Raw genomic sequence first — 144179 nt, 5'->3', positions numbered from 1 at the left:
ACTGGTTCCATTTTCTGTACAAGTCTCAGATAGAGAGAGTAGAAAGTGAATGATATCTGTCCCTATATCAAATATTTGTTGGCAGCAGTAGGATAGTTCTGCATTCAGCTTCAAATGTCAATTCTATTAACTGTCATATTCTTAAAAATGCATGTCTTGTTTCCTCCAGGGTTTCCCATTTGAGTTCCCAAAGCATCCCTGTAACACTTGTGTGCTGATGAAACCTGCTAGTAACAAATCTAGCACCCCGCCTCTGAATTTCTTTGATGTCTTACTTCAGTCGGACCTGGTGCAAACCCCATTCCCTAGAGCAGTACTAAAGTGTAGGTAACACTAGAGTGCTATATGCAGTCTTCTTTACAGATGAACCACACTTTCTTAATTGCTCCAAATAATCCAAAGCTGACCATTTGCCTCCCCTATTGCAATCTTCACAGGTACTGTGGGATGCTTTGACTTGCAAAGTCTGGTTCCATTTGACAAGAACAGTAAGTAACCTTTTCATAGTAATAGCATTCTCATTTTTCATGCTTTTTAGTTAAATATCTGACGTTACAAACCTCTGGAACATGAAACAATGAAAAATAAGATGTGGAAAAATTGTTACTATTAAAGTGCATTTATAAAAAAAAATTAAAAATAGCACAACATTATGCAATGTATTCTACAGGGCATTTATTATGGGTTGTCTGTATGTTAGGGTGCAACATACAACAGCTATGGTGACTGAGACCATATTGGATTTCAGTTACTTGTTTCAGATGGTGAGAGGATTATGTGTGACATCATTCTGAACTGTCTCTTTCTCAGAAATAAACATGTGAAATCCGTTTTAAGAAACCTTTATGCTTTCAAAAACCATTTGTAATGGATCAAATCAAACCTTTATTTGTGTAGGAGTTATGACCTGTTAAAATTTGGGACACTTGGCAAAGCCAGCATTGCAGCATATGCTCAATAAGACCTCCATTGTGCCAAACCATTCTTGCCAGTCATGCTGCACACATCATAGGATCTGTGGGTCCAGCTGTGAGACCAGGGCACCATGGTGGCCTTCTGATAAAATGCCTCCTATGTATCCTGTGACCTACAAACTCTTTTAGCCAAAAACAGTCTGACTTCAGTGGCGTATTGGGAAGGTGCCCAGTCTCATTGGAAGGTGGTTGGGGAATCACCCTCTGATTCATCAGTGTTGGAAGCACATAACCATGGAACATATTAAGATACCTTACCCCATTCAAGGCTCCACCAATAAACACCACACCCACGACTTTTGTGCCAAATCCCACATAAAATCATCAATTTTTCACCACCAGCACTTTTCAAGGGGTCCATGCACAAGGGTGTTTGCATCTGACAAGTAATAATAATTTTCTTCCCCTTGTAAATAAAACTTAACTTTGTCATGGAACAACACCTATCATATGAAGTGCAGATTCCTATTACACCGATCAAAAGCCCATTCTACAAATTGCACCTGCCAGTCAGGGTCACCCTCAGATCTGATGCTGAGACTGAAGCTTATCTGGTGTCAAAGTCTTAAGCTGCATCTATTGCAAACACACCATTGGCACCTGTATATTTCTGACAACCAGTTTGTGTCAAAATTTCTGTCACTGTCCCTTCATCAGTGGTTGTTCTTGGATTTCAATGCATGGCTTGTCAAGTAACTTGGACACTGTCCTGTGTGAAACACCATTTCTCTTAGGATGCTGGGCATTGAAGAAGTCACCAGCAATCATTCTGATAATTCATCCACCTCTCATTAACAGAATTTGATTGTGTCCCTACTGTGCGTCATTGTGAATCACCTGCAACAAAAAGTGGAATTGATCACCTCCTAGAAGTTTCAAACTTTAACAGGCAATAACTTCCAAACACAGAGACCGCTGAAGAGAGACTTCACATGTGTGTTCTTGATACAGAGGCATTTCAAAATGGTGTGCCACATGAATGAAACCCTCGATACCAGGTACCCACACACAACTCGGAAACCTGATACTGCATATTTCACTTTGACTATATGGCAGATAAAAAGGACACTCACAGTGGTTGACACCAACACACACTGAAACCATCAAATCTATGTTAGATAGGGTAAGTAAGTGTTTGCATAACGAAGTCCATCGTAAAGCAAATGAAAACTCTCCCATATAGTACAAAAGCCATGACCAACCAACAATGGTAAACCAATATATGTGACACCTACCAACCACTGTCTAACAGCTGCCAAATACTAACAAGAAACTATTTGTAATTAATGGAAAAAATCGTACACTATCAGTCAAAATATCTGTAGGTAGCTTATCGAACATGATTGCTTAGTTCAGTGCAACAAGCAATAACTTGCTCATAAATTCCTTTATCACAGACAATGAAATTGATATTCATCCCTTGTCCCGAAAATGTATTCTGCCACTTTTGGTCAGTTTCCATCTTTCCTTCTCACAGCGTTCACAACAGAGCTTTTTGAGTTGGGTGGATGAGAAATCTGAAGCCAAAAGATGGAAAGAAAACTTCTAAAGCCAAAATAAACAGTGCAGCCAGTGCTGTCTAAAACAAATAAATAAATAAATAAAGAAAAAAATCTAGAACCATCTATTACATTGAAACAGGCAAAGTAATAACATAAAATGTAGTTTGTTTTTTGTAGTTACTGTCAAAGAAAATAATCTGAAAGAGCACACTATTGTACAAGTTATTTCAGAGTTTTAATGAATTAACAGTATATACATATCATTCATTTTGATTTTGTATGCATCACATGTTAAAAAGGACATCAATTAAAATGTGAACACAATTTATTAAACCTTACAGCACTGAAAAATACAATTTACAATAAATATAAGAGAGTTCACATGCTACGGCTGTGAACTCTGCAAAGCAAGGATTTTGCAGGTGCCTGTATGACCTCAGTGCCCTGCCCTACTCCACTCTGCAGAGAAGAAGAAACACAAGTCCCAAGAGAAGGAGCCTCAGTGCCCCAGGAGGTGCCATCTCCCCCCTTGCAATCTGAGTCTGGCATCTTATTGATGTCACCCCATCCTTGTCAGTGATGACCACTGACCAAGTGACATGACGTCCTGTCAGCTTCTTTATATCGAACCTATAATATTGCCATACAATCGTCCAGTGGAATTGCAAACAGATACTATCGCCACCTACCGGAAATAGATTGCAGAATAGGAGGAGACAAGGCATTGTCTTGCTCCTCAAGAAATGTGCGTTTTTGATTACTACTATCCAGCATTTCATGGTTATCAGACATTCTGTCAGAACAGTGCCAGCCACCGTGTAGCATCTGGCGGGGCCTGCAATTTGGTTCACTCCAATGTCTTCAGTGATTGGATACCTCTATGTAGCAATCCCTCAATGTTGACCTCCATCCAGATAGGCACTTCCTTACATTGAACTGTCTGCCATAATACAGCAACTACTGTCTCTGTTTCTCCTCCTTTTGGACTTAAATGCAAACCACCTACTGTGGGGGAGTGTCACTTCAATGGGTAGGGCTCTCGTAATTGACCAACTTATTATGGACTTTGATTTGTCTACTCAGTGATGGTTCCCCTTCCCACTTGAGGGCTGCCCATGGCACCTTTGCTACTATCGATATCACAATCTCCTCCCCTGCTCTCGCGGCTTCCCTACATTGGTCATCCCATGAGCACCTTTGTTATAGTGACCACTTTCCAGTGATCCTATCGTTCTCTGGTGCTGCCAGGCAGACAGGCCCCCATGTTGAGCATTCTGCAAAGCCAATTGTTCTTTATATAAGTCGGTTGAGCACTTGGATGCTTCCTTCTCAAATGGCATTGATGCTGCCCTGCAAGGCATCTGTCACTATTCACTGCTGTGCCCCTATCCACAGGACCCTCTTGTCATCGACCAATGGACCAAACGCATACCAGTCACTGTCCAGGACTGCCGATGGGTTCTGCAGCAATTTACATGATACACTTCACAGACCAAGCTCCTTGCTTTTAAGTGTCTGCATGCTAAGGCTCATTACCTTATTAAGCAGAGTAAAAAGGAATACTAGGAGCACTTTGTTTCTTCCCATGGGTCATGCCTCTCTTTGTTGCAGGTTTTGTCCGTGCTCCGTAGCCTTCTGAGCCGCCAGTGTCAGTCAACTCTACAGGGTCTTAACCTTCAAGGTGCTCTGTGCAACAATTGATCGTCCTCGCAGAACACCTTGCAACACATTTCACGATGGCATCAGCTTCCTCTTCCTATCCTGCTACATTTCTCCAGCAGAAAATCCAAGTTTAGCAGACCCCCATTTGTTTCAACCCGCACCATGCTGAGCCCTATAGTGAACCCTCTATTGAATGAGAATTCTTGCAGGCTCTTATCTCTTAAAGAGACATGGCCCCAAGACTTGGATTCCGTTAGATGATCCAAGCCATGGTTGTTCCCCAGAGGCAACATCTCCTCAGGGTCTTCAACCACATTTGGCTCATGGGTGCTTTCCCATCATAATGGCCAGACGGTATAGTTATTCCTGTCCTTAATCTCGGGAAGAACTCAACTTCTCTAGACAGCTACCACCTGATTATCCTCCCTCCTTCTCTCCTCGTTTCTCCACTTTGGCATTTGGGAGGTCTCTCTTTTTCTTCATCCTACCCCCTGTGCGCTCCTGAAGGCTAGCCCCCACATGTGACACATAACAGGTGACTGGGTAATGCATAATTCCTAGTTCCAGGTCAACAAGTAGGGTTCTCACATACCACCGGGTACAGATCAGGCCCAGACAGGTGCGATTGCCTGAGCTGCTACCTTCCCAAATTGCCAATTGGTCCCTCTGTCAGGTATTTGGGAGGTGTGACCTGAGGACTGAACAAGCACCCTGGGGGGTGCACCCCCCTTGTGAAGTGGACCCTCAGTTGGGAGGATTGCACCAACGGAGATACTGGCAATCGTGGGGATTCACTGGCAATGAGCTAATCATCTTCAAAATCGACATCTAACAAACATAAACAGAATGAGACTAATGATTCACAGACCCTTACAGCTGCACCACGGTTTCGTTACAGTCACAGGTTCGAATCCTGCCTTGGGCATGGATGTGTGTGATGTTCTTAGGTTAGTTAGGTTTAAGTAGTTCTAAGTTCTAGAGGACTGGTGACCTAAGAAGTTAAGTCCCATAGTGCTCAGTGCCATTTGAACCATTTTTGCACCATGGTTCCTCGTGGTCTCATGTACTGAAGAGTGTCAGGCCTCTGCAATGGCAAATCCATTTATTATTCAGAAAGGTGTCAATGCCATTGCCGGCCCTGTAAAATCCTGCTTTCGTTTATGGAATGGCACTTTGCATTTGTAGACTACTTCTGTTTCTCAAGCACAACAACTGCTTACTGCCTCACTTCTCCGTAGCTATCCAGTTTCTGTCAAGGCCCACAGAACTCTGAATTCTTCCCATAGTGTTATTTATACTAGGCTGCTTGATGGACTGATCGAGGTCAAAATCCAGTTTTAGGGCCTACCTCTCTGATCAGGGTGTCATTCCTGTCCATCATATGAGGATAAAGGTAGATTCCTCCTTAGTGCCCTCAAGCACTATTATTCTCACCTTTGATATAGTGATGCTTCAGTCCAAGATCAGGGCAGGCTATGTATTTATTACACTCTGACTGTACATTCCAAACCTGATGCACTGATATCAGTGTCATCATTTCAACCATACTAGAACATCTTTCTGACACCCAACCAAATGGTAGGGATGAACACAAGGGTGATTGTCCGCCTCCTTCTCCCCTCTGTATCAAATGCAATGGCAGCTGTGCCACCTCCTCTCAGGACTGTCTCACATATCTTGATGTGTGGGCTGTCCAGGAGATCTGGGTAAAGAAAAAAGTGCATTGTCCAGTTGGGCTCAAGTTATCGGTCAGTGACCAACCCTGCATTCCCCCATCTGGCACTTTTAGTTCTGTTCTCGTTATCCCTCGCTCCACAAAGGACATGGCCATGTAGACGTGCAGCCTCAAATACAGTATGAGGTTGTGAAATCACCCAGTGTCAAGGTAACATCACCGTCACCCCATCCAGCTGTGCGACGAGCCATCAAATTCTCACCTCGAGAGGCGAGAGGCAAAGCCACCAGCTACACAACTGGCAGACCAGAAAGGACAGGAGGAGTACTCTTGTCAAAACTTCCTATGTCCCTCCAACCAAACACCACCTGAGTCTTCCTCTGCTAACTGGTGAGGCTCGAAGTAGTCCAACAGAGGCACGCGGTCTTCTCCTTTGCTGACTCGAAGCTCCTCTTCGACTGTGTTGCCATGTGATGCCTCAGCCCGGCTGGCCCCCATGTCGGTAGTATGCACCGCCGACCATTTCTCTGCATTGGACTTCACAGACTGACAGCACAAGCAAGCCGACGCTTTTGTGGACCTCATGACGACAGTCGACAGGGTCCGTAGTGCCACCTTGTGCTGTGGTGGGGATGAGGTGCCTGGGGCAGCCTTTGCTGTACTAGATGTGCAGGGGGGGATGTCACAACTCTCTGTCACTGAGCCGCCTCAGGTGCAACTGAGCCGGCTGGCCCACTCTCACTTCAGTGTGGGCGGTAGACTGTGTCGAGGTCTCTTGCCTTGAGGTGAAGGCTGCACGGGGGACGCAGGCTCGTGCCAAATCCCATGCGCTTTGCTAATAGTTTCTGTCTGCTATGCTATCTGATGCTTGGGGGGGGGGGGGGGGGGGGGAGGCTGAGCTGGATCAGAATGCATCTTATGCCAGGATAGTGGCCGCTCCTTCAGCAAGGTGCAGATGGGCATGTGGGGATAGGGGTTTGTTAGTTATTGGGAGCTCCAATATTAGGCGGGTCATGGAGCTCCTCAGGAACATAGCAGCTAGGTTGGGTAAGAAGTCCAAAATTCACTCAATGTGCTTGCTGGGGGGCCTTGACCAAAATGTGGAAGAGACTCTTCCACTGGCTATCGAGTGTGTGAGGTGCAGACAGCTGCAGATTGTTGCATATGTTGGCACCAACAATGCCAGTCTGTGATGAAAATGGTTGTAGATTCCTTGACCTATGCTATGAGGTGGAAGGTTGTAGGACTCCCCTTGATAGATAAGTGGTGCCCTCCACACAGGAAGCAGCTACATGGATAGCACAGTACTTGTGGCATGCACATGGGAGTTTTGGGAATTGGTTCCTTCCCATTGGAAATAAACCGTTGGCCTGAAAAGTTACCAGTTCATGACACTGGTATGGGTGTGCCAACTGTAAAAATTGTTAGTTGGCCTAAACAGGTCATTCCAAAAGATTTAAATTTGCTAAATCTCATGTTAGTAAATTGTTGAAGTGTCTGTAGCAAGATTCCGGAGTTACTCTCCGAAATAATCAGTAGTAAGGCGATTATTGTATTAGGTACCAAAAGCTGGTTGAATCCAGACATAAATGGCAGTGAAATTTTGAACTCTGATTGGACAATGTTTAGGAAGCATAGGACTGATGCTATGGGAGGTGGTGTGTTCATTGCAGCTGAAAGCTGTTTAAATGCAGTTGAGATCGATACTGGGTCAGACTCTGAAATAGTCTGGATCAAGCTGTCAATTAGACAAGGAGTAACCATTGTATTAGGATATTTTATATACCACCAGCATCCTCAACAAACATTGCAGAAAATTTCTGGGAAAATCTTGAGTACATAGGAAATAAATATCCAAATTATCCATTAGTTATAGGTGGATACTTTAATCTGGCGTCCATTGACCAGGAAAATTACACGTTTATCACAGGAAGCAGAAGCAAAGACTCATGTCAAGTTCTTCTAGGTTCCCTCTCAACATACAACCTTGAGCAGTTGGTTAGAAAACCAACTTGAGATGGGAACAATTAGATACCTTGGCAACAAAAAGAACTGATATTTTTGAGGAAGTTAATCTAGAAGAAGGTATTAGTGACCATAAATTCATTGTGGCTTTTATGTCAGGGGAAGTTGCAAAAAAAAACCCAAAGAAACAGCATAGAGTCTTTTTATTTGGGAAAGCCAATAAAAGTGTCATTAATGAATATCTTCATAGTCAGCTCCAAGTATTCACCACGGGACACAAAGATATTGACCATCTTTGGTAGGAATTTAAATGTATTGTCCACTATATGCTAGAGAAATATGTGCCTAGCAAAAATATAGGAGAGGGAAAGAAACCACCTTGGATCAACAAACATGTTAGGAAGTTGCTGGGAAAGCAGAGAATTTTGCAAAGTCATTTTAAACGTAGTCTCTGCCCTGTTGACAAACATAAATTATGTAAAATGAAAGCAGCTGTCAAAACGTCAATGAGAGATTGTTTAACGAATTTGAAAGCAATATTTAATCTGCAGATTCTATAAGTAACCCCAAAAAATTTTGATCATACATAAAATCTATGAACACCACAAATAATTCAATACTTTCTCTTGATGACAGTGTGGGTAATGTAATGGATGATGACAAACCAGAGGGCAAAATTCTAAACCTAGCTAGGCACGTAGGACATGTACATACCCCCTGGTAGTGGCCAGGCCCAGCAAAGGCTGCTTACCTGGTCTGGGACCTTCCAAATGTGCCAATTTGTCCCTCCATCCAGTTCTCAGTAGGTGTGACCTGAGGTGCGGACAGTCACCTAAGGCGGTATTGCCCTCAAAGAGGGCACCCATTAGGAAGGAGTGAAAGATCAGAGATGCCAGTAATCATGAGCGATACTTTTGTAGTTGTTTCTTCTACATCTACAACTTCTGTTCGCAAGAGAAAGATAGATGAATATCAGACACAGAAAATTCTTATATAAGTGCCAAATTTCCAAGTTGTTTCTTGGTCTGACAAAGGTCAAGATTTCTCAACAGTAAACAGTTTCATTATTCAGAAAGGTGTCGATGCAGTTGCAGGTCCTGCAAAGTCTTGTTCCCAGTTACGAAATGGCACCTTGTTGTTAGAAACAGACAGTGCCCTCCAGACACAAAAATTGCTTTGAACTACACTGCTACATACCTTCCAGGTGGAAGGGCACCATTTGTTAAACTCATCACACAGAGTGGTTTATACCTGATAACTCAATAGATTATGCAATTAAGGCATTCAAAATTACTTGTCTGATCAGGGAGTTGAACCATGAATTTCCTTTCAACCCTTTTCTTAAGAATTTACTTTACCTACTAGCAATTCATCAAGAACATTAACACATTTAATCACACAATGTGAACGTGGAACTAGTTGCCAGTGAGTAACTGATGAAAACAAATCAAATTTCTTTCAAAAAATGGAAATTTTATTCCTAAAAGCCTTTTTTTAGAAACAGATTTAAAATTATAATTATAAAGCATCCTCTAAATATCAAGTTACAATTTATTCAGCGCCAGAAAGAACAAATTTTTGACAGTATGAGCTTTAGGGCTGAGAACCTTGCCGCTCCCTTTTGACACGGCTGCAATCATGACCGCTCACAACAACGTCTGAAAGACTACACTGGTGCAAATCTGCAACACACCAGATTACTTTAAACTAAAAATTTTAACTCACACAAGCACATAAACTATGATGGGACGGTGGCAACTTTATATACAAAAATGACTATTTAAATAAAAACCCATGAAATGCAGTCTTACATAAAATATACAAGGTTAGCCAAACATGCTCTACTTTATACATATAACACCTATCAAGATGATAGGAAAGATAAAAACATATTTCAGGAATTCAGCCATTAGACTTCAAGCAATAAATTTGTTAACACTGAATCCGACAAACCTGACAGAGGCAGCTATTAACATACGGCAGACTGACAGACAGACACTAACTGCCTAACAAATGTGGACGAGAGACAGATGAGCAAGCTGGGGATGAGAGACTGACCAAGAAAACAAGTAGAATTTAACAAGTAAATGAAACAACATATCACGAATCACTAACTTGTAATAAACTGCGATGTCTGGCAAAGACCTGGCACAGCAACCCCAAAACACTCACCCAAACCATCCGCTGCCAGCCGCTTCAACGGATGCATGAAGGCATGCCAATCTCCTGTCTCACAGCGTCGCATATAGCACCGGCCAGACCATTGTCATGGGTAGACTCCTGTTGCTCTCATGCCGGCCGCAAAGCCACTATCCTTCGCTATATGGTGCAGCCCACTGGACTCACGTGGTGACCTCACATGCACTGATGCTCAAGGCGGGCAATTCATCTTGTGTCTCAGTGCACGACCGACCAACTGATCGGTACAACCGCCAATGACCGTTGCCTGAACAACTTGAGCAGACTAGTGCACAGACTCAGATGCAGGAACTCAGCCCCGACCAGGCGACCACTAGCTGAGTTCTGTTACTGGCAGAGTGGCAAGACTCTCATTTTGCTGGCTTTAAAGTTCAATCCAAATGACGGACATACTAGCACTCCAAACAACAGACAGACACTAACTGCCCCACACTGACCCAGCTGACCAACTGCTCCCAACTCGCCCCATAGTGAGCTCATAGAGCCCCTTAAATGCACATGAACAGGCTACCTTTCCCCTTTCCCACCAGAGGGGGAAACCAAAGCTGCGATTGCCACAGCGGTGCCACCGCCAGAAACAGAGGGCAACTGCTTCACACTATGCACTGCAGCACGCTCTTCAAAACAGCAATTTTTACCAAGGCTCCGGAGTAATTGCCTTACATCAAGTTCTGAAAAGTGCTGAAAAGGAATTGGTACTGACCTGCACTCTCTTCTTGACATTTTATGGAGTCCAACTTCCATCTAGTATCAAAGTGGGATATGAGATAATTTCAGTTTGCTCTTACATCCCCAGCTGGCCGCAGTGGCCAAGTGGTTCTAGGCGCTCCAATCCAGGACAAGCGACTGCTACTGTCGCAGTTCAAATCCTGCCTCGGGCATGGATGCATGTGATGTCCTTAGGTTAGTTAGGTTTAAGTTATTCTAAGTTCTAGGGGACCGATGACCTCAGATGTTAAGTCCCATAGTGCTCAGAGCCATCTTTTTTTCCCTTACATCCCTAACCATACACGTTGCTATCAGTGTCAGAGATTTAATCATACCAGCCAGTCACTTTCCAATATGGCCAAATGCGATACCTGTGGGAGGGATACCCATGAGTGTGATTATCCACCCCCATTCACTCGCAGCATCAACTGTATGGGTGACCACGGTGCTTCCTTTAGAATTAGCCCAATTTTTAAAGATGAACAAATTATTCGGGAAACCCAGTGAAGGAAAAGGTATCTACCTTTGCTGCTTGTTAAGTTATTCACCAGTAGAAAACCCATTGTATTGCCAGTAGGTAAATATATCACTGTCCTCTACCTACTAAAGTGGTAGCCATGCAGACTTATGATCTGACCTTTAATGCCACAGTCGTCCAATCAGCCAGCCCATAGATCCCCTGTTCAACCTCCCACTATTACCTGCTCACTCTAAGGCTCCAGTCCACAGCTCATTGTCTAGTGCCTTGCATTGCTACCTCTGTAACACTGATACCAGGGTTTGATTCCTGGCCATGTTGGGGATTTTCTCTGCCTGGGACTGGGTGTTTGTGTTTCTCTCATCATTCCATCATCATTCATGATAGTGGCTACACTGAACTGTGTACAGATTGGTAATATGTACATGTACTGATCACCATTTAGTTGAGTGCCCCAGAAACCAATCATCATCATCATCATCATCATCATCATCATCATTATCATCAAGGCTCCACATTCATTGGCTCCTGCTAAATCATCCAAAACTGGCTCCCGGTGTTCCAAAAAAGAGACTACTCATGAAGACTTTTTATGTACCCAGATGTCACAACCCTCAACTCCTCCTTCCTCTCAATGTCATGCTTCCAAGAAGGCTCATAAGAAACACAGTTCGTCTCCTTCTCTGTCATGGCATGTCTCACCCACAGTGCCACCCAGAGGTAGTTACCCTCAGCCTACTTGGTGGAATGAGGCGTGCCATTATACAGTACATGAATGGAGATGAACTCTTCATGTTTTCTGCCATCATCCTACATTGGCCAATTGTATCCACTATAAGCAGTTACGTGCGTGATGCTGTCGCATCATATGCAGTAGCGAGAAGGCAAGCTGGGACTTCTTTACCAGCTCCTTCAATACCTTCACTCTCTCATCAGTTGTTTGGAGTCGACTCTGACGGCTATCTGGAACATCTAGTTATTTCCGAATCTCTCAACTAACTGTTGTGTAGGATACCTTAGTGGATGCAGTCTTAATCTCTAAATCATTGTGTTGATACTTTGCTCATATTTCAAACTCCTCTAATTACCCAGCAGCCTTTCTCTCAAAGAAATTGGTAGCAGAAGAGTGACCTCTTACTTTTTTCTCTCAAAATCATGAAAGCTACAAAGCCATTATTTCTATACAGGAACTCATACACTTCACTCTCCTCCTCCCGCTGCTCTGTAACGAGATGGTATCCACATCCAAATGTTGCTGCACCTATCATACCCTAGTCTGTGCTACCTCCTTCACCTTTATAACAGACTATGGGCTGACAGTGCCTTTCCCAGAAGTTGGCTACCGTCATTCCTGTTCCAAAACCTGGAAAGGAAAGCATCTCCCCTCCAACTATCGCTCAATCTCTCTCACGAGTAGTGTATGTAAGATTTTGGAGCATATGGTAAATTGCCGTTTAGGCTGGTGGCTGGAGTCCCAAAACCTTTTAACACCTGCCCAATGCGATTTCTGAAAGCACTGTTCTGCAGTTGACCATCTTTTTGCTCTCGTCACTTATATCATGAACAAATTTCCCAGGAAACGCCAAACAGTAACAATATTTTTTGATCTGCAGAGGGTTTAAGATAGCTGTTCTAGAACAGGCATCCTCTGCACACTGTTCTCTTTGGGCTTTTGAGGTCGGCCACCTCTTTTTGTCCATGAATTTATGACAGAACGCACAATTAAGGTTCGGGTTAACACTACTCTACCCCACACTTTCTTCCAAGAAAACGGGGTGCCCCAAGGCTCTGTGCTAAGTGTTGTACTGTTTGCCAAAGGCATAAATCCAATTATGGATTATCTACTTCCTGATGTCTCAGGCTCCCTCTTTGTCGATGCTTTTGCGATTTACTACAGCTCTCAATGGATCAGCCTTCTTGAATGACACCTTCAAGGATGTCTCAATCACCTCCACTCATGAAGCATTGAAATCAACTTCTGATTTTCTCCCAGTAAGACTTTCTGTGTAAATTTTTGGCATCATACGGAGTACTATATGCCTTCCCTACATCTAGGCCCAGTTGACCTTCCATTAGTGGATATTTCCAAATTCTTGGGACTTAAGTTTGACAGAAAACTGACGTTTCATATCATTCAGTTCACTGTCTGCGATCCCTCACAACCTCTGTGTTCTGAGTGGTACCTCCTGGGGAATGGACCGAGTGGTCCTCCTTCGCCTCTATCATGCCTTAGTGCACTCGAAATTGGACTATGGAAGCATAGTTTACTCCTGTGCACAGCCATCTATTCTTTGGCATCTAGACTGTCCACCACCATGGATTGCATTTCGCATCTGGAGCATATTACACTAGCCCCATGGAGAGCCTTTACTCTGAGACTACTGAACATCTGCTGTCAACTCAGCGCACTGTCCTTCTGAGTCGTTACACTTGTCATTTGTCTTCCATACCTGCTTATCTGACCCATGCCATTTTCTCAATGTCTCCTTGGATTTAGGGTATGCAGGCAGCCCTTCCTCTTTACTACCACCACAGGGAGTCCACTTCTGTCAACTGCTACTTTAACTTTCCTTCCAATTTCCTAAAACTTTCTACAGAAATGGTGGTACGACACCACCTTGGCTTCACCCCTTGACCTGCCTTCTCCATGACCTTTTTCAGCATCCCAATGATAGTACCCCCCTACAGTTTATCATCGGGCATTTGCTGCTCTAGGCACACAAATAGAGGATGCGACATTTATTTGCAATGATGGCTCCAAGACCACCTTTGGTGTCGGGAGTGACTATGTTCTTGGCGGCACCCTGTTTAGATTTTGGCTTCCTGACAAGTGTTAGGTTTTTACTGTGGAGCTTCACCCTGTTCACCATGCTGTCCAATAAATTTTCACCATCTAGGAATACAGTATATTATATGTTTGGATTTTCTCAGCTCTCTTCTCAACCTCCAAGCTCTTTACCCCTTCACCCTCTGGTGTACCAGACCCAGGACTGCCTCCACTTGCTCTTCTTGGAAGGCATCTATGTGGCATTCCTCTGGATCCCAGGGTATGTTGGTATACATGGAAATGAGGCATTCGATATAATGGCAAAGGCTGCAGTCTCTCTCCCTCGGCCCACTGTTCGCACGGTTCCCTTTGCCGATCTACAGAGTATTTTATGTCATCGTGTTGCTCTTTTGTGGCACACACTTTGTTCCGCACTCCAGGATGATAAATTATTGGACATTAAATCTCTTCTCTGTTCTTGTACCTCTTCCTTCCACCCTCATCATTGGGAGGAGGTAATTTTAACTAGACTCCAGAGTGGGCACTGTCATTTTAGCCACTGACATCTTTTGAGTGGTGCTCCTCTCCCACTTTACCGCTACTCGATCATGGACAATGAGACACCTTTTACTTCAGTGCTGCTTCTTTAATCTGCTATTCACCTGTTTACAGCTGTCACCTGATATATCTTCCCTTTTAGCAGGTGATGTGCATTCCACTGATCCCGTCCTTGAGTTTATAAGTGTTAATGAGAAGACATCAGTCATTTGAAGCTCTCTTCATGAAAAACAACCCCCTTCAATAGCACCTTCGCCTTCCATTTTTTAGTTTCCCTCCGGCTTCAGTTTCACTCCAATTCCTCTTGATTTACATGCACTTTCTTACGATGGTTGTTTTGCACCATCAAACCATAATCAAAAATAAATAAATAAATAAAACAAAAAATAAAGACTGGAGCACCCACATTCCTTTCTGACTCTTTCCACACCTGTTCCCATTTGAACGTATTCTTGTGGACTGCCCAGCTTGCCCATCATCTTGAGTGGTCTGTTCTTCCTGAAACCTACTCAGGCAACCATTTCCCATGTGCTATCTGTTACTGACTCCTATCCCACCTGCATGCAACTCCAAGTGGGAGCTTACTAAGGCTGATGCAGAATGTTCCATACCTCTCACCTTACCACAACGTGTCCCAGTCCATTGGTGGTCTGAGGTGTGCCTCAACTCAATTCATGCACAGACACGTGCTCTCCGAATTATTAATTGTCATCCTACAGTGGCAAGTTGCATTCATTATAAACAGATGTATGCACAGTGTTGTTGTGTTCTTTGAGATATCAAAAAAGCTAGCTGTATTTCGTTTACTAGTTATTTTAACAGTTCTATCCCTTCCTCTGTTGTGTGAGCCAACCTCTGACAGCTCTCTGGGACCAAGATCCAATCGCCAATCTCCAGCCTAACAGCAATAGGGTCTACGATGAGAATGCCTGCTACTATCTTCAATACCTGGGGTTGCCAATTTGCTGAAATTTTGAAATCTTCCCACTATCACCCTGCCTTCCTCCATCCGCCTTTACTATGGGGGATGTAGATCATGCTCTCAGTCCATTCCAATCCTCCACCCTAGGGCCAAATGCTGTCCACATACAGATGTTGCAGAAACTTTCTGTTGTGGGCAAGTACTTTTTCCTTCAAACGTACATCCACATTTGGGCAGAGGGCACATTTTACAGACGTTGGCATCAAGCCACTGTCATACTCATACGTGAGGCCAGTAAGGACAAAAACCATCCTTCCAACTACTGCCCCATCTCTCTTCAGTTGTGTTTGCAAGGTGATAGAATGTATGATTCATGCCCGGCTGGTATGGTGGCTTCAATCTCGCAAATTACTAATGTCTGCACAGTGTGGACTTCAAGCATGCCATTCTGCAGTTGACCATCTAGTTACTTTGTCCACCAGTGCCATGAATGGTTTTCTGTGGAAGTACCAGACTGTTGCCATATTTTTTTGATTTGGAGAAGGCCTACAACAACTACTGAAGAACTGGTATCCTCTGTACTCTTTACACACGGGGCCTCAGTGGCCCCTGCCCCGTCTCCTTCAGGAATTTTTAAAAGACAGAATTTTCAAGGTGTGTGTGACTTCTGCCTTGTCAGACACCTTTATCCAGGAAACTGGTATGCCTCAGTGTTCTGTCATGAGTGTTGTCCTCTTTGCCATCATCATTAACCCTATAATGGCGTGTATTCTGTTGGGCATCTCCGGCTTCCTTTTCCTTGACGATTTTGCGATTTATTGCAGTTGTTGCACCCAAGTTTTAAGTGTCTGCCATTTCCTGATGGAATTCCCATTTTTTTAACTGTTTACATTCCCACTTGGATTTGCCATCTGAGTTACTGGCGAGCTGTCGACCTCATTTTAGTTTTTATGGCGAAGGCCATTTAATTTTTAGTTCTGGACCTCTGTTTCTCTTTGGTGTACTTTATAGACCTTTGTACAAGTCCCTACTTTTAGCTGACTTCTCTTATGTTGATTGGGATTGATGTGTAGTCATTTTTTGACTCCTCTCAGTCTTCAGGCTCTATAGTTTTGACTTGGCCACATATGACCCCAGTTGTTTTTGCCCCCTTAAACAAAACAGTCCAATCCAATATCAAATTCACTGCTAACTAAAAATAGACTGGTAAAAATTGAATCCTAAGTTCCAACAAGCTTGTCAGTTTGAGAGACGTGCTGTTCTTGTTTCAGAAAAAAAAATATCTCATAAATTTGTGTGGTTCAAAAGTTATTAATGAAGATATGATTTCAAGCAATCCATTTTTATACCATCACGTTTTTAAACTCTGTGTTGATAAATTTTCTCAACCGGGTGATATTCTTACTTTCAAATATATTGCAATTGGAAGGATTTATCCAAAGTTTAAATTTTTTAAAATAAATTGTAAATGGTGACAATGGGAAACTGAAACAGTTTTGACAAAAATGTTATGATATCAAAAGAGTAATCATCATGCTTTTGCAAAATGCAGACACAAATCATTTTAAACATGAAATAATTAGTCCTAAAAACACAGTTTGATTCCCTTTATGTCACTCTTGTTTTCTATTAATGATTAATCCATCATTTTCTTGTTATTGGCACACAAATCACAGAGCTACAGTTTGGCATCTCGTGGAAAGGCTACAAACAGTCATGATCAACACCAGACAGGGAAGATGAGATGTGTATTCAGGAGAGGACGAACAGTGTCAGTTGCTGTGGTGAAATCCCATTTGTGAATTTTGAAGCGTGTCCTGTATGATAACTGCACAAGTCATCCAGAACTGTTAATGGAAAGACAGTAGGGTGTGAGCAGTTAGGTACTGTACTTTTATGTGATGGAGCAGAGCATAAGTACAAGTGCGTATACTATATATTCCAAGACTGAAAATTATATCTGGCATTATTCATATTATGTGGTGTGGGAATAGACTACCCATGAATAGCAACTCTGTATATGAGTGATTTAGTAGACACACACACACACACACACACACACACACACACACACACACACACACACACACTCTCTCTCTCTCTCTCTCTCTCTCTCTCTCTCTCTCTCTCTCTCTCTCTCTCTCTCTCTCCATATCCTAATGCACCACCACTGGTGACATTCTACATTCTGATTTTCAGTGGAGATGCTAGGCATGGCAAGGAATGAAAATTTTTCACACTCTGTCAGCACCAACCCACACCCTCACTTAGGTTCCTGGAGGCCATCGCATCTATTGTCTGTGGGATGCTCTCCTGGAGCCACTCCTATATACCAGGGTATGCCATTGGTGATGTTACCATTCAGGTCTACAATGTTGTCACCATCTGTGGCTGCTGCTTCCAGCCGTGCCCAGATGTTGCATAGGTCCTGCATGGGCATGTCTGCTGCTGGGGGCATGCACCACGTTCTTACATTCTCCTCCACAGACATTATTTTTAGCAATGAACTAAATGAGTTCTGAGAAGCTACTGCATATATAAATATGGCTGTTACTAAGAACTGCAGAATAGAGGAGATGGGTGACAGACAATACGTGAATAAGGAGGTGCTATGAAAGGATGGCAGTAGTGCTCAAAGACACACACACACACACACACACACACACACACACACACACACACACACACACACTCTCTCTCTCTCTCTCTCTCTCTCTCTCTCTCTCTCTCTCTGCATGATGAGTGAAATATTTTCTTATGTCCGTAAATGAGATACTATTCAGTTGCAAATCAGTCTTAATATAAATACTTTAGTTGAAACTTCCTATCATATTAAAACTGTGTGATTGACTGAGACCTGAACTCGGAACCTTTGCCTTTTCCGGGCAAGTGTTCTACCAACTGAGCCACACAGCCATGACTCATGACCCACCCTCATAGCTTTAATTCTGCCAGCACCATGCCTCCTACCTTCCAAACTTCACAGAAACTCTCTTGCAGACCTTGCAGAACTAGCACTGCTGGAAGAAAGGACACTGCAGAGACATGGCTTAGCCACAGCCTGGGGGATGTTTCGAGAATGAAATTTTCACTCTAAGGCATAATAGTGTGTGCTGATATGAAACTTGCTGGCATATTAGGAAGGCAAAGGCCCCAAGTTTGAGTCTCAGTTTGGCACACAGTTCTAATCTGCCAGGAAGTTTCATATTAGCACACGTTCCACTGCAGAGCGAAAATTTCATTCTGGAATATGTTAGTTATTGGTTGGAACAACAATGGCAACTATGCTCTTGCACAGCGAGGTAACAACAGGACAGTTAATTACAAATGACTTAATTGTCGTCATTTTTTCCACTCAGTGTAGGCAAAACTCAAAGATGTACACAGGTAGCTCAAATGGCAAGTACCTTGAGAAATTTACATACGAAGCTACTTAATAGAGTTTTACTTTTTCTTTTTGTTTTATTACTTTTGTGTGTATTTCTTTCTTCATATCTACTCACATTTGGAGCTATTGTTAAGTTTTATTGAATTATATTGTATTTTGATAGTGAAGAATTAGAGAATTAGTGGAGAAAATGTAGACTATTATGTACAGAAATTTACACATGTTGATGTATCATATTACTAATGACTTTAGCCACAAAGGAGAGCCTTTATGATGACAATACATAAGTAATTAATAAATAGTTGAACATTCTCCTCCAGATGCACATTCAAGTGTATTTATGTGAAATGTTTCTCAGTGATAGGACACCGTGACAGCTGAACTGCACTGGCCATTACCATGGACACTTCTTTATGCTGATGATGTGATACTGGCAGCAGAAAAGAAGTTTGATCTGCAAAGCCAGACTCAACAATGGAGCAACTGGGTGGTGCAACACAGTTTGTGCCTTAATTTGAAGAAAACCAAGTACATGATATCAGACAGACATGAAATGGGAACCATCTTAATTAATGGTGAAGATCTGACTAATGTGAGTAAGTTTAAGTACTTGGGTTCCACAATTACTGTTGATGACCAACTCACCGAAGAGGTCAACACCAGAACTCGGGCAGCCTGGATGAAGTGGCCAACAACAACTGGAGTCACTTTCAACTGCAGGATGAAAGTGCAATAGATTTTTTATTTTAAATTACCTGCCATTTGACCAGTCGCCTTGTATGGTTGTGAGTGCTGCCCAACTACAGTTGAGACAGAATGCCGCCTCACTGTGATTGAAATGAAGATGCTGTGGTGTGCATACTGTAAGACCTTTGGGACACACACCATCAGATTATTTGACTTGTCGCTCTAACGAAGTAGGCGAGTGTCAGCAATATGTCTCGTGGTCTTATCATTGTGTGTTTATCTTCTGCCATTAGGTCAGATGATAGAAATGCTACTTGCACACTTAGAGTAGCAGATTGACGGTGACCAACTTTAAACAGAACTTGATTAATTTTCACACACATTTATTAAAATAATAACAAGCATAAAAGTAACTTAACTTGGTTCTGGAAGCTATTTACAATTGACAATCTGAAGTTCCTTTGGTCTTGGTACATTAATCTTATCCTCACATATCTCTGATACTTGACAAAGTGTCTATACATTTCCCTTCATGGCTATGTGCAGGAATATGATAATCTTATCAGGCGCAGACTCAAACTTGACTACAGACTAATGCAGACTGAGTAATTGGATGTCTGTACACTCGTTATAATACCTCGCGCGTTCAGGTATCACTGCGCGAGTGTGATCCGTGAGGAGAAAAGGTTCTACATTAGCAGCAATCTCATTGGCTGTGTTACATATTAATACGTGGATCGGCAGAAGCAGAATTTGGTCCGTCTCTAAGGCAGCGCCATCTCGTAGTGCGGAGATGGACGAGCGCTGCGCCTGCACTGTTGTGCTTAGTGGGGTGCGCTCTAGTGGGAAAGTTGTGTACGCACTGACTACGCGGAACTATGTACACAACAGATGCTAAGATGGCCAGTGGGCCACACTAAGTTAGATCATGTTTCCAATAACAGCATTAGGAAACAGTTAGGTTTTCCACTGATCCAAGACAAGATGCTTTAGAGTCGAGTTCAATGGTTTGGGCAGCTTTTACAGGCCAGTGATGGCTCTATTGCCAGAGTGGGTTAGACACTTGAAGTCATCGGCAGAAGACCCAAAGGACAACCTAAGCAACGTTGGGCTGATACGATTCATAAAGACCTTAAATGCACGAACTTGCAACCCGTGGTAGAGCAAAATGGAGACAATGGACCCATGTAGTGGATCCCACAGGCACGTGGGACAAACGGTGAAGGAAAATAAGAAGAAGTTTCTCGGTGATAGGTGTTGATACGTAAAAATCAGTTAGTCAATCAGTAGAATTTTCATAGGTCAATTCTTCAAAGTAATTGCAGTATGTATATTAGTCACCATATATCTTGTGCTGAAAGGGTTCTGCTTATCTGTGTGGATCAGCTCTTCTGAGCTCACCTAGTTTTCCTTTTGTGTCAAAAGGTGCTGAAGGAGATTTCTGCTGCTCAGTGTATCCATTACAATTTTGGATGACAGATGGACAACATCTGCATGTACTCCCGTCAGACAAAAGAATATATGTCTGTTGTATCATGCCAAGCATTTCGTCGATGTCACTGTGGTCACATTTTCTCCATGTCCTTCATCCATAGCCCCACTGAGCAGAAGTACACGACACAGCATGTAGAAGTGCCCATTCGTGAACTGCCTCTCTGACAGCACAGGATCGGTACCACTCCGATCTGCACAGAGTGTGAAACACCTCCTGTAAGTGCGGTGCTTGCTGCTTGCTAACTACCTCAACTCATGAACATCTTTCATTTGCCAGCAGAGGGGAGAGAAGTGGACCTCTCATTCCCAGAATGACACATCATGCTTCACCAGTATGGGCACACATGCATGCAAGTTTCTCCAGATATGTGATATCCAGATAAAGCACCTTATTGGTCATAACATGCCACAGAATTACCATATGGAGGCAACGTGTACAACAACCCAGAAGAAACAGTAAGAATGGAACACCAAGAATTAAGTGCTCCAATTAAAAATGGTCTAACAAGCAGACAGTGTGGTGAATGAGTTTTTGCAATATTTTATGTTTACTGTACGTGATTTTTAAATGTAGGTTCCTGTCCTAATAGCTGTTCCATAAACTTAAAATACACGTAAATTGAAAAAAAAGAAATCTGTGTGCAAGGCTAGTAATTATTGCTTCACGTCTCGTTTCAGGCATTATTTTTTCATTATTTCCCTTTACCCCATTCAATTTGAATCACTAAGTCATTTAAATATAAAAATCAAGCAAGTATTTGCAAGGTATCACATCGAGTTGCTATCTTTATCAAAAATGCACACCTCCGTATTATAATTACATATCATACACAAAATATTTCATTGCAAATATACTTTTGAAATTACTGATCTTTTATAAAAGAATTACTGATATGTTATAAAAGACTCCTTAAATTAAAGAAAAGCATTACAAATAAATTCGTTTTCATTCTTACATATTTTATGCTCCATGGGATGTCCAAGAAATATGCAACTTTGTTTAAAATTTGAGCAGAGCTAGGGGTTGAACTTGTGCCAAACACAGGGTGGGCAAGCATTCTACTACACAGCCACATGACCTGTCAAAGAGAAGTGACCTCACTTCCACTTACTAAAGGAGGTCAGAGAACTTCAAACTTGATTGTCTCCAGACGTTTTGAGAGTTCCATTGAACTGCTTTTGCCAAATGAAGTTGAGATCCAAACTTCACGTAACAAATATAAAAAAGACACTAAGTTCAATTGCCATGTGGCTTCCTCTTAAGTCAAGGATGTGAGCTTTCTTCCAGTCTGTTCAATCTGTACACTGAAAAAGCTGTGATGCAGCTAAGAGAGGTTTATGAGTGGGCCTAAGATTCAGGATGAAAGGATATCAATGGTAAGATACACTGCTGACATAGCTATTGTCAGAAGAAGTGAGAAAGAATTACACATCATACTGAATGAAATGTACAGTGTATTGATAATATAATATGGACAGAGTAAACTGAATTAAGACTGAAGTTCTGAATAAAGCAGAAGTGAAGGAACTATACTGCCCTGGGAGCAAAAAAATGTATGGTGGATGAATCAAGCTCCTCCCAGCAAAATGTACCACCGGTCACCAACCTATCCAATGTGCCTTGTGAGCAATTCCAGCAGCTGCTGTAGGCACCCTATACACACTCAGATAATACACATTGTTGGAACAGACTGCCAATAAATAGCAGATTTTCAGTTCTCATTCAAACACACGGATAAGCTCAACATGATAAAAATCAGAAAAGGCTATTTCGACATGCTGAGAAGTTTATAATGCAATAAAGTCTTCACCCCCCTTGCCCACCCTTGTAACACTGGAATCAGTATGTGTGAGGATGGTGGGCAGATCTCCATTGAGACTGCGGACTACCCTAATATCAGTGTATAGGACACAAGTGCCATAATATGCTGTACTGAAAGTGACATGCCACAAACCTCACTGAGTGGTGGGTCCTCCCCCTGGAGGAGGAAGCCATTTGCTAAAGGGTTATGTCCGACGTGCTGTCTGGTATGTAGACCCTCCTTCCAGCCGTGAGGCTGACATGTAGTCTGCCGTGCCTTTGAGGTTGATTTGAGAGACCGCAGTTGGTTTTCTGTCACATGCAACCATTCAGTCTCCCACTGGTGCATGATGCATCTGTCAGAAAATGAGATAGTGGCATGCAACAGGTGGAACATTGATGGACAGCACAATCCCAACATGCTTCCTTGGTACCTTGTTGGCCATTTTGTTGCGCTGTATCAGGATGTGGCCAGGTATCCAGCAAAGGGCTATCTCCTTACCACAGTGCTGGAGCCACTGCAAGGAGTCATAAATGAGCTGAAGAGCTGGTCAACTGGATACATTTGGTGAAATGCTTGCAGTGCACTAAATGAGTCAGAACAGACAAGAAAACTTGTATGATGATGGCTGTGAACCCTCTCCAGTGATATCAATATGCCATATAATTCCAATTCATAATTTGTAAATTCTTTCGAAAGACACACTTTAAAAACCCTATCAGGGAAAACAGCAGAACAACCGAGGACATTCCCTTGCTGGGATCCATTTGTATAAACTATGATTAAACTGTGGTACATACTTAAAATTAACGAAAACAAAGTTGTAAAAACATAATCTGGAGTACAAGTTTTCTTGTACTGCGTCAAGCTAAAAATCACTTTGGGCCTCTGTAGATACCAAGGTGGCAATGCAATCCATCCCTGGCTTCGTTGCATGGAGCCAATTCCTGAACAGCCATTCAATGTTTCATTGGACCACTGAACTAAATGTGATGATTGAGGTGGCGCTGAGATTTTCAGCGCCTGTCGAACCACAAGGATACATCGCCAAATCCAGAGTGATAAGGGGTACACTCCAGTGACTAATAAGGATGCTACAGTCCTTGCCTGGTTTGCAGAAAGGAATTAATATTGCCTCCTTCCAAGTTGTGGTATACTGTCCATCAAACCAGATCTGATTGAAACGAGAGAGAAGCTCTCCTTTCACTTCAGGGCACAGATGACAAAACATGGCAAAATGGATCTCATCAGGTCCTAGAGGAGTGTCTCTGACTGCAGACAAAGCTGATTCACGTCGAGAACAGTAGGTTGTTGATTTCTTCATTATGCAAGAAGAAACTGTGCTTCCTCATCTATGCATGGAGAACAGTAGGTTGTAGATATCTTCATTACGCAAGAAGAAACTGAGATTCCTCATCTATGAAGCCCTACAGAATACTCGAAAAGCAGAAGCTTGTCTGGATAATGTAGTGACACCTTAAGTTTCAGCTGAATAATTCTTTACTATGGGTTCTGGTGTGTCCACCAAGATGCCATTACTTAACAAGATCATAAGGGGACGTGTACTGCCCTTGATGAAAACTGCCTTACTGATTCCCAGATTTGCACAGTGGAAGTGGATTGATTAATAGGAGTTGTGAATTCCATCCAGGAAGCTCTTCTGTTCTTTTATCATTCACCTGGCATGTGCTCATGCAGATCTGAAGGTATGAAGGTTTTCTGTAGTTGGAAAGTGTTTGAAGTTCTGCAGAGCTGTTTGTCTTGCCCAGACTGCTAATTGACAGTCATCGATACACCAAGTTAGAGGCCATTGTCTGAGGTGGTTACTAGACCCAGGGATGGACTCTGTGGCAGCACATTATATCTCACAAGGGATATGGGTCATCATCTTCTGTACACAATACTTTTATTCAGAAACAACCTGTTGACTGTACAGCTACCAATTTTCCCTTTATAGCATTCATGTGTGTTGTCTCCTGTCAGCCAGCATCCTAGTTGGCAGGCAGATCCACACTGGGAAGTGATCACTAGAATGTAAGTCTGTAGCCACTTCCCACTGAACTGAGTCTGCAATAGCTGGGGAGCAAAAACCAAGATCAATGGCTGAAAGAGACCCTATATCTGTGTGAAAGTGTGTCATCTGACTCACATTCAGAAGACAGATGTTCTCCGAATGGATGAGATGCTCTGTTGTCCATACTGTGGAGCAAGTAGTAGTGAAGGGCCATAGCACGTTGTGTGCATCGATGCCTCCCACAAGGAGGAATGGGATTGGGAGTGCCTGGAAGAGTTCTACCGCTGCCTTTGCATCCAATGCATCTATATGTGGAAGGTATAAAGAACGTATTGTGGTATTAAAGGGTGCAAGAACTTTCATGGCAATTGTTTGCATGATCATGGTAAGGGGAACAGGAGAGGAGCAGCATCTGTTGTCAAATGAAAAAGTGACTCCACCTATAGCACTGTCTCCAGTAGTATTATCCTTCATTTATGAGTGGTAACCCTGTAATACAGGTGTGTTGGTGACTTTAAGATGTGTTTCTTGTAAGCAGATGCAGAATGGTATCTCCTGAAGCAGGAGCTGTAATTCTGACAAATCTGAGCGTTGTTGTTGTTGTTGTTGTCTTCAGTCCTGAGACTGGTTTGATGCAGCTCTCCATGCTACTCTATCCTGTGCAAGCTTCTTCATCTCCCAGTACCTACTGCAACCTATATCCTTCTGAATCTGCTTAGTGTATTCATCTCTTGGTCTCCCTCTACAATTTTTACCCTCCACACTGCCCTCCAATACTAAATTTGTGATCCCTTGATGCCTCAAAACATGCCCTACCAACCGATCCCTTCTTCTAGTCAATTTGTGCCACAAACTCCTCTTCTCCCCAATTCTATTCAACACCACCTAATTAGTTATGTGATCTACCAATCTAATCTTAAGCATTCTTCTGTAGCACCACATTTCAAAAGCTTCTATTCTCTTCTTGTCCAAACTATTTATCGTCCATGTTTCCCTTCCATACATGGCTGTACTCCATACAAATACTTTCAGAAACGACTTCCTGACACTTAAATCTATATTCATGGTTAACAAATTTCTCTTCTTCAGAAACGCTTTCCTTGCCATTGCCAGTCTACATTTTATGTCCTCTCTACTTTGACCATCATCAGTTATTTTGTTCCCCAAATAGCAAAACTCCTTTATTACTTTAAGTGTCTCATTTCCTAATCAAATTCCCTCAGCATCACCTGACTTAATTTGACTACATTCCATTATCTTTGTTTTGCTTTTGTTGATTTTCATCTTATATCCTCCTTTCAAGACACTGTCCATTCCGTTAAGCTGCTCTTCAAGGTCCTTTGCTGTCTCTGACAGAATTACAATGTCATCAGCGAACATCAAAGTTTTTATTTCTTCTCCATGAATTTTAATACCTACTCTGAACTTTTCTTTTGTTTCCTTTATTGCTTGCTCAATATACAGATTGAATAACATTTGGGATAGGCTACAACCCTGTCTCAATCCCTTCCCAAAGACTGCTTCCCTTTCATGTCCCTCGACTCCTGACTGCCATCTGTTTTCTGTACAAATTGTAAATAGCCTTTCGCTTCCTGTATTTAACCCCTGCCACCTTCAGACAGTCACCACTGTCAAAAGGTTTCTCTAAGTCTACAAATCCTAGAAACGTTAGGTTTGCCTTTCCTTAATCTTTATTCTGAGATAAGTTGTAGAGTCAGTATTGCCTCATGTGTTCCAATATTTTTACGGAATCCAAACTGATCTTCCCTGAGGTCAGCTTCTACCAGTTTTTTCATTCATCTGTAAAGAATTGGTGTTTGTATTTTGCAGCCATGGCTTATTAAACTGATATTTCAGTAATTTTCACATCTGTCAGCACCTGCTTTCTTTGGGATTGGAATTATAATATTCTTCTTGAAGTCTGAGGGTATTTCGCCTGTCTCATACATCTTGCTCGCTAGATGGTAGAGTTTTGTTATGCCTGGCTCTCCCAAGGCTGTCAGTAGTTCTAATGGAATGTTGTCTACTCCCAGGGCCTTGTTTCGACTTAGGTCTTTCAGTGTTCTGTCAAACTCTTCATGCAGTATCATATCTCCTATTTCATCGTCATATACATTCTCTTCCATTTCTATAATATTGTCCTCAAGAACGATATCCATTTAAATTCCACTGCAACACAGAAGTGCCTGTGGAAGCCATTTTGTAGGGATGGTTTTCCTTTTCTTTCTCCATCAGAGGTAGTGATTTATTGCGGAGGTCAGGGGGAAGTTTAGCCAGTTCATGGCTCTCTGGTTCCTCTGACTGGAAGTCCATATCCTCCAGAGCACAGTCCCCATCAGAGAGGAGTGAGCTTGCTGGTCTGAAGGTGTAACTACACTTTCTTGAATTTGGAACAACTTTTCAAAGGACGTTTTCGTTTACTGATGGTAGAAGTTGGTTCCCTGGGTTGGGGGGATGGCTTAGTTGGCTTCTTATGGTGGGTAGTGGTATGTGGCTTAGGTGGCAAGCCCATTTCTGATGGCTTTCGAACAACTTCAGTTTCAAGTGGAGCATTTCCCCCACAGGTACACTCACAAATGCATGTGCTCATACTTGAACCTATGGTCTGAGTTAGTGTGGAGGCATCACACTTAGTGACTGGCATCTTAAGGGCTGAAATAACAGAAGTAGCAAATACCAGAGGTTTCGTAGCTTTGAAAGCTCTTTTAGTTTCACCATAGAGTATGCATCTCTTGACTTTCAGCTCCTGAATTTTCGTTTACTTCTTGTAAACCTCATACTTTCTGCTCCACACTGGGTGACCCCTGGAGCAGTTTACAAATTTCAGAGGAAGTGTACAAGAATTGCCTGATTCATGAGCTGAGCCTCCACAATTGCTCATAACATCCCATAGTGGTATGGCGAAATTGTTGACATTTGTAGAATCACATTGGGTCAGGAACAAATGGGTGAACCTTAAGACAGATATAGCCCACAAGGAATGTTCAGCTAATTCTGGAGTACTAAACATTAGAACAAATGTTGGTGATCTTTCCATTTTTCCATTGCCTCTCTTCTTACAGTTCTGCACTTCTGTAATGCCCATATTTTTCAATTCATCATGTAACTCTGAGGGTTCCACCTCCAAAATATTAGAGGAGGTTACCACACCCCTACTAAAGTTAGGACTGTCATGTAACTCAGACTTGACTGGGTAGTCAGGTAAGGCTTTACATCCCAGAAGCTTAGATACTTCGTTCCAAATAGCAGTTTCAACTAGAAATTCTTTCATTGCAAAGCTGTTTGACACATTTTGGAACCCAGTAATACCTTCCAATACCTTATGAATGTAGAAATGGGAGAGCTTCTCAAAAGTTCCTCCTGTTTGCTTGATTACTGTGGAAGTGTTATGGCACACTAATGCCCTGTTAACATGATAATGAGACTTCTTTTTGGGAAGACTGACCAACTAAGCTCTTTTGATGAGTGAGTGTGTGTGTGTTACCTGATGGTACACCTATTCTGTCAGGAGTAATAGTTTGATGGGACCATTCCATAGGGATCCGACAGAATGCTAGGGAAACAACTGTCAACCCAGACAGTGCCCTGCATGCCAGAGCAAGCCTTATACAACTGGTCAGCAGCAGGTGTCCCAGAGGTTGCCTGCTAGTGACTGTTTTACCTCAACAGCCATTCGTCACATCAGGATGTAAGACATCTTGAGAGCGAGTTTCGTTTTTTTTTTTTTTTTTTCCATGGTCCAGGTGGTGAAGCCTAGACCTCCATTCTTCAAAACACATAGCATTCCACCACTGCACCACGTGGTGGTCACAGAAGCATGCCCAGAGTTGTGGTGATAGAGGGCTGGTGGCACTTACCAGTCTCCAGCTAAGGAACTACGGACCACCAAGCCCGTACTCAGCACACACATGCTGAGCCCCTAGGGGTTGCCAAATGCATGCCATGATGGTGGATAACATTGAGACGGCATAAGAGGGACAGATGTCCAGATGCAGAAATGAAACACCCATTGTCTAGTTTTGACCGGACAAGTGACTGGTACAAATCAAGGAGGGTGGTTGGATCTGCTTCCCAGGAATTACCATTGACGACATGTAGGACACTGGGGGATAAATACAGTGAGCTGCCAGTTAAGACATGTAGGAGGGCCAAGAAAGATTCTTATCAAGCGTGAGCCCCAGAAATTTCATAGTTTTAACAAACAGAAGAGCAACAGGCCCAAGACGTAAGGACAGTGGAAGAAACCAACTGCACCACCAGAAATTCATACAAATGGTTTTGCCAATGGAAACACGAACGCCATTGTCACTGCTCTATGAGTAAAGACAGTTGAAACAACACTGAAGACACCACTCAATGACACAAGTCCATGCAGAACTGCAGTAGATGGCAAAATCGCCAATGAAAAGGATGCCAGTGATGCCAGGCGGGAGACAGACCATTACAGGGTTAATGCTGACAGCAAAGAGGACGATGCACATGATGGAACCATGAGGCACACCATTTTCAAGGATAAAGGTGTCTGTCAAGGCAGAACCCACAAGTACCATGAAAACTTGGGCTTTTAAAAATTCCTGAAGGAAACGGGGCAAGCGGCCATGGAAACCACACGTGTAGAGGGTACAGAGGATACCAGTTCTCCAGCAGGTGTCATAGGCTTTCTCCAACTCGAAAAACATGGCAACAGTCTGGTATTTCCACAGAAAACCATTCATGATGTGAAGTACTGTATATGCGGTCTCTTTTATAGGTGAACTAATTTCCTACAATTCTTCCAGTAAATCCAAATCAAAATGTTGCCTTCTTTACTAGCATACCTGTGTTCATTCCATTTCATATTGCTTTGCAACATTATGCCTAGATATTTAATCAACATGTATCATGTCAAGTGGCCATTTTCATAACTGCAGCAGTGCACCAAAGTCCACTGTTTTGTCCTGTGAGTTTACCCAGCTTCTCTCTAGATGTGACTTATTCTGAATTTCCCCTGTGCTCTATACACAGTTAATAAAACATGGAACTGCACCTAACACATACACAAACATACACAAAAGATATTTAACTAGATTGTATCCCCACCCTCCATAGTGTAGATAGGAACTTTGACTGCTGTGTGTTCAGATTCCAGCTGAGTTGATGACCCTTCACTCACAGCTCCAGGAGTCTTGGCTTCAGTCACACAGCTTGAGGCTGTTGCAAATGGACCTACTATGGGGAGGGGGGTCAGACATGGGGATCTGTGGATGTCCAGCACATGACATGTGTCCCCTAATTGGTTCACTACTGTGGCTGCCCTGGGTGCTGACCTCTCACATGTAGTTGGGTAGCAGGTGGTTCTGAGTTGATGCGGGTAGCAAAAGACTTTCTGAGGAGTCGATCACAGTGTCTGCGCAGTATGTCTGTCAACTGCAGACATCACTCAAAACTTGTTCGTCAAAGACCCTGAGTCAAATGCAGTCACCCAACTCCATAGGTAGCTTCTTGGCCTGCAAGGTCATGACTTTCACAGAGGGTGGGATTATGTGCAGTTGCAAGCACCAGTGTTAGGCACATAATGGGGCCATTCGTGGATATGGATACTAAAGAGGAGAAGCAATCCAGTGTACTCACTGTGTGCATGTTGGAACTAAGGATGTGTGTCGCTTTGGACCAGAAGAGATTCTCTCTGGTTTCAGGTGGCTAACTGGAGCCATTAAAACTGCAGTCTTGCTTGCAAGATGAAGATGGAGCTCACCATCTGCAGCATTATTGACAGATCTAACTGAGGTCCTTTGATTCAGAGCCTCCATTCATCTCTGTACAAGATACTAAGATGGTACTGTGGCCATGTTGGCTGCAGATTCATCGTCTTGCACCATTGAGTGGTGGGATTCTGGGTTCTGGTTTCAGAGGTAGTTTTTCTTTTAAATAAATTGAAGTAGATAGTTCCTGTGGTTAGTATGGGTGGAACTTATAGTTGACAATTGGAATGAATTGCTAATTGGTCTGTTGTAGGGACCCTCTGACTCAGATGATACAGCTACTGAACAGTTCAAAGAAAATTCAGTTCAAAGAAATTTCAGTTCAAATAGGTGCTCCTCTCATACCTTTATAATTGGTTGTGACCTCCACCTACCTTGGATATATTGTTGAAAATCCACATTTATAGTCAGTGGTATACATAAAACATCATCCAAAATCATACTGAATGCTTTTTCAGAAAATTATGTTGAACAATTCGTTCAGGAACCTACTCAAAGTGCAAATGGTTGCCAAAACATACTTCACCTCTTAGCAAGAAATAATCCTGAGCAGATAGGGAGCATAATGACTGATACAGGGATTGGTGACCTCAACATTTGTTGAGAGTCTGAATACATCCGAATCCACCTAAAATAAACACACAGTACATCTACTTAATAGTTAAAAATTAATTTAGCACCTTCCTGAGTGACAGTGTCCATACCTTCCATTCTGACTATATAAGCATTCACCAAGTGTAGCTTGGATTTGAAAGAAATAGTATTTATAACAGTTGAGAGATATATACCATATAAATTAATAAGAGATGGTACTGATCCCCCATGATACACAAAACAGGTTACAACACTGTTGCAAAAGCAGTGGAAACAAGCAAACCAAACTTACATGCACACAAGATTGGCAAAATTTTACAGAAGTTCTAACTTTGGCATTAACTTCAATGCAAATGCCTTTAATAATTTCCACAACAAATTTCTACAGACATCTCACAGAGATACTGGTCATATTGAAAGAATACCTGTGGTATCATGCAATCAATACCTTCAATCTGCGATAACAATGGTGATGTTACTGATCAAGTGCTACTAAACCAAAGGTACTAAACACTATTTTTGAAAATTCATTTGTCAAAGAAGACTAATCAGATATTCCAGAACTTGAATTGAGAACAATCACCAAAATGAGTAACTTGGAGGTCAATATTTTGGTGTAATGAAGCAGCTTAAATCACTTAATAATGGCAAGACCTCTACTCCAGGATTTTCGCAAATTGGCTGCCTTTACAAGTTACCTGATACAATAGCTCCATGTGTATTACCTGCCTGTATCTGTTTATATAGTGCAAAGGGCAAATGTACCATGTTTGCAGATGACACCAGCATTGTTACAGAATATGTGTCAAACACAGTCAACAATAACATTTTACCCAAAGTCTTTAACTTGTTGACTGTTAACACCCTTTCTGCAAAATTAAGCAACATACATTTTATGCAGTTTAGAAAAAGTCACAAAAATCCAGAGGAATATTCAGTGACCCTTTACAACCAGGAGTTAGGAGAGCTGACAGCACCAACCCCTTTGGCACTCACACAAGACTGCAAACTACGCTGGAAACATTAAATGCATCAAATGAAGAGGAGATAGTCCACAATCCATTTCATTCTTGATGTGAAAGCTGCTGAGCTCAGTGTTAAAAACTTTTAATTTTCAATAGAACTTTTAAATTACATGTGGTCATCAGTTATAACAAACAGCAATCACAGCAGTTATCGGAAACATTTTACTGTGGAAGACACAGGTAAAAACAGAAGTGTTAGCACTGATGAGGAGGGATAATTTGAGGACTCAGTTAATATAGAAGAAGATTTTAGACTTGAAGATACCATGATTAATGCAACAGAAGATAGTGACACTAAAAGTTGAGAACCGACAATGCACGGTTCAACCCTTGCAGCTAATCATCAAATGGGGTTGGCTATTTTTAGCAATTATTTACTGTTGCAGGTACTGTAGAAAAATTGAAAGATCTTGTCAAGAAATTTTTTTGTTTTGTTTTAGGGCACAAAAACAATTAGCATCATACGCACCCATGTGAAACCTGTAGAACATGAAGACAACTTGAAGTCATTTTTAACTTCTCTCATTAATCCCAATTGATGGAAGAGAAGACAGCTAAAAACACAGACATGGACAAAGGTCTATAAAATATGCCATAGAGAAATGGAGGTCATGAACTAAAAATTAAATGTCCTTCACCATATCACTACAACAGATGAAAAGTAAAATGCGGTCAACATCCTGTGCACCATTCGCTAGAATGGCCGATAACTCAGATGGCAAACACACATGAGAATGTAAGCGGTTAAAGAAAGGGCATTCAGTCAGGAAATGGTGGACCATCAAAAGTTCAGCACAATGTGCAGAAAGTGGTGGGGGAGCAGCACCATTAAAAATGGTGATACTGAAAAGACAGTACCCAATATGCAACCTACTTAATATGATATTGTTGAGGTGGAAGAGCTGAGAGGAGGTCATCCAAGCTGCTGGGAAAGGCTTAATAACCCGGAACTTGTTCCTGTGAAGGGAGGACCAGTGGTGATGCCAAAGTGACACCACCCTCTAATACACGGTAACATAGATATCACTGGAGGGAATGTAAGAACTAGTGAGCTGAGGTATGAGGATTGCTGCCTTGGCAGCAGCATCAGCGGCCTCATTTCCTGTCAGACCAACATGACCAGGAACAACATGAATATTATAGTGATTCCATCAAGAGTAGGAAGTGACATCTCGCCTGGACCCATTGCACTAAGGGATTGGTGGTTTACAGCACACAGAGGCTTTGAAGGTCACTGAGAGAGTTGGAGCAGATTACGCAATTGAAAAGCCTGTGTTACCAAGTGTACTGCATTGCCTGATACAGGGCAAAAAGCACTGCTGTAAATACTGAGCAGCGTTCTGAAAAACAATATCAAAAAATGTTGGTGCCAAACACAAATGTACACCTGACACCAAGCTCAGTCTGAGAGCCATCAGTATACACAAAGGTAATACTGTGAAGTTCTGTTTGAAGGTCGTGAAACTGAAGGCAATCGAGTGTGGCTGGAGTAGTGTCCTTAGGAAGTGAATTATGGCCAGGGTGAACGTGGGCTGAAACACATGCTAAGGTGGTGAAGGGTTTACACCCATCAGAAAAGTTGCAGGTAGCCTGAAGTTAAGCTGCTGGAGCAAGAGCCAGAAGCAAACTCCAGGAGGTAACAGAGTAGAGGGACTCACCTCATACTGGTGATCAAAGGAGTCATCGAAGAAGGAGGCATAGGATGTGTAGCCACGCATGGCAGAAAAGCGTCATGCATAGCTGCTGAGGAGGAAGTGACGGTGGTAGGAAGCAGTAATTTGGAAGATTCTGCATACAGACTGTCAACTGAGCTAGTGTAAAGGGCTCCAGTGGCCAAACAGTTACAACGATGGTAGATAGTATTGAGATGGCGTAAGTGGGATGGATGTGCAAGTGCATAAACATAACATCCATAGTCTCATAGTCTAGTTTCGAACAGACAAGGGCTCAGGCCAAATGGAGAAAGGTGGTTCAATCTACTCCCCAGGAAGTACCACTGAGGACACATAGGTCACTGAGGGACTGCATACAGTGGGCTGCCATGTAAGTCATGTTGGAGGACCGAGGAAGTTTCCTATCAAGCATGAACCCAAGGAATTTACTAGTGTCAACTGACAGAAGAGCAACATGCATGATGGAAGAAACCAGTTGCCCTGCCAGATATACAAAGAGTTTTGTCAGTGGAAAAACCAAAGCCATTGCACAATGAGTAAAGATGATTAATACACCATTGAAGACACCTCTCAATGAGAGAGGTCTGTGGAGGACTGCAATAGATGGCAAAATTGTCAATGGTAAGGGAGCCAGAGATGCCCAGCTGGAGACAGGCCATTATATGGTTAATGGCAACAGTAAAGAGGATGATGCTCTCTCAGGATGGAAACCTGAGGCACACTGTTTTTATGGATAATCGTGTCCGACAAGGCAGAACCCACATGTACCTTGAAAACTTGGTCTTTTAAAAATTCATGAAGGAAACAGGGCAGGCAGCCACAGAAGCCTAACATGTAGAGAGTACAGAGGAGATTAGGCCTCCAGCAGGTGTCATAGGCTATCTCCAAACCGAAAAACATGGCCACAGTCTGGGATTTCCACAGAAAACCATTCAAGACATGGATGGAGAAAATGACAAGATGGTCAATTGAAGAATGGCACGCTCAAAATGCACACTGTGCAGTGGTTAGTAATTTGTGAGACTTGAGCCACCCTATCAGCTGGGCATGAATCATACAATCCATCTCCTGGCAAACACAGCTGGTGAGAGAAATGGGGCAGTAACTAGAAGGAAAGTGTTTGTCCATACCGGGCTTAGGTATGATGGATATAACAGTGGATTCATGCCAGTGTCCACGAAAAGTGCCCTCTGCCCAGATGTGATTGTATCGATAAAGCAGAAAGTGCTTTCCCCACAAGAGAAACAGGGTGTATAAAGGGACAAGGAAAAAAATTTCCCGAATTTTTCCCAGATTTCATAGTTAAAAATACAATTCCCCCTGGTTAAAATACACTTTTTACATGCTAAGTAACAGTGTACTTTTCCCCAGAACTGTAAAACTTAAACATTCAGTCAATTGGTAAGGTTCCAGCAGATAACTGGATGGCACTTTCGAAAATGAAACAGCAGGGGAAAAAAATCCTGTTTCTGATATATCTGTGATGTGCAGCAACAAGTACACTGTATCTTCTCGCATTACGATATGCTGCATATTTTTTTATTATGAAAGTATAAATTCAAATTATGCCAAACACAGCACTTTAGTTTTTGAAGAATGGAAAATGTGATTGCGATCCACTTTTGTAAGCCAGTCATAGCTCATATTACATGATATGACCAGCTGATGACAGCAGGTATTCAGAGCATAGGACACATGGCATAGTCAGCCAATAAGAACATCATTGTTAGATAGTGCAAACACACAAATAGGAAAAGGTAATGTTCTAAATTAAATCAAACAATGGAAAATCCAGGATAGAATGTAACAATACGAGAGAAGGGAAGTTGCTACTCACCATACATCTGAGCCATGATAGGCACAATAAAAAGAGTCACACAAACATAGCTTTCGGCCATTAAGGCCTTTGTCAGCAGTACACACACACACACACACACACACACACACACACACACACACACACACACACACACAAGTGCAACTAGCACACACATCTGCAGTCTCAGAGGTTTTTTCGCATTTTTGCACCACCGTGGATCCTTTCTCCTTCCATCTGTGTCAATACAGAAAATTTTCCTTATCCTTAGCCAGATCCCAGTCCCACATTCTGTTCCTGCATTATTGCTTGGATCATGAACCCCCCCCCCCCCCCATGGCCTTACCATCAAATTACCTATCTCTGGTTGCCACCCCTCCTTCCACAATGACCTCCACCTGTTCAAATTCTGCCAATTCTTAGTCCTCACCAACATAGTCCTGCAAAACCAAATGAACCAAGCCTAATCCTCCTTGCAGTACCTTCTCTCCATCCGCAAAATTCTCCTGTTATGTGATCACAGATTCCTGGAACCCATAACACACACTGAAACTCTTGCCCTGCAGGAACTTGAGCAACATGCACAATGCCACCTCAAAAAGTTCTCCATCCTGCTCACTTCCTACTCTTGCCTCGGAGTATCACTGTACACCACTTCTACAACAACCTCCAAACCTCCCACACGCCCCCTCATAGCTGACAAACCTTGTCTCGCAGACCTACTACACTTACCCCACCCTCCGAAATTCCCTTCCACCACCACACAGAACTCAAATCCTAAACAGACCATCAACACAGTCATGAACCTTTCCTCCAGAAGCCTTAATCCCACAGAAATATCGGTCCTTTCCAAAGGCCTCAACTTTTGCCCCACTGCCAAATTCAACCATGCAGGACTAGTTAAAGACCTTCTCTCCTCCTCCTGGTCCCTACAGTGGAAACACTTTCTCGCCACCAACCCGATCAATCAGATTCAAGCAAAGACAAAATTGTACCTTGCTTAACTCAGTTAACTCGTCCATCCAACTGTGATCTACCCCCACTACCTCAAAACCACCCCCTGTTAATGTTACAGAATTTATTATCCTCAAATCTTGCCTAACCATCATTCCCCAAATCCCTCAACATGCATACTAACCTTAAATCCACATAGAGAACCACAGTCCACCATCTAAAAACTGATCCCAATCTTATAATCCTACCTGCAGACAAAGGCTCCACCAGCATAGTTTTGAACTGCGAGGATTACTTGGCAGAAGGACTTCATCAGCTGTCAGATACTTCCAACTTACAAACCATGCCACAGTGATCCCATTACAGCAATTCAGCAAAGTCTCCAATCACTACTCAAATCCTTAGGCCCATCCCAGAACCTCTCTCCAGAGTCCATCTCTATATTTACCCCTATCACTCCCCCCACTCCCACCTTCTACATGCTTCCTAAAGTCCATAAACCTAACCACACAGGACACCCCCTTGTGGCCGGTTACCGTGCCCCCACTGATAGAATCTCTGCTCTCAAAGACCAACTCCTTCAACCAATTACATGGAACCTATCCTCCTATATAAAAGATGCCAACCATTTCCTCGACTGACTCTCCACAGTTCCTCTCCCTTTACGACACGTTGCCTTGCCCGCCACTATTGATGCCACCTCCCAGTACACTAACATTCCTAATGCCTATGGACATCCTGCTATCGAACACTACCTTTCCAGATGCCCTGTGGATTCCAAACCAACAACCTCCTTCCTAGTCTCCATGACCAACTATATACTCACCCACAAATACTTATCCTTTGAAGGCATTACCTTCAAACAAATCCACGGTAAAGCTATGGGCACCCTCATGGCACCACCTTTGCTAACCTATTCATGGGCCTTCTAGAGGAATCCTTCCTAAAAACCCAGAATCTTAAACCCCTCACGTGGTTCAGATTCATTGATGGCATCTTTGCTATCTGTATTGAAGGTGATGACACCTTATTCACATTCCTCCAGAACCTCATCAACTTCTCCCCCATTTGCTTCACCTGGTCCTACTCAACACAACAGGCCACCTTCCTAGATGTTGAACCCCACCTCAGAGATGGCTACATCAGTACCTCTGTCCATATCGAACCTAGTAACCTTCAGCAATACCTCCACTTCGACAGCTGCCACCCTTTTCATACCAAGAAGTCCCTTCTGTACAGCCTAGCCACCCATGGTCATTGCAACTGCAGTGACAAGCAGTCCCTCTCTAAATATACTAAGGGTCTCACTGAAGCCTTCAATGACTATAATTATCCTCCCATTCTTGTACAAAGACAAATCTCCTGTGGCTTATCTTTCCAGTCTCCCACAACCTCCCAAAGTCCCACAGTCCAACCACAGAGGAGCATCCCCCTCATAACTCAGTACCAACCAGGACTGGAGCAATTGAGTTACATTCTCTGTCAGGGTTTCAATTACCTCTGGTCATGCCCTGAAATGAGAAATGTCCTACCAACTATTCCTCCCATCCTTCCTACCATGGTATTCTGCCGTCCACCGAACCTACACAATATACTTGTCCATCCTTACACAAACCCTGCTCCCAATCCCTTACCTCATGGCTCATACCCCTGTGACAGACCTAGATGCAAGACCTGTCCCATACATCCTGCCACGACCACCTACTCCAGTCCGGTCACTAACATAACCTATTACATCAAAGGCAGGGCTACCTGTGAAACCAGTCATGTGATCTACAAGCTAAGCCACAACCATTGTGCTGCATTCTATGTAGTCATGACAACCAACAAGCTGTCTGTCCACATGAACCACCACTGACAAACTGTGGCCAAGAAACAAATGGACCACCCTGTAGCTGACCACACTGCCAAACGTGATAACCCTCATCTCAATGACTGCTTCACAGACTGTGCCATATGGATCCTTCCAACCAACACCAGCTTTTCTGAATTGCGCAGGTGGGAACTTTCCCTGCAATCCATGCTATGCTCCCGTAACCATCCTGGCCTCAACCTTCGTTAGTCACTGTCCTCACCCATCTAGCCCCCTCCCTGTTCCCATTCCAGCACTACACAGCCGTCATTTCACTGCTATACCCAGTCTTTTATGTTCTATTATTTTTATTTCTCTCATTCCACTACTTACCCCCTCCCTCCTCCATACCTTCTCTCCTACCAGCCAGCTAAACTACAACACTTCACTGTCCGTCACTCCCACCATACTATCCCTCCCCCTCCCCGCCCCAGCCTCCTCCTTACCCCCACCCAGTCGCCACTCCCATTATGCACTCTTGCTGCTGCTCGCAAAGTAGTTTCAGCTCTCTGAGACTGCAGATGTGTGTGCTAGTTGCACTTGCATTAGTGTGTGTGTGCATGTGTATGTGTGTCTATTGCTGACAAAGACCTTAATGGCCGAAAGCTATGTTTGTGTGAATCTTTTTATTGTGCCTATTGTGGCTCAGAATCTCAACTATATGGTGAGTAGCAACTTTTCTTCTCTCATAATGTTTTAAATTAATACACACAGTGTAGGTAAAAGAGAAGCTATCTTTCACATACAAGATCGTCTTGAAAATTGATAAACTACAAGAAATATATAATACTGTAATATTCGTCTTTTTCTACACGCATTACCATTGAAGATACGTCACAAAAATGTGCCAGTAAAATTTTAAATAATGACATAAATGTCTCGTCTTCTGGCCTCAAAATTCATCTGAGTGGCTGGTCCTCAAAGTGTTACGTTGTAAGTGAGAGACAAATGCTTTGTGATTTAAGAACTTCATCACACATTCCAATAGGTAACATAATTCATCTTGCCAAAAGAAGATTTATTTTGAAAATAATGCTTTTCAATCAGTGATTCATGATATTTTCCTATGACATGTTTGAAATAGGTTCTTTTCAACATTTGCCAGAAAGTTCCAAAAAGTCGTGCACAGCTACAATGATGTAGGAAGCCCATGTATAAAGCATTAAGAGATCTGACATAAAGTCATAAAGGAAACACGACATCCGAGGATACTCCATGAGCATCAGAACTTCATAAACCATATCAAAATGCTTAATTTGGCTTAAGTATACATTTGTATGTCCAGATTCATGATGAAGTATGCCCCAACCTGATGTTAAGCTTTTCAGTCTGTTTTTCAGGTTCCAAATTTTCTTGGAGTACTAATCCTGTATTATGGCATAATGCCATACATACCTGACAATAAAGACATGCACTTGAAATTCAGCAAAAAGTGGAATGAAACACTTTGTTTCAAATAAATTGACTGCTCCTGTGGAAACGACCAATAAAAGCCAAATTTATTTAGCAGAGTGACAGAAATAACTTCATTGTTCTGCAGGGTGATTAATGCTTGACTGCCAAAAATTTGTAAATAAAGTAAAACCATAAAACTGGAGCTAATGGCACACTTTAGCTTCCCATAATTATGTGAATGTTTTTTAATTCACCTGATAGCTCCCCGTCACAGAAATTCATTTTGTTTTCATTTAAAGTGAGAACTGTAAATGAAGAGGAAACAGCAAAATCACTTAAAGTAAACACGGGTCATGTGGAGGCTACCACCTCCCCACTACAACTCGTAACGCTTTGCACATGTGCGAATCTGGCAGCTTGGGAGCACCAGAAAATTTTTTCGTAGTAGCATCTGACAACAGTTAAAAATGAGGAGAGCACGACTCAACATGCGAATTTCTTTGCAGCACATCTCAGTCCACCAAGGTACAAAGACACAGCTGGGTAAAGACGAAGTGTGAGGAATGGAATGTTTTGCAGCAGTAAGGATAATGTTTGTAAGATATTCTAACTGGTCATCACAACTGGGGAAATCTAGTTCATCAGAAGTCACCAGGGAGGAATAAAGCCTCCAGTCAACCTTTGTAAGCTGCCATTTGGGTGAGTACACGGATGGGGTAGGAGTCAACAAAATGATAGCACATGGGAAACGGTAGCTCGAGTACATGTCAGAGAGAATGGACCACTCGAGATGATAGGCAAGCAGGACAGTGCAGAGGGACAGATCCACACAGGAATAGGTGTGCGTTGAGTCCGAGCGGAACGTGGGTGCTCATGCGTTATTGCAGAAGGGGTTAAATTGATTGAGAAGGTGAGCCGAGACAGCACCTCTCAGTCAGGTTCTGGCAGAATGCCAAAGGAGACGGCACACATTAAAGCCACCGAGCAGAAGAAAGAGGAAGAGGTCGCTGCCCAATAAGCCGGAGGAAGTCTGCCCCAACGACACTGTAGGACAGAGGAATGTAAACAATACAAATGGAAAAGGTCGAGTGAGGAAGAGAAATGCGGACTGCAACAGCTCTGAGGCAAGTAGTCAGGGAGATGGGTCGACTGTGAACATCACCCTGTAGGAGTAGCATGACTCCCCCACGAGATAGAAAGCCATCCTAAGAGCAAAGGGGGTGGGGGGTAGAGGTCAAAATGGACCGTGAAGAAATGCAAGAGCTCAGAGCCGTCATGAGGATGCAGTTTTGTTTCCTGAAGGCAGAGTATGAGTGGACACTGCTATTCTGAGAGCAATCATAAATCCTATTTTTCGGATCGAAGACTACGAATGTTCCACCGGAGTGGAGTCACGACGAGGAAAAACTAAAGTGGTATCACCTTGGCAGCTGCCGAGTACGTCTCCGAAGACTTGCTGTTACAGGCCACAGAGGCAGGAAGGTGCCACTCTGTGAAGTCTACAGAAGCATCGACATTCTCCTTCTATCAGCCTGCAGATTCCAGCGCAGAAAAATGGTCGGTGGTGCACACCAGCTAGAGAGTTTCACAGCCAGAGAAGGAGATGGGGATGCTACTGTGACACTGGGCAACTTCACGACTGCAGTACTAAATTTGAGGTGGCACGTCCACATGGCCATGTCCTTTGCAGAGCAAGTGTAGTGAGAACGGTACTTTATGTGCCAGATGGTAGAACGGAGAGTTTCCGGCCGGCCGACAACTTGCGAGCGATAGGGTGAGGCACTTTTTCCTCCACCCTCACCTCTAATTGGCCCATTCATCGAGTCAACGAAATATGTGGCATGGTCGCGTGAGGAGGTGGCATGGTCGCATTGCAGTCGGTGCAGTGGGTACGAGGAGGCCCTCGTGAGTATCCCTACCGCAGGTTACGAATTAGGCAGGGTGTCGGCAGGACTCCCAGGTGCGGCTGTAATGATGACACTGGTAACAGCATATTGCCTTCAGAATATACATTCCGACTGAGATAACTTCATAACCTGCTTTGATCTTTGCCAGAAGAACAACTATATCAAAGGTGAGAAAGAGATTGTACGCAGGCACTAATGGGGCATCCAGTTTTTTCTTCACTCAATGGACCACTATGACACCCTGATCAGTGATCAGAGAGGTACGTCTGGATTTCTACCACAGTCAGACCGTCACTCCCCCGCAGTGTTATTTACACTGGGATGCTCGAAGCTGCAAGTGATTGTTGTGCTCGAGGATCGGAAGTAGTCTCCGAAAGCAAAATGGTATTGCATAAACGAGAGCAGCATTTCACATGGCCGGCAACTGCGTTGACACCTTTCCGAATAATAAATGCATTTACCGTAGCAAACAAATGACTGTCTTAAGTGCGAGAAGCCACGAGGAACAGTGGTGCAGCCAGAAGGGTCATCGAATTGGGAGCATCATTCTATTTAAATTTGGTAAACATGGATGATGCTTAGCTTGTTGCAAGAAAATCCCCTGTGACTGCCAGTGCTTCCGATAGCTCCTTCTAACTGGGAGCTCCCTTCGGAAGGGAACACACCTACCTTAGGTGATTGGTCCCTCTGTCAGGCACTCGAGAGAAGTGACCCAAACTGCGCCCGAGCTGCTACCTTCCCAAATTGCGATTGTTCGTTACCCCTCCCTGGGCCTGACCTGTTCCCGTGGGTTGTGTGAATGACTAAGTGTCAAACTGGGGCTGGGAATTTCACATTATGTAGTCACCTGTTACATATCGGATGTGTGGACTGACCTTCAGGAGTGGAAGAAGAAAATGAGAAGCCCGAAACACTCATGCAGAGATGGATAGGAGAAAGTAAACGAAGAAAGGAAAAAAGGAACAAAAAATAGTTGTGAGACTTTTCTTATGTCAGTGACAGACAGTGTGGAAGACCTTCCCATAACACCCCAGACACGTTCCCCAAGGGAGGCGAAAAAGAACAGCAACAAGGTAGACATGCACACAGAAGGAAAAAGATGCTGCAATGGCTGGGGCCCCATGGTAGCCAAGCAATAACCCACCAAAGGGTGGCAGGATTCTTGGTGGGTGTCAAGAAAGTGTAAAAATTAGTCATTAAATAGAAAAATTCTGGACATAATGAAGGACAACTACAGTAAGTTATTGGATGCCATAGGTAATTTGCAAGTGAATCTTACTAATACATTTAATCAAATGCAGTATGAACTCCAGAATAGGTGCCACACCAGTCCCGAGGAATTCAAACTGCAATTCATGAATTTAACACACAGCTTAATGAACAGTGAGAGCAAACAAAATGTCAGCTAGAAAGAATCATGATAAAATTCAGGTGCAAAATGATGAAACTGAGAAAGTCAAGAATATCTGCTGTGTTAACAAAGAGTCACTTTTTAAATTAATTGTACGTGTACATATGCAACGCAATGAGTTGGGCACTCAATCAGATGAAATCTGCTAAACAGTCATAGATGGAATAAGTAAAGAGCTTCTACTGGATGAGATTACTTTACAAAATGCCAAATTTAATGACAACATTGATAACGCAACTCACATAATTCTAGGTGATGGAATGGGGGCACAAAGTTTTCAAGCTCATTAACCAAAACAAGGTTTCCATGTCACACACTTAATGAAACAGTCCCAACACATATTTCTGAGACATTAACAGAACAGGATAAAATAAGATACTTGCATTAACTAGAGTAAATGTGAAGCACATGTCTCAGATATTTGTGACGTTGTTTTTGTTGTGGTCTTCAGTCCTGAGACTGGTTTGATGCAGCTCTCCATGCTACTCTATCCCGTGCAAGCTGCTTCATCTCCCAGTACCTACCGCAACCTACATCCATCTGAATCTGCTTAGTGTATTCATCTCTTGGTTTCCCTCTACAATTTTTACCCTCCACGCTGCCCTCCAATACTAAATTGGTGATCCCTTGATGCCTCAGAACATGTCCTACCAACCGGTCCCTTCTTCTAGTCAAGTTGTGCCACAAACTTCTCTTCACCCCAATCCCATTCAATACTTCCTCATTAGTTATGTGATCTACCCATCTAATCTTAAGCATTCTTCTGTAGCACCACATTTCAAAAGCTTCTATTCTCTTCTTGTCCTAACTATTTATTGTCCATGTTTCACTTCCATACATGGCTACACTCCATACAAATAGTTTCAAAAATGTCTTCCTGACACTTAAATCTATATTCAATGTTAACAAATTTCTCTTCTTCAGAAACGCTTTCCTTGCCATTGCCAGTCTACATTTTATATCCTGTCTACTTTGACCATCATCAGTTATTTTGCTCCCCAAACAGCAAAACTACTTTACCACTTTAAGTCTCTCATTTCCTAACCTAATTCCCTCAGCATCACCCGACTTAATTCGACTACATTCCATTAAATCTCGTTTTGCTTATGTTGATGTTCATCTTATATCTTCCCTTCAAGACACTGTCCATTCCGTTCAACTGCTCTTCCAAGTCCTTTGCTGTCTCTGATAGAATTACAATGTCATCGGCAAACCTCAAAGTTTTTATTTCTTCTCCATGGATTTTAATACCTACTCCGAATTTTTCTTTTGTTTCCTTCACTGCTTGCTCAATATACAGATTGAATAACATCAGGGAGAGACTAAAACCCTGTCTCACTCCCTTCCCAACCACTGTTTCCCTTTCATGTCCCTTGACTCTTATAACTGCCATCTGGTTTCCGTACAAATTGTAAATAGCCTTTCGCTCCGTGTATTTTACCACTGCCACATTCAGAATTTGAGAGAGAGTATTCCAGTCAACATTGTCAAAAGCTTTCTCTAAGTCTACAAACGCTAGAAATGTAGGTTTGCCCTTCCTTAATCTAGCTTCTAAGATAAGTCGTAGGGTCAGCATTGCCTCACATGTTCCACCATTTCTACGGAATCCAAACTGATCTCCCCCAAGGTTGGCTTCTACTAGTTTTTCCATTCATCTGTAAAGAATTCACGTTAGTATTTTGCAGCTGTGACTTATTAAACTGATAGTTCGGTAATTTTCACATCTGTCAACACCCGCTTTCTTTGGGATTGGAATAATTATATCCTTCTCGAAGTCTGAGGGTATTTAGCCTGTTTCATACATCTTGCTCACCAGATGGTAGAGTTTTCTCAGGACTGGCTCTCCCAAGGCCGTCAGTAGTTCTAATGGAATGTTGCCTACTCCTGGGGCCTTGTTTCGAGTCAGGTCTTTCAGTGCTGTGTATCCAAAAGATTTCCAAAAATGAAGAATTTGAAACCACATCCTTAAATAAATTTTGGTCTTGAGAAAAACAGTGGATACAAAATAAAATATTCCACCCAACGCCAGAGACAGAGAGCAAAACCTATCGCCAGAATGTGTCAGAAGCCATGGCTGTAATCTGAGAACTTGTGATTCAGTAATGTAAATGAAGGTTTGGAAATGACCAGCTCTGAAGCTAAAGCTGGAAATGGGTGTGAAGCACAACAAACACTATCAATTGTAAACATGTTACTGATATGAAAAGAGATTTATATGGAGAGGAAGGAGAGAATGATAAAGAAAGTTTGATGCCTTTTGTATACATGGAAATATGGAGTATTATTATGGGTGCATTAGTGAATTCAGTTCTAAATCAGAAAATCTATTTTCACTACTGAATAACCCGGTTGCATTTTCTGTATTTCCCATTAGTGGTGGGGGGGGGGACTGATCTGATGACCTCGGAAGTTCAGTCCCATAGTGCTCAGAGCCACTTGAACCTGTTAGGGGTGTGCATCAAATCAAAGTAAACCCATTAGAGTTCAGGCACCATTAAATTTCAGAATTCAAGAAGGTGAATATAGGAAGAGTGTATTAATAGTTGGATTTCATAACATCAGTTTAGTTCTTTGATTGTGAAGAGCTTTGTCAATGCATCCAAGCTGAATTGTGGAGAGAGGAGGAAATAGTAAATATTTGTGTGATGAGGTCATTGGGGTGCTACATTTGTCAATATGAGGTTGATTTGTTTTCAATGAAAGGAAGGAACTGCAATGTTAGATAGCTCTGAGGAAGATGCTGGGCTCCGTGAGAAAGAGCATCTTCATCATTTTCAGACTAGAATTCAAAACAAGATCCAAACATTAGTGGCCATGCCCAAAGCTAAACCAGATGAACAGGTAGAAGGATTAACATGTTACACCAATATATTTTCAAAAACACCTCATGTGATCAAAGGATGCATTCAAAAAGATGAAGTGAAGAATCATCAGCCATTCTGTAGCAAATTGGGCCCAATGCATTTGGCCAATAATAAAGATGATCTGTGGGGACATCATTAGGCATCTAATGAAGATGTTGAAAGAACTGTGAGACTGCGGTTGTGGAATCAGAGTGTCGACTTCTTCCATGATGGCTTCAGAAAACTTGTTCATCATTGGCAGAAATGTATCCAATTGGCTGATTATGTGCATAAGGAAACATTGGTAATTAAAGGTCATGTTCTAAGGATTATTACTATGTTTGGTTTATTAAAATATTCCCTCCCAAACTCAGTTACCGAAGGTGGAGGCATTACTTTTCATTCAACCTTTGTATACTCTAGTGTTTCTGACCAGAGGACCAATTGAAGGACTCTTTTGTGATGCTACTGCCTTCCACTGTGAGGGTCTCCAGTTTTTGGCAATATACAGTTGCTGTTCCATCATTATGAGGGGGTGAGCCATCTTGGCTGACCACCTCCAGATCCTCAGTCATGTCCTGCTATCATGGTATTTATGGTATTTGTTTACAATATGCACTGCAATTTGTTGAGCCACTAACTGCATTTAATTCTTGTACTAATGGAACTTTGTCACATGGCCAAAGGTGAAGGAAAATGTTTTGTGTATAATTAGTTCCTTGCTACTGCAACCTGCCCTTGTTGTCTTCCTTTCCTACTGTATGAGTGTGGAAAAATAACCTGGTTTTCAGGTTCTTTTAAACATGCTCCATTAGAGCCAGAGGGTAGTATAGCAGTGTCATCTTGGAGTACCAACTTAACTTCTCTCAGTCTTAAAGCAGATACAAAGAGCCCACCTGAAGTGAGCAATGTTCATCTACCCTCATGTAAAAGGCATGTAGTGGCAATGCTCTTCCTTCCACCTACACTGTAAGGTTTGTGGCACACTAAGGAACAAACTGGAAGCGACACTGCTGCCTGTGAGATGGTGGGTATCTAATGCTTTCAGCAAGCTTTTAAATCTTATTAGCAAAAACCTACAATAATAAGGCTTTAGGTTTAATTTTTTTCTAGGTACTAGATATAACTGATCCACAAGAAGTGTAGGACTGTCAAATTAATTTATTTCATTTGTATCAGAGCAAATTTTGTGAGGGAATGCTACCAGTAAACTCTGCTTAGTGAGTACTGCTGTAGTTATGATGTCAGACTTTGGGATGCAGTTTCATTAATATTCAAGAGGTTAACATCACTATATTTATTAGGAGATGGTAGCTTTTAAATTATGTGCATATTTAATACTGATTTTATTATAAAAATGTTAGATTGCTACTCACCGTAATGTAATGAAGATTTTGAGTTGCAGACAGGCACAACAAAAAGACTGAGATGAAAGTAAGCTTTCAGCCAGAAGGACTTCTTCTAAAGGAGAAACCACTCACACACATTCACACACACATGTGACCACTTTCTCTGGCTGCTGAGGATGATGGGAGAAGAACCCTGGGTGGTAGGGGTATGGTGGAGTCTGGGATGGTGAGGGGGAGGAATAGACAGGTTTTCCCCATTCCCATTTTCAATCAAGTTCTACTTGTTAAAGACCTTGCCCCCTCTCTCATTTGCTACAGTGGATACATGATTTCCCTATCAATTCTACCTGCCTGACTTGACCCAGAACCAATCTTGAATGCTGCCAGACACCTGCCTATCACATTCAACCCAAAACCAATCTTGAACCAAGCCTTATTCAGTTCACTCCTCCATCCATCCATGACCCACACCCACTGCATCCAAATCACCACACGTTAATCTTACAGAATTTCTTATCCTTGAACCTTGTCTCACCATCATTCCAAAAATAACTTAACATACAAATTAACCTTACATCTGCAGAAAGAATCACAATCCACTACATGAAATCTGATCTGCAAGAATTATCTGTCTGAGGACTCTATTAGCTGTCAGATTCATCTACCAACAATCCCAGCCACAGTGGAACATGCCAGATATCCAATAGGATCTCCAGTCTCTCCTAAAATCCTCAGGCCCATCCCAGATTCTCTCCCCTGACTCTCTCTGCCTGTATCTCTCTCTCTCTCTCTCTCTCTCTCTCTCTCTCTCTCTCTCTCTCTCTCTCTCTCTCTCTCTCACTGCCACTCCCTCCACCCCTTCTCACTCTTACCACACCCGTGCCCCTAACTTCATACTTCCTGATGTCCTACCCATGGTGCCCCATTGTGGCCAGTTAGTGTGCACCACTGACAGATTATCTGCTCCTTTTGACCAATACCTTCAACCTATTACCCATAATCTACCATCCTAAATGAAAGATGTCAACAATTCCCTCCACTGACTGTCCACAGTTCCTGTTCCTTTACCGCACAGTGACTTGCTCGTTACTACTGGAGCCACGTCCTTTTACACTAAGATCCCTAATGGCTATGACCTTACCCCTACTGAACACTAACTCTCCTAATGCCCTGACACATTCCAGACTTACAACCCCCTTCCTGGTCACTATACCCTCACAACTTTGAAGGAACCACCAACAAACAAATCCATGGTATGGCAATGGGCACCCACATGGCACCATCCAGTGCCATCCTATTCATGGGCCATATAGAGGAATTCGTATTACACACCCAGAATCCCAAACTTCTCATCTTGTTCACATTCACTCATGAAAACTTTGTGATGTGGATTGAGGGTGAGAACACATTATCCACATTCCTACAGAACCTTAACACCTTCTTCCCCATCTGCTACACACGTTCCTTCTCAGCCCAATAATCCACATTCCTTCATTTTGACCTCCACCTCAAAGATGGCTACATTATTAGCTTTGTCCATATCAAACTTACCAACCACCTGCCATCCATTCCACAGCAAGGAGTCCCTTCCAGACATCTTAGTTACCTGTTGTTGTGCATATGTGCAGTGACAAGCGGTCCTCTTGAAATATACTGAAGGTCTCACTTCAGCCTCCACAGACCAATATCACCGTCCCAACCTTTGACACAAATAGATATCCTATGTCTTACCTCTCCAGTCAAACACCACCTCCCAAAGTCCCACCATCTGGCCACAAAAGAGCATTCCCCTTGTGACTCAGTACCACTGGAGCAGCTGAAACACGTTCTGATAGGGTTTTGGCTACCTCTCATTGTGCCCTGAATTGAGGAATGTCCTGCCCACTACTCTATCCACATCTCCCATTGTGGTATTACATCATCTATCAAACCTACAATATTCTCCTCCAGCCCTGCTCCCAATCCATTGTGTCTATGTCCATTACAAGGATATGAGACTGAGGCAACATCGGTCCCATACATCCTCCCATCACTGCCTACCTCAAGTCAGTCACAAGCAATGTCTATCCGAACAAATGCAGGTCTTCTTGTGAAAGCAGTAACGTGATCTACAAGCCAATCATCAACCACTGTGCTGCATTCTGTGTGGGTGTGACAACCGACAAATTGCCTGCCTGCATGATTGGCCACTGACAAATGTGCTCGCATCACTCAGTTGTTGAGCACACTGTCCAACACAGCAATCTTCACTTAATGACTCCTCCATTGCTGTGCCATCTGAATCCTTACTACGAATACCAGATTTTCTGAACTGTGTATGTGGGATCTCTCCTTGCAATATATCCTATGTTCCCATAACCCACCTGGCCTCAACTTTGGTTAGTCATTTTTCTTCAACTGCCTATCACCTGTTCCCACTCCAATAACATACAGCCTTCTATTTTTTCAGTGCAATCAAGATTTTTTACTTCATTCTCTTACTTCTGCCTGCTTAATTCCCCCCTCTCACTGCCGCATAACTGCCCAACTGCACCTAACTTCACTATGCTCTCCTCAACACATCGCTGCATGCTCCTACAAGTAGGATATTACTGTGAATTGTGTTTGTTTGAATGTGTGTGAGTGTTGCCTATTTCAGAAGAAGGTCCTTCGGCTGTAAGCTTATTTGTAATGTGTGCATCTTACCATCATGTGTGAAATTAATGTAGATGCATATGAATATAGTTTCATTTCAATGTAGATTCATTTTAATCAAGATATGTAGGCAGACCTTTTCCCACATATTCCAATGATACCTTGCAGCACTATATAGATCAAATAATTTACATTTTATAAGCTACTGAGTGACAATGGACCATACAGCATAAGGCATCAAAATTCCCAGTACTAGCAGCATGACCACAGCTGGTGTTTGCTAATTTAGTAACTGGAGTCTCTATAGAAAACTATATCCTTGCACATATTACATTATGCAGCCATAATTTATATTTCAAATGCATATACGAATTCATGTGGAGGTATTGAATAGGATTGGGGAGAAGAGAACTTTGTGGCACAACTTGACTAGAAGAAGGGATCGGTTGGTAGGACATGTTTTGAGGCATCAAGGATTCTGATGGTTATGAACTGCAGATTGAAACTGAAGAAACTGCAAAAAGGTGGGAATTTAAGGAGATGGGACCTGGATAAACTGAAAGAACCAGAGGTTGTAGAGAGTTTCAGGGAGAGCATAAGGGAACAATTGACAGGAATGGGGGAAAGAAATACAGTAGAAGAAGAATGGGTAGCTCTGAGGGATGAAGTGAAGGCAGCAGAGGATCAAGTAGGTAAAAAGACGAGGGCTAACAGAAATCCTTGTGTAACAGAAAAAATATTGAATTTAATTGATGAAAGGAGAAAATATAAAAATGCAGTAAATGAAGCAGGCAAAAAAGAATACAAATGTCTCAAAAATGAGATCGACAGGAAGTGCAAAATGGCTAAGCAGGGATGGGTAGAGGACAAATGTAAGGATGTAGCGGCTAGTCTCACTAGAGGTAAGATAGATACTGCCTACAGGAAAATTAAAGAGACCTTTGGAGAGAAGAGAACCACTTGTATGAATATCAAGAGCTCAGATGGCAACCCAGTTCTAAGCAATGAAGGGAAGGCAGAAAGGTGGAAGGAGTATATAGAGGGTTTATACAAGGGCGATGTACTTGAGGACAATATTATGGAAATGTAAGAGGATGTAGATGAAGATGAAATGGGAGATAAGGTACTGCGTGAAGAGTTTGACAGGGCACTGAAAGACCTGAGTCGAAACAAGGCCCCGGGAGTAGACAACATTCCATTAGAACTACTGATGGCCTTGGGAGAGCCAGTCATGACAAAACTCTACCATCTGGTGAGCAAGATGTATGAGACAGGCGAAATACCCACAGACTTCAAGAAGAATATAATAATTCCAATCCCAAAGAAAGCAGGTGTTGACAGATGTGAAAATTACCGAACTATTAGTTTAATAAGTCACAGCTTCAAAATACTAAAGCGAATTCTTTACAGACGAATGGAAAAACAGGTAGAAGCGGACCTCGGGAAAGATCAGTTTGGATTCCGTAAAAATGTTGGAACACGTATGGCAATACTAACCTTACGACTTATCTTAGAAGAAAGATTAAGAAAAGGCAAACCTATGTTTCTAGCATTTGTAGACTTAGAGAAAGCTTTTGACAATGTTAACTGGAATACTCTCTTTCAAATTCTGAAGGTGGCAGGGGTAAAATACAGGGAGCGAAAGGCTATTTACAATCTGTACAGAAACCAGATGGCAGTTATAAGAGTCGAGGGGCATGAAAGGGAAGCAGTGGTTGGGAAAGGAGTGAGACAGGGTTGTAGCCTCTCCCCGATGTTATTCAATCTGTATATTGAGCAAGCAGTAAAGGAAACAAAAGAAAAATTCGGAGTAGGTATTAAAATTCATGGAGAAGAAGTAAAAACTTTGAGGTTCGCCGATGACACTGTAATTCTGTCAGAGACAGCAATGGACTTGGAAGAGCAGTTGAACGGAATGGACAGTGTCTTGAAAGGAGGATATAAGATGAACATCATCAAAAGCAAAACGAGGGTAATGGAATGTAGTCGAATTAAATCGGGTGATGCCGAGGGGATTAGATTAGGAAATGAGACACTTAAAGTAGTAAAGGAGTTTTGCTATTTAGGGAGTAAAATAACTGATGATGGTCGAAGTAGAGAGGATATAAAATGTAGACTGGCAATGGCATGGAAATCGTTTCTGAAGAAGAGAAATTTGTTAACATCGAGTATAGATTTAAGTGTCAGGAAGTCGTTTTTGAAAGTATTTGTATAGAGTGTATCCATGAATGGAAGTGAAACATGGATGATAACCACTTTGGACAAGAAGAGAATAGAAGCTTTCGAAATGTGGTGCTACAGAAGAATGCTGAAGATAAGGTGGGTAGATCACATAACTAATGAGGAGGTATTGAAAATGATTGGGGAGAAGAGAAGTTTGTGGCGCAACTTGACTAGAAGAAGGGATCGGTTGGTAGGACAAGTTTTGAGGCATCAAGGGATGACAAATTTAGCATTGGAGGGCAGTGTGGAAGGTAAAAATCGTAGAGGGAGACCAAGAGATGAATACACTAGGCAGATACAGAAGGATGTAGATTGAAGTAGGTACTGGGAGATGAAGAAGCTTGCGCAGGATAGAGTAGCATGGAGAGCTGCATCAAACCAGTCTCAGGACTGAAGACCACAACAACAACAACATACGAATTCATCTTGTGATAGTGAATGAAATGGAATCTGCATAGCATATGCCACTTTTGTCTTTAAATCTCCTCAGTGCATAGTCTGTGACAATATTCCTAAATAAATGAACTGTTGCATGCATCTTCCTGGAATGTCTATGAGTGTAAACATATATTACATCTTTTAACCCTCTCTTTTGCTGTGAAAAGGGACTGCTTAGGTAAGAGTACATTCTAAACTTGCAAGAAACAACTGAATGGTAAGTGTACCAGAAATTAGTTAACAAGGAATCGGTTTTGTGTTTGTAAAGCTAGGGTGATCATTCAATGTTTGCTATAAACTGAAACAAAAGTGAAAAATTTTGCTTTAATTCATACCTCGTGCTTGCACCACCTATTCCCAAATATCATCACATATTTGCAAAGCTGTTCTGGCCATGATAAAGTTAAGTTACTTACGGAAACAGTATCACCTTCCGCAATTATAAAACTAGCAATTTTGCACTGCTCACAATATTAACTTGATGTCTGCTTGCATGCCTTTCATGTTGCATAATGTCTTTTCTATGCAAATATGTGTTGCACAACATTCATTTCTGTTGATTTGTTCTCATGCTGGGACTAATAGATTTATGAAATAATAATGAAACAGCATTTGATTGCTGATAACACAGAAGTTACTCAAAACCAGATTTCAAGGTTAAAAGCCACACTCAGTGATACCAGATTCAAGAGGTAGCTATTTAAGTGCTCCAAACCTGTAAAGGATACACAAATGGAAGACAAGAAGAAAGGTAATGTTTCATTAACCCTAGAAACACCAAGATGTTTTAGGTTACATGGAGCACCAACCAAGGGCAAATTTTGCCTGTGCTACAATTAGTTGTAAATCTTGCAATTTGTTGTAATATGTATTTATTTTATGTAATTCTGTTTCCATTGAGATATTAGTTTAACAGGAAATAGTAACAACATAATTGAAATCATAATTTTTTAACTCTCATAGGTTGAATACAACAACCAAGAATGGTCAAATCTTGGTCAATGAAAGTTTGTGTAAACAAGATAAGAAGGTTTGTAATTGAATACAAAGTCTGTCTAAAGTTTCTATACACTCTTTGATCTATTAACTAAATAATACAGCTTTGTTAATGAGAGAAAGTTTCAAAAACAGAAATGAAAACACTTGCTAAACTACATGTTATTGTACGTTGAAAACTCTCGGAAAACACTTTTCACTTGGAGAGAATATTTTCACTTACAGATGACATTCACCTCGTGCACACAAAACGATTGATTCTGAATTATTCTTACACAGATGGCGCCCACAGCTTTCACATGTTAACTTGGTTTTTGTGATGTTGTCTCTTGCTCTCTGGTTACTTATATTCTTCAAACATAAGTGGCACCTTGCTTTCCTAGTTGGTTCTTCATTTGCTGCAATTTTGTTTACCTCTAGTTTCTTTCCTAGGATCTCTCCCATCACGCAAATAACAGGCAACTGGAGTCCTTTCAAATCCATGGCTCACTCTTCTACATATGGTTTCAAAAGTTCACAGCCTAATTCATGGAGATACCGTTTTCTGGTGTTTGGTTTCTCATTATTCCATGTAGGTGCATTCATCCTGAACATTGTGTATCAGTTAACTGCAGCTGTATCAAGTAGGCTGTAGAACATTGACAGTGGCCATCTTCTCGTACCCCTTTTTGTTGAGTATGTCCTAACCATTTGATCTATGGCATCCACTCCTCCCTTAGTGGAATTATAGTACATGTTTACATGTGTTTTCTTTTTTTGGTGTATCAACTTCTATTCCTGCATTATGTTGTTGTGTAGACAACATCAACAGATTTTTCTTTGGTTTTTCCTTTGTGATGGAAGAGACAATTGTTACTGGCAGCTTCTTAGAAGATGAGTCTGTGAATGCGAATTTGGAGGAACACAGCACTGTGCCTGCTGTCGTCTTCAGTTCCTGCAGTACATGTTTTCTGTTTGATTTTAGTGTCCCAACCAATGTGTTTGTAGTCTTGATAGAGAATGTTTGCCAACTCCACAGAAGTGTAGAAGCACTCAGTTGTGACACTGTAGCCTGTATTCTTTATTGGCTCCACCAGTCTCTTCACAATCTCAAGAGGATCTTGTTCACTGGCAGGCCTACTGTCTTTTCCTGCATACACTTCCATTTTTATTGTGTGTCGTTCAGTTCCACTACAAAGCATTCTGACTAATATTCCATATTTTCCAGGTTTGTCTCTGAGGAAAACTTTGAAAGGACACCGACCTCTGAAAAGACACAACATTTCATCAATTGTATTGTCAGGTCCATTTCTGAAGTACCGTCGGAATATTTCATTCTTTACTTCAAATACTTCACACAGCGGCGCAAATTTGTCATGTACACGTCTTTCTGACCTGGTGCCTTTATCATCAAAGTGAAGAATTTTCAGCAGCTGATATGCTCTTCTCTTACCCATAGCTCCTCTATAAATCACTCTTCCCAATAAATTAGACCATAAATCAGATAAAGGAGTATTGGTGTGCTGGTAAACTCCCATTAGAATTAAAATTCCCATCAATGCATATATTTCAGAATCGCTAATGGGAGATACGTTTTCTCTTGCAGCTTCTTCATTTGAATGGTCAAGTATTTTCTGTACTAATTCAGAAGTGAAAGTTTTTTTAAATGATTCACATATGCATGTTACTTCCCCAGCACTGGTTATTCCTTGACTTTCAAGGACTATGTTACCAAAATCCCTTTTACTATATTTCGGAGCTTCTGCAAGATACATTCTGCCAGAACTTGTAACATATTTATTTGGAGCATTACCTGCATGGTCTGTTTCCACTTCATTGTCCTCCATTTCTTCACTGGAATCCTTTTCTACTTCTGTATGATCTGACTCAAAATCACTTAAATCTGATAATTCATCATCAAGTAACACTTCTGCAAGAACTTCTGCATTGTTCTAGCCTCTATAACTCATCTTACAAAATCTACTTTACAATAAAGGTGTCGCTCTACTGTGACAAATTGCTAATAGTAATAATGGCAAGTCTAAAATCAACAATGAAAGTGAAACTCAACAATTAGACACTCAACAAACCACTGTAAAACTAATGTTCAAGGTTGTCAACTGAATAAAAGAAAGAGAAATGTACAGTCAAATTTTGCCCATGCTTGGTGGTTGTAGGGAAGATAATAAGAATTATGGTCGCGTGGAGTACCAACGCCGGGCAAAATGTGCCCTTGGGCATAAAATTCCTATTTTGTACTTGCAATTATAAAAATTTAACCATAGAAACGTACAGCATAGTGCATTAAAAGGTAACAAACAAACAGAAAAAGACCCAAAAACATAGAAGGATATTTGCCATGACATTTTTAAAAAATAAAAATGTATGGGCAAATTTTGGCCGTGCTTGTTGTTTCTAGGGTTAATCACCCTGCACAGAATATATCCAGTAACTAAGGCTGTGAAGGAATGATTGGCCTTGTGCCATCACCAGAGCTCATTTTTCCGCTGTTCACCTCTCTCAGCTCTCAAACATAGCCTGAAGTAACTAATGTCCAGCCTGGATGTCACATCAGATTTCAGAAGCAGCTGGTGTTGGATGTGTAGTTGGGGCCAGCATCACAACTGCAGCCTCATCTTGCAATCCAGCACTACAGTTTCGTGAGTGATTCTTACTTTTGGCTTTTTGCTATCTGTTATGGCCACAATTAACCATAAGATGTTCCCCATGAGTTAAAATTGTCTTTGAAAGCCTGCAGACTCCTACAGCTTCAACACAGTTTTGGAACAATGGTAAAGAATGCTATTTTTGATAGGTTAACTGTGAATACTTTAATCTGTCTGGGCATATACAACAGCAGTGCCAGTTATGCTGTATTGTGGCATTGCAAGATTCAGTGCACTGCTGCACTTCATGGCCAAAGCTTCCACAAGAATCACACATAAGGTTTAATCTTACCGTGTAACTGGTTTTACATTAACTGTGGTGATCCATCATATGTTCTGTGTTATTAGATGCAGGTTGCACATGTGTTGGAAACAGGAATAGCACTGATGCACAAAGGGATCAAATTTTTGAAGATGCAAGTAGCATGGTTATATTTTGAAGCAACTCAAGTGTGGGGACAAGTGGTGATGGTAGAGATAAAAGCCTAGATGATTATATCCATCCCCTCTACAGATCCTGTTGCTGCTAATTTGGTACCTCCTTTTTCAGACAAATTGACTAAGGATGTGCCAGTATTTATAAGTGACTTCAAATCTGCTGCAAAGTTACAAATTGTCTGGATGAGACATCCTTGTATATGGTCAAGTTTCAGTTGACTGGTGACATGAAGCCTTATGTCATGTTCCGTGCAGGACAGAATAAGGCACAGACATTCATACAGCTTGTGAAGGGGCTTTATGAATGGCATTGCAAAGAGAACAGCACAAGATTTTTTAGAGAACAGCACAAGAAATTTTTGGGAACAGCTTAATGGATTGGAACAGAAAAGAAATGATGTGATAGAAGCATTTACGGACAGAACTCATAGGATTTTGAATCAGCCTTCAATGTTAAGGCAAAACTCAGAAGCAGGAAGAATAAATTTGCAAGAGGCTAGATGCTGCATGTGTTTTTTAAGAGGATTTCCAGGAAATAGGTCAAGGAGGACCAGTTGACAAAGGAACCGAAATCCATTTTCCTCTGAGATGAAATGTCATTGGTGTGGACATGTGGGCCATGTTAGGAAATAACTCCATCAAACTCCATATTATGAATGGAAAGTAGTGCATCATGCACAACAGTGTTGAAACTAGAAAGAAGAGACCACTTTGAGACAAATGTTCATCAAATGCCAAAGGGAACTCCGCAACTGACAGATAATGTTCCCAATAAAACAGAGTATCATGAAAACATATGCAGAGGTAGAATGCTGCTTGTGGGTCACAGTAAAAGGAACACAACATAGATTTTTGGTGAAGACAGGGGCTCATGTCAGAAGCTATACTAGACATCTTAGGTAGATGCCAAAGACTACACCATATAGGACACCTGGAGGAAAGACAATGATGTGGCAGCATTGGGATCAACATGGTTCTCTTTCACTGTTGCAGTAAGAAATTTAGAGCAGCTTATGAAAATATTGTCACATTTTGGTGTTGGTTATTACACAACCCTGGACATTTTCTGGGTAGCCATAACACAAAAGTTGGTATTTTTCAGTGCAGAATTGAGCTTAATGGGATATTATCCCAGCTGGGAATGATGTGTACAAAATGAACAGCTTGTGTGTCCACTAAAGTTCAGTTTGCATGATATGATTTTGAGAGGTGTAGGAAAAAAGCATCTTGGTGACTGTGAGTATTGACCTACAAAGTTAAATGATGTGTGTTGTGGAGCTGTGGGAATATAATTACAAGATGAATACATTATAATGTTCTGTGTATTGTAGTGCAGTATATGCAAGAGAAATGGAAGGAGATTATACAGTTCTGGGGCATGTGGATAATTTTGGCTTGAAAGATGTCTCTATGCCAAAGGTTTCACTGATAGCCAACTTCGACATTCTCGAGATGGATGATTTAGATATGTCAAGTGGAGATGTTTGCCCCAGGCAGACCATCAACAAATGTACATTAAATTAGATTACACATTAATTTCTGCTGTAGCCAGAGAATGCAAAGCACCTTCAACCTTTCTAGGACTTATTAATTATTATAGTAAAATTTGTGAAGTGTTATGTTGAAATTACTGAGCAGGTATACCATTTATTAAGGACAGGAGCAAAAATATGCAGTAGTTTACTGACTCTTGGGCTGAGATGGACAGTTTGAAACAAACATTAACAACAAATGCAGTATTGTTGTTCCGAACTTTGAAAAATAATAAATTCATCATGTTGTAGTGCCTCGAGAATTTTGGAGTAAATTCTAGACACACTCATATTTTCACTGTCTCTAACACACGTTATTTTAGAGATAAGGGTGGTAAAGTAGGACTATGTCTACTGCCCCACAATTATGTGTGGACAGGATGGACGTGTATTGGGTAGACGATCGGCACTAGTAGGTAGTCAACAAGGCAACCTGAGAAGTTACACATACCGCCTATGGAGTAAACATATCTTACTCTGTGAAATAATAATAATAATAATAATAACATTCTTTGCACAAACATTTGATAGTTGTTCAAAGAAGAGGCTTTTATTCTCTCTCTCACTGCCGTACAGTCTGGACAGTTATCTTGTTAAGCTTGGAGAGATTTATAAACAGTATGAGCTGAAAGATGATTGTAATAGAGTCTGTCGGTCTGGAAGGTGTCAATCTTATGAGAAATGTTTAGTGTATGAAAACAGCTACATATTATATATACTATGAAAATAAGTGTTCAAAGTAATTTCGAGTATGCTGAGAGAAGATTGGTGAAGTATCTCCGAGTAAGTTCGACAGCCAAAGGGGGAGTGTGAGTCTTGCAGATTAGTACCACACTACCACCTTAATCATTAGTAACTCCCAGAGTGTGATGTAAACTGTTTCGCTATCGGTGTATTCTCAGCTTTGATATGGATGGCAAGGAAAATCTGGAGGCATAAGCTTCGTGGCCATTCAATGAAGCGCAACAGAAGTATTCGGCAACATGAGATGTTGGCCGTCACCTATGGTATTGTGTACTTACTTTGTTACCTGTATGGAAGAAAATTTTAAGCTGTGACAGACCATGCTGTGCTGAAGTTATTGCTGGCTCAAAATATCCTTCAAGTAGTTAAACATGAGTAATTAGAAATGTTGGAATATTAAGACTGGTGGATAAGAGCATTGCAGAGTGGCAAGAGGCATGGTCAGCTGACACTGACTGCTGAGTATTTAGGACACAATGGCAGTTTATGACACATGAAAGCTTGTTGTGCAGAATGACAACCTGTGAACCATGCATTGTTGTACCTGCAGTTTTCATAGGAAGTACTAAGGCAAGCATATGACACTGTTTTGGCTGCCCATAGAAGTGGGAGAACAACTGACTGACAAGTGAAAAATTTTGGTGGAGGACAAGGCGAGAGGATGCTCAACAACACGTTACAAACTGTATATCATGCATGCAACTTGCCAATTTCATCCACTCTTAATTGCCTTTGCAGAGATTGGTCCAAGAACATCCATTTCCTCTACTTTAAATGGATTGGACACTTCAATTGAACACTCAGAGGTAACCATTAATCTTGACGAAGATAGGTCTCATTTTAGATTTTGTCACAATGGTTGCAGTAACAGATCACCATGGAATGAGCCCATGTGTTTGCCTGCTGAACAACTGGCTACTAAAATTCAGTGTTCCTGACACAATGATAATTAAACAATTATGCCATTTGATACACATCCACAAGTTTAGGACTAAACCTTTCCAATGTCATCAGGTTGTATGTGTGTCCATCATACAATGCTACTGTAAAATATACAGGAGTATTGTGCTCTCACCCTGTACATTCAGTATTTGAGGTAGTAAAGGTCTACTTGGGGAAAATATTGATTCAGTAAATAAATTATCAAACATACTGCACTATTTTGTCACAGAAGGTAAAAAAAGAAAATACAAAAGAGCTGAAGCATCAGGAACAGATAGAACAGCATGTCAGTAACTTGTGTCAGTATAAAGTCATACAATGCATTTTATTGATGAATCCCTATGAACCTAATAGTGTACAAACCAGTCCTGAACGCAATATCAGGGACCTTATCAGGTCACAGAGATGACAACTGTCAATGTCAACTGCCAAAGAACAACCTCCATTGAGCATGTGGGGTGTGTTAATAGGACATCTGATATTGGCCAGTAGAATGACTGTAATAATGACTCGTATACATACACTTTTGGAAAGGGGAAGAATATTGATGCAAATTCCCTTCACCCTGGTAGTGTACCTCCAGAGCCTCCATATTGGGCTGGTAGTTCTACTATATTGTTATTTTTACTGTACTTTATGGTTTTATAGACAAGATTACCATGTATTCTTGGTTCTCAAAAGGAGTACTGAAATGTCCATTGAAACTTAACTTGCCTAATGTGTGTTTTATTGTGTGATAATAAGTTGGTAAAGAGCTGTGGCTTATTTTTTGTTTCATGCTCTCAAGCCCGGTAAAGTTGCCCTGTTTATTTCCAGGTTCATTCACCAATCTCCCCAGCATCTCTCCAATTCCACGTTGACATACTGTATCAGAAAATTTCTACAGCAATTAGAAAGACTGGAATTAGTAATACTGATGTTTGAGCCTCACCTAATTATTTATCAGAGATAACTGCTCATTCATTTCTTCCTCGAATACAACTTTTGCACTTACTATTGAGTGGTAAAACATAATATTCACAATTATAAGTTTCCTTCATCTTTATTAAAGCAAGAACAATATTGGAGTCATTAACATTAGATTCTAACCCAGAGGCAATAAAAAATTCAGAGATAATGCAATGATAATGTTCACTTTCTTATATAAGGAGTAACATCTTTGGTTCCTAGACACAGCACAGTATCTGACACACTTAATTACAGAATAGAATGTGATACTACATAACACCTCTTCATAGGAACAGTAGTGAATGCACTATGGAATTGAACACTTGAAGCGGGAGTATTATTTGTGAGACAAAATGACACAATACTTACTTGTCACCAGTGGCAGTTGAGATTTTGGAAAGTAATAAATGAAGTACGGAAGTTACAAGACTCATTTGCGGAGTTTCAAAAAGAGGAGGAGATAGGGAGAGTGTAGACAGAAGTGCAAGGCTACACCTTACATATGAGAAGTTGGTGTGGCATGTACATCACGTAGTAAATGTGGCATCACATAAACTGATACAAAAGAAATGAAGATGGCGAATTGTAGACAGGAAGCTGCTGAAGAAAGTATCTGGTACGGTGGGCAATGATGACATTCTGGAGGATAGGGCAAGTACAAGCAATAACTGACCCAAATAGGGCAATGGTGGATTGGCATAACATACATCTGACAAATCTGGAAAACAAAATATTTAATAAAATCAGGGTAGTACAGAAACTGACTATAGATTTGGCATGACATACAGAGGATCCTTTGGAAATACTGCACTGAAATTTATCTGAGGGGTGGAAAAATTTCAGAATTGTCCCTCTTATACAACTATTTCTGTGTGTTTGAGAATGTACAAAGCTAAATTAATTGAAAACTATTTATGTTGTTGTTATCATTGTCTGAAGACTGGTTTGATGCAGCCATCTCTACTACTGTATCCATGCATCATCTCCAAATTGCTACTGCAGTGTACCATGAAAACTGTGAGATGAATGGAATGGACAGTGTCTTCTGTGTTCATCTTAAATCATCCTTTCAAAACACAAGTAATGGAATGTTGGCAAATTAAATTAAACAATGCTGTGGGATCTAGAGCCACTAAAAGTAGTAAAAGAGTTGTCATATCTGAGGAGTAAAATAACTGTAATAGGGAAAGTGGAGAGGATGTAAAATACACACCAGCAACGCAAGAAAGCATTTCTGAAGAAGAGAAATTTGTTAATAGTGAATATAAATTTAAGTGCTAGCAAGTCTTTTCTGAAGCCATGCCTGGAGTGTAGCATTTTAAGGACGTGAAATGTGGGCAATTCAGACAAGAAAGCTTCAATTTAATATTCTACTCTGGTTTCTGTACAAGCTGCACACAACCTTTTGCTCCAAGTATTTTACCTCTGCTACCTTGGGAATTTCAGAAGGTGTATTCCAGTCAACATTATCAAAACTTTCGTTAAATCTGAAAATACTATAAATGTAGGTGTTCCTATCTTGAACTTATCTTGTAAGACAAGTCGTAGAGTCAGTATTTTGCAACCATTACTTATGAATATTACCAAAGTATCAGTTTAATACCTGCCAGCAGTCACTTTCTTTGGAATTCAAACTGTGACATTCTTCTTTACACCTTAGGGCATTATGTCTGCCTCACACATCTTACACAGCAGGTGGGATAGTTTTGTCATGGCTGGCTTCCTCAAGGATAATCAGTAGTTCTGATGGAATGTTGTCTATTCCAGGGACTTTGTTTCGATTCAGGTCTTTCACTGCTCTATCAAATTATAATCACAGTACCATATCTTCCACCTTGTCATCATCTGTGTCCTCTTCCCTTTTTTATGGTATAGCCTTCAAATTCATTTCAGTGTATAGCCCCTCTATATACTGCTTGTGCCTTTCCCATCATTGTGAATATCAAGAGCTCGGACATCGAGCCACTATTAAGAACAGTTGCATCTCCTCACTGCAAAGGCCTTCTTAAATTTCCATAAGCAGTATCTATTTGTCACCTAGTTATATATATTTCTATAGACTTACCTTTGGTATGTAATTATTGCTGCCTAGTCATCTTGCATTTTCTGTCACTTTCACTGTTTAGTCATTTTTGTTCCCTTTTGGATGCTTCATTTGCTGCATTTTTGTATTTCCTCTGTTTATCGATTAAATTCACCATCTATAGAGAAAGTTACGGATTTCCACTAGGCCTCACTCTTGTTACCAATTCGATCCTGTACTCTCTTTACTATTTTATCTCTCAAAGCCACCCATTTATATTCACATAAATTATTTCTCAACTCAACATCTCTTTTTCTCAACACACAGTAATCATACAGGTAAAATGAGATGTCATTTGTACAGTTTTTTAACCAACTTCTGACTTTACATGCTGCCTTTGCACTAAAACTCACTATATGTAGAAAATTATAACAAAAGAGACTTAACTATCATAGGCAAATTTTTGTGTTTCCTCATACCTATATTTCATGAAGCTACATTATTAATCAGTAATAAACAACTCCCTTTTGATATTATCTTATTACAAATATCGTTTTACTTTGTTTTCAAGTACTTATCAACTGAACACATAATTTTTATATCACATTGTCATAGATAATAACTGTGAGCACTACAGTACTCCATTATCTATGCCTGTCACACAAATGAATATACTTTTCTAAATGACAAATACATTTGTCATTGTCACATTGACTTAAGATTTACCTATTGTTTCTACAGCTTAATGTGCTTACAGTAATGGAAAATGTATTTCAAGCTACAATTGAAAAAATCCAGTTGAATTATAGCAAAAACACAAAATTTAAGAAAATTATTAGAATAAAAACTGTGTAAATATAATTAAATTAAAAAAAAAAAACTAGTATTCTATTTACCTTAAATGTTGAAATGTACTTGAACTTTACCAAACACAAAAAGAATTTCTATGATTTCTTAATGTTAAATCTGTGATGTAGTAGAATCACAGGCAATCATTGGTTGAAACATGTGACAGTAAATTGTGGTTTCTTTGTCTCATAATGTACATAATCTAAAGAATTTGATTCAGAAAAAGGGAGACTCAGTAAAATTTCACCATAAACATAGAATAGCTGACGTTAACAAATAACATAATAATAATACAATTTTGTTATATATAGGTACAATAAAATTGCTCAAATTATCATTTCATCCTCTATGAATTCTTCTGCAAAATAGCAGCACTTCTCCCAAAGAATCTGCTGTAGCCTCGTTAAATATGTTTTTGACTTTTAACTTGGTATTTATTGCCATCCCCATATACTGTGGATGCTGTCCATATAATTTCAACCGGTAGGTGGGTAGCATAAAATTATTTTTATTTCTCTTTCTATGTGTATCATTAAAATGACTCACCTTCAATAATTTTGTCTGCTGTCTAGGAAGATTATAATCTCATATATGTATATGGAGGGTACAGTTAGAATTTGTCCCCCCAGGGGGTCCACAACTCTTTTGTGGATACGTGTGTGGCGAGCACGGGACCCCGAGCTAATGTGGCCTTCCTTCCTTTCTGCATCCTTCACCATCCCCCAACTTGCCCCCCCCCCCCTCCCACCATCCACTCACCTCTGGCTCTTTCCCCTTTGGGAGTATGGTTTATGCCTACGTCCAGAGACGGACGCTCGTAAATGTACCGCAATCTTCGCCTTCTTTGCTTGTATGTCTTCATCCTTCCTTTGTCTTTCTCTTTTCCTTACCTCTTCTCTTTACCTTTTTCTCCGCTGTGGCATTTGAGACCCCTCTTCTTTCTTTTCCCTTTCTCTTTTTTCCTCCCTGTGCGTGTCTGAAGGCCGACCCACGCACTTCCATGCATAGCCGGTGACGGGGTAACGCGTAATTCCCCGCCCCGGGTAGACAGGTAGGACACGAACGTACCCCCTGGTAACGGCCAGGCCCAGGGAGGGGTGATTACCCGAGCTGATACCTTCCGAAAGTGGCGATTGGTCCCTCCGTCCGTTTGTCGGGAGGTGTGACCTGAGGTGTGAACAATCACTTAAGGCGGGAGTGCCCTCAGAGAGGGCCCCCACAAGGGAGGAGCGCGCCATCGGAGACGCCGGTAATCATGGGGGATTCTTCCGCAATGGTTTCCTCACCTTCCACTATGTCTGCTCACAAACGTAAGTTCACTGAGTCTCAGCCACAGACAGTTCTTCCATCGTTGCCACAGTTCCTTGTTGTTTCTCGGTCTGACGAAGGTCATGACTTCTCCGCGGTCAACCCTTTCATCATTCAGAAAGGTGTCGACGCAATTGCAGGTCCTGTAAAGTCTTGTTCCAGATTACGGAATGGCACCTTGTTGTTAGAAACAGTCAGTGTCCTCCAGGCACAAAAATTGCTGCGTACTTCACTGCTCCACACCTTCCCTGTCTGGGTTGAACCACACTGCACTTTAAATTCCTCGCGTGGAGTCGTTTATACACGCTCCCTTGATGGGTTGTCTGACGAAGAAATTCAGCACTACCTATGCGACCAGGGCGTAACGGCTGTTCATAGAGTTATGAAAAGGATTGACACAAACCTCATTCCAAACCGCACTATCTTCTTGACATTTGACAAAGTTCAACTCCCATCGAAAATCAAAGCAGGCTATGAGATAATTTCCGTTCGCCCTTACGTCCCAAACCCTACGCGTTGCTATCAGTGTCAGCGGTTCAATCACACCAGCCAGTCCTGTTCCAATCCGGCCAAATGTGTTACGTGTGGCAAGGATGCCCATGAGGGTGCTTGTCCACCTCCATCCCCTCGCTGCATCAACTGTATGGGTGACCACGCTGCTTCCTCTCGTGACTGCCCCGTTTTTAAGGACGAAAAGCTCATCCAGGAAATCAGAGTGAAGGAAAAGGTGTCGACCTTTGCTGCTCGAAAGTTATTCACCAGTCGACAGCCCACCGTGCCTCAGACAGGAAAATACAGCACTGTCCTTGCTTCTCCTCGGCCAACAAAGGAGGCGGCCACGCAGACTTGCGACCTCACCTTTAGTGCCACGGTCGTTAGATCCGCCAGCGCAAAGATCGCCCGTTCAACCTCACCACTTTCGCCTGCCTACTCTATGGCTCACCCTTCATCGGGTTCTGCTAAATCTCGAGCCCACAAGTCAGACACCAAGACTTCGAAAAAAGAGCATACTTGTGAAGATTTTTTACCTACCCCAACTTCACAACCATCGGTTCCTCCTCCATCTAAACATCATACTTCCAAGAAAGCTAATAAGAAACCCAGTTCCTCTCCTTCTCCGCCAAGGCGTGTCTCATCTACAGCACCACCTGGTGGAAATCGCCCTCGGCCGCCTTCTGTGTCGCCGAGGCGCACTGCTGGTGGCCGATCAACCGGCCGATCGCTGGTGGCAGGAGCTGCTCCTGAACAACCTATGGATCAGGATCTTCTGCCTTCGGCTGAATGCCATTCCATGCTATCGGTCGCAAGCTCTGAGCAGTCGTTGAGATGACAGCAACCTTGGTCACATTCCTCCATTTTCTGTTCACCCTATGTCCATTATCCACTGGAATATCCACGGCATTCAAGCCAATCGGGATGAATTGTCGATCCTCTTACGATCCTACTCGCCGGTCATCTTCTGTCTTCAGGAAACAAAGCTGCATCCCCATGACCACTTTATTCTCCCTCATTTTCAGTCTGTCCGATATGATCTCCCCTCTGTTGAAGGCACTCCAGCCCATGGAGGACTCATGATTCTTCTCCATGATACTATCCATTATCACCCAATCCACTTAAACACTTCCTTCCAAGCTGTCGCCGTCCGTCTTTCCCTTTCCAGATACACGTTCTCTCTTTGTACTGTATACATTCCATCGTCCACACCAATGGCACGAGCTGATCTCCTTCATCTTCTTGGTCAGCTTCCACCACCCTATTTGCTGGTTGGGGACTTCAGTGCCCACCACACGCTTTGGGGATATCCACATCCTTGTCCACGTGGCTCACTATTGCTAGGCGTCTTCCACCAAACGGATCTAGTTTGCCTCAACACTGGGATCCCTACATTTTTGTCTGCCTCCAAGACAAATTTATCTCATTTGGACCTTGCGGTCGGTACTGTTCCACTAGCTCGGCGCTTCGAATGGTTCGCCCTTGATGATACACACTCGAGTGACCACTTTCCATGTGTCCTTAGACTGCAGCCTCAACTGCCATATATGCGCCCGTGACGCTGGAAGTTTGCCCAAGCCGATTGGACACTTTTTTCGTCTCTAGCGACGTTCGATGACCGTCACTTTCCCAGCGCCGACGATGAGGTCACACATATTAGTGACGTTATTCTTACAGGTGCGGAAAGTTCAATACCACGCACCTCCGAATTGCCCTGGCGCCCCCCAATTTCTTGGTGGAACGAGGCATGCCGTGACGCAATACGTGAGCGGCGACGTGCTCTTCGCGTTTTCCGCCAGCATCCAAATTTGGCCAACTGTATCCGCTATAAGCAGTTCCGTGCGCGATGCCGTCGTGTCATCCGCGATAGCAAGAAGGCAAGCTGGAAATTCTTTATTAGCTCATTTAACACCTTCACTCCCTCCTCGGAAGTTTGGAGTTGGCTTCGACGGTTCTCAGGCGCGCCTAGTTTCTCCCCAGTCTCTGGGCTCATTGTCGCGCATGATACATTCGTGGACCCCGTTGCAATTTCTAACTCATTGGGTCAGCACTTTGCTGAGATTTCTAGCTCTTCAAATTACCCGCCAGCGTTTCTCCCGAAGAAACGTGCAGCGGAAGTGCGACATCTTGCTTTCTCCTCTCAAAATCGCGAAAGCTACAATACTGTTTTCTCCATGCGGGAACCCCAACATGCACCCTCTTCTTCTCGCTTCTCCACCCCAGGACCGGATGGTATCCACATCCAAATGTTGCTGCATTTATCAACCCATACTCTGTGTTACCTCCTTCGCCTTTATAATCGATTTTGGACTGACAGTACTTTTCCCAGACGATGGCGGGAAGCTATCGTCGTTCCTGTTCTGAAACCTGGAAAGGACAAACATCTCCCCTCTAGCTATCGCCCCATTTCTCTCACGAGTAGTGTCTGTAAGGTTTTGGAGCGTATGGTGAATTGCTGTTTAGCTTGGTGGCCGGAATCCCGCAGTCTTTTAACACCTGCCCAATGCGGATTCCGAAAGCATCGTTCTGCAGTTGACCATCTTGTAGCTCTCTCCACGTATATCATGAACAATTTTCTCCGGAAACGCCAAACACTAGCAATATTTTTTGATCTGGAGAGAGCATACGATACCTGTTGGAGGACAGGCATCCTCTGCACACTGTTCTCTTGGGGCTTTCGAGGTTGGCTGCCCCTTTTTCTCCGCGAATTTATGGCAGAGCGCACATTTAGGGTGCGGGTGAACACTACTCTCTCCCGTACTTTCTCCCAAGAAAACGGGGTACCCCAGGGCTCCGTGCTAAGTGTAGATCTGTTTGCCATTGCCATAAATCCAATTATGGATTGTCTCCTTCCTGATGTCTCTGGCTCCCTCTTTGTGGACGATTTTGCAATCTACTACAGCTATCACCGGACAAGCCTTCTTGAACGACGTCTACAAGGATGTCTCGATCGCCTCCACTCTTGGAGCATCGAAACTGGCTTCCGTTTTTCTCCTAGTAAGACCGTTTGTGTTAATTTTTGGCGACGTAAGGCGTTCCTTCCGCCCTCCTTACATCTAGGTCCTGTCAACCTTCCGTTTTCAGACGTCACTAAATTCTTGGGTCTTATGTTTGACAGAAAACTGTGCTGGTCCTCCCACGTTTCCTATCTTTCGGCTCGCTGTCTGCGATCCCTCAACACCCTCCGTGTCCTGAATGGTACCTCCTGGGGAGCGGACCGAGTGGTCCTTCTCTGCCTCTATCTCGCGTTAGTGCGCTCGAAATTGGACTATGGAAGCATAGTCTACTCCTCTGCTCGGCCGTCTATTCTTCGGCATCTCGACTCTATCCACCACCGTGGATTATGTTTAGTGTCTGGAGCTTTTTACACCAGCCCTGTGGAAAGCCTTTAGGCTGAGACTGCTGAACCTCCGCTGTCCAATCGGCGAGCAGTCCTTCTGAGTCGTTACGCTAGCCATCTGTCTTCCATGCCTGCTAATCCATCCCATGACATTTTCTTTGATGCCTCCTTCGATGTAGGGTATGCAGGCCGCCCCTCCTCCTTACTACCACCGGGAGTCTGCTTCCGTCAACTGCTCCATTCTCTTTCCTTCCGCTTTCCTAAAACCTTCTTGACAACTTGGGGTACAGCACCGCCTTGGCTCCGTCCCCGGATCTGCCTGCTCCGTGACCTTTGTCGATTTCCCAAGGATGGTACCCCTTCACTTGTTTATCTTTGGGCATTTGCTGCTCTATGTGCACAAATGACGGACGCCACATTTATTTACACCGACGGCTCGAAAACATCGTTAGGTGTAGGGAGTGACTATATTGTTGGCGACACCCAAAATCCCTTTTGGCTTCCTGACCAGTGTTCGGTTTATACTGCGGAGCTTTACACTGTTCTCCAGGCTGTCCACTACATCCACCACCATCAGTGGATACAGTACGTAATCTGCTCAGATTCTCTCAGCTCTCTCCTCAGTCTCCAAGCTCTTTACCCTGTGCACCTTCTGGTCCACCGGATTCAGGACTGTCTGCGCTTGCTCCACCTGGGGGACGTCTCGGTGGCGTTCCTCTGGCTCCCGGGACACGTTGGTATCTGTGGAAATGAGGCGGCCGATATTGCAGCCAAGGTTGCAGTCACTCTTCTTCGCCCAGCTATCCAATCGATCCCCTTCACTGATCTACGGAGCGTTTTATGTTGTCGTGTTGTTCATTTATGGCACGCGCATTGGTCGAAACTTCCCCATAATCAATTGCGAGAAGTGAAAAATTCCTTGTGCTTGGTCGTCTTCCTCCCGCACGCGTCCTCGGGAGGAGGTAATTTTAACTAGACTCCGGATAGGGCACTGTCTTTTAAGCCATCGACATCTTTTAAGCGGCGATCCTCCCCCACTCTGTCCCCACTGCTCTCAGCTGTGGACGGTAAGACACCTTTTAATTGAGTGCCCCTATTTTACTCCGTTACACTCCTGTCTACAGCTATAGCCTGATATATCGTCGATTTTAGTGGATGACAAGCGCTCAGCCGATCGCGTTCTCGAGTTTATTAGTGCCAGTGAAATGATGTCAGTCATTTGAAGCTTTTTTTGGGGACAAACAACCCCTTTCTGTAGTGGATTTTTAAGCCTGCCTTCTGCTTTTAGTTTCTCCAATTTTATGACTTTCGTTCCCATTGCTGCTGGTTTCCATTTCCGGTTTTTTACTGTTTCCTAAGTCACGGACCGGGTGCTAATGACCATAGCAGTTTTGTGACCTAAAACAAAAAAACAAAAATAAAATTAGAAAAAGTTAGAATTTGTAGTTTCCAAAAGACTCTGTTTGCTGTGCAGTATATATGTACAAGACAATTTTTTTTTTTTTTTTTTTTTTTTTTTTGCCAGTGGCATTGATACAAGCGTTCATTTCATAGTGCTGTGGAATGTGGGAAAAATGCCGCAAATTGGCATTCATAAGAAGAAGAACAACACCAAAAATGCAACTGTAAGAAATTGTCCACACGACCTGCCACTGATGATGCCTTGCAGAAAATAAAGGCGAAATGCATATGGCACTAAAATTGTGTTTTATTTAGTTAGTGTCAGAGGGTCCATAAATAAAAATTATCAATATACCGTAATACGTCTTAGAAGGTTTTTCAACTCAGTCACAGTACGTTTATGTGTTGTTATATCAAAATCTGCATTCAGATCTCCACCAATTACTATGTCATAATGCAACCATCTGGTCCCTCTTAGTACATCTAACAGCATGTCCTATTTTTCTAGAAATACATTGATGATACCCTTAGGCGACCTGTAAAGGGATACTATTACTAACTTAAAACTGTCCATAACTATACTAGTGGCTTCAAAGTTCTGTTCCTCACACAAAAAATCTAGGTCCAACTTAACAATGGAGCAGCTGAATGACTGGTTAATATGTATTGCCACACCACCTCTTATATGCAATTTTCTACAGTAACTATTTGCTACATTATAGTTATCAAGTTTGGCAACCAGTAGTACACTCTCAGTAACCCAATGTTCACTCAGACAGAAAATATCAAATTTGTTATCTAGTCCAAAACTGTTTACAATAAATTCTTTACCTATTAATCCTTGAACATTCAGATAGCAAATTTTAAGATCATAATTGTTGTTTATTTTAGATTGAACGTTGTTGATCAACATATGGAATAAAACATTTTTGTTATATATCAGTTCATTGTGGAGCTTGCTGTTCCTGGCACTTGAAATTTGTATGCCCTGAGTTCTCCATATGAGTTGATTAGCCATTTGTCACATGTGATTATAAGTGGAAAAGTTTCACTAAATATTTCAAGAAAGCTAATTAGGAATTTGTTAAAATTACTATTACTCAAAACACAGCCATTGTAAAGCCATTCAACCTCTTTTAACTTATATCTAAATGGAACTGAATTTTTTCATAGAAGTTGCTTTTCATATGGCTTTTATTGGATGAAATTTCTCTGTAAATTTTTGGTATTTCAATGAACAAAGCAGGGTGGTCATAGATTATTAAATCTATGCATAATTTACAAATGTCTTCAAATACATTATTTGTTAGAATATTATTAGTACAGGCCACTAACTGTGTGTTTACTCTAGTGGGTTGCATGAAGTTTACTTTGAAGCCAAAGTTTTTTAGAAAGTCAGTTAATTTGGACACATCATAGACTTCAACTATTATATTAATATTGAAGTCAGCAGCTGTTACTATCTTTTTCCATTTTTTGTTACTGAACTCTTCAGGCAGGTAATGAAATTTCACCAGAAAAGCTTCAGTAGTAGTTTTCTCTTGTGCTCTATAAAAAGAAACTAATATGACATTATGTTCTCTCAGCTCAGTATAGCAGATTTCAAATATACACTCTTCATTCAAACGTTTAAAATCATTTCTTATTTCATATTTTATATCAGTGTGAGTTAGTATGCTGGAGCCTCAATGTGATTTCTCTCATCTACCAAAGCTGATGGCTAATTTAAAATATTCAACGTTTTTAAGAATTTTAATATTGTCAAATGTAGGTGGATGTTCATTGAGGCAAATAACTTTGATATTTCTACATTCTGACAGAATAATTTATAATTTTTCCACTTTACGACTTTTGTTTGAAATGTCAAAAGTCAGACCATTTATATTCAAGTGCATTATGTAGGGACAGTCTTTCCTACTTATGAACTCAAGCATACTCTTTCTGGGGTACCATTTTGGTCTTGTGATTTTTGTTACCAAATATTTTTTCTCATCCAGATCATTTCTTATAAGTTTCCCCTATTTTTCAGATTTTTTCATGTATCTGCGAACATTTTTCAAAGATTTTATATCATAACCTATTGAAATGAAGACAGTCCTACGCTAATATATATTCTTAACAATTTATTCAGATTTATAAACAGAGCTTGTCGATTGTTAGTTTTTGTTTGTATCACAGTTTATTCTCTGTATATATTGATTACTGACTGACCTTCTGTGGACACCACCACTCACCATGACTCTTAACATTTTGTAGAGGTTACTGGCAGCTTGAACTCAGTTTCTTGTTTTGCTTACAATTTCCTTTTTAGTGTTGCTTCTAAGGGAATCTATACCTATGTGGATGAAAACTTTGTAATTCTTTTGGGATGCTTCTGCTGAACAATCTTGTGGGCCATATATGTTCCTAAAGTGTTTCTTCAACTGCTGGGTCTTGATTACTGGACAAACATCTATTTTGGAATTTGGCACAACAGTGTTTCATAGCAAAGAATTTCCTATAACCAGGAATGCAATGCTTTTGCTCTGTTTCTCTTTACTGAGATGTTTTGAATTCTTTTTACTGTATGTTACACATCTCAGCTGTATTGCAAGGATCTGTACTCTCAAATTCCTTGAGGGGAGTAGTGCTCCCCACAGCCCCCTTCCATCCACCCCTTCACTTCACTCTTGCAGATGATTGTGGCATTGTGAATAACAAATTGGATTGGGTGCAAACTTTACTAAATTTCTTGTATGAAAGAATGGTTATAACTAGGTTACTACAATTGTTGGGGGAAAGTTTGAGTGATACAAGAACTGAAGTAGCAATGTTACAAAAAGCAGTTCACCATGCAAATAACTGATGATTAGGTCCTGAGCTGCTACTACCACAACGGTTCCTAGCCACAAAAGCTACAGCATGGCTGAACAGCTGATTTGCAGCATATAGCTGAGCTTACGGAATGAAGGTTTTCGCTATTCCACCACTTGTGAACTGATGTAATCTTGCTTCATCTGTATTTATTCCATACCTGGTGCATTTCACAGTAGTGAGTACAGATGTACACCTCCAATACTTTACAGTACATACTTTGCAGAGAAGTAAAAAGCTATGTGAAAACTGGTATGGGTAAAGACACAAGAAGTGCTGCTAATATAGGAGGGAAAGGAGACCTATGTGATGATGCCAGCAGAAGAGTTACCACATTGTGAGGGAGTCAGACAGCTTGCCTTATGTAACAAATCCAGAGAATCAGGAGGGAGTCAGACAGTTTGCCTTATGTAACAAATCCAGAGAATCAAAGTTGCCACTCACCATACAGCAGAGATGTTGGGTCATGATAGGCACAACAAAAAGACTCACACAAATGTAGCTTTTGACCATTAAGGCCCACACACACACACACACACACACACACACACACACACACACACACACAAATGCAACTTCCACACACATCTGCAGTCTCAAAGAACTGAAACCACACTGCGACCAGCAGCACCAGTGCATGATGGGAGTGGTGACTGGGTGGGGGTAAGGAGGAGGCTGGGGCGGGAAGGGGGAGGGATAGTATGGTGGGAGTGGTGGACAGTGATGTGTTGCAGTTTAGACAGAGGGCAGGAGAGAAGGTGCTGAGGGGGAGGGGGTAAGTAGTGGAGAGAAATAAAAATAAAGTAGCATAAAGGAGAGAAGTAAAAAGAAATTAAAAGAATGGGTGTGGTTGTGAAATGACGGCTGGAATGGGAACAGGGAGGGGGCTGGATGGTTGAGGACAGTGACTAACAAAGGTTGAGGCCAGGAGGGTTATGGGGACATAGGATGTATTGCAGGGAAAGTTCCCAACCGCACAATTCAGAAAAGCTGGTGTTGGTGGGAAGGATCCATATGGCACAGGCTGTGAAGCAGTCATTGAGATGAGGGGCATCTTGTTTGGAAGCATGCTCAGCAACAGGGTGGTCTACTTGTTTTATGGCCACAGTTTTTCGGTGGCCATTCATGCAGACAGACTGCTTGTTGGTTGTCAAACCTACATAGAGTGCAGCAGAGTGGTTGCAGCTTAGCTTGTAAATCACATGACTGGCTTCACAGGTAGCCCTGCCTTTGATGGGATAGGTGATGTTAGCGACCGGACTGGAGCAGGTGGTGGTAGGAGGATGTATGGGACAGGTCTCGCATGTAGGTCTACTACAGGGGTATGAACCATGAGGTAAGGGAATGGTAGCAGGGTTTGTGTAAGGATGGACGAGTATATTGTGTAGGTGGATGGTGTAATATCGTTGTAGGAGGGGTGGGAAGGATAGTGGGTAGGACATTTCTCATTTCAGGGAACAATGAGAGACAATCAAAACCCTGGTGGAGAATATAATTCAGCTGCTCATACCCCTGTAATACACCTAGATGCAAGATCTGTCCCATACATCCTCCTACCACCACCTACTCTAGTCCAGTCACTAACTTTACCTATCACATTAAAGCAGGGCTACCTGTGAAACCAGTCATGTGATCTACAAGCTAAGCTGCAACCACTGTGCTGCATTCTATGTAGGCATGACAACCAACAAGCTGTCTGCCCGCATGAATGGCCACCGACAAACTGTGGCCAAAAAACAAGTGGACTACCTTGTTGCTGAACACACTACCAAACATGATATCCCTTATCTCAAAGACTTCTTCACAGCCTGTGCCATGTGGATCCTTCCCACCAACACCAGCTTTTCTGAACTGTGCAGGTGGGAACTTTCCCTGCAATACATCCTATTTTCCCATAACCTTCCTGGCCTCAAAATTCATTAGTCACTGTCCTCACCCATCCAGCCCCCTCCCTGTTCCCATTCCAGCACTACACACCCGTCATTTCACTGCCACACCCAGTCTTTTAATTTCTTTTTATTTCTCTCCTTTACACTACTTAGCCCCTCTCCCCCTCTGCACCTTCTCTCCTGCCCTCCGTCTTAACTGCAACACATCAGTCTGCCACTCCCACCACACTATCCCTCCCCCTCTCCACCCCAGCCTCCCCCTTACTCCCACCCAGTCACCACTCCCATCATGCACTGGTTCTGCTGCTTGCAGTGTGGTTTCAGTTCTCTGAGGCTGGAGACGTGTATGCAGGTTGCGTTTGCGTGAGTGTGTGAGTTTGTGTGTGTGTATGTGTGTGTACTGCTGACAAAGGCCTTAATGTCCGAAAGCTATAATTGTGTGAATCTCTTTGTTGTCCCTATCACAACTCAGCATCTCTGCTATATGGTGGGTAGCTACTGTCCTTCTCTGGTATTGTTACATTCCAACCTGGATTTTCCATTGTTAGAAGTTTGCCTCATGTGGATGATTCAGACTAAGACACAATCATGTTATGTATAACAGTTCCTGGGCAAGGCAGAAGCAGCTGAATAATTGAGAGAAGTGTTGTTGCCACACCCTTATTTTCAGAACATGGGCATTCATTTAGTTTAGTATCACTGTTTCCTTAGAAAATATTAAGTAAATTTTTACAAGCAATGAAAGCCAAGGAGCATGACCACAATGAATTTACAAGATATCAGATTGCTAATTAATGGTAGAAACAGTTACATAGTGGGCAAGGCATACTGTCTCCCAGCTACCATCATGGAGCAGCTCACATAATGTGACATATTCTATGTTGTATTGGCCATAAAAGGCCCTACATATGTTACCAACCCATTACCTAACTTTCTGAAATAAGACCCTAAACCCAGACATACATTCTTTAAATGAATTCAAAGCACAAAAAAATCCTTCAGTAGATAGAACAACATTACAAAAGAGAACTCCACGTCATCATGACTATAAGTGCACAGACTTAGAGTGCTATATTAGAGTTGCTTGGCTTATGGCAGGTGCAGTCTGCACAAAATACAAGGCCTGTACACCCTTCAAACTGCTGGTACGTAACATACTTGCTGACTGGTTTATCAGTAAAAGTAAGAATTATGTAAATTAGATTTAGGCTACCTCTGATATGAGAAGAAGTAAGCAAGCTTGTGAACTCTAGACTGCTTTGGAATGGCACATGAAAAATTAGTTGAAAGGAGAAACATTTATGTATAAAATGTGGAATTATGGTACTGACGACACACTCTCACAAATTACTGTGTTGAGTGGATGACCCTTTCTTCAGTTTCTGCTATTGCAGCGTACTGCCATTTCAATTTTTGACTCTTATCACAGCCTGATGTCTATGTAACTGATGTCTCCCCACTGGTTAGGCATTGTTTTGGTTGGCAGGAGAGCCAACACCGTGTTACTAGAGGAGGCCGAAAGGCACGCGTTTTAGCTCACGCAGGCTGGCGTGAGGTCTGGCACAGAACAAGGAAATTAGAATTTAGAAAAACGGACGTAGCAGGTGGAATACTTAACTTTAATCTGTTAATGAAGAATGCCAGTCTTGACGGTACATGATTCAATATCAATAGTAACTGATAATGGCGCCTTGCTAGGTCGTAGCAAATGACGTAGCTGAAGGCTACGCTAACTATCGTCTTGGCAAATGAGGGCGTATTTTGTCAGTGAACCGTCACTAGCAAAGTCGGCTGTACAACTGGGGCGAGTGCTAGGAAGTCTCTCTAGACCTGCCGTGTGGCAGCGCTCGGTCTGCAATCACTGATAGTGGCGACACGCGGGTCCGACGTATACTAATAGACCGCGGACGATTTAAAAGCTACCTCCTAGCAAGTGTGGTGTTTGGCGGTGACACCACAGGCATCAGCTGTGACAAGGATGTAGTTATGTAAACCCCATTAATAAACTTCCTGTACAGATGGTTCTGAATGGAGCACATCCAAAGGGGTGTCAAGGGGGTCATGTACCATCAATCAAAACAAAATTTTTGTAAAAGCTTTTATAATACCTTAAAGTTTTCTGAGCTAAGCTTTCTCAACTGCAGCATGTGAATGAATTCATCCCTGTAACCTTGTCCTTATGGACCATGAGGCCAATGTTGCCAAGTGGTGCATGGCAAACTAATTTGTAGTCAGCACTACAAAGGGTTGTAAGTGTCATGTAGTTACGGCCCTTATTGCTCATAGTAGAGAAGTACAGACTGTGTGCAGTGGAGCTGCAAAAATAATGGCCAGCAAATGATTTGCCTTATTCATAGATGTTCTTGCTTTTTGAAAAGTAAATTGGGTCATGTCCACAATATTTGGTAACCTATAAGCAGGTAAAAAGATGTGGAAACTTTATCACAGATAAGCTGTATCAAACAGAGGAGACAGCAGTGCACTAGAAGAATTTCTGAAGATATGTTTATACTGAAATTTGCTTCAAACAAATTGAAAGACCTGACTGTGATGGCATTATTTCCGAAATAGACTGAGCTATTCTGAGGAGTACAAAGATGGTGCTAACAAGAGTCATAAAAAGAAAACACCCTTCCAGGCACTACAAACTACAGTGATTTCTCACTGTGATTTAGAGTCATACTTTTAAATCATTCATTGTTCACTTATATGACCTGGAACAAAGTGATATTTGCAGACTCTGACATCTATTTCTATGTGCACCCATTTCAAAGGCATCTGGTCGGCAATAAGAAGATTGCTGCATGGTGATACATAGCATTCAAAAATTTTTGATAAGAGACAGACCACATCTGCAGTAATATAATAATGATAAAACTTGTGTTAAATCATTTAATATGGGTTAATGTGGAGAAACTGAGTTTTGCAGAACATTACAGGTTCAAATAATATCTACTATGGTACAGGATGCTATGTTAAAACACATCATTTATCTCTCCCACCATCAAAACCAAAAAATTGTTGTTATTTCCCCTAAAAATCAGCTGTTCCACCATCCTGCTCTTGGCAGGAGTTACCAATGAACAGTTAAAGGTAACTGTGTGGATGTCACTATAATTTTTTTCAAAAAAAGGTTAAGAAAATCCACACTTTCCTTATGTGCAACTGAAGAGTGACAGCAGGTTACAGACATACCACACAACCTACTAATACTTCACCTGGTCAATAAAGGTGAAAGAATGAACCTACTCTAAGAAATTTGAATCTAATCACACAAATGTGCATCCTCAAATGACATTTTGTTGGATAAATCTGGTCTGGTCATTTAGAATGAAACTTCCATAATTTACTTATACAACCACAGCCCAAATACTGGTAATGAATAAAATACCATATATTCCATCAAATCAGTTTTCCTGTCTTTATTCATTATAAACATCACTCTAGCAGGCCATATATTTTACCTACAATTTTTAAGTTTAATTTAAAAATTAAAAATATTTAATATATAAGCCTAAAGACAGCAGCAGTAATTTCAGTATTTATTAGGAAGGTGTACTTAGTTTACACCAAAAAATTATATCTACTGTCACTTGTATCAGTTGGCAACATGGCAAATGCTCCTGTGTTTATGCATCATACAAATAAAATGTGTTGCGCCAGACTTTCAATGGAGAAATTAGGAGCAACAGTATACAGAACAGAAAGTAAGTGCATCTAAAGAGTAATAAACTGTTGACATACTGCTCTCAAAATATAATAGATAAACAAATTTGTTATTTTGAATGGGGCAGCTGCAGTACCCAAATTGAAGTCAATTTCTGTAATGATGTGCCAACTGATGAGATAAGTATGTATTACACAAGCTGAAGATGGGTTAAATTCTAAAACGTATGTTGGTACAAATAAAATGTCATACAAAGTAGCTGCTTACTACATTGTTTAAAGCAATAAAGAAATTTGTTTAGTTTAAGATTACACATTATGTTCATTGTTTTCAACACTGATCTCTGAAATTTTTCTATCTAAAGAAAGAACTGGAATGATAGAGGAGCAGGAGCATAAGATCTGTGCCCTTCAGGTGCAGTTGAAAAATGCACAGGAGGAGCTAGATAGGATGAGGAGGGAGAAGGGGGTTGGGGAATGGGAGCTGGCTGTTAGCAAAAGATCTGCTAGGAGAAGGAGATTTTCAGATAGTTTTACTATTGGTGTTTGTAATGGATATAACCAACTGTCAGAGTCTAGTGGAGAGGAATCTCTAGTAGCTGTAGATGTAGGAAGTATGCAGCAGGCCTCAACAGTTACCTTGACTAGGACAGTTGCAAAGTCTAAGTGAAAGAAAAAGGTTCTGCTGTTAGGTAGTTCCCATGGTAGAGGTGTAGGCCAGCAGTTGCAGGAAGTGTTGGGGAGTGAGTACCAGGTCACCAGCATTGTGAAGCCTAGTGCAGGACTGGCTCAGGTGACTGTCAACATAGGGGGGTTATGTAGGGATTTTACTAAAGAGGATCAGGTATGACTGTGGGTGGGGCTCGTAATAGTATTGATAGGGATGGGGAGTATGACATAGGTGGTGACCTGGAGAAGATAGCCACTCAGACTGGCAACACGAATGTGCATTTCGTGGAACTGTTTCAGCATCACAATCAGCCTCATCTTAATACAGCTGTCAAGCGTAATAACATGAGACTTGGGGGTGTGCTGATGACAGAAGGCATGAGTCACATTTCAGTGGTGTCGGTGGAGTCTATCAGCAGGATGGGTTTCACTAGACATGGCCTGCATCTCAACAGGTATGGAAAGGGGAGGTTGGCAAAGCTTATAGGTGACAGCATAGCTGGGGGTGGTGGGATCACTCATGGGAAAACTCCTGTATTAGTGGGTGTTAGAGCTGCACCTTTTTTTTTACTGAAGTCAGCTGATAGGTATTCCTGCTTAAGGGAAGTCTCTCTAACAAAGAAACCGCTTTCGACAAAGCTTAGGTATCTGAGTAATGAGGGAATTAGTATATTTCATCAAAATATACAAGGTATTAGAGATAAAGTTAGTGAACTGCTCATAGATGTTGACTCTGAAATTATTGGTATATCTGAACACTTCTTAAATAAGGAGATAATTCAGAGACTTCCTTTACCAGGATACAGGTTGGCTGGCAGCTTTTCTAGGAGCTCTTTGCAGTCTGGGGGGTAGCCATGTATGTGAAAAAAGGTATCCCATTTGAGTCAATTGATGTTTCAAAGCACTGCGCTGAAAAGGGGTTTGAATGTTGTGCAGGTGTGGTTAAATTTAGTGGAGTTAAACTTCTAACTGTTGTTATTTAAAGATCCCCAGACTCTGATTTCACATGATTTTTGCTAAAGCTAGACGAGGTTCTTGCTTCACTTTATAGGAAATACAAAAAGTTAGTTATATGTGGTGACCTCAATATTAATTGTATAAGTGATGCTGGTAGACCTCCTTAATTCATATAATCATGTGCAAACCATATTCTTTCCAACGAGAGTAAAAGGGAACAGTAGAACAACCATAGACAACATTTTTGTTCATTCCTCATTACTAGAATGGCATTCTGTTAGCAAAAAAGTGAATGGCCTTTCAGATCATGAGGCACAAGTTTCAACTCTAAAAGATTTTTGTGCTGCAACACATGTTAAATATAGTTATCAACTTTTTAGGAAAGCTGATCCAGTTGCTGTAGAGACCTTTGTAAACCATATCAAGGAACGAGAGTGGCAAGATGTTTATAGTGCTGATACAGAAGACAATAAATATAATGTTTTCCTCAAGACTTTTCTCGTGCTCTTTGAATGTTGCTTTGCATTAGAACGTTCAAAACAGGGTACTAGCACAAACAGGCAGCCTGGGTGGCTGACTAGAGGGATAAGAATATCCTGTAGAACAAAGTGGCAATTATATCAAAACGTTAGAAACAATCAAAATCTAAATGCAGCAGCCCATTACAAACAGTATTGTAAGGTGCTTAAAAAAGTTATTAGGAAGGCAAAAAGTATTTGGTATGCAGATAGAATACCTAAGACTCAGTATAAAATTAAAACCATATGGTCAATCGTAAAGGAAGTGGCAGGTCTGCAGAAACAGATCAAGGATATAGAATCAGTGCATAGTGAGAATGTCCGTGTTACTGATAAGTTGCATATATGTACAGTATTTAATAATCACTTTCTAACAATAGCAAGTGAGCTAAATAGAAACCTGGTCCCAACAGGGAATCATATAGCGCTCGTAGAAAAAAGTGTTACGAGACTGTTACCTGAAATGCTCCTCCATGATACTGACAAGGGGGAGATTGAGTCAATAATTAAATCACTAAAGACCAAGAACACTCATGGATATGATAGGGTATCTAGCAGAATACTGAAGTATTGTTCTATGTTTGTTAGCCCAGTACTTAGCCGCATCTGTAACTTTCCCTTTAGGAGTGGTCGGTTTTCTGACCAATTAAAGTACTCAGTAGTGAAGCCACTTTATAAAAAGGGAGACAGGGATAATGTTGACAATTATAGACCTATTTCTATGCTATCGGTGTTTGCTAAAGTTATCGAGAAGGTTGTATATACAAGGTTAATGGAGCATTTAAATTCACATAATTTGCTGTCAAATGTACAGTTTGGTTTTAGAAATGGTTTAACAACTGAAAATGCTATATTCTCTCTTCTCTGTGAGGTTTTGGACGGATTAAATAAAAGGTTGGAAACACTAGGTGTTTTCTTTGATTTAACGAAGGCTTTTGACTGTGTTGACCACAAAATATTACTGCAGACATTGGACCATTATGGAGTAAGGGGAGTAGCTTACAATTGGTTCAACGCTTACTTTAAGAACAGAAAGCAGAAGGTAATTCTCTGCAATATTGAGAGTGGTAGTGATGTTCAGTACCAATGGGGCACTGTAAAGTGGGGCGTTACCCAAGGGTTGGTGCTGGGGCCGCTGCTGTTTCTTATTTATATAAATTATAAACGATATGCCTTCTAGTACTACAGGTGACTCAAAAATATTTCTGTTAGCTGATGACACCAGCTTGGTAGTGAAGGATCTTGTGTGTAATATTGAAACATTATCAAATAATGTAGTTCATGAAATAAGTTCGTGGCTTGTGGCAAATAATTTCATGCTAAATCACAGTAAGACTCAGTTTTTTACAGTTTCTAATGCACAATTCAAGAAGAACTGATATTTTGATCAGACAGAATGGGCATATTATAAGCAAGATGGAACAGTTCAAGTTCCTAGGCGTTCAGATAGATAGTAAGCTGTTGTGGAAAGCTCATGTTCAGGATCATGTTCAGAAACTAAATGCTACTTTATTTACCATTAGAACAGTATCTGAAATAAGTGACAGTTCAACATGAAAAGTAATCTACTTCGCATATTTTCATACGCTTATGTCATATGGTATTATTTTTTGGGGTAATTCTTCTGATTCGAAAAGGGTATTTTTTGCTCAAAAACGGGCTGTTCGAGCTATATGTGGTGTATGTGCGAGAACCTCTTGTTGAACCCTATTCAATAGTCTGGGAATTCTGACATTGCCCTCACAGTATATATTTTCTTTAATGTCATTTGTTGTTAGCAATATTAGCTTATTCCCAAGAGTTAGCAGCTTTCACTCAGTTACTAGTAGGCAGAAATCAAATCTGCATGTGGAATGCACTTCCTTGACCCTTGTGCAGAAAGGTGTGCACTATTCAGCTGCATCCATTTTCAATAAGCTACCACAAGAATTCAAAAATCTTAGCAGTAGCCCAAACGCTTTTAAGTCCAAACTGAAGAGTTTCCTCATGGCTCACTCCTTCTATTCTGCCGAGGAGCTCCTGGAAGAGCTGAAAAATTAAGCAAATTCCACTGTTACATTGTTGATTTACTTTATTTAAACTTAGGAATTGTCACTTGAATATGTTTCTTGTACCTCATTTTATCTGTTTCTACGATCATGTTATAATTTCATGTACTGACTTGTTCCATGACCATGGAGATTTCTCCTTAATTTGGTCCAATGGAACAATAAATAAATAAATAAATAAATATATGCTAGAAGGCCTATGACACATCCAGAAGACAATATCTTCAGGCTATCCAGTGAAGACAACTTCTGAGAAATGTTCCAAGTAGACTGATGCCCGAACACATAAATATGCACCGTGAGCTGTTTTCAATATTCTGAACAAAATGGCTACTTATGTTCTCAGTAGTAGTAGTAGTAGTATGCCTCTCATCTAAGTGATGTAGTACTTTATGAGCACAGACTTCAAATTTTCTGAATGACAGCAGTGACAGGCCAGTGGTACTTGCAAGTTATAAAGTTGCATCTACATCTACATTATTACTCTGCAATTCACATTTAAGTGCTTGTCAGAGGGTACATTGAACCACAATCATACTATCTCCCTCCCATGCCACTCCCGAACTGCGCGCGGGATAAACAAACACCTAAACCTTTCTGTTCGAGCTCTGATTTCTCTTATTTTATTTTGATGATCATTCCTACCTATGCAGGTTGGGCTCAACAAAATATTTTTGCATTCGGAAGAGAAAATTGGTGACTGAAATTTCCTAAATAGATCTCGTCGCGCCGAAAAACGTCTTTGCTTTAATGACTTCCATCCCAACTCGCATATCATATCTGCCACACTCTCTCCCCAATAACGTGATAATACAAAATGAGCTGCCCTTTTTTGCATCTTTCGATGTCCTCCGTCAATCCCACTTGGTAAGGATCCCACACTGCACAGCAATATTCTAACAGAGGACGAACGAGTGTAGTGTAAGCTGTCTCTTTAGTGGACTTGTTGCATCTTCTAAGTGTCCTTCCAATGAAACTCAACCTTTGGCTCACCTTCCCCACAATATTATCTATGTGGTCTTTCCAACTGAAGTTATTCGTAATTTTTACACCCAGGTACTTAGTTTGAATTGACAGCCTTGAGAATTGTACTATTCATCGAGTAATCGAATTCCAACAGATTTCTTTTGGAATTCATGTGGATCACCTCACACTTTTCGTAATTTAGTGTCAACTGCCACCTGTCACATCATACAGCAATCTTTTCTAAATCACTTTGCAACTGATACTGTTCTTCAGATGACCTTACTAGATGGTAAATTACAGCATCATCACCGGCTGCGGTGGCCGTACGGTTCTAGGCGCTGCAGTCCGGAACCACAGGACTGCTACGGTCGCAGGTTCGAATCCTGCCTCGGGCATGGGTGTGTGTGATGTCCTTAGGTTAGTTAGGTTTAAGTAGTTCTAAGTTCTAGGGGACTGATGACTTAAGATGTTAAGTCCCATAGTGCTCAGAGCCATTTGAACCATTTGAACCAACAGCATCATCTGTGAACAACCTAAGAGAACTGCTCAGATTGTCACCCAGGTCATTTATATAGATCAGGAACGGTAGAGGTCCCAGGACGCTTCCCTGTGGAACACCTGATATCAGATATCAGTTCAGTTTTACTCGATGATTTGCCGTCTATTACTACGAACTGCGACCTTCCTGACAGGAAATCACGAAACCAGTCACACAACTGAGATGATACCCCATAGGCCCGCAGCGTGATTAGAAGTTGCTTGTGAGGTATGGTGTCAAAGGCTTTCCAGAAATCTAGAAATACGGAATCAACTTGAAATCCCCTGTCGATAGCGGCCATTACTTCGTGCGAATAAAGGGCTAGCTGGGTTGCACAAGAATGATGTTTTCTGAAACCATGCTGATTACATATCAATAGATTGTTCCCTTCGAGGTGATTCATAATGTCTGAATTTAGTATATGCTCCAAAACCCTACTGCAAACCGAAGTCAATGATATAGGTCTGTAGTTCGATAGATTACTCCTACTACCCTTCTTAAACACTGGTGCAACCTGTGCAATTTTCCAATCTGCAGGTACCAATCTATCGGTGAGTGAGCAGTTGTACATGATTGCTGAGTGTGGAGCTATTGTACCAGCATAATCTGAAAGGAATCTAATCGGTATACAATCTGGACCTGAAGACTTGCCCGTATCAAGCGATATGAGTTGCTTCGCAACGCCTAAGGTATCTACTTCTAAGAAACTCATGCTAGCTGCTGTTCGTGTTTAAAATTCTGGAATATTCCATTGATCTTGCCTGCTGAAGGAATTTCGGAAAAATTCGTTCAGTTACTCTGCTTTAGCCATCGGCACTGCACAGCAAAGGTACTGACTGCGTCTTGCCGCTTGTGTCCTTTACATACAACCAGAATTTCTTCGGATTTTCTACCAAATTTCGAGACAATGTTTCGTTGTGGAACCTATTAAAGGCATCTCGCATTGAAGTCCATGCCAAATTTCGCATGTCTGTAAATTTTAGCCAATCTTCGGGATTTCATGTTGTTCTGAACTTCGCATGCTTTTTCCGTTGCCTCTGCAACAGCGTTCGGACCTGTTTTGTGTACCATGGGGCATCAGTTCCATCTCTTACCAATTTATTAGGTATGAGTTTCTCAATTGCTGTTGCTACTATATCTTTGAATTTGAGCCACATCTTGTTTACATATGCATAGTCAGTTCGGAAGGAATGGAGATTGTCTCTTAGGAAGGCTTTTAGTGACACTTTATCCGCTTTTTTAAATAAAATTATTTTGCATTTGTTTCTGGTAGATTTGGAAGAAACGGTATTGAGCCTAGCTATAACGACCTTGTGATCACTAATCCCTGTATCATGCTCTCTATTAGCTCTGGATTGTTTGTGGCTAAGAGGTCAAGTGTGTTTTCGCAACCATTTACAATTCGCGTGGGTTCGTGGACTAAATGCTCGAAATAATTTTCAGAGAAAGCATTTAGGACAATCTCGGAAGATGTTTTCTGCCTACCACCGGTTTTGAACAAGTATTTTTGCCAACATATCGAGGGAAGGTTGAAGTCCCCACCAACTATAACTGTATGAGTGGGGTATTTATTTGATATGAGACTCAAATTTTCTCTGAACTGTTCAGCAACTATATCATCGGAGTATGGGGGTCGATAGAAGGAACCAATTATTAACTTACTTCCACTGTTAAGTATAACCTCCACCCATACCAATTTGCACGGAGTATCTACTTTGACTTCACTACAAGATAAACCACTACTGACAGACACAAACACTCCACCACCAATTCTGCCTAACCTACCTTTCCCGAACACTGTCTGTGACTTTGTAAAAATTTCTGCAGAACTTATTTCAGGCTTTAGCCAGCTTTCTGTGCCTATTACAATTTCAGCTGCTGTGCTTTCTATTAGCACTTGAAACTCTGGGACTTTCCCAGCACAACTACAACAATTTACAACTACAATTCCAACTGTTCCTTGATCCAAGCACGTCCTGTATTTGCCATGCACCCTTTGAGATTGCAGCCCACCCCGTACTTTCCCGAGGCCTTCTAACCTAAAAAACTGCCCAGTCCATGCCACACAGCCTCTGCTACCCATGTAGCCGCCAGCTGAGTGTAGTGAACTCCTAACCTATTCAGCGGAACCCAAAACCCCACCACACTATGGCGCAAGTCAAGGAATCTGGAGCCAACACGGTCACAAAACTGTCTGAGCCTCTGATTCAGACCCTCCACCCGGCTCTGCACCAAAGGTCCACAGTCGGTTCTGTCAATGACGCTGCGGATGGTGAGCTCTGCCTTCATCTCATAAGCAAGACCGGCAGCCTTCACCAAATCAGATAGCAACTGGAATCCAGAGAGAATTTCCTCAGATCCAAAGCGACACACATCATTAGTGCCGACATGTGCCACCACCTGCAGCTGGCTGCACCCTGTGCTCTTCATGGCATCTGGAAGGACCCTTTCAACATCAGGAATGACTCACCTGGAATGCACATAGAGTGCACTCTGGACTTCTTCCCCTCCTTAACCGCCATATTCCTAAGGGGCCCGATTATGGGCCTGACATTGGAGCTCCCAACTACCAACAAGCCCATCCTCTGCGATTCCCAAGAACTTGAAGGCTGAGAATCATCCTCTGAAACAAGGCAGGCTGCTGCATCTGGCTCAGCCAGAGACAGCACCTGAAACCTGTTTGTCAGACACACCGGGGAGGCTTTCTGATCAGCCTCCATGGACGTCTTTCGCTGCCTGCCACGCCTTGGAACGACCTCCCAATCAACCACAGGCGAGGGCTTAGCCCCACTGCGGGCAGCAACCGGGGCAACAACAGCGGCAGACCGATCTGGGGACAGACGGGATGAGGTTGACATCCCCGTGATACCCAAGTCCGGCTTCCCACAGTGGTGCCCTTTGGCAACAGCCTCAAGCTGCACAACCGAAGTCAGCGCCGCCTGCAGATGCGAGTGAAGGGATGCCAACTCAGCCCTCATCTGAACACAGCAACCACAGTCCCTGTCCATCCTAATCGCTATTGAACAACAGTTACTGAAACACGAGTCCATGCTGTTATGTCCTAGCCAGTAATGCCAACCGAGCCCGCTGCCAAAAGGTTGGCAGCATCAAAGTCCAGACGCCGTCCGCATAAGCAGTGCCAGCGAGACAGCAAATCGCCGCAAGTCTGCGCGCGCCACCGCTGGCTTCTGGCTTCTTAAGCGCTGGAGTCGCGAGCACTAGGACAGTTCTGTATTCGCCGCTCAGTTGTATACTCGCCACCGAATCGTGTACTTGCTAGTCAGTTGTGTGTTCATCGCAGCAGAGTTGTTGTTTGTCATCAGCCGACGCTGACCTAGCCGCTCCGACTCGAACTAGAAAGATTTCTGTAGACACCGAGTTCACTACTGTGTTTCTGTATCTTCAGTAATAAAGATAAGTACCGACTTTTATTTAATCAGAGTGTTTGGGGTTTCATCTTTCTGTTTACTGTTCCAGTGGACCGGTCGGCCCGCTATTAAAAGTGTGGCGGTGACTTCGTAAGCCATTTCTACAGCCAAGTGTTTGTCGCTACGAACACCGCCACAAAACATGCCTAGATAACACAAGGGAAACACGCAAAGAATTGGCACAGCAAGAGCTGGAAAATCATTTTCTACTGCCGAGTTGATAAAAGAATGCATTAATGATGCTGCAGACATTCTGCATCCACTGAATACAAATTGGTTTGGAATAATCAGTCCTTCTTGGCAGACTGTACATCAATTACCTGCAATTAATAAGTAAATTGCAGGACATCACTGCATTTTCCATCACACTTGATGGGTCCACAGGCTTTTGAGGTAGTTTGCAAGTAGTGATTTTTGTCCAAGATGAAAATGCTGATCTGATATAACTGAGAATGTTTTGGACTTAATATTTTTAAAATAACATACAAACAGTGACTAAACCTACACCATATTTCCTTCTTTGGACAACTTGGTGTACAGCACTACATTCAAATTTTGAATTGTAGACTTTAGTATTACTTCAGTGTGACTTTCACATTGAAGTATTTGTTAAAATGTCTGCTGAAGAAAAGGTAAATACTTGTAAAGTAAAATGTATTTTGTGATGAATACCCAAATGTTCAAATTATGAAGCTTGTGGCTATGTCAAAAACCATAAGTGATCTTCTGACTTGGTTAGCGTGGTGCATCTAGCACACATTTCTGCTAGAACATTGATAAAATAATTTTTTTTCCTTACTTTGCTTTGATTTCCCACTAAAAGTAACTGGTTTTACCCATCCTGATCCACCTCCACATGAAGTTCTAAAGGACTGTGAAGCAACAGTTACTTTTGGAATTGAAATTTGATGCCTCTGATACATATTTATTTTTGCTGCAGTTGCTATGGACACTTTTATAGATGTTCCTCTTAACATGGTTGTGTTTTGCATACTCTTGTGTTACATTCATTCTGCACATGTTGATTAAAGCATTTATGTCCACTTTCAAACCATAACTGCATGGTTATTTCAAGTTCAATAACAGCAGGTTATGTGCCCAGAAGAAGGAGTTAAACATGAAACCGCTGTTCCCTACAATCCAGAACAAAATGGTGTTGCAGAAAGGTACAATAGAACAAACATGGAAAATGCTCGATGTATGTTATTTGAAGAGAAATTACCTACACATTTTTGGGGGGAAGCAGTCTCCACCACAGTTTATCACTGACAAAAGCTCTGAACAATATAACGCCAGAGGAAGCTTTCTCAGCAAAGAAACCTGACCTCCACCATCTAAGATTATCTGGCAGTAAGGCATTTGTCCACATATCAAAAACCATTAGTCGTAAATGGGACAAGAAATGTGTTCAGAGCATACTCGTTGGATACTGTGAAGATGGCAAGGCATACCAGTTGTTCCATCTGGTTCAACAAAGAATCATTAAATACAGAAATGTGATATTTAAAGAAGAAATAATTCAAGAGAATAATAACAAGCCAGGAACATGTGATCATTTGCTGGAACCAAATCAGATATTTATTCCATTCACAAATAAGTAGGAGAACATTAAACTCAAGATGACTCAACAGACAACAGATCAGATAATAGCATTTCAGAAGAAACAGGCTCAGTCGAAATAGAAGGAGAATCTGAACTGCCTCAACAACAAGTGCTCAGAAGATCTTCCAGAATACCCATACCGAAGAAGATGGATGATTATGTGACCTATCGTACTAAACAAGATTCACAAGAATCAGAGCCACCAACTTTGGAAGAAGCTTTGCACTCCAAGAGCTCAGAGAAATGGTTTCAAGCGATAGAAGAAGAACTGAAGTCACATGTGGGAAATAAATCTTGGGAATCAGCTATCTTGCCTCAAGGCAGAATAGCAATTGATGCTAGGCAGTTCGTTAAGATAAAAAGAGACTTACAAGCACATAAAGCTCGACTTGTAGTTAAGGGATGTTCACAAGTTAAAGGGTTAGACTATGAAGAAACATACTCACCAGTGATAAGACAGAAATCACTCAGATATTTGTTTAGTCTAGCTGCTAAATACGACTTGGACATTAATCATTGTGATGTGGTGACGGCTTTTCTGCAAGGCGATTTGAAAGAAGAAATTAATGTTAAAATTCCCACTGTTGGCTACGTGACAAAAACAGTGTAATATGAAGACCCAAGAAAGCAGTGTATGGACTTAACCAGGGAAGTCACTGTTGGAATATCAAACTGGACAAAGTTCTACTAAGTTTAAATTTCAGCCATTCCACAGCTGATCCATGTGTTTATCACAGAAACCAAGGAAGTGATCTTTTAATTGCAGCTGTTTATGTAGATGACATGCTGATATTTTGTAACAATATGCAACAGAAAATTACATTTAAAGAACAACTAAAGGAACAACTTAAACAAAAGGACCTTGCAGAAGTATCCAATTGTCTAGGGATGACTCAAAATAACACTTACAAAATAAACACAGTAAACATTCTATACGAGACAAAATGCTTATTCCTGACCCCCCACTATTGAATCAGAAATAGTACAAATAGTACACCATCTGAAAACAAAACAAAAAATTGAGGGATTAGATGGTATGAAACTTCCTGGCAGATTAAAACTGTGTGCCGGACCGAGACTCGAACTCGGGACCTTTGCCTTTTGTGGGCAAGCGCTCTACCGACATAGCTATCCAAGCATGACTCACGCCCCGTCCTCACAGCTTTAATTCTGCCAGTACCTCGTCTCCTACCAAACTTCACAGAAGTTCTCCTGCGAACCTTGCAGAACTAGCACTCCTGGAAGAAAGGACATTGAGGAGACATGGCTTAGCCACAGCCTGGGGGATGTTTCTAGAATGAAATTTTCACTCTACAGCGGAGTGTGCACTAATATGAAACTTCCTGGCAGATTAAAACTGTGTGCTGGACCGAGACTTGAACTCGGGACCTTTGGCTTTCACAGGCAATCACTCTACCGACTGAGCTACCCAAGCACGACTCAAGTTTCATATCAGCACACACTCTGCTGTAGAGTGAAAATTTCATTCTAGAAACATCCCTCAGACTGTGGCTAAGCCATGTCTCCGCAATATCCTTTCTTCCAGGAGTGCTAGTTCTGCAAGATTTGCAGGAGAGCTTCTGTGAAGTTTGGAAGGTAGGAGACGAGGTACTGGCGGAATTAAAGCTGTGAGGACAGGGCGTGAGTCGTGCTTGGGTAGCTCAGTCGGTAGAGCGCTTGCCCGTGAAAGGCAAAGGTCCCGAGTTTGAGTCTTGGTCCGGCACACAGTTTTAATCTGCCAGGAAGATTCATATCAGCACACACTCTGCTGTAGAGTGAAAATTTCATTCTAGATTAGATGGTATATCCACTAAACTAATTAAATGCTGTTTACAGTGGGTAGTAAAGTCATTAGCCCATGACAAGAGATCGTAAGCTTGGACTTTTATGGTTGGATCAGACTCATTATATAAATCAGATTTTATGAGAGTATAACATGGAAGACTGTAATCCAGTATCCACTCCATTTTTGGGCTCATTTGATGATTTAATACTTGGTTATTGTCAAGCAGACAGAGACAGAGATAACATGAAGTCCAATATAAAGAAGCCATACATAGCTTAATGTACGCACAACTAGGTACTAGACCAGATCTAGCATACGCAATTAGAGTTGTGAGTTGGTTTAATAATAATCCTGGAATATCGCACTGGCAAGCTGTAAATAGAATTCTAAGGTATATAAAGCGAACTAAAGACTTCAAGCTACAATTTTCCAAAGAAGATCATGACATCACAGATTACACTGATGCCAACTGGGCTAGGGACATAGGGGATAGAAAATCAACCATTGCTTTTTTATTTATGTAACAAGGTGCAGCAATTTCATGGAATAGTATAAAAACAACCAACAGTAGTTCTCTCGATGACAGAAACAGAATATATGGCTTTAACTTCTGCATGTCAGGAAGCACTTTGGCTGCAACATCTGCAAAGAGAGATATCCCCTTTCCCAAAAGAGGGCAAATAAGATTGTTTTGTGACAACAAAGGTGCAGTTGATCTGGCAAAGACAAGTGGATACAAATGTCACACTAAACACTTTGACATCAGGTATATTTTCATCAGGGAAAAGATAGATACAGGACAAATCACAGTGGAGCAAATTTCCACAAATGGAATCCTTGCAGATATGATGACAAAGCCACTGCCAAGAACCAGACGTCATCAACTAACATAAGAATTTGGACTCCGAGAAAGAAGTAGTGAGAGACATTGCTTCTAGTGGGGGTGTTGGAATTTAGAATCGATGCCTCTGATACATATTTATCTTTGTTGCAGCTGCTACGGATGCTTTTAAAGACGTTCCTATTAACATGGTTGTGTTTTTCATTCCCTTGTGTTACATTTGTTCTGTGCATCTTAATAAAAGCATATATGTTCACTTTCAAACTGTAACCATGTGATTATTTCTAGTTCAATAGCAACAGAAACAAAAGATCCCAAATGTGTTATTATAGGAGGAGGAAATGATGGATACAAGGACAAAAGTGTAAATTCAACCAGGGCTCTAAGACAATCTTTAGGAAAACTTGTACATTCCGATATGTTGGAAGCATTCCATACAGGTACGATCTGACAGAAGCTTCAAGTGTAAACTGGGAAATCATCAACACAAACAGAAAAGTCAGGAAGACATGTAGCAGTTTCTATAATGTTACATAAAGTTCAGTGAGGGAACATTTCACAGAGATTTGCCTGCACAGAAACAACTATGGTCAGCAAATTCTGTGCAAAAATATATTAGACCAGTATAGGGTTCTAGTTGAATTATCCAGCAACATAGGAAGCCAGAAAAAATATTTAAAAAGTTTAGGCAGACTGCCATTACATTGATATTGCATGTCCATTAGCAAGTAGGGAAATAAAAATTGGGTCACAGTAGATGTTAAAAGGAAGAGGTAAAAAGCATTTATGAAAATTGTTTGTTAAGGCCATCACTGTCATAACATAGATGCATATCAATTTGTATGTAGGGAAATAAAAATTGAGTGACAGTAGAGGTAAAAAGGAAGAGGGAAGAGGTGAAAAGTATGTATGAAAATTGTTGGTTAAGGCCAACCCAAGAAAATACATATGTATGTAGGGAAAAGAAAAAAACATACACCAACCTGATAAAAGATACAAAATCAAAATATTATGAAAATGTGATAGCAACCTCAACAATAAATAATAAAGGAAGAAATGAAAGGTGTAGTCATGGAAAACGCTGAAAACATAATGCTTGAGTTAAATGGCAGGTAACTCAGGGACGCACAAAAGTCCGCAATACTTGAAACAGACATTATGTTTAAATTGGGGACAAATTAATGACTCGAAATAATACTTCCAAAATAAACACAATAAACATTCCATATGAGACAAAATGCTTATTCCTGACTCCCACTAATGAATCAGAAATAGTACAAATAATACACCGTCTGAAAACAAAAAAACATTGAAGGACTAGATGGTATATCCACTAAACTAATTAAATGCTGTTTATAGTGGGTGTAAAGTCATTAGGCTGTCTAATAAACTTACCTATAGAAAAAGGAATATTTCCAATGCGACTGAAAAAGAGTAAGATAATCCCTATACATAAAGGAGGCTGCACAAACAACTGAGGAAATTACAGACCTATCACTATTACACCCGTACTATCTAAAATAATAGAAACCATAATAGAAGACAGAATATTAAATTTTATACAAACATGCAGTATTCTTAATGATGAACAACATGGATTCAAAAAGGGCAAATCTATCAAAACAGCAGTACCTGAATTCGTAACACCTGTAACTAAAGCATTAGGTGACTAGAAAAAAGTCTGCAGTATGTTCCTGGACCTATATAAAGCATCTGATTGTGTACGCAATGACAACCTATTAGAAAAGCTACATTGTTATGGTATAAGGGGGAAAGCAGTAGACATCCTTAAATCACTTCTGGAAAATAGAAAGCAATGTGTAGAAATGAAGCAAAAAATAAAAAATAAAATTACAAGTTTCTTTTCAAATTTTGAAATTGTGAAATATGGAATTCCTCAAGAGCCCATCCATGGTCCACTACTTTTCATTCTGTATGTCAATGATATGACCAAATCAGGTGTATGCAGGTGACATTCAATTGTTATTACCAGTTCTAAACCAGATGACCTGCAAGAGAAGGCTTCACTAATAATGAAAAGTGGAAACAATTATTTCAGGGAAAACAGTCTCTTTATAAATGGAAACAAAACAACATGTATGCAGATACATGCAAACAAAAAACATACTTTGGACATCACTGTCAGGTTTGTCTACAACTAAAAGAGACAGACAGAATAAATTTATAGTTGTAACGGTGGGTAGGTATATGACATGGGTGAGTCACATAAATAACATTTGCAGCAAAGTAAGTTCAAGCATAATTCTGATGAGAAAAATGCCAAAGTTGGTAAATATACAAACTCTTCAAGCAATAAACTATGGACTACTCCATTTGCACCTCAAATATGGCATCCTGGTTTCAAGAATTGGTGCAAATGTGCACACACAAAGGGTATTAAGATTACAAAAGAGAGCAGTACGTTGCATTGCAAAAGTATCACCTAGAGAATCCTGCAGAAATAAATTCAGGGAGCTAAAATTTTTAACAGTAGCGTCAGTATATACTGTGTGTTTATAATTAAAGCTAAACTCTCAAAACGGTGTAGAAATAACATCACTGGTGAGAATGATATCAAATTGCAATTGAATATTGTCAAAGGAGGAAAAAACATATGGCACAAGAAAAAAAAGTGTGAAAATTGATCAATAAATGGTGCTGTATGTACCAGAATATGTAAATGAAAACACGTGTTGTGTGCATGACCCACTGAAGGTATAAACATGCTGGGTAGATTGCCTTTTCTCCATCCGCATCTTTGACATTCACCGTGACTATCTCAATGCAGGATCATGCTCTGCTTGTAAAGCTGTATTACAAGAATGATGACTGTGCACATGTTGCTCTGCAGTAGTTCTGGACACTGAAGGGTTTGAAAAAAGGCGTTGGACAGATGACTGCCGTGGGTGGTGAGAAAATTACCTGGAAATTCGAGAAGACAGGTTCTTTTGGTGTGCAACCTGGTAGAGGGAGGAAATGAATTGATTTGACATCAATGGAAGCAGTGGCCACAGCAATGCAAGAGATGACTGGTGGTGAACAAATATTCAGCGTATGGAGAATTCGCTGGCCATTGGACATACCCATGAGCACGGTGCATAAAATTCTATGAAACATCCTTCTTTGGTGTCCATTCAAAATTACCCATGTGCACGAGTTGCTTCCTGTTGACCTGCCAGTAAAAGAGACCTTTGTCCACTTCCATGCAAGCAAGAAATTCTAGGACAAAGATTGGCCGTGAAAGATTTTGTGGACAGCCAAAGCCCACTTCAACCTGACAGGATGTGTCAATACACAGAATTGTCAAATATGGGCAACGGAAAATCCACAGGCATATCAACCAATAATACTTCACCCTGAAAAGGTAACTGTGTGGTGGTGGTTTATGGTATCATTTATCATAGGGCCATATTTTTTTTGAAGAGACAGGTGCTTTCAGTCCTGTTAGCTGTACTGTCACTGGTAAGTGTTATGAGTCTCTTTCGCACAGGACTGCTATGGTCGCAGGTTCAAATCCTGCCTCGGGCATGGGTGTGTGTGATGTTCTTAGGTTAGTTATGTTTAAGTAGTTCTAAGTTCTAGGGGACTTATGACCTAAGATGTTGAGTCCCATAGTGCTCAGAGCCATTTGAACCATTTGAATCTTTCGCACAACCATGTCATTCCAGCTTCCCAACAGTGTGGATGTGTGGATGTGATCATTTTTATGCAAGATTTTGCACCTCCACACATTGCAAATTCAGTTAAGCAGCTGCTGAAACACCATTTCGGAAATACTAGAATTAACAGCTGCCATTTCCCTATCACATGATCTTAATCTTTGCAATCAGAGCACTGAATACAACATCTTTCAGATAGCCCCACAGACAAAAGTCACAAACTTAGCTGCATTGAAAATACATATTGTGCAACACATTCTGAATGTGACTCTGGAAACACTTCGATCAGTTGTGGAACATGCTGTTTCTTGATTTCAACTTGTTGCAGAAACTGGTGGACAGCATATTGAACATGTTTTGTGCCAGCCACGTGGATATTAATAATCGATTTGACTTTCACTGGTACTTTTTATGCAGTTTTTGGCCTCAGGATAATTAAAAACCTATTTTTTCCATCAGATGTTATATGACATTGCAGTGGTGGATGGGCTTACACAACTAACAGCATCATATCTGTACACCCATGCACACTGAGCAGTACAGTTTGTTTAATGTCAGATGTACACTTTAGGCATTGTTGTATGATGCAGTTGTCCTTTGCAGTTGACCACTATTAAATTATGATGCTTACAGTGCCATCTATTGCTAGATTTTATAAGTATTTATTTTTCCTCTCCCATATGTTTTTCCCCGTCTCCAATGATATTCCATTGCAATTTGCTGTCATTCTGACTAGTGGTGTTATTTCTACAGTGGCGTGAAAGTTAAACTATAATAACCCTCTATATATGAAACAATTATCTACTTAAAAACTAAATGTACTACATTGCTAAACGGAGAATATCAGGAACATAATACAAGAATAAAAATGACTATCATATAGAAGGATGTAGGCTAAAATTAACAGACAAAGAACCTGTAAATTCTGGATGCATACTGCACAACAGTTTACCACAGTGTATAAAGATGACAGAAAGTTTCTCTCTTTTTAAAAGAAAATGAAAAAGCCATCTAATCAGTATTTGCCCTTAAAGTGGAAAGGAATACCTTGAAATAAAAAATTAAATAGTGTGTCAGTATACATTGCAAATGGAAACTGCAACAAATTTAAAACGGAATCACTTCAAGTACATCTGATGTACGAAATTATATTTTGTGACAAAACACCGCTGCTGCTTATCTCTCCTCTTTGTCTTTTTTTCTTGGAGTGCTGGGTGAAGAAAGACTTACAGAAAAATGAACTATATTATAATTGGTGCCTTCTATAATGTACTTTTAATGATATTTTTTGTGAAAATTATATAAAATATATGTATATTTACTATCTTTTTGTAATTAGCAAATATAGGTTGAGTCATACACAAATTGATCTATACCACTGTATTTTTTCACTGTGTATAAGTGGGCTTTATGTAAACATGAAGTATCCAATATCATTGTAAGAAATGATCCACAGATACATAAGCAACATAAAGAACATGAAATAACTTCAACCAAGTGAGTGAACAACATGCTTAAGTTGTTATGAGCTTTTACAAAATGTGTCATTTATTTCTTTGAACTTCTTAGTGATTGTTATGAAGTTGTGTGTTGGATTTCGCATGTGGGTCTGAGTCTTGTGAAAGTTGTTTGAATTGTGAAAAGTGGAGAAAGATCTAATGTTTGTGAAACTCAGAGCAAACAATATCACAATCAGGAAGTCTCAATAACTGATGTGTGATCAACAGTGACATTTGCATTCAATAGGCTGGGAGCAGTGCCTCCTCTCATTGAAAGCAACAGAAATCATGGTGTAGTTCATCACTACATTATTCATTTGAATGTCATCAGTTTGTTCACTGAGCGCAGAGAGAAAGATCAGATTCCACCTGTCCCCCTTGACCCATGGCATATTGTGTGAGGTCATGAGTTTATAATGATCAGGATTTAAGTGGCCTGTTGTACGTTTTCTGTGGATGTCTTAGATTACAAACATCATAGTTACAGCAGTTACTATGCTCTCTATTCCAAATATGTTGTGACTTATGAGGGTGTTGCCAGGATGGAACCTGAGAGCACAGCTTAAATTCTTGCTAGGAAAACTATATAGTAGAAGTGATATTTATATTCCTGTTCTCACAAATATTTGCCTTTTTCCTTCTGCATCTGGCATGACATGCGAGGATAAGGTTAGCCCAAAATTTAATATCACAATTTAAATTGTTGCATGTAGAACAGTTAGTGATTATAGGTGTAATGTTTCTTACAATTATTTGACTGTTTATGTAAGGGCTAGGTAGGCCAGCTATTTAGTGCACAACTTAAATAGTTGCGAGTGAAACAAGTAGTGACCTCATTTATAACTTTGGTTTTTACAAATATTGGTCTGCTTTTTTCAAATGTGCAGTAATGGAGGTGTGACATATTTGAAATGGATTGTTTTCTAATGAGCATGTTGCCATTAGTAATGATTGACACTTTTGATGGATGTGGTTGTGTTGGGGATATTGTATGGCACTGATTCAGTTTAATTGGATTCAGTCTTCGCTTTTTATTTGTTTTCGGTACTTGAGCTGTTAATTTTTGTTTGCAGTTTGTTGGTATCATAACTGAATGTTTGTGTTTGTCATTTGCTTTGGAGTTCTGTTGAATATTTTGTTGTTTGCAGTATTTGTTTTCAGTTAGTTTCATTTCTTCAAAAATTACTCGTGCATTTTATTTCTGAATCAAATTAATTTGTAAAGAGACTTAAACAGACAAATTTCCAATAAGTCTATCTACCTTTCCTATAAATATATCTACCTTTCATCTTGGATAATTATCTCCACAGTTATTTACATAAAACAAATAGTATTTGATAACCTCCTCCTTTCCTTTACATGTAACATTCTTCTGTATGAATTGGTTTCCAATTTATTTACACTGGAAAAAAATAGTTTCTCATTCTTACATAACGTCTATGTTGATATTGCCCTTGTGAATTTGTGACTTCTTAAACAGCTCAAATTTGAAAAAAAGAAAGAAAAACATTTCCTGAGAATTTCAGTTCTGGGGAGCAAGATTTTATCATAAGTTCCTGATAATTATCAATGAGCAGGGAGAGATGAAGTATTTCACAATGACTTTTCTCTTACCTCTTGGCTGAGAACAATGCAGTTTATAAACATTGTTAATTCATCTGGAATAATGCTCATGTAATTAAGATATTTTCAAATTATAAGTATTTTAAAATTTGAGATTTATAAAACTCAAGAAATTAAAATGTCAGGGAATTGTGTGTTTTCAAACTAGCTTTGAAATTTAATTCCATTTCTGAAATTACTCAAGATTTCTCTGATTTTCGAGGTAAAATGTAATTCCTTTAGAATTCCAGATTTTTAAAAAGAACTGCCACATTAAATCTCATGGATAATAAGCAATTAACAACACAGGGATTTTAAATTTGTCAGAAACATTTGTCACAGTTAAACATGAAACCCTGCTTAGAAAGACTGAAAGACCCCATATGGAACAGTGTTCAAATATGTGGATCCACTTATTCCTGAAATACATTGAACAAGTGATTTGACTGGGGTACAGCTACCTCTACATACATACATACTCAAAAAGCCACTGTATGGGGCATGTTGTAGGTATCTTACACCACTCTTAACCATTCCCTCTCCTGCTTCACTCACAAGTGGAGTGTGGGGAAAAAAGGAATATCTATATGCCTCCATACGAGACCTAATCTTTCTTATTTTTTTCTTTGTGCTCCTTACATGAAATGTACATTGGTAGTAGTAGAATCAGTCTACAGTCACCATCATGAAGCATCTATACCTCAGTCATGTGTTGATTAAACCTACTAGTAACAAATCTAGCAGCATGCTTCTGGATGGTTTTGATGTCTTCATTTAGTCTGAGCTGGTTGGGATTCAAAACAGTCTAGAGGTAGTTAAGAATGGATCAGGGAAGTACTCTATATGTGGTCTCCTTTAGAGATGAACTACAGTTACTTGTTATTCTTCCAGCAAACATTTACCTTCTTTACTAGTGTACTTAAGTGTTCATTCCATTTCATGTTGATTTGCAACATTAAGCCTAGATATTTAATTGATGTGTATTATGTGGCAAGAGACAGCTTTCACTACTGTAACAGTGCACCAATGACACCATTTTGTGCTGCGAGTTTAGACAGCTTCTCTTTATATGTGACTTATCCCAGATTTTCCCTGTGCTCTTTAAGCAGTTAATGAAACATGGACCTGAGCCTGACACATAAAAAAACACACTCTAGTTAAATCTCTTATATTTCATGTATATCACCACCCTCCTTAGTATGGACAAGAACTGTGAAGCCATTGCCCTGGAGCTGTGAGCGAAGAGTCACCAACTTGGCTAGAATCTGAACACAGTGATCAGTCATGCAGCTTGAGGTTGTTGCAAATGGGATTTACAGTGGGGTGGGGGGTCAAACGAGGGGATCTGTGTGATATCCAGCATGAGACATGTGTCCCCCAATCAGTCCACTACTGTGGCCACCCTGCGTGCTGCCTGCACTGAGATTGACCCCTCACCTGTAGTCGAGTGGGAGACAGTTCCGAGGTGATGCAGGCAGCAAGAGTCTTTCTGAGAAGCAAATTAGAGGGTTACCCTGTTCCAGAGAATGCCTCTTGGTCTGCAAAGTCTGTGAATTTATAGATGGCAGGATTACTGGTAATTGTGAGGTCCGCACAATGGGGACATTTTACAGATATGGCTACCAAGAATTGGAAGCAATCTATTGTGCATATCAAGAGGAGTCATTCCAGATGTGGCAAGGTTGCTTCCAGATGCCACAAAGAGCACAGGGTGCAGCTAACTGCAGGTGGTGGGTCATGTCAGAACAAAATATGTGTGTTGTTTTGGATCATAAGAGATTCTCTCTGTTTTCGAGTGGCTAGCTGAAACAGTAAAGACTTCCAGTCTTGGTTGTGAGATGAAGGCAGAGCTCACCGTCTGTAGCATCATCAACATATCTGACTGTGGTCCTTTCATTCAGTGCCTCCAATTGTCTCGCTACCACAGGCTGAGACAGTTCTGAGGCTTTGTAGGCTGCAGATTCCTCGACTTGCAGCATCAAGTAGTGCGATTCTGGGTGTTGCTTAACAGCTCTGGAGTCCACTATATATGGGAGGCAACAACACAAGTAGCAGGGGCTGTGTGGTGGGAACTGGGTGAATTTTAAGGGCAGAGGGTCTTGGGAAACTACAGAGTAGGCATCAGTCTAAAAGGGTGCAGTGGAAACACAGGATGAAGGTAGACCTAACAACACTTGATAATGAGCTGTAAACTGTCACAGCTGTGTCAGTAAAGAACTAGAGCTCCAAGTGCTAAAAGGAGGCACTTAAGCTCAAAACATTATTGGTATACAATGCTGGCTAGAGCAAGTAATTTCGGATGCAATTTTTATGAATGATTTAACTAGGTTCAGTAAGGATAGATTAAATAAGTTGGTAGTGGAGTATTTACTGCTGTCAGAAGTAGTTTAACCACCACCCACACTTACAGACAGGAACTATGTACTCCGATTTTGCTGAAAGGTATAGTTGATAACTGGAATAAATTAATAATTTGCTCCTTTTAGGGACACCCTGGCTCAAATGATACAGCTACTGAAATGTTCAAAGAAAACTTAATTCAGATAGGTACCCCACTCATACCATTATAGCTGGTTATGAGTTCCATCTTCCCTTAAAATACTCCTGAAGATACCTGTTTGAAGTGGTAAGCATAAACATCATCCAAAATCATACTGAACACTTTCTCAGAAAATTATGTTGAACAATTAGTTCAGCAGCCCACTCAAAGTGCAAATGGTTGTCAAACCATGACCCCTTAGCAACACATAACCCTGAGCAAATAATAGAGAGGGTCATGACTCATATTGGGATTAGTGACCACAATATTGTTTTAGAGAGACTCAATACATCCAAACCCACCACAAAGTAGCAAAAAATACATCTATTTATAAAATGCAAATAAAAATTATGTTGACACCTTTCTGAGTAACATTTTCCACATGTTCCAATCTGACTATATAAGCGCATACTAGGTGTAGCTTGGATTCAAAAAAATAGTATTGATGACAGTTGAGAAATATATACCAAATTAATTAGTGTTAGTGGTCTTCCATTGTATACAAAACAGGTCAGAACACTGTTGCAGAAGGAATAAAGAAAAGCACATCAAACTTAAAAGCATACAAAATCCTCAAGATCGGCAAAGTTTTAAAGAAGTTTGAGATTTTGCATTAACTTCAATGTGAGCTGCCTTTAATAGTTTTTACAATGAAATCCTACAGAAAGCCCACAGAGATTCTGTTCATATCAAAAGTACGCTACTAGTACAATGCAATCAATACCTTCGATCCATGATAACAATGGTGGTGTTGCTGATGTAGTGCTACTAAAGCAGAGCTACTAAACCAGGTTTTCAAAAATTCCTTCACCAAAGAAGATTAAGCAAATATTCCAGAACTTGAATTGAGAACAACTGCTAATATGAGTAAACTGGAAATAGATATATTTGCTATAGTGCAGCAGCTTATTAAATCACTTAATAAAAGCAAGGCCTCTAGTCCAGAATGTACACAAATCAGGCTCCTTTTCAAGTCACCTGATGCAACAGCCCATTATTTACCATCACACTTACCAATCATATGCAACTGCTCACTTGTCGACAGATCCATACCTGAGGTCTGGAAGGTAGCACAAGTCACACATGTAGCCAATAAAGGAAATAGGAGTGATCTGCTCAAATACAGCTACGTATCACTGACATTGACTCGCATTAGGATTTTAGAACATATACTACATTTGACCATTATGAATTACCTCAAAGAAAATGATTTATTGACAAATGTCCAACACAGATTCAGAAAATACTGTTCTTGTGAAACACGGCCAGTTCTTTATTCACACGAAGTAATGAGTGCTATTGACAAGTGATGTCCAACTGATTCCATATTTGTAGATGTCCAGTTAGTTTTTGACACCATTCCTAACACGCAACTTCTAATAAAACTGTGTGCTTTTGGAGTATTATCTCAATTGCACAATGGGATTTGTGATATCCTGTTGCAGAGGTCACAGTTCATACTAACTGACAGAAAGTCATTGAGTAAAACACAAGTATTATCTGACATTCTGTCATTCACCAAAGAAGTGTTACAGCCCCTCTCCAGTTCCTGAACTACATAAATGGTTTAGGAGACAATCTGGGCAGCCCTCTGGAAGTTGTCAGATGAGCAAACCCAACTGCTAAATAATTTAGACACCTTACCTGTATGGTGCAAAAAATGGCAATTGTCTTTCAGTAAGGAAAAGTGTGATATTATCTGCATGAATACAGAAAGAAACCCACTGAATTTCGGTTACATGATAAATCACACAAATCCATAGGCTGTAAATTCAACTAAATACTTAGGGATTAGGATCACGAATAACTGATGTGGTGAATACAAGCCAAAGAGGGTGGTTTATTGGCAGCACACTTAAGAGGATACAATGGGTCTACTAAAGACTCTGCTTGTACTGCACTTGTCGGCCCTCTCCTGTAGTACCAGTGTGTGGTGTTGGACCCACATCGGATAGGATTAATGGAGAATATTGAAATAGTTCAAAGAATGGCAGCTCATTGTAGGACCACAGGGGAAAGGGTTCCAGAGGTATGATACACAAATTAGAGTGTCAATCATTAAAACAAAGGCAGTTTTTGCTGCAGCAAGATTCTCTCATGAAATTTATATCACATATTTTCTCCTCAGTGTGTGAAAACATTTCTCTGGCACCCAGCTACATAAGGAGAAATGATCATTACAATAAAATAAGATAAACAGAGCTTCCATGGATATTTACCCACATTAACATACAATATTTTTGCATGTTGACCAAGCTGCCATTCATTACACCAAAGAGAACTTCACTCTAAGTCAACCTGTATCCTCCTAAAGCCATTGAATGATGATACTTTTCAGTATCTACATCATCATCAGCGAACAGCACACTACTTACAGTGATCGAATGGCAAAGCAGCTGAAGACTTTGCCAGAAATGTAGAAGCACATAAAACTATCTTATTTGCTGATGATTTGACAGTTCTAAAAAAATGCGAAAAAAGCAAGGAGCTGCAATGTGCTGTTAATTGTTCCACAAATCATATCAGTGGTCTGGTGAACAGCATTCACTAATTTACAAAATAAAAGTAAGACCCTGGTTATGTAAATTACTCTACTTTTGTGCACATAATTCACTGTGCACTTTATCATCCTCATGGAAAGCTGTCAAAGTGTCCGTGAAAGAAATGTTCATGGTGTTTGTATCAGTGGGAAGGTGTTTCAAATTGTCTCACAACCACTCTGCACATTTAATTCATGTACATGGTTTTATGTCCTATGATCCATGCATCACTACAGTAGTTAACAAACTTCTACTACCTTGAAATGTAACCAGTCTATGGGTGCAAAACTCTAAATCAAAACTATCACAGCTGATAATCTTGGTAGTGACCAGATCTGAGTTTTGAAACTCAGATCCCCCCAAATAATTACAACTCTAGCAAGAACAAACAGGCTGTGGCAATAACTACCCCAGGTCTTATCCAACCCACCACCACCTTTGGTGGTATTTGTGGGCATTCATGCTGGGGGTAGCCCACACCCACATTCTAAAAGGCCATGCCTAGACATCCTGGATCCACTAATGAAATCAGACGTTCTTACTCACACTGAAAATATCTGTTACTTGTATCAACCCACTAGTCAGGATGGGCGGACTGCAGTGAGCAGTATTAATAATGAACAGGACTTTCATTCACAGGGCTAACAAATTTGTAAAGTAAAGATGTAGTGTAGGAGAAGGAAGATCCTTCCACAACTGGGGACTGCTTTTATCACTATCCATAAAATAAAGGATTCAGTTATTGACTTCTAATCACCCAATAAACAGGTGACCCTACTAACCTTTCAGTGCTCAGATGGGATCTACGCTGTAGTATTCATGCACCCATCAGTGATGATAATAAATGAAACCTGGAAATCACTGACAAGGAACTCACTCGCAATCTGTAATTACATGGAACAAAATTTATGGAGGAAATATATGCAGATAGGGCATATGCATTAATATATGCATCTCAGGGAGAAAAATCTGCACACAATATCTAGTGTAAGCACGTAATGCAGATAAAACTGCACTGATATTAGTAACTCAGGACTTAATACATTGAAGAAAGCCACTATACAATTGGCCAGACATTATTATGAAACTAACTTTGTTGCCAAATCATTTACTTACATAATGATGAATGACATTACCATTCACCAAAATAACACTGTTTCAGTAACAGGTCTTCAAGATAACTCAGACACTGAGATACTGAAGATTCAGCTGAATATCCAGACACAATCCTAGAACCCAATACCAGATGCAAGTTGTATAACTAATGGCTTCTAGGAACTACAAAAATTTGATTTCCAATATTTAACGTAGTGATTAAATGATGCCTTATTTTGTTAAATACAAGTTTTTAAACTTTTAGCATACCATTATAGCTATTAACAATTAGATAATGCCAGGTATTACAATTAGAAACTGTGTGCTCATGAAGGCATGGCAACTGATGGTGTGTAAATATGCAGACATTAGTCACTGAGTATTTCAAAACGAGTGCACTTATAGACTTCTGACAAACTTCCAGCATGTAAGCAAGAAAAAGTTGAAAAGGGTTTGAAATTATGCCTCAAGTCAAATTTTTACTGGTAACACATAAATTCATTTGCAAAGAAATTGGAAGATTGAAGCTGTTTTATACCGGGGAATTTCATTCTTTAAAGAATCAGGGGCTTATTGGAACATTTATGAGAGCTAGAGGATAAGGTACAGAATTTCTACACGTAAATAACAGGAGCATATAAATATCACTACAATACCAGATTTGTATTCAAAATATGATCATCATCATCATCATCATCATCATCATCATAATCATAATCATATATTTGCATTAATAATTGTAACTTATAACAAACATTTTTGTTGTTTGTAAGAGAATAAAAGTACTAATACATTAGTTTGTTCATAGCCTTTTCAGAGTGCCTATTCTACCATCAAGAAAGCACATGCGTGTTTCACATCCTTAATCACTGGAGAATGAAATGTAACAGTCTAATTGAAATTAATTTAAATGCGTAAATTTTAGCCATGAACAGTAATTTCTGACATAGAGGTGTACGAAAATATGTACTTGTGGAAAAGTTACAAAGAAAATAATTACAGAATCTTAATTACACTAATGTGTAGAAGTCTGTTAACTGGTAGGAACATTTTATATGATACAAATCTTCTGTAATTAGTAAATATAACAAGTGTATTGTTAACATTTAATACCTAAGTGTTTCTACACTATACAATTAGTATATAGACTAGAATTCACTCATGTGTTTAATATATACGAACCTAGGTAATCATTGAAATGTGTAATTTATTTTAGGATGAGAGTTTTAATTGTTAATTAAGGAAATAATAATTTTAAACAATGCTAAGGATTGTTTGGGATTGTTAAGGAAGTATAAAGATACTGCTTAAGCACGTTATTAACATAGTTGTCCTACAGCAAAGTCATTCAAATAAGGGAGATCAACAACGGCAGCAATTTCAGAAAATCTACCTCCTTGGATACTCAATATTTCTTGTTAATCATGTGCATACTGCCATTGCTGTAAGCAAATAACAGTAAAGCCATTAGAGACCAGGCACTATTCAAGTCTAGAATTCAAAAGAATGGGTATGAGCAGAGTGTATTAATTATTGGACCACATAACATTGGTTTGGTTGTCAGAACTGACTGATCCTGAACAGGTTTGTGAATGCATTCTTTACACTTCATTTCTGTCAAACCAGAGTTAACTAGTGGAAGGAAGAGGAGATGTGAGAGTTTAAAGGTTCAGCGAGGGAGATGGTTAGCATGCTGCATTCGTAAATATGAGGTTATTCGTTACCCAAAAAGGGGGAACTGCAGCTTCAAATAATTCTGAGGGAGATGCTGGGCTGCAGGCAAATAATAATTAAGATCCTCTGACCAGTCCAATTAAAGGGATGTTGGACAATCAGGTAATTTAACAATCAGATAGTGACTGTTCTAATACAATCCACACTGACAAAAAGGGATGGCAGTGTGCATTTATTTACTGATGCTCACGGTGAAATGATGTTGTTTACTGCACAATGTGATCAAGTAGAAGATGTAGATAGTAGAAAGCATACAGCCCTTCTACGGAATGGAAGATGTTACCAGATTAAAAGAACGCCTTTCCATCTGTCAATACCATCAGCAGGCTTTTGTGTGTAAATTTAACGAATTTTTAATGGAATTACTTACATTCTTAACAGTATGTAGATGACACTCTAATTAGTACTGCAATGGAGGAGAACTTTCAGTAATAGTATGCCATGTTCTTTAAGCATTTAGGAGAGCTCAAGTCATGTTCAAAGTGCATAAATAAGAATTTGCAAATTCGTAAATTAAATTCCTCAGATATATAATTTCTTTGTATGAAATAGAACCTGATCTGACAAAAATGGAAGAAGTGAGAAATTTTGCTCCACCAAAGTGCTGTAGAGAACTAAAGCGACCACAGTTGCTGCAATTTCTAACATTGTTTCCATCCTTGATTTTGTTTATTTTCACCTGTCTATCTCTGTCTGGAAATGGAATAAGGAACATCAAGAACCATCTGAGTTAATTGACAACCTGCTGTGTGAGGCACCACTACTTCATCATCCTGACTTAAGTTAAAAATTTTCCTTTGCTACTGATTCCATTTATTTTTCCCTTGGCTCCAAAAGGTATCAGTTAACTGAGGTTAACTGAGTCACAGAAAATTCTACTGTCACATTCGCAAGTCGTGCATGTGCTCACTATGAGAGGAAGTACATGGTTACAGGAACAGACACAATTTCCACGCGAAAGTTTCACTGTTACTTACTGGGAAGACATTATCATTGGTTACCAATTTAGTAAGAATGAAAGTGTCCCACCATCTGTAACAACAAACAGCAGACCAACCCACTGGATGTCAGCACGTCAAGAGTGTGATTTTGAAATTCAGTACATACCAGTACAACAAACATAATGTACCAGATTATCAGAAGGCAACAAATGCATTAAAATTGTGCATCTCAGCAAGTGTAGAAGGTGAACATTTTTCAGGCAAATTTCTATATAATATCAGATGATGTTTGAAATCCTGGAGACGATTAAAAATACATGGTGATCTTGAAGCAGGTGGTAATTTAGATGCCAGTCTTAAAAAAAAAAAAAAAAGGAGCCTATGACAATCATTCCCCCCTAACACACACACTCACACACACACACACACACACACACACACACACACACACTGTTTTTGTGGACTTCAGTCCTGAGACTGATTTGTTGTAGGTCTCCATGCTACCCTATCCTGTGCAAGCTGCTTCATCTCCCAGTACTTACTGCAACCTACATCCTTCTGAATCTGCTTAGTGTATTCATCTCTTGGTCTCCCTCTATGATTTTTACACTCCACGCTGCCTCCAATGCTAAATTTATGATCCCTTGATGCCTCAGAACATGTCGTATTAACCAGCCCCTTCTTTTTGTCAAGTTTTGCCACAAACATCTCTTCTCCCCAATTCTATTCAATACTTCGTCATTAGTAATGTGATCTGTCCATCTAATCTTCAGCATTCTTCTGAAGCACCACATATCGAAAGCTTCTATTCTCTTCTTGTCTAAAATATTTATCATCCATGTATAACTTCCATACATGGCTACACTCCATACAAATACTTTCAGAAACGACTTCCTGACACTTAAATCTATACTTGATGTTAGCAAATTTCTCTTTTTCAAAAACGCTTTCCTTGCCATTGCCAGTCTACATTTTATATCTTCTCTACTTCGACCATCATCAGTTATTTTGCTCCCCAAAGAGCAAAAATCTCTTAGTACTTTAAGTGTCTCATTTCCTAATCTAATTCCCTCAGCATCACCCAACATAATTCGACTACATTCCATTATCCTTATTTTGATTTTGTTGATATCCTCCTTTCAAGACACTGTCCACTCCGTTCAACTGCTCTTCCAAGTCCTTTGCTGTCTCTGATAGAATTCCAATGTCATTGGCGAACCTCAAAGTTTTTATTTCTTCTCCACAGATTTCAATACCCACTCCAAATTTTTCTTTTGTTTCCTTTACTGCTTGCTCAATATACAGATTGAATAACATCGGGGAGAGGCTACAACCCTGTCTCACTCCCTTCCCAACCACTGCTTCCCTTTCATGCCCCTCCACTCTAATAACTGCCATCTGGTTTCTGTACAAATTTTAAATAGCCTTTTGCTCCCTCTATTTTACCCCTTCCACCTTTAGAATTTGAAAGAGAGTACTCCAGTCAACATTGTCAAAAGCTTTCTCTAAGTCTACAAACACTAGAAATGTAGGTTTGCCTTTCCTTAATCTAACTTCGAAGATAAGTCGTAAGTTCAGTATTGCCTCTCGTGTTCCAACTTTTCTACGGAATCCAAACTGATCTTCCCCGAGGTCGGCTTCTACCAGTTTTTCCATTCGACTGTAAGGAATTCGTGTTAGTATTTTTAAGCTGTGACTTATTAAACTGACAGTTCGGTAATTTTCACATCTGTCAACACCTGCTTTCTTTCGGATCTGAATTATTATATTCTCCTTGAAGTCTGAGGGTATTTCGCCTGTCTCATACATCTTGCTCACCAGATGGTAGAGTTTAGTCAGGACTGGCTCTCCCAAGGCTACCAGTACTTGTAATGGAATGTTATCTACTCCCGGGGCCTAGTTTCGACTCAGGTCTTTCAGTGCTCTATCAAACTCTACATGCAGTATCGTATCTCCAATTTCATCTTCATCTACATCCTCTTCCATTTCCATAATATTGTCCTCAAGTACATCGCCCTTGTACAGACCCTCTATATACTCCTTAGACCTTTCTGCTTTCCCTTCTTTGCTTAGAATTGGGTTTCCATCTGAGCTCTTGATATTCATACAAGTGTTTCTCTTTTCTCCAAAGGTCTCTTTAATTTTCCTGTTGGCATTATCTATCTTACCCCTAGCCATCCCTGCTTAACCATTTTGCACTTCTTGTTGATCTCATTTTTTAGACGTTTGTATTCCTTTTTGCCTGCTTCATTTACTGCATTTTTATATTTTCTCCTTTCATGAAGTATATTCAATATTGCTTCTGTTACCCAAGGATTTCTACTAGCCCTCATCATTTTACCTACTTGATACTCTGCTGCCTTCACTACTTCATCCCTCAGAGCTACCCATTCTCCTTCTACTGTACTTCTTTCCCCCTTCCTGTCAATTGTTCCCTTATGCTCTCCCTGAAACTCTGTACTACCTCTGGTTCTTTCAGTTTATCCCGGTCCCATCTCCTTAAATTCCCACCTTTTTGCAGTTTCTTCAGTTTTAATCTATAGTTCATAACCAATAGATTGTGGTCAGAGTCCACATCTGCCCCTGGAAATGTCTTACAATTTAAAACCTGGTTCCTAAATCTCTGTCTTACCATTATGTAATTAATCTGATACCTTTTAGTATCTCCAGGGTCCTTCCATGTATACAACCTTCTTTCATGATTTTTGAACCAAGTGTTAGCTATGATTAAGTTATGCTCTGTGCAAAATTCCACCAGGCAGCTTCCTCTTTCATTTCTTAGCCCCAATCCATATTCACCTAATACGTTTCTATTATGGACACACAACACTGTGATTCCAATACAACACTAATTTATTTCTCTCCAAGGAATGTACATTAATTCAAGGATAATCAATATTTGCAGAGTGTCTATAATTACAAATATCAACCTGCGACACACCTCCCCACCCTGGTCAACTTCTAGAGGAATGACCAGTTGAACGGGGTGTGAGATTATGGATCCTTCTGAAGTTCATAAGGTTACAGTTGGTATTTTCCCATCTCTTCCTTCATGAAGATCTATCCACGCCTTCCTCCACATGTGTCGTGGATGAACATCCTCGTGTAGAAGAACGACATCACCCAGCTGGAGTCTTCCTGAACCTGGCTTTGGTTGATGAGTTGCATGGAAGTTTTTGAGCAGGATCAGATATTCTTTCTTCCACCTGTTCCAGAAGTGTTTTACCATCTTCTGCAGCCATTGAAATTCCTTGGACAAGTCCTTTCTATCTTCAATTTTTGGGTCCTGTCCTCCTCAGTTGCACGTAATACTACGGTATGTTGATGATTTTCACTTATGGACCATCTGACAGCAACTGAATAAAACACAATTTTAGTGCCATACGTGTTTCGCCTTTATTTTCCGCAAGGCATCATCAGTGGCAGGTTGCGTAGACAGTTTCTTACATATTACGCTCCTGTTGCATTTTTGGTCATGTTCTTCTTCTTATGAGCGCCAATTTGCTGTTTTTTCTGCATTCCACAGCACTATGCACTGAACGCTTTTTTTAATGCAATGTTTTGGTTTCTGTTGCCGACTGTCGGCAACAGAAACCAAAACATTGCATTAAAAAAAGCGTTCAGTGCATAGTGCTGTGGAATGCAGAAAAAACAGCAAATTGGCGCTCATAAGAAGAAGAACATGACCAAAAATGCAACAGGAGCGTAATATGTAAGAAACTGTCTACGCAACCTGCCACTGATGATGCCTTGCAGAAAATAAAGGCGAAACGCGTATGGCACTAAAATTGTGTTTTATTCAGTTGCTGTCAGACGGTCCATAAGTGAAAATCATCAACATACCGTAGTAAGTCCTTTCTAACTGGTGATTCTGGACCAGTAGGTAATGTTGTGAGTCGATCACCTACAAGGAAATGTGTGGGCGTCAGTGGCTCAGATTCCTCTCCCCCTTGCATAATTGGTCTAGAGTTTAGTGCTGCTTCTAAGCTGACCAGGCTACACAACTTTGTCCAACTGTGACTGTCCTAAAACTTTTCTCAGGCAGTGTTTGACGGATCCCACCATCCGTTCCCAGAATCCTGCCCACCAAGGCGCGTGTGGGGTGATGAATTTCCAAGTGATGGCTTGCTGGGCGAGGTACTTGTGTGTCTTGCTTGCCATGAGAACCTGCCAGAGCTCCTTCAGCTCTAAGTGCGTGGCATGTAAGGTAGTAACATTATCAGTGTAAATTCTGCTGGGCACTTCTCGTCTTCTGACAAACCTTTGTAGGGTTTGAAGAAATCTGTCAGTTGACATATCTGAGCATAGTTCCAGGTGTATGGCTCGTGTTGTTGTGCATGTGAATAGAACAATATACGTTTTCTTCATAACATGTCCTTGACTGACATTTAATGGACCAGCAAAGTCAATACCTGTTACTGTAAATGGTTTCAGTGGTGAAAGTCATTCAGCTGGTAATGGAGCCTCAGTTTGTTGAACAATGTGAGCTTTCACCATCTTAAAACGTAGGCAATGGTGTAGAACATGTTTAATTGCCTGTCAAGCTCTAAGGATCCAGAATTGTGTTCTCAGTTCAGATAACACTATGTTTACTCCAAGGTGATGCAAATGAATGTGAGTCTGCTGGATCAGTAAACATGTGAAATGATGATGTCCATCAAGAAGAATCAGGTGGTGTTGATCTCTGGTTAATTGTGCAAACTGAAGCCGTCCACCGAGACGAATAAGACCATTAACCAAGAATGGGTTGTAGCGAGCTATCTGAGAATTACGTGGTAGAGGCATGTTGTTGTATAGTGCATGCAGTTCAAGCACAAAATATTGCTGTTGAACAACTTGAATCCAGTAAGTGCGTGCTTCGCCCAAATCCGGTGCTGTTAGTTCTCCAGATGTTCTGTTTTCTTTCAATAAGTGCTGTTTAAAGCAAAGTACCCATCCTGTAACTCTTAACAGCTTGAAATAGATACTGTACCGTGTAGCTGTTAAAATAGGAATCGTTGTTTCTATCATGGAGACTTGGTCTGTTAATTTCTTTTTTTCTGGCAAGGAGTGCTCTTCTGTCTGTAAAATTCGAGGCCACTGTGTTCTGTTCTTTGTTAACCAAGCAGGTCCATGAAACCATACAGAAGCATGATGAAGTTTATCTGCTGTGGTACTTCTGGAGGTTAGATCAGCTAGATTTTCATCACCAGGGCAGTGCCTCCACTGTGACGGATTCGTTAGTCATCGTATTTCCATAACACGGTTTGACACAAAGGTTTTCCATCGATTAGGGTCATGTTGTATCCATCCTAAGACTACAGTTGGGTCAGTCCACAATGTTGCATGACTTGCATTATAGCTCGTGGCCTTACAGAAATAATGAAGTAGTCTTGATCCAAGAAGTGTCACTAGAAGTTCAAGTCATAGAAGAGTAATTTTTTTTTATATGGGAGCTAGTCGGTTTTTACATCAAACTAAATGGACTGATACCATATTTTTTGTGGTGCACCGTACATAAAGGACTGGTCCGTAGGCATTTTCTGATGCGTCACAAAAGACATAGATTTGTGGCTCAGTGTTTTCAGATACACCAACCCATCGGGGAATTTTTATGTGTGAACATGATGGCAATGTTGATACCCACATTTGCCAGTGTTTGCTAAGATCAAGGGGTAAAAGCTCATCCCACTCAATTCCTCTTGACCAAATTTCTTGAAAAATTATTTTTGCAGTGAGGGACACAGGCGACAACAAACCCAGTGGGTTATAGAATCTAGCAGTGTTTCGAAGTACTTCTCACTTAGTGGCAGGACGATTTATAACACTGTCGGTAACATTGTGGTGAACAACAATGAGCGTATCAGTCTGTGTGATCCAGTGGACTCCCAGTACCTCTGTATCTGTAGTGTTTATGACACCTTCTGATTGCCATATTCCAATCAGTTGGCTTGAATTTGTGGCCCACTTTGCCATTGGTAGACTGATCCGTCCCATGAGTTATGTAAACTCATAATATAAATTAATTATGGCATTGTCCTCTTTAGCACCCACTGCAAAATCATCCATGTACATATTATCTTCAATAAGTAAAGCAGCTTGCGGGAAATTTGCTTTGTGCATTACAGCAAGTTCTTTCAGCATGGCTGCAAGAAGAAACAGACTGCAGGTAAGTCCAAAAGGTAGCCGGGTGAAGCGGTATATAATCCTTTCGTCAGTTGTAATATAGTTTCCTTGTTGATCTACGATTACTGTGTACCAAAAAAACCTCGTGAGATCTCTATCTTTCCTGTGAAGAACTAACTGTAGAAATGCCTGTTTGATATTGGCAATTAAGGCTACTCGATGTAAACGATATCTCAGTAATATTGAAAGAATGTCAGGAAGTAAATTAGGACCTATTTCTAAAGAGTCATTCAATGAACGTGCATTCTGGTTGTGCGACGAACCATCAAATACAATCCTCCATTTGATGACACCTAACTTTTCTTTCTTTACTGCTTGATGTAGCTGATAAAATGTGTCATGCAATTTCTGTCCAGAATGGGTGACTTCCACATGTTTCTTCTTGATGTGTTCTATCATTTGTGCCTTTTAAATTTGTTTCAGTTTTTTGTCCTTCATAAACTTTTTCTCCAGTGAAGCAGATCTCTTCTCTGCTTGCTGAAGATTATTAGATAACAAAATGTTGGGTTTTCTGGGGAAAGACACAACTCTTCTTTTGTCTTTGATGCAGTAGGATTTTGAGAAGTCTTGCAATAACGCCAATTCCATCTGATTCAGAGTTGTTGTTTCATCTTCTGTGATTCCCATTGTTTCTAAATTCCAGAAACGTTGTAAAATATTGTCTGTTGTTGTCACTGTCTCTAAACTGATATAGTTTGCTGTCACAAAGTTAGCCGTGGTGCTTGATTTGCTTCCACTAAGAATCCAACCTAGAATGGAAGGTACCAGAACAACTGATGACGTTAGTCGAATCGGAGGGGAATCTTTAATGATTTTCCAATAGTAATCTGCTCCAATAAGAATCTCGATGGGAAGATCTTCTGTAGCTTCCCTTAGGTCTGCAAACTGAAGTCCTCATGTGCATACAAGTTTTCTTAAATCGGAAGGCACAGTTGGGTGCGCGGAAAATGAGTATATGGTTTCAAACGCAGTCATAGACGTCTTGGAATTAGTCCATGTACCCTGTAGTGTGAATTCTATGACTCTACGATGTGTTGAAGTTTGGGAGGGCATTTCAAAGGTGTTGACAGATAGATCACGATGTTCTATAGTTCTTAAACCTAGCTCATCAATCAGGAACTTGGAAATGAAGCTTGACTGACTACCGCTATCCAGAATGCAGCGAGTAAGTTTGCTTAATGCTGCGGGTCCACTGAGCCAAACTCGAGCTGTCTGAAGATAAGTAAAACCTACTGAACTTGCGTCAATTCTCCCTACAGATGTAGAGCTAATTTGCTGAGAAGATGAAGAATAGGCAGCAATGTCAGTACAGATAGCTTTGTGATGACTTTTTTTGCACTTAGAACATGAGACCTTGCCCTTCTCCCTGCAGTTTCTAGCAGTATGACCTCGGTTTAGACATATAAAACAGCGATTATCTTGCTTTAGTTTATCAATACGTTGTTGGCTGTCAGTTACTATGCTGCAGTCTTGGGCCCAATGAGAGCGAGCTTTGCAAGATACGCAATATGGTTGTACCGGTACTTCTCGTTTGGGCTCACACGGATTTTTCGCTTGCTTTGAATTTATGTGAAGCACTGCAGCAATGGGCGTGAAACTAGGAGGTGAGTGATATTCTGTACGAATCTTTTGTGCAGTTAAGTAGTTTCAGTACATCTCCTTCCACTACTTTGGTTCTTCTCGGACGAATGACCCATTTCTGGCACATTTCAGTGGGAAATGCACGCAGAATTTTCGGAGTGAGAATTTTACCATATGCCACGACGTCTTTTACTAAGGCACACAGTGCTTGAATACAACAGTTACATTCCAGGAATGTACTGTTCAGTGTTTCAGGTGTTGCTGACTGTACAGGCTTTAGTGCATGCAAATAATCGAGGTGCACCTGCATAATGCGATTGCTATCTCCATATCTATTAAACAAAATTTTCTTTGTTTCTTCATACATGTTAGCCGTTACAGGTATTCTATCTACTAGTAATTTCAGTTCGCCTGACAGATACCCTCATAGGAAAACATGTTTGTTTACTATAGAAAGGGATGGGTCTTTATCAATGGTTGATTCAAATTGTTCCCAGAAGCGGGACCACATTTCGACATCTCCACAAAATGACTGAAGCTTAATTGCTGGTAGCTTGACAGAGTGGAATACAGTTGGTTGTGTGAAAATTGGTGGTGACATGATATTCATCTGCAACATTGTGGCTGAAAGCTTGTAATCAATTGCTTTTGTAGCCTTCTGTATAGCACGTTTGACTTTGTCTATACATTCCTCACAGCTCAGCACATCTGCATTGTATTCATCGTCAGAGAGAAAATTATGAATAGTGTCATCTAATGAAACAAGCTTCTCTAGAGTTTCTTGAAGACATTCCCTGTAATGTTAACAATCATCAAACGGACTTTCTGTGGTAAGAGCATCAACAGCTGCACAAAACCACGTAGCATTAGTCCTCTCCCTAGTTCGCTTTCTTTTGAAGTTTGCTAACTGCATCTCTGATTCACCCTGCATTATGTCTTACTAAAGACGGCTGTTGTAAGATTGTTTATGAGTGCACTTGTGAATAGCTTAAACGTTTAACAAGCAGCATATGCGCAAATGTAAGTGAACGAAAACCTTTTAATAAAACAAGCTACTCTGAGTGCAAGTTTCAGGTTCGCAATACAAAGCCACAAAAATTGTTTTGAAGCAACCAGTTCATGCGGGAATGGACTTAGCTTGTGATGTGGTCCAACGTCGTATCTTGTTTCCTACAGCGTGAATTAAGCCGTTAATTGTTGAAATCACACAGGAAATCGCAATTTCTTCCCGGGATTCAGCACCAATATATTACGGACACACACCACCATGATTCCAATACAACATTAGTTTATTTCTCTCCAAGGAACGTACATCATGGAATATAAAACATTAATTCAAGGATAATCAATATTTCCAGAGTGTTTATAATTACAAATATCAACCCGCAACAGTTTCCTTCTCTGCCTTTTCCTACTGTCGAATTCCAGTCACCCATGACTATTAAATTTTCATCTCCCTTCACTACCTGAATAATTTCTTTTATCTCATCATACGTTTCATCAATTTCTTCATCATCTGCAGAGCTAGTTGGCATATAAACTTGTACTACTGTAGTAGCCGATGGCTTCGTGTCTATCTTGACCACAATAACGCATTCACTATGCTGTTTGTAGTAGCTTAACTGCACTCCTATTTTTTTATTCATTATTAAACCTACTCCTGCATTACCCCTATTTGATTTTGTTTTTATAGCCCTGTATTCACCTGACCAAAAGTCTTGTTCCTCCTGCCACCGAACTTCACTAATTCACAATTAAGGAATGTAAAACGCATAAATTCTAACCCCCCTTCCTCTCGTATTTTGAAACCTGGAAAAAGTATTAACATTTGTAGCCATCTCAATGGTGTTGACTTGTGCCATTACTGCAACCAGGTCACCGCCAGTACCTCCATTATTTAATGTAATTATCAAGGTTTTATTTTTATGTTCATTCAAACAGAAATTCATGGACTAACATTTATAGGGTAGATAAATGAACAACACAGTATAAAACCAGCATAAGAAAAATAAAGATGATCTGCTGAGGGGCTATCATATTTTCAGTTTGTGCAAAATATAAAATGTATTTGTGTTAGGATCTTATCAATATTAACCTAAGAGGAAATAATGTTCAATTATTAATATTGGAACAAGTATACTGTACACGTCTGCAGTAATTGGAAATCTGTATTATATTTGGAATGGTTGTGATGCATGTAGTAATTCTTGATAAAGGAGGTCAGTGACGTGAGATAGTTGAGACGGGAGCAGGCAGAACATGCAGTGTTGTATTTTGGTCACTGTTCTCAGATGGGTAAGGTATTAAGAGCTTCAGCATATTATATTCCATCTGTGTGTGAATGTGTCCAATGTAGCAGCACCACATGCTAACGGTCATTTTAGTGCATCAGTTTGCAGCTTGCTAATGTGTATTTGTTTCAAATTAATACTGACTTTGGATACTGAACACTGGAGTTAGTCTGAATATAAATTCGTCAAAAATTATTAAATGTCAGGAATTTGTTCCTCTCAATGTCCTGGAGCACTGCACAAGGACACTGGCACATGTTCAATGCTGCCCACGCTTGCTCTGCTTCTTCTGACTGCACTACAATTTCAAATAACATTTGTTATACTGTGTATAATATTAGCCTCTGTAGTTGTTGTGTACTTCCCTTTCCTAATCATCTAGTTTAATATTTGATGTTTATTTGTCTTTTGAAATTTAGTCATTGTCTTTTCCTTAAGCTGGGCCTTTACAATTCACATATTTCTTAAGGGCACAATGCAAGGGTGCACAACCAGACCCCTACATTTGTAGTAGAGCCACTAAAGCAAAATGTTTTACTCCAGTGAAACTATATAGTTCCAGAGACCTCAAACACATATGATGTATATATGCAGACTGAAGTTCTTGAATGAAAAATTTTATGAATGGCATGAATTAAACATAGGTCTCCTGCTCATTAGGCAGATGTGCAAACCACTACATTACACTAAAACAGTTGTTTTTCACCACTGCACTGACTATTCTAGCACAGTTCCCTCTTCAATCCAAATTCACATTCATGCTGCAGCCCACTTGTTATTCTCCAAAAACTAACAGCATTGCAGAGGCTCTCCAACTACACTGGAATAGCACCTCAGGGTGGAACGGAATCTAATTTGTTACCATCCAAAACCAATAAATTTGAGGAATTTGTACTACCAAAATTATAATGTGAAATTAGGCAAGTATAACTATACTTGTGTCCAAACAAAACCAATAGTTTGCACAACAACCTGACACCAGCCAGTGGCTGGAGGGCACATGGACTGCAAGCTCCAAGGCTGCCGTCTCCTCATCAGATCCTACCGCCTCAGCAGGTAAGCCCTCTTGTGTTCCAGTACTCTAAAGTAGTTGAAGAGAGAAAGAGAAAGAGAGAGAGAGAGAGAGAGAGAGAGAGAGAGAGAGAGAGAGAGAGAGAGAGAGAGAGAGAGAGTGAATCTTGGGAGAATCCACCTCATGATATCAGGGGAGCCACATCCTTCATCTCATCAGACTCAGAACCAATTTTGTCAATGTTCTTCCATTCCAAACAAAGGAAGAGGAACAAAAAATTGGTCATCAATAGAGGAAGCTAAAACAGCAGTTAGCAATGATGGACGCCATAATGAACAACATGACTCAAGACATTAAAATGTGCCTCCCATGAGTATGATCTTTTTTGGAGACAAAATATTTGTCATACAATTTGAGAGATCAGGATAAACTTGCAGGAACAATACTGCAACTGTTTTCTGTTCAAACTCTTCCTACCTCACTAGGAAGTTTCAAGTGTTTTGGAATTACAGTTTTAATATGCACACTAGCACTTGTGTAGAACAGTGTGCTTACTCACTGGCTCTCTTGTGCCCCTCTGGTCGCAACCTTTAGGTTGATGCACAGGACCTTGGATGGGGAATTCGCTACCATTATCCAGCCTCTTGCTAGCAAGTGTCCCATCTCCTGTCATGTCTTCCTTTCAGCCTACTGGTCACAACCAATGTAAGCTCATATCAAACAATATCATGATCAGAAATTACAAACAATCAGATTTTTTAGAAGTCTTTCCCATTTCCTTGGATACATGGTTCAAAAGAAATGATAATTTCTGACAATTCAAATAGTCACACAGAACTGATTATCATATATTTGACAAAGTTACTTGTAAGGCTAATGCACATGGTACTACCAAACTATTGGTTCAAGTGGCTCTGAGCACAAGGTCCCCTGGACTTAGAACTACTTAAACTTAACTAACCTAACACACATCCATGCCTGAGGCAGGATTTGAACCTGTGACTGTAGCAGTCACCTGCGTCCGGACTGATGCACCTAGAATTGCTCGGCCACAGTGGCCAGCTAGAAAACTATTGCAAGGACATTATTCAAGCATTTCAAAGCCTTCTACAAGAACCGGATTTTGTTAACTTTGGTTCCTGGCTGAACATTGACTAGGTATTGAGGATACTCAAATGTCTGGCTTCAGCCATACTGACCAAATATAACAGAATCTCACTCAGCTATGAAATTTTCCATCAGATTGCCAGGGACTAGTGTTTTTGTACCCCACAAGGCATAATAATAATTATGGTAGATCAGTTTAGTATAAATAGAAATGACTAGGGGAGATCAGTGGCATACAAAGGTTTAAACATTGTTAACCCTTGACTGCTATGGATAGCATCTCTAACCACTACAGTTTTTGGACACACCCCTGTGACATGAAGCAAACTCTTCTGTGTACCTTCCTATTCGACAGCAAGCTACATGTGCCATAAATCAGGCATTGTTGTTACAATTAATGTCATATTTTTGGGTATTGGGATGTCTCAAAGACATACCACAGTGTTTGTGTGTCAGGTTTATGTCGAACATTACCATTTCTCCTGAAGAGGAATGCTAGACCTCCTATACAATGTTTTCTATGCAAGATAGATGTGAGTGTTCAAGAATGCATCTGTGAATTCTCAGATGAAAACGTTGATAACAATGATAATGACCTTGACTGCAATTATTTAGTGATCACTACACTGATTCGGAGAAGGAAACTGAAAGTGAAGAAGATGTGATAGATGACAACAATGGAGAAGCATCTTCTTCAGTAAGAACAGAAAGATGCTTTTGATGGAGAAAACTAACATAAGAACAGGGCAACTCAACACTGTCTTTTAGCTGCCTCGACTGCAACTGATTCTGCAAAGTCTCAGAGTAAACTTGCTGTTTTGGAAACATGAGCCTCAGATACAAAAATACTCTTTTGAAAAACGAACAAGGACAACAAAAGCTGATGTTTTTCAAAGTGGAAAACAAGATATCTATGTCAACAGTGCAGTTATCTGATTTGGTTGCAGAATTGTAAGAGGGTCTGCGTGGAATGCATGCAAGCTGAAAGTGAATAAAATTTGCTTCAGGACCACAGAAGAATACATAAAGTAATTACTTTCTCCTTGATTTTCAAATTAAAAATTTGGCAAAATTTCTCCCTTGACAGAATTATAGAGTGGAATAACCAGTCTAAGGCTGAAATGATGATTGAATTTGGAATCAGCTTTGAGTTTACTAATTTGTCTTAACTAAAACATGTTTCTCCATACACTTATGTTGCAAATATCTAATACTCTCTGCCTGATAATAATCTGTGAGTGAGTAGAGAGGTAAATATGTGCTGTTACTTTGGTAATACACAAAATAAAAATAAATTGCAAATTTTGCTGTGTTTTGGTTTTCAAAATGTTTCAATTTCTTTAACAATGTTGTATTTAAAATTCCCATAAAGTCTTTTCCCAAGAAGTGTAACAAACAACAGGAAGCCATGAAATCATATATTCACCAAAAAAGTGGTTTTATACATAAAAAAATGAAAAGGCCATCTGACAGACCCCTGCACAGCAGACATGTTCCTCTCAACATCCATAGTAGCTAAGGGTTAATGTTATCTGCAAACCTATGAAATAATTCTGTGGAAGAAAGTCCCTCACCAGAATGATGAGTCAAGTGGTAATTGATTCAAGAGAGAGGGTAGAGGAGAGCAGATTTAGCAGTGCTGGTTTTGTACATCTTGCTGATATACGGGGATTGTTGTTGGAAGTAAATCAGGCCTTGGTGGTTCACCCTGTCATTATTTTTGTTGATGAAGTCTTTCCCTCTCACATTCTTGATAATGAGTATCCTATGAGACTGTTTAGTGTCTACAAGAAAGAGGGTGTCTTGCCAAACCAGTCACAACCAATAATGGAAGTTAAGAGAAGTATTGTGGGGGAGGAGAAAAGTTTGAATGCAATACTTTGAACTACATGTGGCAATGACATAAGTATGCAGCCAGTTTTGTCACTGTTGTACTTCTTATCATACACACAATCTTAAGGGTAAATTATTTGAGTGAACAACAAGCAGTATACAATTTCAGTGGTGGTAAAGTACAGCTGACAGCAAATGGTACCCTGTGTTGTTAAAGAACCTGCACCAAACCCGTATTTGGACTGAAGACAACAAGAACAAGATTTGAAAATTGTATTTTGAGACAAGATATTGTAACCAATCAATGAGCAGTCCTGATTGACACTTTGTTACAGATTATAGGCGACACATGCAGATTCCAAGTGAGCAAGGAAGGTGCCTCCACGTGTGCATTTTACTTACATGCTACATAGAAGAAAGTAAAATGCTGGCGCTCCCTGGAAACGTTGCCCAATGGGACAACGAACAAACCTTCCACCACCGGAAACCAATGCAATCAAAAGCCAAAAACAAAAACAGGTCCTCTTCAGGGCCAACCCTGACGATCGTCAGCCTGAACGTCGAGTGAATCACCAAGAATAAGGAGGATGTAATATCGCAACTATGTTGATCAGAAATGTGAGACGTACTGTGCCTGCAGGAAACGCATAGAGATGAAACAGCAAACAGACCCAATATCAAAGGAATGTGCTTGGCAGTAAAAGCACCTCCCAGAAGGTATGAGAGCGCAATATTTACCAGACCCGAGATGCTGCTCTCTTCCACGAGTAAGACAACCACCAACACCATTGAAGTGTTAGCGATAGAGAGTGGATCATTTAAAATATGCTCCGTATATAAACCCCCCAGCCAGAACTTACACACTTCAACGCCAGAAAGCTTCAACAACCAAAGGACACACTTCGTTGTTGGCGACTTTAACAGCCACAGCACCACCTGGGGCTACGACGAGACAGACGCCAATGGTCAGATGCTAGAACAATGGGCTGAGGCAAATAACTTTTCACTTCTCCACGACCACAAGCTCCTCTGCTCCTTCAACAGCAAAATTTGGAAGCGAGGTTACAATCCTGATATTTGCTTTGTCAGCCGGAACATCTACGACACCTGCTGCAAAAGAGTATATGATGCAATCCCAAAGACACAACATCGACCTATTGGAATCCAAGTCTACTCAACAATCAAAACAACCGAAATACCTCTCCGTAGGAGATTCAACTTTAAAAAGGCTAGGTGGTCAGAATATTCCCAAGTGCTGGATGAGGAATTAGCCAGTCTGACCCCAACACCAAATAATTACCTTACCTTTGTTGAGACTTTGCGAAAGGTATCTAGACAATATATTCCTAGGGGTTGCAGACAACACTATATCCCAGGGCTCTCAAATGCCTCAAAGGACATCCTGGAGAAGTATCAAGTATTGTTCGCCGAAGACCCATTCAGTGACGAAACCATCACCTGTGGCACAGCTTTAATGTCAGCCCTCAGCGAGGCACGCGAGAAGAAGTGGATAGCAACCCTAGAAAGAATGGGTATGTCCCACAGTAGCAAAATAGCCTGATGGTGACCCAAGGCTAAGCAAGGCCCCAGCCAACGTAACTCCAAACCAGGTGGCCAACCAACTCCTTCTAAACGGCAAGTTCAACTCCAAACGTCAGAAAACCAAAATCACACGCCTACTGCCAATGGAAAACACCAACTTCCAGAAACCATTTAGCATGAGAGAGTTGAACAATGGCGTAAATACCATGAAGAATGGAAAAGCCGCTGGGTTTGATGATATTTGCGTGGAAGAGATTAAAAACTTCGGCCTTGGCACAAGGGACTGGATACTTGGACTTCTTAACGTGTGCCGTGAAACCTTTCAAATCCCGAAACTGTTGAGGAAGTCAAAAGTGGTGGCTCTCCTTAAACCCAGGAAGGACCCAGAGTCTCCGAAGAGTTATCGACCCATAAACCTTCTCTGCCATCCGTTTAAGCTCTATGAAAGATTGATCCTCAACAGAATAGAGAAGATCGTTGACTCGAAGCTAATTCCACACCAAGCAGGTTTTAGACCTGGAAAGTCCTGTACCAGTCAAATTCTAGCATTGACGGAACATATTGAGGATGGGTTTGAGAATAAACTAATCACCGGGCTGGCACTAGTTGACCTAAGTTCTGCCTATGATACAGTACATCACCGGACACTACTGCATAAAATCTACGAGACCCTGAAAGACTACCACCTATTCAAGGTAATCGAATCCCTGCTCCAAAATAGACAGTTCTTCGTAATGCTTGAGCGGAAAAAGAGTCGATGGTGGAATCAGAAAAATGGGCCCGCCCAAGGGAGCGTGTTGGCGCCAATCCTATTCAACATATATACAAATGACCAACCAACTCCAGACAAAACCAAAACTTTTGTATATGCAGACGACCTGGCAATAACAGTTCAAGGCAACAGGTTTGAAGCCATCGAGGAGAAACTAGAAACCGCCCTTTCTATAATGTCAACCTACTACAAAAAGAATTCTCTAAAACCCAATCCCTCCAAAACTCAAGTGAGTGCATTCCATCTGAACTCGAGGCAGGCAAAGTACAGGCTCAATGTTACCTGGGATGGGACATTACTAGAACACACAGATACTCCCACCTACTTTGGCGTTGTGCTGGACAGAACATTGACATACAAATATCATTGCGAAAAATCACGCAAAAAAGTAGAAGCACGAAATTCCCTAATAAGAAATCTGTCCAACAGCAAATGGGGTGCCAAACCTACCATGGTCAGAACTTCAGCCCAAGCTTTGTGCTTCTCAGCTGCAGAATATGCCTGCCCGGTATGGTGCAGATCTGCCCACGCAAAAAAGGTAGATGTTAGCTTGAATGAAACATGCAGGATAGTGACAGGCTGCATGAAACCAACTCCTGTAGAAAATCTTTATAGGGCCGCAGGTTTCACAAACCCTGGCTCACATAGGAAAGCCCATGAACATACCGAGAAGCTAAAACAAACCTTTGATGCTCATCATTCATTATTTGGCCTAGAGTGTGGCCCCAGCAGACTCAAATCCAGACGCCGTTTCCTAAGTTGCACCGTAGATGAGCCCCCCATCCACTATCCACTAAGAGAGGACCCACCAAGTGGCATTTCTGGTGATTGGAAAACCTGGAGAATGCTTAACCGCATCAGAACTGGGGTGGCTCCTGTGAAATCTAATCTGATCAAATGGGGTTTGTTGGACAAAAATGATAACAAATGAGACTGCGGCACTCAACAGCACATGGAACATCTCCTACAATGCCCAGCCTGCCCGCACAGATGCACCCTCAATGATCTATGGCTGGCTAAAGAAGAAGCATTGGACATTGCCCAATACTGGGCAAACAAATTGTAATTTTCGGACACAAAAAAGTATGGTAAGTCCAAGTGAATACAGTGATAGGAAGAAATGAGACAAAATAGAAAAGTTAATACAATGATGAAAAAATTACAGCAAAGCATTAGAAAAAAATTGCACTTAAACGAATTAATTCAATACATCTAATAACCAAACTCTATATAAAAACAAAGATGAGGTGACTTACCGAACGAAAGCGCTGGCAGGTCGATAGACACACAATTAAACACAAACATACACACAAAATTCAAGCTTTCGCAACAAACTGTTGCCTCATCAGGAAAGAGGGAAGGAGAGGGGAAGACGAAAGGAAGTGGGTTTTAAGGGAGAGGGTAAGGAGTCATTCCAATCCTGGGAGCGGAAAGACTTACCTTAGGGGGAAAAAAGGACAGGTATAGACTCGCACTCACGCACATATCCATCCACACATACAGACACAAGCAGACATATTTTCTGTCTGCTTGTGTCTGTATGTGTGGATGGATATGTGCGTGAGTGCGAGTGTATACCTGTCCTTTTTTCCCCCTAAGGTAAGTCTTTCCGCTCCCAGGATTGGAATGACTCCTTACCCTCTCCCTTAACACCCACTTCCTTTCGTCTTCCCCTCTCCTTCCCTCTTTCCTGATGAGGCAACAGTTTGTTGCGAAAGCTTGAATTTTGTGTGTATGTTTGTGTTTGTTTGTGTGTCCATCGACCTGCCAGCGCTTTCGTTCGGTAAGTCACCTCATCTTTGTTTTTATATATAATTTTTCCCACGTGGAATGTTTCCCTCTATTATATTAATAATCAAACTCTTTTTATTAGATTTAGAAATAAAAAATATTGGTGTATTTGATGAGGTTACAACCTACGGGCATCTACACATCAAATTTTTACAAGAAAAAATTTCCATTTAAACCAATTAATTAAATACAACTAATAATCAAACTATTTTTATTAGATTTAGAAATAAAAAATATCACTGTATTTGATGAGGTTAGAACCTACATTCATCTACATGTCAAATTTTTACACTAAGCACAGCGTTATGCTATTCTACTACAGAGCGGCAGGTTATACCCTTGACTATAGTGACACAGCTGCAATGATGAATTTTAGCTTTTAAAAATTTAACTATACACAATATCTTCCCAAGCTTATCTAATGTAATGTAAGCCAATCTCTGTAATTTTAACAACTGAATGAATAGCACTGAATCACATGTCATGCAGAGGGATCCAGTAAAATGGCTAGTGTGGCTAGTGCTGTGTATGAAACGTGTTTTTTCATTACTATCGCACGTGTGGGGTGGTGGGTTAGTTTATGATGTGGTTATCACATGTGATGAAACATGAAATAAATGGGCCAAACCCAGGAGTCAGCATCCAAACACATCAATAAAAAAAAGATGGATAAGGAATTGAAAGTGAACTAACCAAATGTTGTGATAGTTTTGCAACAGCAAACAGTTTGGGCCTGATGTTGAGCACTCTGAAGGAAACCAGCTCCAAAGTGTGAAGCACCAACTATTAAGTAATTTTAATCTGACTATAGGTGACAGAGATTTCTTATTCCATCTACATCACAAAATGAACTAGAATCCTCTGTCAGTAATCAAAACATGACATTCTGACCACACCTATACCTCCATCAATCTTCTGGGGTCTCGAAAACAACTCAGGATGACACTGGTAATGTAGATGGTTCTTCAGATTCAGACAGTCTATAATTGGTTGATATTTTGCAATATCAAGCTCATACAAAAGGGAGGCATAGAAAGAAGCAGAACTAGGAGGATATGACAGCAGAACAAATGCTCTCTACAGTTTTCTTTCTTTAAAGTGGACAAATAGGTTACCCGGTGTGAAAGATGTAACCACAAGTCAATTGGGCTAGTGTAAAACATTACGGCAGGACACTTCCTATACTTATAAGTCATCTGTTAAACGGAAACAGAGGATAACACGGAATTCATAAGAGAGTGCCCATGCATTAACTTTATGAGACCTCTCCACAAAGTCACACACTTAGAAAAGATTTTTTTACTTTCTCAACTACACCCTCAACAATGAATGTACATCTTCCAGGTTACCAGGTCTGCACTAACATTCCTTCATGCATCTGTTAAGCGTTGCTGTTCATGGGAGTTGATCCAAAGTCCGATGCTCAGGTTATCAAGATTCATGGGTTGTATAGGCAACTAATTTATTACAATTGCTGACTAGTAGCGTGCTCCAGACTACCATCAAGACTGTCAAAGAATCTGCAACATATGCTGTACCTGTGACATATGATATACATACAGAAAATATCAGGTATTAAATGAAACCTTTTCTGAATCCAGAAGGTAACAGCAATAGCATATGTGCTTCCTTCAACAAACCACATCTGTTGAAATTGTACTGAATTGAGGGCACTGACAAGAGGCATTCTGCTATGTAATAAATTGGAAACTGGAAAGTTTCTCTATCATAGTTTTTGTTAACACCAAAAAAGTGACTTCACAATAATGCACCAGATTACCAAAATGATCTTTAGTGTAAGTGGATGAGCAATATAGAACGGACAGCAAAATGTATATTTCCAATACTAGCAGTTCAGACGTTTGAGTATGTTCTATCTAATGACACTACTGAAGTTCTTCGGTACGTCAAAGATGTCTTGAACTCCAAACCTCCAAATGATAAATGTTCACCTCCATGTAGTGGATTTGAAATCAATATAATAAGTCCAGAGAATACTAAAAAAAGAGATCCTTGAATGTGTTCAACTAAGCTAGTTCGTGATGATGGATTGTTGCCTTTCCAAAAAGGTTTTGTTACGGCAATAAAATCTTTTTTTGATCTTTCCATAAACCAAAAAAAGTATGAATATCAATTATGGTTTAACTTCCAGCTTAAATCAAGATTATGTGTAATCAATCTGAGAAATAAAATTTTTTATAATAATTCTACACCATTTGGAGTAAGGATCCTACCCCCTGGCATAAGGAGATGTACCCTGTTCCTACTTGACAACTACACATCAGTAACCCGTATCCTGTTCTTCTTCTTCTTCTTCTTCTTCTTCTTCTTCATGGATGGATCACTTAGGACCTCACATAATCAACATTTGTTGGCCTTCCTTTTCGCCCAGTGTTCCTTCATAGACAACGAATGGGCTAGCTTTCGTTGTGTAGACCACATATGTTGGTTAGTTTTTCTCTCTTCTTCCTCAAAACCCCTTGTGTTTGTGATTTTTCTTATTTCATTTCTATCGTGTAGATTTGGAGACCCTAATTCTCTCTGGTCTTTTTCTGTCTGTTTGTACCAGTTCAGTCTTTGTAGTTTTGTTCTTTAAAAATGTATGGATTTAGTGCGTTAACCTATTTGAGTCAATTCTTTCTAAGTCCCCCACGAATTGGATTCTTCTCATGCACATTGTGTCTGTTATTTTGGAGATATTTTTATATATTTCTGCATTGGATTTTGGATAATGCTCACCATCTTTAGTTCTTGGTCCAAGGATTTTCCTGATTATTTTATGTTCTTTCACTTCTAATTCCTCTTTTAGTGTTCTGTGTTGAAAGTTTAGTGTCTCAGATGCGTAGAGAGCTTCGGGTTTAATTACTGTTGTGTAGTGTTGTATTTTGCAGTTCCACAAAAGACTCTTTTTGTTGTAAATGGTTTTTGTTAATTGAAATGCTGGCTCCATTTTCAGCACTCTTGATCTGACAGATTTCTTTTCATTACAATTTTCTGCAATCCATTCACCTAAGTATTTAAATTCTTTTACTTGAGAGATGGTTATTACCAATTTTGAGATCAGAAGGCGCATCTTTGATGTCAGTCATAAATTGTGTTTTGTCAAATGAAATTTGTAATCCTATTTTTGCTGCCTGCTCTTGTAATAATTCTAGCTGTTTCTGTGCATCGGTTATGTCTTGTGTGATCAGTGCCATGTCATCAGCAAATGCTAAACAGTCTAATTCTATGCTCTTACGTCTTGGTCCCAGTCTGTGTGCTGGTGCACCTGCTTTTCTCCATTCTCTAACGACTTTTTCAAGAGCACAATTGAAGAGCACTGGGGACAGTACACCCCCTTGTTGTACTCCTGTGTCTATTTCAAATTCTGTGCTCAATTCTCCCATAAATTTTACTTTGGATTTGGTCTCTGTGAGTGTTTCTTTTATGATGTTTGTTGTCTTTTGATCTAGTCCAAATTCTGCTAATACTTCAAAAAGAGATTCTCGGTCTATACTGTCATATACTTTTTTAAATTCGACAAACATTATGACATAAGTTTTGTTTGAAGTACTATGAAAATATTTTATTGAGTTTTTCAAGTTAAGGATTTGTTCTACACATGATTGACCTTTTCTGAACCCACCTTGGTATTCAACTAGTTTTGAATCCAGCTGAGGTTCTGCTCGGTTTAGTAGCGCTTTAGACAGAATTTTGTATGTTATTGACAATAAAGAGATTCCACGATAGTTGTTGGGGTCTGTTTTACTTCCTTTTTTGTACAAAGGATGCAGTCTTCCAATCTGTGGGGATTTTTTCAGTTTTCCAGATTTCTTGTATAATTTCTTTGAGTTTCGCAATAAGATTTTCTCCTGCATTTTTCCATAATTCTGCGATGATTTGGTCTTCTCCTGATGCTTTGTTATTTTTCAGTGACTGAATTATCTCTTTAATCTCCTGTAAACTTGGTGGCTTTGAGTCTGGGTTTTGTTGTGTGTGATGGAACTCAAATTTTTCTTCAGGCTTTTCACAATTCACTAATTTAGAAAAGTATTTTGCAAGAATTTCACAGTTCTCGGAGTTGGTATGGGCAATTTCCCCATGTTCATTTTTGAATTGGAGTGATGGAGGAGAGTACTTTGTTAATTTTTGTTTGAATACTCTGTAGAAATTTCGGGAACTGTTTTTCTTGAAATCATTTTCTATGTCTTGCAATTTTTTGTCTTTGTGTTGTTTACGGACTGTTCGTATTACTTTTGTGACTGTTTTCCTGGTATCTTTGAGATCTTCTAGGGTCTTTTGATTTTTGTTACACAACTAATTTTGCCATGCCTGTTGTCTGAGATTTATCAGTGGGTCACAATCATCTGTCCACCATGGATGTTTATGTGTTCTTGCTTGCGGTGCTACAGTTTCAGCTGCTTTTAAAAGTCCTGCTTGCAGTTGTTGCCAATTTTGTGGTTTTAAATTTTGTGTTTCTTTTGTAAATTGTTCATTATCATTTATCTTTTGTACATCATATTTACGGTGTAGAGATTTCTTAGAGAATTCTGTTCTGTTACTATTGTCCTAAATCAACTGATCAGATGGCACGCCCAAATCCTATTGACAGCTAGGAGTAACTCTGTTATGCCTGACCTTCCTGGCTGTTCCAATAATTTGATCAATGCTTTTTATGATAGACCTGCATTTAATGCTGCTGCAAACATCTCAGCATGGAAATATTGACCTCTATTTCTACTCAGAGCATTCACATGTACTGAACACAATGTGGCCTATCAGTTCCATATACTTCAGTCACAGCTCAATCCACAAATTTCCACACAACATGAAGTCATTCCAAGTACCTGAGCTGGTTGATTAATACATAAACCTGGATAGTCTGCCTTCACATTTTGATTTTAAGAGTGAACTGAGTCTCCTTGAATATGATGTAAAAATTACAAGTCTTGGTTTAGGCCAGCTGACAACCTTGTTCCAGCAGACTCCCATGCACTCAACATCCGAATATCACATTGGCCCCATTAGCAGAGAGGAGATGGTTCACTTTACAATACACAGAATGGGAATCTGGCTATCTCTGAGTACTAAATTGGAGACCAGTCAGTTCTAACCTTGTTCAGAATGTGTACTCATGTTTTTCCTAATATATGAATCATCTCCATTATGAAAGTATGGTGGAGGACAGATGTTTTCTGCATGTGTGATAAACACCTATTGTAAATTTTAAAGATCTTTATTCCTGGTGTTTAGTGAATGAAATCTGGAAACAAATTCTGTTCTATTGGAAAAATGATACTCAAATGATACTGACCAGTGGATAACCATCTGATATATCTAAGTCTTTTACTAGAATCTTGATAGCACTCTGTTATGTAGTGTTGTGCTGCAAAAGAATATATTGGTGCAGCCAAGTAAAAATTTAGGCATCTTCCCTGACAAGTCAGCAAGCAGAGGAAACCAGGCCAAGCTGTAGTAATCAAGTGGAGTTTCAGTTTGCTGATACTGCCAATATTTCAGTTATTATGTCTGATTTACAGAACACATGGCTAGATACCATATGAGCTCGGCAGTCAGACACCTACGCAGCAAAATATCTTAAGAGAGAGATGCCATCTTTCTGTTGACTGTGCATGATTAAGTAAGAAACTGTAACTTACATGCAAGAGCAGTATACTGACGCTACAAAATGTAGTACCCAGAGTGAGTGAAATGGAACATTGGGACATCACAGAGCATTCAGGAAAGCTGATCACATGGGCAAAGCAGGCCAGGTGTGTCTTTATAGGTTCACAGTAGCATGACAAACACGGAGCAGCCTTGCATAAAAAACTGCTGATTTCCATTGCAGCTACGTGTAGCCTGAATGGGGGACCTAAGTCAGTCTGCTGTCTTCTCATCTAGCTGGCTATGACATTCTGTGGGACAGCAAGACCCTTTGGTTAGCCTCTGATGCTGTTGGTGCAGCACGTCATCGATCAACATCTTAATGACCATCTTGCAGTTCACACTGAAGGGCCTGCCAGGGGTCACTTAACAGCATTCACATTATTTCTGTACTGTTCCACTCTTTAACAACACACAGGGAAGATGAACACTTAAATCTTTCTGTGCGGGCTCCGATCTCTCTTAATTTATTACATTGGCTTCCCACAACCTTATTGTCTGTGACCATTTCAATTTAAGTTGTTCATGACTGTAATGTCTAGATATCTAGTAGAACTGACAATCTGTAGAGTTATGTGATTTATCATGTATCGAAATTTAATGGATTTCTTTTAATACTCATAAGGATGACCTCAAGCTTTTCATTTCTTGGGTCATATTGCCACTCTTTGCATCATACAGATATTTTGCTTATATCATTTTGAAATTGATTTTAGTACTATGATGTATTTCTTACTCAGTAAATGACAGCATCATCTGCAAACAGTTTTAAGGGGGCTACTCAGACTGTCTCCTCCTAAACCATTTATGCAGATTAGGAACAATAGAGTGCCCATTACACTTCGTTGGGGAATGCCGAATACCACTTGTGACATCCTGACAGGAAATTATGAATCCACCTGTACAACTGCAACACACTCCAATGCATGCAATTTGATTAGAAGCTGCTTGTAAGGAACATTATCGAAAGCCTTTTGGAATTCTATAAATAAGGAATCAATTTGAAATTCCCTGTCGATGGCACTCGCTACTTGGAAGAAAACTGTCTAATGGCAGATATTCAGCACTGGTTCAGAAATTATTTTTCTTATGAAATCCAGCTAGCTCTTCATAATCACAAAGTAATTCACAATGTTGGAAAACAGTATATGTTCCAAAACCCCACTACAAACAGAAGTCGGTAATATGGGTTAGTAATTCATTTGGTTACCATTATTTCACTTCTTGATTAGTGGTGTTATTGAGAAACTTTCATCCAGCAACTGGCTGTGTATGAGTGTGAAGTATGGAGCTATTATGTCAGCATACTCAAAGTGATTTCATTAATTGGACAGGAGGACTTGTCATTATTAAGTGATTTCAGCTGCTTCACTAAACTGACGGTACCTACTTCTAAGTTACGCATATTGGAAGCAGTTCTTGATTGAAATTCTGATGTATTTAATTAGTTTTCATTACTGAAAGACTTTCAGAGTACACACTGAGTCTTGGCAGACCATTTGGAGGGCTCCACTGTGACTGCTGCTGCCTTCCACCCAGTATGTTTGCAAGCTCATTTCCATTATGCTTTATCATGGCCTGGGGATAGTAGAGTGGTGTGGTTGCCTAGGGGGGGGGAGTGCAGTTAGTGGAAATGATGCTCTTCCTTTCCATTACCGCATAAAGTTTGAGGTAGGCTTCGGGGGCAAATTTGGCCGGAACCTGGTGAATAACACTTTTGCACAGCTCTGCAGTCTTCTAAGAACCAAGCTTTAGTAATTCAGAATCTGGTTTAATTTACTCAAGTTACTAGATAGAAATGATTCAGGATGAAGTGTAGGACTGTGTGATTTATTTGATCTGTTTCAGAGTAAACACTAGTTGTGAACTCTGCTTTGTTTGTGTGAAGTAGTTACAACTTCGGACTTTGACCTAACTTAATGTTCAAGCTGTTAACATCACTGTTTATTAGGAAATGGCAGAAATTAAATTATACATGTATTTAATTCAGATGTTAATGATATTTCCTTGTTTGAGCTATGACCGTAGAGTCCATCCAGTAAGTGGTTTTTTAATTCGATACCCACCTCATCTAAAGCGATCTAACAGCATTTCCATGTCCATCACCCTCACTGGTACACAGAGAATGGACTGATCATGTAAATTCTAAGAAGTCATTGCTCATTCGAAACATTTGCAATGTGCATCATCTTACTGCCACATATTTGTGAATTTTATGTAGATTCATTTTAAGCACGTCATGTATGCAGATCTTTTTGCATACATTCCAATGATACCATGCAGGACTATATAGGTGAAGTATTTTAGATTTTGTCATCTATCAAGTGACAGATCTGGATGATTGACTAATCTCACCCTGTAACACTAACCAAAACGGCCTTGCTGTTTTGGTACTGCGAACGGCTGAAAGCAAGGGGAAACTACAGCCATAATTTTTCCCGAGGGCCTGCAGCTTTACTGTATGATTAAATGATGATGGCGTCCTCTTGGGTAAAATATTCCAGAGGTAAAATAGTCCCCCATTCGGATCTCCGGGGGGGGGGGGCTACTCAAGAGGACATCGTTATCAGGAGAAAGAAAACTGGTGTTCTACGGATCAGAGTGTGGAATGTCAAATCCCTTAATCGGCAGGTAGTTTAGAATATTTAAAAAGGGAAATGGATAGGTTAAAGTTAGATATAGTGAAAATTAGTGAAGTTCGGTGGCAGGAGGAACAAGACTTTTGATCAGGTGAATACAAGGTAATAAATACAAAATCAAATAGGGGTAATGAAGGAGTAGGTTTAATAATGAATAAAAAAATAGGAGTGTGGGTAAGCTACTACAAACAGCATAGTAAACGCATTATTGTGGCAAAGATAGACATGAAGCCCACACCCACTACAGTAGTACAAGTTTATATACCAACTAGCTCTGCAGATGATGAAGAAATTGATGAAATGTATGATGAGATAAAAGAAATTATTCAGGTAGTGAAAGGAGATGAAAATTTAATAGTCATGGGTGACTGGAATTCGACAGTAGGAAGAGGGAGAGAAGAAAACATAGTAGGTGAATATGGATTGGGGGTAAGAAATGAAAGAGGAAGCCGCCTGGTAGAATTTTGCACAGAGCACAACTTAATCAGAGCTAACACTTGGTTCAAGAATCATAAAAGAAGGCTGTATACATGGAAGAAGCCTGGAGATACTGACAGGTTTCAGATAGATTATACAATGGTAAGACAGAGATTTAGGAACCAGGTTTTAAATTGTAGGACATTTCCAGGGGCAGATGTGGACTCTGACCATAATCTATTGGTTATGAACTGTAGACTAAAACTGAAGCAACCGCAAAATGGTAGGAATTCAAGGAGATGGGACCTGGATAAACTGACTAAACCAGAGGCTGTAGAGAGTTTCAGGGAGAGCATAAGGGTACAATTGACACAAATGGGGGAAGGAAATACAGTAGAAGAAGGATGGGTAGCTTTGAGGAATGAAATAGTGAAGGCAGCAGAGGATCAAGTAGGTAAAAAGACGAGAGCTAGTAGAAATCCTTGGGTAACAGAAGAGATATTGAATTTAATTGATGAAAGGAGAAAATACAAAAATGCAGCATCTGAAGCAGGCAAAAAGGAATACAAACGTCTCAAAAATGAGATCGACAGGAAGTGCAAAATGGCTAAGCAGGTATGGCCACAGGACAAATGTAAGGATGTAGAGGCTTATCTCATGAAGGGTAAGATAGATACAGACTACAGGAAAATTAGAGAGACCTTTGGAGAAAGGAGAAACACTTGCATGAATATCAAGAGCTCAGATGGAAACCCAGTTCTATGCAAAGAAGGGAAAGTAGAAAGGTGGAAGGAGTATATAGACGGTCTATACAGGGGCGATGTTCTTGAGGACAATATTATGTAAATGGAAGAGGATGTAGATAAAGATGAAATGGGAGATATGATACTGCGTGGTTTGACAGAGCACTGAACGACCTAAGTTGAAACAAGGCCCCGGGAGTAGACAACATTCCATTAGAACTACTGACAGCCTTGGGAGAGCCAGCCTTGACAAAACTCTACCATCTGGTGAGCAAGATGTATGAGACACGCGAAATACCATCAGATTTCAAGAAGAATATAATAATTCCAATCCCAAAGAAAGCAGGTGTCGACAGTTTAATAAGTCACAGCTCCAAAATACTAATGCGAATTCTTTACAGACAAATGGAAAAACTGGTAGGAACTGACCTCTGGGAAGATCAATTTGGATTCCGTAGAAATGTTGGAAAACGTGAGGCAATACTGACCCTACGACTTATCTTAGAAGAAAGAGTAAGGAAAGGTAAACCTATGTTTCTAGCATTTGTTGACTTAGAGAAAGCTTTTGACAATGTTGACTGGCATACTCTCTTTCAAATTCTGAAGGTGGCAGGGGTAAAATACAGGGAGCGAAAGGCTATTTACAATTTGTACAGAAACCAGATGGCAGTTATAAGAGTCGAGGGACATGAAAGGGAAGCAGTGGTTGGGAAGGGAGTGAGACAGGGTTGTAGCCTTTCCCCGATGTTATTCAATCTGTATATTGAGCAAGCAGTAAAGGAAACAATAGAAAAGTTTGGAGTACGTATTAAAATCCATTGAGAAGAAATAAAAACTTTGAGGTTCGCTGATGACGGCAAAGGACTTGGAAGAGCAGTTGAACGGAATGGACATTATCTTGAAAGGTGGGTATAAGATGAACATCAACAAAAGCAAAACGAGGATAATGGAATGTAGTCGAATTAAGTCGGGTGATGCTGTGGGAATTAGATTAGGAAATGAGACACTTAAAGTAGTATAGGAATTTTGCTATTTGGGTATCAAAATAACTGATGATGTTCAAAGTAGAGAGGATATAAAATGTAGACTGGAAATGGCAAGGAAAGCATTTCTGAGAAGAGAAATTTGTTAATATCAAGTATTGATTTAAGTGTCAGGAAGTCGTTTCTGAAAGTATTTGTATGGAGTGTAGCCATGTATAGAAGTGAAACATGGACGGTAAATAGTTTAGACAAGAAGAGAACAGAAGCTTTTGAAATGTGGTGTTACAGAAGAATGCTGAAGATTAGATGGGTGGATCACATAACTAATGATGAGGTACTGAATAGAATTGAGGAGAAGAGGAGTTTGTGGCACAACTTGACTAGAAGAAGGGATTGGTAGTTAGGACATGTTCTGAGGCATCAAGGGATCACCAATTTAGTACTGGAGGACAGCATGAAGTGTGAAAATCGTAGAGGGAGACCAAGAGATGAATACACTAATCAGATTCAGAAGGATGTAGGCTGCAGTAGGTACTGGGAGATGAAGAGGCTTGCACAGGATAGAGTAGCATGGAGAGCTGCATGAAACCAGTCTCAGGACTGAAGACCACAACAACAACATCAAGTGATAATGGACAAAAGTGGATCAAAATTCTATGTGTCCAAATGTTAGTACCAGCAGTATGACCGTAGCGTATGTTTTCAAACTTAGTAACTGGGGTCATAGCAGACACGTGACTATACCCTATCGCATGTTAAATTATGCAGCCATAATTTGTACGTCATCTTTTGATAGTGAGGGAAACATTGTGGCCATGTGTGCATCTGTATAGCTTAAGCTATCTCTGTGTCTGCATCTCCTTGAGGATTAGTTTGTGATAAGCATGCAACCATTTATTTGCTTCAGATTATTATTTCTGGATGGTGAATGAGTGACTACATTCTTCCAGCCACTCTTTTATTGTGGTTACCATTCAGTTGTTCATTGAAAAAGAGGAGAGTGAAAGAAAAAATTGGAACAAATTCCTTAGTAATTGTGTTCTGTGTGAACTGGTCATATCTTGAAGTACTGCAGACCTGAGTGTTACTGAATACCAAAAACACAAAAGTTAATCAAAACTAGATCCCAAGGTTAATAGCCATGATCAGTCAAACCAGACGTAAGTGCTAGGCATAAAAGTGTTCAAACCAGTGCATGATAAATGAAAGATAAGACATGAAAGTAAGCAATGTTTCACAGGTTAAGCTTTCACGGAATATATCCAGTAAGTAAGGCACGGTTTCAACATGTCAGCTGTGCACGACTGACAGGTCTGGTGATGTTACACAGCCAGAGACGATGACACCGCTGCTTGCCTCGGTTCCAGGTAGATGCATCCTGCCACTGCCCCCACCAAAGTCAGCTGCCTATAGTGTAGAAACATCAATGTTTGTAATTTATCAACAATACCAGTTTGGTGTCTTAATACTGTTTTACTAATGCCCACAGGCATGAGACCAGAATCCACTCACCAAACCTGATGTGACTGTTGGACAGCCTGCTGAATGCAGTCAGCCCTCAGAGGCCACCCAGCATAATAACGTCCCACCCCACTGGCATTGCATCTGGTAATGGAAGTCATCTGACATCAGAGGTAACTTCTGCCTCACTTTGCAATCCGCTGCTAAACTTTAGTGAGGGAGTCTTGGTTTTGAATACTTTTTCTGTGTTACAGGCACAATTAGTCCATAGGACGTTCACTGTAGCTTAAAAGTCCCTTTGCTGAAGCATCTTGAGCCTGCAGACCTTTCACATTTCATGAGCAACTGTAAAGAATGCATTCAGTTATATGTCAATGCTGCAGTTTGGCAACTTGTGCCCAGACAAACACAATAACAATGCCAGCTACACTGTATCATGGCCAGACAAGATTCGGAGCACTGCTGCACTCCATAACCACAAACTTCCATGAATGCTACACATAAAGTTTAATCTTAGTCTCTGGTTGTTTATTTACTGTGGTGACCCAGCATTTTTTGTATTATCTAATGGAGATTGCACAAACAATGGAGACATGAGCAGCACTGGTGCACAAAGTGGTCAAACTTTTCAAATGCAACAGTTTTCAGCAACTCTATTATGGTGATGTAACACTGCATTACATGAGCTCTTTGGAACTTGGGAAGCTTTTAGTCAGTGTGAACAAGCTGAGGTGGTAGAGGTAAAAGACACATAGAATATCTATATCCCTCCTACAGACTGTACTGCAGCTAATTTGGTGCCTCCTTTTTTGTGCAAATTCACTTAGGATGCGTTAGTATTTATTAGCAAGTTGTGCCTCACAGTACATGACGTAAAACATCGTATCTCCATTCAACCGTAATTAAGCAAACTGGCCAGATGAGACATGCTTGTGTACGGCTAACTTAAGGGCAGCTTTCGGTCATCTGAACAGTTTATAAAGGGGCTTTACCAATTGTTTTGAAACAAAACAGCTCGACACTTTTTAGAGAAAAGCTAAATGGCTTGTTGCAGAAATTTAGTCCATCTGTAGAAGCATTTTCAGACACAATTACGGAGGTCAGCCCACAACCCTATGTGTCAAGGCAAAACATGGAAATTTATAGACTTATTCTGCTTAAGGCTAGATGCTGTTTATGTTTTTTAAGAGCGCCTATGGAATACATCGAGACTACATGATATAGGTCATGTCGAGAAGGAGACAATGATGTAGTGTCATTGGCATCAACATGACTCAGTTTCACTGTTGGATTAAGAAATTTTTGGAGCATATGGAAGTATTGCTACTTGCTGGTGATGGGTATTGCATAGTCATGGTCCTAGATTTTCTGGTTATGTGGCAACATTCTAGCTGCAAAGAACCACTGCTAGTGTGACACTGTTGCAAGTTTCACATGTAATGAAACTGGTACCGTATAAACTGCAGACATGTTGACTTTGGTTCAGTTTGCATGGTATGATACCAAGAGGTACAGAAATGATTGACTTGGTAGGTCAAGGCCCGCACTCACTAAGACTGATGGTGTTTGCAGTGGAGCCATTGGAATCCTCTAAAGAGATGAATACATTGTATGTAGTATTTTGTGCATGGTAGTGTGGTAAGTGTAAGAGAGATAGATGTAGATTATATAGTTCTGATACATCCTGCACTATGACAATTTAGGTATGTCGAGTGGAGACCATCATTCCACACCAACTGTCAATCCATCTACATCACAAGAGAAGTTGAGTCACTTTGTGGAAAAGAACAGAATAGTGATAGATGCACTGGTACAATTTAGACTTTTTTTATCCTGTAATAACAATAACAATGCAACATACGATACCAGTGGATAGTATTGGTCTACTTCACAGGAAACCATACAGAATCACAAAAGATCTACAAACAATAAAGGAAGAACTACTAAATCAACTGGTTGCTTATGGCATTATTGAATGTAATGATGATCCGTGGGATACAGCTGTTTTAATTGTTGCCCAAAAATTCATCAGACGGAACAATAAAAAATAGGTTTTCATGAAACTACAGATAGCTGAATGTAAGAACTACCACTGATGCATATCCTGTAACAAATATAATGGAGACTCTGGACAATTTGGGTCTGTGTACATACTATTTGACGATGGGGTTGAAAAGTTGTTATCACCAGTAGCTAGTAGTTCCAGAAGACTGGCCAAATACTGCACTCACTGTCCCATGGAATTGCTCTCAATATCGCAGGATGCCATTCGGCTTCAAGAATATGTGAGCTACTTTCAGAAGGCTATCAGAATTACATTGTCAAGACAAGCCATCCATTTCTCTGGTTTTACAGCACTCTATTTCCTGAGGATATGGAAGAGCATGTATAGCTCTTAGAGTAGGTATTCAAAAGACTGTATAGCAATTTTAACACCGAGTGTTGATGAACGTCACTTTGCAGCAGCAGAGGTTCAATTTCTGGGTTACATAAATTAGTCATGAGAGGGTGAAAACTGAGCCACATTTAATTTCTACTGTACATATCACATTGTACACTTCGAAAACAAAGCTGTTCCATCATTTATAGGAAGCATTTTGCCATAGTTACTGAGATATTACATTATTCTTTAAGCAATGGGGCAAAAATTCAGTGTTCTACTGACTGCCAGGCCATGTTTGAGAATTTAAAACGAGCATTAACAACAACCCAATCATTGGTGTTTCCAACTTTAAAAAGTAATTTGATCATGTGACACAAATTATTTGGCTGTCAGGTGGGTTCTTGACCAGCACATGGAAGGCAAGGAACACTCAGTGGCATAAGCATTGAGGCAGTTCAATAAAGCACAATGGAATTATTCAAGAATTGGAGAGGCTGTCCATTATTGGGTGATCAAAAAGTCAGTATAAATTTGAAAAGTTAATAAACCATGGAATAATGTAGATAGAGAGGTAAAAATTGACACACATTCTTGGAATGATATGGGGTTTTATTAGAACCACCCCATGTTGCTAGACGAGTGAAAGATCTCTTGCAGGCGTCGTTTGGTGATGATGTGTGCTCAGCCACCACTTTCGTCATACTTGGCCTCCTAGGTCCCCAGACCTCAGTCCGTGTGGTTATTGGCTTTGGAGTTAGCTGAAGTCGCAAGTGTATCAAGATCGACCAACATCTCTAGGGATGCTGAAAGACAACATCCGATGCAAATGCCTCACCATAACTCCGGACATGCTTTACAGCGCTGTTCACAACATCATTCATCAACTACAGCTATTGTTGAGGAAAGATGGTGGACATATTGAGCATTTCCTGTAAAGAACATCATCTTTGCTTTGTCTTACTTTGTTATGCTACTTATTGCTATTCTGATCAGATGAAACGCCATCTGTCGGACATTTTTTTAACTTTTTTTTTTTTTTTTTTTTTTTTTTTTTTTTTTTTTTTTTTTTTTGTTCTAATAAAACCCCATGTCATTCCAAGCATGTGGGTCAATTTGTACCTCACTATCTACATTATTCTTATTCAATTTTCAAATTTATACTGAATTTTTGATCACCCGGTATATGGTATTACATACCTACATTGTTACCTGCAGGGAAGAAAATTTAATGTTGTGGCAGACCTTGCTGTGCTAAAGAGGTTGCTAGGAGTAAAACACTCTTCAACATGAGCAAGTAGAAAGGTTCAGGTACTGTGAGCAATGGATAAGAGCACTGCTGAGTGGCAAGAAGCATGGTCTGCTGACACTGGCTGCCGGCTTTGTGTGTCGCAGACTGTGGTTGTGCCCTAAAGGCTTGCTGACTGTGGACTACACATGGTGGTATCGGCAGCTTTCAAAGAAAGTACTAAGACAATGTTTCAGCATGGCATGGAGCTCGGAGAGCAACTGATTGATCAGTAGCCCAAAAATTTTGGCAGTGGACCATGAGCAGGACTTTGAGTAATAGATTAGAAACTGAATACTGTGTGCACAACATGCCAATCTCAGACCTCAACTACTAAGGTGGTTGGAAGCATCCAAACCATTTGAAACAGTGGGGATGGCTGTTGCCAGACCATTCAATGCAATACCAGGACGCTACTAAAATTTCATGTTGCTGACAACAACCACAGATCAGAGTACCAATTATATAGCTGATATAATAGGAAAGTTATCATAGTTGCTATGCATTCACAAGTTTAGGACTAGACCTTCCCTACCAATGGAAGAAGACAGCCCATTCATCATAAAACTGCCAAATTTAAATTTATATATGAACACCAACCAAATAATAGAGGCATGACTCCCATGTGCTGTATCAGCATATAACTGTAAAAATTCAGCAGTATTGTGCTCACACGCTATGAGATAGTATATGGCATGAAGATGCTTTCAGCTTTTGAGATAGTAAAACCTCTATTTGGGAAAAATGTGGGCTCAGTGCAATATTTTTGGAAATGACTTTTCTAGAAATCATGAAAGAAAGTGATTACAAAGCTGCTCAAGCATGAGGAACAGAGGGTAGTAGGTCAGTATGTTCCATCAGCATAAAGTTGGACATTGGGTTCGGTTGACAAATCCCTATAAATGGTATCACCTGTCAATTTAAATTATGAAGAAAAGTCCTAACGTGGTGTACTGTGTGTGTTATAGGGCATCACATACTGGCCAATACTATGACTGTCATAGTGACTTATATATGCACATTTTTGCAAAGGGGAAAAAACTGACAACAATTCCTTTTTGACAGATAGCTTATCTCCATAGTATCTAGGATGGGGATCATAGTTCTGTTGGTTCCACACTTCAATAGATGAAGAGTAGTGGATGTACTACTGGTTCAGCTGGTTCAAGCAGGAGTACTATTTGACAGACAAATTGACATCAACTTTACTAGTAACAAGTGGAGGTTGAGAGTGTGGCTTCTTCTAACTTTCGTATTCTATTTATTACTTCCCACAGACAGATAGGTACCAAATTTACTCAATGCCCATAGTATTGCACCTGTTGAAATTAAATGAACAATTTCAAATTTATCAAACTCTAGAACTAGGGGTCGTTACCGGCTCTCCAATTAGCTTGTAAAGAAAAGAATAGATTTGATAGGCAGACCATTGTCTTCCATATTTAACAAATGTTTAGAAATTTTAAGGGAATTGGGACACACTGCAAACTTTAAAGTTCTTCCAGTATTCAAAAATGGTGATAAATATCTATTGTATTTACCCGAGTATAAGACAACCCTAATTAGTAGACGGCCCCATTTTCCAAGGGATTTCTTTAGTGAACATTATTTTTAATATATTGTGACTAATCACAATCATAAACTGTTATAGTATCTGCCTACAAAGTTAACATAATATCCATTCTAAATTTATGCCATTTATTGATTGTTTGCATTTTGATGGTGTAAGGAGAAATAAAATAAAAAAATAAAAACGGTTTACATTAATTTGCAGACCATTTTCTTTTCCACATTTTTCAGTTACCAACCCTGTCATCTGTGGTATCATCATTTTTTAATCATCATCATCTTCTTCTTCTTCTTCTACTTCTTCTTCTTCTTCTTCTTCTTCTTCACTGCACAGCTGTGAACTTTATACCTTCATTGTCTTAGATATTTTGCTGTTTCATCCAAACATGTTGCAATTTCTGAGATTGTGATTACTGTGGGATATCAGAATACAACTGTTTTGATGTACATACATAAAGGATATCGCTCCTACACCGCCATGAGACTATTGGCTCCATACGTAGCGTCTGCCCACTGCTCTCTCAGGGGCTGCGTAGATCCAGCATCTGATACACCCCGTTTTGTTCCTGTCATAAATCACGGTGACCGTCAACTACACAGCAGCATGAGACACTTCCATATGCCACTGGTCCCCATCTAGACTTTTACTATCTCCTGTGGAAATGAAGACTTTTCTTGGGTAATTGTCCAATTTTACAGCCAGTTCAATTCTGATTACAAATGGATTCATACCAACTGCAATTAAAACATGGTATATGTTTCTAAAAAGCCAAAGCACACAGGATAGGTCCTTATGGTTGGCCAACAACATGATGTAATTTGCTGCCTGCTCACTATTCACCTGCCTGTAATCAAGTTCACAGCTAAGCTGGTAGCACTGTTCCCCTCCAACCCTCCTGTAGCACTCTGCCTCAGCAACAGTGAAACACTTACTGCAATATCTTCTAAGGTGCAAGTCATATGTTACGGCAACAGGAAATATATAAAGTGATTCAGTCCAGTTCTTGAACTTGAGCTCGGCCACCACCTTCTGACGTCTACCATTAACATCTCCACAACAGGTCTTGCCACTGTAATTCATGCTTATTTCGTTTGTTAGAGATTTCATTCTTGATAAATTTTCCTTCTTGTTTTATCAATATGTCAGCATCATGCTCTAAAGCTGATTGAAAACTACTGACATTTTTATCCAGTATTCAAATACGTGAACAGTGACCAAAATACTCATTTGAAATGCACTTAGGAAATCATTACAATCTCTTGTAATCAATGTACTGATCT

This window comes from Schistocerca piceifrons, chromosome 3 (genome assembly GCF_021461385.2).
Source record: "Schistocerca piceifrons isolate TAMUIC-IGC-003096 chromosome 3, iqSchPice1.1, whole genome shotgun sequence".
Lineage (NCBI taxonomy): Eukaryota > Metazoa > Arthropoda > Insecta > Orthoptera > Acrididae > Schistocerca > Schistocerca piceifrons.
This window is presented reverse-complemented; position numbering follows the sequence as displayed.